The sequence below is a fragment of the Phascolarctos cinereus genome, unplaced genomic scaffold (genome assembly GCF_003287225.1).
Source record: "Phascolarctos cinereus isolate Bilbo 61053 unplaced genomic scaffold, phaCin_HiC Scaffold_726;HRSCAF=1367, whole genome shotgun sequence".
NCBI classification, from domain to species: Eukaryota; Metazoa; Chordata; class Mammalia; order Diprotodontia; family Phascolarctidae; genus Phascolarctos; species Phascolarctos cinereus.
Genome location: NW_027556098.1, coordinates 426,253,808 through 426,390,873, shown reverse-complemented (window position 1 = coordinate 426,390,873; position 137,066 = coordinate 426,253,808). Strand labels below are relative to the sequence as shown.

General features: G+C 42.0%; 4 protein-coding genes across 5 annotated transcripts in view; 2 read left to right on the top strand and 2 right to left on the bottom strand.

The window, feature by feature from the left end:
• Positions 1-16,459: 16,459 nt before the first annotated feature.
• Positions 16,460-120,633, bottom strand: LOC110197830 (uncharacterized). The gene is given in 8 exon segments (XM_078146450.1): positions 16,460-18,140; positions 18,142-19,192; positions 43,747-44,380; positions 110,547-111,803; positions 116,133-116,228; positions 117,439-117,565; positions 119,130-119,287; positions 120,436-120,633. Coding segments are annotated over 7 exon segments (3,291 nt in total). The 5' UTR covers positions 119,163-119,287; positions 120,436-120,633; the 3' UTR covers positions 16,460-18,047.
• On the bottom strand, positions 24,956-30,349 carry LOC110197768 (zinc finger protein 684-like). The gene is made up of 5 exons (XM_078146462.1): positions 30,267-30,349; positions 28,036-28,125; positions 27,247-27,373; positions 26,110-26,208; positions 24,956-25,068 (listed from the first exon to the last, which is right to left on the bottom strand). The coding sequence occupies exons 2-5, from the start codon at positions 28,084-28,086 to the stop codon at positions 25,052-25,054; spliced, it is 294 nt and encodes a 97-aa protein (XP_078002588.1). The 5' UTR covers positions 28,087-28,125; positions 30,267-30,349; the 3' UTR covers positions 24,956-25,051.
• Positions 67,000-90,216, top strand: LOC110197775 (uncharacterized). 2 transcript variants are annotated; one of them, XM_078146457.1, is made up of 5 exons: positions 67,000-67,609; positions 67,900-69,426; positions 80,008-80,134; positions 81,436-81,531; positions 84,611-90,216. In XM_078146457.1, exons 2-5 carry the CDS (start codon positions 69,394-69,396, stop codon positions 85,864-85,866), a joined length of 1,512 nt encoding a protein of 503 aa, XP_078002583.1. In that variant the 5' UTR covers positions 67,000-67,609; positions 67,900-69,393; the 3' UTR covers positions 85,867-90,216. The 2 variants fall into 2 exon arrangements, 1 of the variants encoding a protein (XP_078002583.1); XR_013482821.1 differs by lacking the exons at positions 80,008-80,134; positions 81,436-81,531; positions 84,611-90,216 and adding an exon at positions 72,868-76,978 and having other exon boundaries at positions 67,003-67,609.
• Positions 120,634-131,909: 11,276 nt separating the features above from the next.
• LOC110197767 (uncharacterized) overlaps positions 131,910-137,066 on the top strand; it is a 21,173-nt gene continuing 16,016 nt past the window's right edge. Inside the window, 1 exon segment of the mRNA XM_078146454.1 lies at positions 131,910-133,703. Coding sequence (XP_078002580.1) covers positions 133,671-133,703 — 33 coding nt within the window. The 5' untranslated portion in view covers positions 131,910-133,670.

Genomic DNA, 137,066 nt, shown 5'->3' with positions numbered 1-137,066 from the left:
GAAGTGTCCTTGGGCTGGCCAAGGACAAAACTCCTTGGGCTGGCCAAGGCACCCCTCTCCCTCTGTCTTGATGAGAGAATGCTCTGCAACAAGGGAAAGCTTTCTCACAACACAGGAACTTACTGAGGAATTGGGAGGCTTCCAGACACATGATCTGAGGGCTGGGGCCTGAGCAGCCCAGCTCTGTGTAGCTGTACAAGGGAGAGAGATAAGGGTCATGCTGAGGCCCATGCATGAATAACTGCTTGGCACAGTGTCCTTGGGCTGGGGAGTGGTTGTCAGAGACAGTGTTTGTGAGACTAGGGAGAAATTGGGGCACAAGTACAAGCACGAGCACCCGAGCACCCCATCATTACGCGTCAGGGATCACACAAACCAGACCAGGTGTCCTGGTCTCTGGTATAAACATAATTATCTAAAGCAATTATGTTGCAGGCTTTCTTATCCATTTGCACTGGAGGTATGGGCTGTGCTAAGCTATGCAAGAGTACATTTCACTACTGTTTAGATTTAGGAGGAAAGAGGTCTGGGGCAAGATTAAGCAGTAATTTCTGGTTTTCACAGCTTAAAGGGCCCTACTACCTAAAATGGTAAAATAATACTCTGCATTACAATGGGAGCTTGAGTTAAACCTGTTCTGGGCAAGTGTGACTAGGGTAGTATAGTGATAAAATCAATACTCTATTTGGCTACAGAGCAAAAGAAATGAAGACTTGGGGCATGCCAAACTAGGGGCTTCAAGGAGGTTTCTGTCACTTTCTTTTCCTTTGTGACTTTGAGTGAAGCTGGACTACTTACAGTTGCTTCTCCAAGGGCCTGGTGGTGGAAAGGTGGCTGTCCATCTCCCACCTAGGCTGGGCAGCTGTGAGTACCTGCTACCTACCCCTGGGTTTCTTCTTGTGTTAGTATTCTGGAATGCAAGAATCCTGGCAACCTGGTGAGGTTAAGAGACCTAGCGGTCCCACCGGAAGGCAGAGATGAATAATGAGTGGTGCCCATTCAGGAGAAGTGTCTGCACCCAGGGGAGGCACACAGAAAATAGTCACCCCACAAAAGGAGTTTCAGAAACTGTGATCCCTCCGGTAAGAGAGACCGCAGAAAGGCAGAGCTGACGGGATCCTGGCAGGCATCCAGGGCCACCCATCCAAGAGTCCACTTCCAGGGACCTTGAGGAAGACTCCAGAAGGGAGCCCGGGGCTCCTGGGTGGAGTTGGGAGGTGCTCCTCTGCTCACGCACCAACCCTCTCTCAGGCCCGACTTCTCCTCCAGCACGGTCTAGTTGTATCTGTGGAGCTGTGGACAGGGGAATGTTTTGTGCTGTTAGGTTCAGTCCTTCAGTTGTGTCTGACCCTTCATGACTGCATTGGTGGGGGTTTTCTTGGCAAAGATACTTGGCTTGCCATTTCCTTCTCCAGCTTATTTACAGGTGAGGGAAGTGAGGCAAACAGGGTGAAGTGACTTGCCCAGGGCCACACAGATGGTGTCTGAGGGCACATTTGAACTCAGGACTCTGAGTTCTCCAGGCCCAGCTCTGTCCACTGCACCACCTAGCCGACCTATACCTTCTTATCAAATGAGTTTCAAATAAATAGACAGACAGACAGACAGAGGGATAGATGGATAGATGGATATATAAGGGAACTGTTTACATGGCCGGGGTGGCCCATCTTGGGAGGGGGCTCAGGAGCGACAGAACTAGAACCCCTGCTCCCGTTACACAAACCTCACGTGCAGGTTGGGGAGTGGGTCCTGGGGGAGGGGAAAGCCTCCACGCCCGTCCCCCCTCCACCAGGGGAGGGCTAACCTTGCCCCCAACCTTCCCAAGACCAGAGGCTTCCGAGGGGGAAGGGGAGACCCCGCAGCGGCTCGTCGGCTGGCCGGGTCTGTGGCAGGGTAGGGGGCCCCTGGAACTGTGCTGGTGGTGCCAAGGGGTCCAGCTGTCCCCCGAATGCCAGCCATAGGTGCGCTCCCGGAGGGCGGCACACAGCAAGAGCCTAATTAATGCTTGCAGTTGGCTCACTCTGTTCAGACCCTCCAGGTGAAACGGAACTGACTCAAAGGGAGTCCGTGCCACACCACGAGGAACTGCCCGAAGAAATGGCCTGGGAGGTGTCCCCGGGAACCCTCTGCCCCATTCTTCCCATCTGCACAACGGCTGGACGCCGGACTGGAATCCCTTCTCGGGTCGTTGTGGGTTCAGGAGCTACACGCCCAGGCGAGACCTCCAGCCCCGCCCGTAGAAACTGGGGCCCACTCGCCGACCTTCTACATAGGGGTAGCTCCCTTGTGGACTACAGCTCCCAGAAGGCACCGGGCTGCAGACAATGAGGGCCTGAATGACACCCTCCTCACGGAATGTGCGTCTGCGCGTTCGAGGATACGCCTCGCACTACAGCTCCCAGAAGTCGCTGGGCCATAGCAGCCCGAGGACTACAGGTCCCAGAAGGCGCGGATATGCGGACAGCAATGCGGCCCTAACATCATCTGCGCGTGCGTACTTGGGGCAGCGTCTAGCAGTACATCTCCCACAAGGCGTTGGCCCACAGCAGCCCGAAGACTACAGCTCCCACAAGGCGCCGGTTGCGGACTACAGTATGAGGTCGAAGGCGCCCCCTCCTCGGGGAACTGCACGTATACAAACAAGTCGGGTCTTTCCTACTACAGCTCCCAGAATGCCTCAGGCTCGAGCTGAAAAAACGAGATGGAACGTGCTCCCCCACGCACCTACGCGCGCGCGCACGCACGCGCCTCGGGCCGCGACGTCATTCGCGGGGGCGGACTCCGGGTCTTTGCCCTTGGCCGTGCTTTGTCCGCCCCTTCCGGGGCTTTCCCGCAGGCAGCGGGAGCCGAATTAGGGTCCGGGTCCAGAAGAGCTTCTGGGCGTGGGAGGAGAGTCTGCCCCTTGTGACTTTGGAGCCTCAGTTTCCTCCGCTGTAAAATGAGGGCCCCCCCCACTCAAGATCGAAGAACCTGGGGTCCTGCGAGGGGGGAGCAGGGGTTATGGCCCGCCCTGCCGCAGCTCCAGAACCGGCCCCCCCCACCCAGGCCTGGACCTGGATCCTCCTTAAATGACCCGGCTCCGGTTTCCCCAGTGAGAGGGCACGTGGATTAATCACCCACGTGGTCCGTGAACATTGATTAGTCGACCACGTGGTCCGAGAGCTTTTATTAATCACGTCGTCCATAAGCATTGATTAGTCGCCCATGTGGTCCGTGCTAGTCCTGACCCCGAGGAGAAGAGGAAGCGCCCCCACCTCCTTGTCTTGGTGGGTGGGTGGCCTGGGCGTGTAATGCTCTCTGCGCTGCCTCACGTGGGGTCACTATCGGCTGGTTTAGGAATGGGGCTTTTTTAAGTATTTTATTTTCCCCAAATACATGGAAAAACAATTTTCAACATTCTTTTTTAAAATTGAGTTCCAGATTTTCTCCCTTCCTACCTCCCCTCCCCCTCAGTGAGAGTTGTGACAAGCCGTTGCATGGAGGTGATACATGAAGAACGTTTCCATATTAGTCACGTTATGAAAGAAAACACCAAAATTTAAAAAAAAAAGTCTGCTTCAAACTGCATTCACACTCCTTCAGGTCTTTCTTTCTTTGTTTTTTTGGCTAAGCAATGGAGTTAAGTGACTTGCCCAGGGTCACACAGCTAAGTAACTGTTATGTGTTTGACGTCGAATTTGAACACAGGTCCTGACTCCAGGGCTGCTGCTCTATCCACTGCTCCACCTAGCTGCCCCCCTCCTTCAGTTCTTTCTCCGGGGATGGACAGCCTCTTTCTTTAGGCCTTCAGAGTTGTCTTGGAAGGCTGTATGGCTGAGAAGAGCTAAGTCATTCACAGCTGGTCGTGGTACCTAGTGTTCTTAACTGTGTGTGTACAGCGTTCAGGTTCTGCTCAGTCCAATTTGCAGCACCTCACATGAGTCTCTGTAGGTTTTTCAGAGAACATTTCTTATAGCACAATAGTATTCCATAAGAAGCATACACCACAACTTATTTGGCCATTCCCCAGTTGGTGGGCATCCCTTCAATTTTCCATTATGAATGGCTTTTTAAAAAATTATATAAGGGAAGGCTCCATGGAGGAGGCGGAACAACACAACTTTTGTTGCCATGAGAAAGGAGGAGCTTGCTATAGGGCCAGCGATTAGGAGGTTGTTAAAATGGTTCTGGTGGGATGAATGAGGAGTGTGGCAACCTCAGAGGGTTGAGAAGGGCCAGAATGCCAGAAAATGGCCTGGAGGCCAAATGGATAAGCCTTGGCAGCTTCTATGGAGAGGAGGGAAGGCTTAAGGATGTTGGCCTTGAAGTTGTGAATTGAGGAAAAGGATGGTGGCAGCCCCACCAAAGAGAGAAGTTTGGGGAATCAGAGTGGTTTTCACTGAGGACAAGTTGGGTTTAAGGGGGAGCTTTGCAGCTGACAGGCAGGCAGTGATATGAGGACAACCCCTGGGAACTGAGTGGAGAGAGGAGGAGGGAGGGAGGCACACAGACACAGAGACAGAGAGAGAGATAGGGAAAAAACACAAACCAAGCCCTGGGGGCCAACCATAGGTGTGAGCTTGGGTGTTGGTGCCCTGCTCACTCTCATACTACCTCCACTGCCCAAAACACTGGGCTTCCTAGAGCCCAGGGCACCATGGCCCTAGGCTGGTTCTCACACTCATTGGGTGTATCATTCAATGACCCAGAACTGAGGCTTGTATGGATTCATCTTAGTTCTCCTGTGAGTCTAATCTTACCCAAAGGAGCCCAAGCTTCCCCCCCACATCTCTTGACCAAGCCCAGGAGCTGCTTAGTGGTATCCTTGATGGAGCAGACAGAGTCCCACTCATGCATCAGCTTTCCCCAGAACAGAGTAATGGAGAATGACCCCTTTTTCCTGGTTAGATACTCAGTAAAGACAACAGGACACCTTCCAAACAGGGAGATGATAAAAGAGCAACACTGAAGGAAAAACTTTCAAAGCATAGCCATGTGATGCCAAGATAGGACAAGCCTGAGAATGGGTCAGATTAGAGGGGCAAAGAGCAGCTGGGAAAAACAATCTCATGCCTAGAGTACACTACCTGTCAAGGGCTTGGAACGAATTTTGATTCAATGAACCGTGATAGAATTTCCTTAGAAATGAAGCTGGAATGAGAATTGTACTCAATTGGAATTGTACAGCTCCAGTGTACTCAATTCCCCCCCCAGCTCCATCTTCTCCCCAGCTTCCTCAAATCCTTGACTCCTCACTCATACTCACCTCACATATCCAATCTGTTGCCAAACCTTGTCATTTCTACCTTTAAAATATTTCCTGTATCCACTCACACAACCACTAGCCTGGCATAAGCCTGCATCACTTCTCTCCTTGACTTTTTACAATGGCCTTCTAACTGTACTCCCTGCCTCAAGTCTCTCCCAAATCCCATCTATCCTCAACTCAACTGCCAATGTGATTTTGCTGAAGCATGGGTCTGATCATCTCACCCCCTACTTAATAAATTCAAATGACTCCCTTTTTTACCTCCAGAATCAACTCTAAGATGTTGCTGTCATTAAAGCTCTTCACAGCCTGGCCTCTCTTAACTTTTCCAATCTTCTCCCTCCCTGCACCCTACAGTGCAGGCACACTGGATTACTTGCTTTTCCTCATACATGACTGTCTCCCCACTCTTTGCATTTGTGGAGGCTGGCCCCCAAGTCTTCTGACTTCAAACTCTTTCTAGCTGAAAACAATGAAACTTCTCATCCGCTCTTTGCCAATAAGGGGCTACTAAAGATGATTTTGACTACATAACTACATTAAAAAGTTCTTATATGAATGAAATAATTGAAGAATTTTGAGTGGGAAAATATCTGTATCAAATGGCACAAGAAAAATTTGATATCCAAAATGAAGAAAAAACTGACAGAGATATACAAGCTCGATTCCCAAGGGCTCCCTGGGCAAAAAGAGGAATATAGTTTTTGTGAACCTTCTCGATCCTGGTTTTCCTCCTACTCGTTCCCAGCTGCATCTCCTGTTTCCTTTGCTGTCCCATATCATGCCTCTTAACTGTGGGTATTATGCAAATCCTGGTGCTAGGACCTTCCTCTTCTTTCTGCACGGTTTCATTTTGACACAGAAAGACTAATAGGAAATTGGTGATATGGCACTGAACCTCAGGAGGAGAAACCTATATAATTTTTGGCATAGAGGGGTATATACAGAATCCACTATGTATAGTCCCATTGGCATAGGGATGATAATTCAACTCGTGGAACCTGAGGTAAGTCTCATGCTCAGTGAGTTTATCTCTCAAAACTACCAACATCTTGCTTACTGTGGCATTTGCTGCTATTGCTAGGAGCCTTTCTTTGGCTTGTACATTGAGGGTAGATGAATCATGTCCTTTAAATTTCAAAAATGCAGAGTCATTTTATTCTCTTTTCTTGTATGTAGTCGCTTTTGGTACATTCAGGTCCCTCATAGTCCCTTGTTTCTCAGCACTACTTTCTATCCTTTCTCACACATTCCTTTGCCTATCTGAGCCTTCTCACCTCCTTTACCTTAGTTCCGCTTTCCATCACAGTGGTTTAGAGTGACATATTGAGGGAAAATACTGAACCTGGCATTTCTTATAGGCTCACGTCTGACATACACAGCTGACTATACCTCTGTACCCATAAATAGCTATGTAACTTGGTGCCTTCATGCCTCACCTCTGACCCAGTCATTTTCTCATTGGCCAAATGAGACAGTTAGGCTAGATGTTCTCTGGGTCCTTTCTAGCTATGAAGTCTAAGTGGGTGGGATTATCCATCACCTCCCAAAAATTAGAGCCTCTAGTGATATGTAACAGCATATATTACCTATATGCATATATGATAGATATAATAACCCAAAGACAATAAAACTTTGCAAAATTAAAAAAAAAAATTTCATGAATTCTAGCAGTTTCTTGTCTTCTCCTTCATCATGTCTTGACAACAGTCACATCCATTTCAGATAAGTGTAAAATTGGGGCAGTGTTCTTTAAAAAACAGATTTCAGGCTTAAAAATGCAAGAAATGCAGTTTGATGTCACTGAGCACAAGACTTGCCTCAGTTGAATGAGTTTAATTATCATCTATAGAGATATCAGTGACTCACAGGACTATATATAGAGTCCTGGTCTGTCCCCATAAAGGTCAGTGCCACATCACCAGTTTCCTATTGGTCTTTCCAAAATGAACATCCCAAAGGCATCTCAAATTCAACACAAACAAAACTGAACTCATTATCTTTTCCCCAAACCCAACCTTCTTCCAAACTTTCCTATTTTTGTCAAAGACACCACCATTTGTCCACACTCACAGGTATATAACCTTGGCATTATCCTGGACTCATCATTCTGTCAATAGCCAATCAGGTGCCAAATCATGCCATTTTAACATTTGCAACATTTCTTCCATTGGACCCTTTGTCTTTCCTTATATATCTACCACTTGAGTTCAGGTTACCATTACCTTTTGTCTAGATTATGACAATAAACTCCTGCTTGGCTTCCCTACCTAAAGTCTCTCCATGCTCCATCCAGCTCCACTATGCTGACAAAGGGATTTTAAAAAGTACATTTCGGAGCAGCTAGATGGTGCAGTGGATAGAGCTCCGGCCTTAGAGTCAGGAGAACCTGAGTTCAAATCCAACCTCAGACATATAATACTTACTAGCTGTGTGACCCTGGGCAAGTCACTTAACCCTGATCGCCCATCCAAAAAAAAAGGGCAAAAATAAATAAATAAATAGATAGATAGATAGATGAACAAATAAATAAATAAATAAGTGAGCAAACAAATAGATGAATAAATAAATGAAAGTATATTTCATAGAATTCAAGGGTTGGAACTGGCTTCATTAGCCATCTAGACTAACTCATGCACAAAAGGGATCTCCACTATAATTAACCCGATGCATGGTCATCTAGATACTCTTTGAAGATCTCCACCAAGGGGGAACCTATCCCATCTCTAAACAGCTCCTTCTGCTTCTGGACAGCTCTAATTCTCTGCTCCTAGCCCTAGTCCTGATTTTCTGGACTTCTCTGCCATGTTTCCAGCAGTCTTCTCATTCAGGAAGACTCCTTCACCCAGGGGACTATTACAATTTCATTGTGACCATTTATACCATGGAAATAGTCAAACGCTACAAATTAGGGCTTGATTTGTTATTTTGTTGATTGCCAGACTTAAGTGATGGAGAAAATATTGATAATGCCAATTAAACTTTAAAGTGTATCACGTGTACTCATTTTTTCTTCTGAAGAGCTAGTAAAACATTTGTCAACATATCCTTGGCCCCTCCTCAGCTTGGCAAGTTCCTCCCAGAACCTCCATTTGGGGAACAGCTGGCCCAAGCCAGCCATGATACTCCCCCCTCCTCCCTGGCCCTGGTCCTGACTCTCTGATTTTTCCACCATGGCCCTACCTGGGCAGTTTACTCCCATCCTTATTTTTTAGCTTTTTGTGTGTTGTCTTCCCCATTAGAATGTAAGCTCCTCAAGGACAGACAGCATCTCTTTGCTTATATTTTTATTCCAAGGGCTTCACTCCGAGTGTGGAACACAGTTGGAGTTTAATAAATGCTTGTTCACAAGAACTGAAAAGGGAGAAATGCCCATTAAAGGGGGAATGGCTGAATAAGTTCTGGTAGATGAATGTCATGGTATACTATTGTTCTGGAAGAAATATTGAAGGGGATGGTTTCAGAAAAACCTGGAAAGGCTTGTAAGAGCTGATGCAAAAGTGATATGAGCAGAACCAGGAGAATGGTTTATAACATAACAACAATATTATAAAGATAATCAACTTTGAAAGACTAAATACCTCAGATTAGTGTAATGACTGACTATAACTCAAAGGACTCATGATGAGGCATGTTACCCACTCCCAGACAGAGAGTCATGGATTCAGTGCAGACTGAAACATCTTTTCTTTCTTTTTTTTTTGGGGGGGGGAGGTTGGCCATGATTACTGTGGGAATTTGTTTTCCATGACAATACACAGTCATAATGGGTTTTTTTTCCTTGCCTTCTTAATAGGTGGAGAAAGAGGAGGGAAGAGAAAATTCGGAACTGAAAATCAAGCGCAATTGAATTTTTTTTAAAAAATTGATGCTTGTTGATTTGAGTCCATCCCTAGCCTAATTGCCCCCCTTTGGATGCTTTCTGGTTACCAATATCCATCTTAAACCATGGCACCAAGAACTGAACGTAATATGCAAGCTGAGTTCTAGCCATGATTGAGCAGAGAGAGACTATGATCTCCTTATTCCTAGAAGTTCTGTCCATCTTAATAGACCCAAGGTCCCATTAGCTTTTTTTTTTTTGGCTGGTACATCATGTTGCCCACTCTATGAGCTTGCAATCTACTCAAGCCCTCAGATCTTTTCTCGATAAATTGCTGTCTAACTCTGCCTCCTCTATCTTACAATTTTTGTGTTAAGTGAGGCAACTGGGGCTAAGTGATTTGCCCAGAGTCACACATCTAGGAAGTGTTATGTGTCTGAGGCCGGATTTGAACTCAGGTCCTCCTGACTCCAGGGCCAGTGCTCTATCCACTGTGCCACCTAGCTACCCCAATCTTACAATTTTTAAGTTGACTTTTTAAAATATCCAACTTCTACCCATGCTCAAAATGTAGGTAGGTGGTGTAGTGCATCGAATGCTGGGCCTGGAATCAGGAAGATTCATCTTCATTAGTTCAAATCTTACCTCAGATACTTCCTCGCTGTGTGACTCTGGGCAATCACCTAACCCTGTTTGCCTCAGTGTCCTCATCTGTAAAATGAACTGGAGAAGGAAAGGGCAAACCCCTCCAGTGCCTTTGCCCAGAAAACCCCAAATGGAGTCACAAAGAGTCAGACATGACTGAAACAACTCAGCAAGAACCTGCATTCAATATTTTTCATTTCTTTCTCTATTCAAATCCATCTTATTAGATTCAGCCCAGTGCTTAAGCCTCTTAAGACACTTTTTGGATCCTGACATTGTCATCTAGTGTCTTAGCTACTCTTCCCTAGTTTATGTTATCTGCATATTTGATTAACATACCATTTATAGCATCACTCAAATTACTGGTAAAAATGTTAAATGGCACAGGGTCAAGCACATGTCCCTGGGACCCTCCACCAAGTCCTCCTGCCATGCTGACATTAAGCCACAAATATTTCTCTTTGTGTTTTCTGTCATGTCCTACTCTTTGTGACCCCATTGCACCACCTAGTGCCACACTTTTCTTTGCATTCAGCCACATAATCACTCCTGAATCCATCTGACCATGGTATCATCTAATCCATACCTTTCCATCTTCTTGGCAAGAATAATAGGAAATGTCTCTGATAAAGGCTTCATTTCTCAAATATATAGAAAACTCAGTCAAAGTTATAAGAATACAAATCATTTCACAATTGATAAATGGTCAAAGGAAATGAACAGGCAGTTTTCAGACAAAGTAATCAAAGTTATCTATAGTCATATGAAAAAAATGTTCTAAATCACTGTTAATTAGGGAAATGCTAATTAAAACAACTCTGAGGTACCACTTCACACCTATCAGATTGGCTAATATGACAGAAAAGGAGAATGATAAATGTTGGAGAGGATGTGGGAAAATTGCATTGTTGGTGGAGTTGTGAACTGATCCAACCATTCTGGAGAGCAATTTGGAACTATGCCCAAAGGGCAATCAAACTGTGCATACCCTTTGACCTGGCAATATCACTACTAAGTCAGTATCTCAAAAAGGTCATAAAAAGAGGGGAAAGACATACATATACAAAAATATTTATAGCAGTTCTTTTTGTGGTGGCAAAGAATGGGAAATTGAGGGGATGCCCATCATTTGGGGAATGGCTGAACAAGTTGTGGTACATGAATGTAATGGAATACTATTATGCTATAAGAAATGACAAACAGGTAGATCTCAGAAAAATATGGACTTACATGAACTGATGCAAAGCGAAGTGAGCAGAAACAAGAAACACTGTACACAATATCAGCAACGTTAAGCAATGATCAAGTATGATTGACTTAGCTCTTCTCAGCAGTCCAATGGTCCAAGACAATTTCAAAAGACCCATGATGGAAAATGCTATCCGCATCCAGAGAAAGAACTGACAGCGTCTGAACACAGATTGAAGCATACTATTTTGTTTTTTCATTTTTTTCCTTTTTCAAACTAATTATTTTTTGCAAAAGATTTCTTCTTTAACAACATGACTAATACGGAAACAAGTTTTATGTGATTGTACATATATAACCTATATCAAACTGCTTAATGTCTTAGGGAGGAAATGGAGGGAGGGAGAAAATTTAGAACTCAGAATTTTATTTAAAAAAAAGAATGTTAAAAATTTTATTTGTATATTTAATTGGAAAAAAATAAAATACCACTTTAAAAAAATAATAAGAGATACTTTATGAACAGCCTTGCTAAAAATCTAGGAAAACAATATCTATTAACCTCATCTACTAATTCAGTAATCCTGCTGAAAAGGGAAACAACTTGTTCTTGATGAAGCTAGGCTGGCCTTTTGAATTTCCATTTTTTCTAGGTATTAAACAAGTATCTCTTTAATGATCTAGCTCTTCTAGAAATTTTTCAGGAATCAAAGTCAACCTCACTGGCCTTAGTTTGCAGCCTCCATACTCTTCTTTCTTGAAAAGGAAAACATTTATTCATCTCTAATCTTGTAGCATTCTGTTTCCTTTGTAACCTTGTAAATATTGCTGACAGGGGCTCAGCTATTGATTAAATGAATGAATAAAAAATAGTAATTGCTTACCATGTTCCAGGCACTGGGCTAAGTGCTAGGATACAAAAAAAGCAAGACAGTCCTTGCCCTTACACTTACATTCTAACGGCGGAGGAACACACAAGAGGGAGCTAGAGAGCTAATTGCTAGGAACACAAATAGAAAAAGCAAGATAGCCCCCACCATCACAGAGCTCACATAGTAATCAGGATAGCCAACGCATGTGGGAGGGTTCAGCTAAAGTCAGATGTAAATAAATACCTCCGACCCTTAGAGTGCAGGCACAAACTTAAATGTTATCGCCACTGACAAAACCACATCCATTTCTGACACTGAAACATTTGACAGAGCTAAACATTTTGGTAATGAAAACTTTCTTTTCTGGGTTTTTCTTTAGCAGCTGTGGCTGCAGGAGAAGCAAACGAGGCCGCAGCTCCTCCAGAAGTTAGCTCCCTGGAGAAATCAGTATTGAGGCTGGGACCCAGCCGCTGGGCTGTAAGTAGCACTAGTAACCTGGGATTTGATGCTATTCCTGAGGCTCTTGGGCTCAGCATCTTGGGACATCCCATCTGGGTTTGAAGGGAAATGACTGAGATGGTTTGACTTACATGCCACATATGGCCTCTGTTTTTTCCCTCAGTCAATAAATTATCAGCATTTACTAAGTGCTTAGCATATGCCAAGCACTGTACTAAGGGCTAGGATTACAGAGAGGGCAGAAACATTGTCCCTGCCCTCAAGGAGCTCACATTCTAATTGGGGAACTATGTTCATGCCAAGATCAATTGATCTATCTACCCATCTATCTAGCAGACGTAAGGTCATATCAGAGAGAAGATGGACTGGGAAAGGCCTGCTGCTGAGAGTGGGATTTGAGCTAAGAAGTCCCATTGTTGAAGTTTGGCTGGCTTGGGTACCCTTCAGGTAGGGGGTTGGTGGGAATAAGTGGGTCCTTTCTTCCCAGATTGCCCCTCTGGATGCTGGCTGGAAGGGCCAGGGTGATGATCTAGGCAGCACTTCTATTCCCAAAGTTCTAGGGTTCAGAATCCTGAGTTTTGTCCATCAAGGTTATGAGGGGAGGTGGTGGCAATGGTGTGACTGCATACTTCACATGGACCAAGTGACCTGAATTCATCATAGACAGCCAGATGTCCTCTTACTGTATGTCTCCTTACTTATCTTTGGCATCAACTCCCTGCTGGTCATATTTGTTCCATCTAGTTCCCTAGCCCCAGCAGCCTCCTGGATCTAGACGAGATATCCCATCAGAATCTCAAACCTAATATGTCCAAAGAACTCATTTTACTTCTCTCTAAACTTAACCCTCCTCAACACTTCTCTATGACTTTGAGGACACCAGCATCCCCACCCCCAACCCTTCCAATGAGCCAGCATGGGAAACTTGAAGGCATATCCAATTCCTCTTTCCTTCCCTCTTCTTATCCATCTGCCATCTTAACTCTTATCTCCATGTCTCTTACATCTACCCCTTTGTCTCTACACTGACAGACAACCGTAGGTCAAGCCCTCCTGTCCCCTCACCTGGACTATTGCACAAGTCACCTAACTGCTGTCCCTGCTTCTTCTGTCCTCCCTGTCAGCCTTCTCAATCCAACTGCCACCTAGTCGGTAACTATTCCTAAAACAAAGGACTCACCACTTCCATGCTTAAGCATCTTCACTGACTCTTTACTGAATCTAGGCTCAAATGCAGAGTCCGGCATGCAAAGCCTTCCAATCTGCCTTACCCCCCTCCTCCACTCTTAATATTACTCCTCCTTCATGCACTTGACCAGACAGACAGAATGCCCTACTGCTCGTTCCAAGGCTTGATGCGGCATGGCTCGCAGCTGCTGCGCAGGCTGCCACCTCCCGTCTGGAACGCCTCTACTCAGAATCTTAGCTTCCTTCAAGCTTCAGCTTAGGGGATCATCTTCTGGGAAACCTTTCCCAACTCCCCTTCCCCCAAACGATCATATATGCACTTATCTGAATACAAATCAATCCCTGTGGAAATATGTAAACATATCACCTATATGTACATATGTGTGTATGAATGTACAGGGGGAGAGAGGGAAAGGGAAAATTTTCCCAACATGTAATATTCAGCAAAAATAAAATCCAGAAAAATACACGAAGAAAAAATTCATCATGGTAAACAGCAGCAAACGTGACCTTTTTTTTTTTAATGCTCTGGTTAAACTTAATGTACATGTTTTTTACCGAGCAAAATGTAACTATCAGTTTAAGTTGCAATTAAGCTACTTAAAATTTCTGTCTGGGCAACTGAATTTTTGATTTGATTTTTTTTTTACTAAGTGTAGAATTTTTAAAAGGAAACTACCTAAAGTTACATCAAGTAAATATTTCCAAAATCTTGTAGTTCGGGCACTATTTGAAAACAAGCATTTATTAAGCACCTGCTGTGTGCAAGGCACTGTGCTAAGCACTCTACAAACATCATCTCACGTGACCCTCACAACAAACACGGGAGGCGGGTGCCAACATCATCCCCGTCCTACAGATCAGGAGACTGAAACAGACAGAGGTGAAGTGACTTGCCCAGGGGCACACCGCTGGAGTGCGTCTGAGGCTGGATTTGAGCTCCAGCTTTGCTGGCTTTAGGCTCAGTGGTCACCCACAGCTACCTGAGGTCAGGTATCAGCGCTCTGAGTGCATTGCCTCATGCAGCTCTGCTGACACGTATTGTAGGAACGTTCAAAAAGCGAGACTGAGTCTTTAATGTCTCAAAACATCAAGCAATGAAGCAGCTGGTGACCACGTCCACCTTCCCAGCCCCCTAGTATTTAACAAAAGATAACTTTAAAAAGTTTTCTTTATGGTATTGTACATTGTTTTTATTGCCTCACTGTCCTTTCCTAATGGCTCTTCCCTCCCACCCAAAGAGCCCTCCATTGTAAAGCACATCTAAGCGAAAACAAGCACCCAGATGGTCCGTGTCTGACAAGGTGTGCCTCACTCAAAGCTACATCTCACCACCTCTCCGCCAACAAGGAGACATGCTTCACTGCGAGTCTTCTGAAGTCGCCACCGGCGGCTCCACCGACGACAAGTTCTGATAGCTTTCAGACCGTGGTAGATGCGTGTCTGCTTCCTCTGGTTCTGACTCCCCCTGCATCAGGGCAGACGTTTTGCCATCCTTCTCGGCTGTATTTGTGTTTAGCAATGCTTACGGAATTCCATTCCATTCTGATGTCACCATCAGTGCTCCCAGTGACGGGCACCCACCTGGCTTCCCATTCTTTGTTATGACAAAAAGTGCTGATCTCAATATTTCTGTATTTGAGTTTTTGCTTTGTTTCTTCTCTCTTTGACTTTCTCAGAACATACATCCAGTACTGTTCTCATTGTGTCCAATGGTAGGCACAGAATAGACTTTTCTAGTACAATTCCATTTTGTTCTCTAGAATGGAATGACCAATTTACAGCATGACCCGACCATGAAAGTGGCTCTCTATATTCATGTCTTTATTTCTGTAAAAAACATTTACAGTTGTATCTGTCTAAGACCTGAGTATGTCTTAGTGGGCTGTCTCCCAGAAATTTGTGACATTTTGTACTTATCCTGAATGAAGTTTCTTTTACTATCTCCTCCTGGGATTTGCTAAGAAGATACTGAGTTTTTAAGGTTTATTTTATATACTTCTGACTTACTGAAGTTATTGTTTCAATTAATTTTTCAGTGAGGAGCTGGGATTCTCTTAGGAAAATCATTACAACCTCCATGAATGGAGATAATTTTGCTCACTCTGGTATGCTTATTCTGACGCCACAACTAGCACTTTGAGAATGATATAATAGTGGTGACGATGAATGTCCTCGTCTTGCTCCTGATCTTACTGGAAAGGCTTCTATTATTTTGCCACTATAAATAATGCTAGCTCTTGGTTTTAGATATGCTATTTATCATATTAAGTAAAGGTCTATTTATTCTGATGCTTTTTATTTTAGTGTTTTGTAATACAAATGGGCTGGTTTCCTGTCAAAGGCTTTTTATGTATCTATAGACCTTGTCATTTGATTTTTATTGTTTTTGGTATTAATGGAATATATTACAGTAGCCTCTTTGGTTATACTTTATTTAACATTTCTGTATCATTATTCATGAGAGAAACAAGTCACCTATAAACTGATGAGGGTGGCAAACTTAACAAGAAAGGAAAATCCAAAAAGTTGTTGTTTATGAGAAACACCTAAAATGTAAAGGTTCACATAGAGTTAAAATGAGTGGGCATAAACAACGTCTCAGCAGAATTAAAAAATAAACTAGAAGTAGCAACTGTGATCAAATATAAAAGCAACAATAAAAACAGATACAGTTAAGAGATAACTGGGAAAACATTATGCACAGCGGTACCACGGATCATGATACAATGTCAATATTAACTATATATGTACTTAACAGCATAGCATTTAAAGTCTTAGAGGGAAAAGCTAGCTAAAATACAGAGAGCTAGGCAGAAAAACAGTAATCTTTGAGGACTCAAAGACAGAGGGAAAGCTACAAAACAAAGAAAGTTAAGGATCTGAAGAGAATATTAAAAAATTAGGCATGACAGACCATTGATGACTACTGAATGGGAATCAAAAAGAATACACATTTTTTTTCAGTCTTACAAAACTTCACACACAGTGGCATAAAGAACTCATAAACAAAATTTAAAAGGTGGACTTGTGGACTTAAAAAAAATCTGTTACAGACTACAATTCAATAAAATTGTAATTAATAAGGGAAATCTAAAGAAAGTATTCTGACTTCAATAATATAATGCTAACAAATCAGTGGGTCAAAAACAAATGATATGAAAAGTAATTATACCAAAGAAAATGATGAAAAAACATAATATACTAAACCTTATGGGATGAAGCCAAGATGGTCCTTGGGGGGAACAGCTATAAATATACGTATAGATAAAGAAATACCTACATCAGCAAGCAAGAAAGAAAACGAGATTAAATGAATTGAGCGTGCAATTAAACTAGGAAAACATTTCATCAATCAATAGTCTTTAGAGACTGCCTCCCAAGTGCCGGGCACTATGCTAGCACTGAGAACTCAAAGACAAGAATGAAACCATCCCTGCCCTCAAGGAGCTTACGTTCTATTGGGGGAGACACCAATTATATAAATAAGTGTATACAAAATAAACAGAGTACATGAGAGAGCCAGAGAGCCTCAGGTACTGAGAGGATCAGGAAAGGCTTCAAGTAGAGACATGTCTGGAGCAGTTTTGAAGGAAGTAAAGTCTCCCACAAGGCAGAGGCAAGGGCAAAGTAGAAGCACCTTCTGGGAAGGGGGGAAAGGCACAAAAAAGGGAGGAGAAGAGTGGTGAGCAGGGAACCAAGCTGGCCTGGTCAGCCCAGAAGGGGATGGACACACAGGCTGGGAAGGCAGGCCAGAGGAGCTTAGATCTGATCCCAGAGGCAACAGAAAGCCCCTGGGGCTCACTGATTAGGAAAGTGACTCAGTTAGACCTGTACTTTAAGAAAACTATAAAGTAAAAATCCTTATATGAACACAAAAACAGAAATTCTGAAAACAGAAGAATAAACAAAACTGCAAACAAAAATAACTATTGAGATAATAAATAATACAGCAAATTTTAAAAAAAGATGAGTGAAACAGAAAACCATTAGCTAAACTGATAAGAAAAAGAGAAAAACCACATCACAAAATTTTTTAAATGATCAGGAGGAATTCACAACAAATAAAATGCATTTTCAGAAACTATTACATCCATTTACATGACAAAAACTTGAAAACTTATATGAAATTAATACTTACAAAAATATAAAATACCCAGATTAACAGAACAAGATGTCGAGAGCCTAAAAAAAGATTGATCTAAGACGCAGACTTTGAATAAACCATAAACGAACTCCCAAGGTGGGGGTGAGGAGGAACAGGAACAACACCAGATACACATACAAGTGAATTCTATCAAATATTTAAAGAACAATTAGACTCCATATTACATAAATTATTTACAAAAATGAAAATAGAGGCATCTTACCAAATACCTACTGAGATAAAAATGGTCCCGAGACTGAAATCACAAGAGAGAAAACAGAGAGCAACAGCTCTTTAGGAAGTAGAAGCCACATTATGACGTCCCCACTGCTGCTTCACATTCTGATATCTCTGATGTTTGATGAGGGATAGAGTATCCTCTAGTGTTTCCAAAGATCATTACATTCATAAAGCTGTTTATTCATATGAATTATCTGATGTTTCCTAAGGCTTCAAACGAAGCTTTCTTCCAACTCATTACTTGAATGTTTTCTCCATGACGAATTCTCTGATGTTCATTAACGTGTTCATACATATGAAAGCTTTTCCACATTCACTGCACTCAAAAGAGTTTCTCTCTGGTGTGAATTATCTGGTGTTGGTTACGGCTTCCTCTTTGGCTGAAAGCTTTCCCACATTCATTACATTCGAAGGGCTTTTCTCCAGTATGAATTCTCTGGTGCACATTAAGGTTTCCCCTGTGGTTGAAGGTTTTTCCACAGTCATTACATGCAAAGGGTTTCACTCCAGTATGAATTCTCTGATGTGCATTGAGGTCTCCTCTCTGGCTGAAAGCTTTCCCACATTCATTGCATTCGAAAGTTTTCTCTCCAGTATGAATGCTCTGATGTCTATTAAGGTTTCTCCTATGGTTGAAGGCTTTCCCACATTCATTGCAAGCAAAGGGTTTCTCTCCAGTATGACTTCTGTGATGTTGAGTAAGGCATAAGGCATTTCGGAAGGCTTTCCCACAAAGATTACATTCAAAGGGTTTCTCTCCCGTGTGGATTCTCTTGTGTTCACTAAGATTGCCCCTCTGTCTGAAGGCTTTCCCACATTCATTGCATTTAAATGGTTTCTCTCCAGTATGAATTCTCTTATGATAAATAAGATATCCCCTCTGTCTGAAGGCCTTCCCACATTCACTACATTCAAAGGGTTTCTCTCCTGTGTGGATTCTCTGGTGCTGATTAAGGCTCCCCCGGAGGTTGAAGGCTTTCCCACATTCAGTGCATTCAAAGGGTTTTTCTCCAGTGTGGATTCTTTGATGTGCATTGAGGTCTCTTCTCTGGGTGAAGGCTTTCCCACAGTCATTACATTCAAAGGGCTTCTCTCCAGTATGAATGCTCTGATGTCTATTAAGGTTTCCCTTGTGGTTGAAGGCTTTCCCACATTCACTGCATTTATAGGGTTTCTTTCCATTATGCTTTCTCTGATGTTGAGTAAGATGTGATCTTTGGGTGAAGGCTTTCCCACATTCATTACATTCATGTGGTTTCTCTCCAGTATGAATTCTCTGATGTGCATTCAGGTTTCTCCTCTGGCTAAAGGTATCTCCACATTCAATACACTCAAAAGGTTTCTCTCCAGTATGAACTCTCTGATGTTTGTTAAGGTTTCCCCTGTGGCTGAAGGTTTTCCCACATTCTTTACATACATATGATTGGTCTCCAGGGTGTACTGTATAGAATTCAATAAGATCTGGATGGTAAGTGAAGGGCTTTCTGCATTTATTGTGCTTAGAAAAGTTCTTCCCTAAGGATGTTACATTATGATTCCTCAGGTCTGAAAACTGTGTGAAGAGCTTACCTTGATTCATTTCTGTAGGAAGTACTTCTTGTGGTACAAAGAATGAGCCCAGATTGAAACTTTCCCCAAATATTTTACATTCCTGGGCATTCACCTTAGAAGATTCTCTGTCAGAAGCTGCCACTTGTCTGGATGGTTTCTCCCCCAGGTCCTTCTGTTTCTCTAACCTGACATCAAATTCCCAAGCTTCTTCTATCTTGAAATCCCAAGGACCATCCTTTGTGAATTTCTTCTTAGAGGACACCCCTGTACAATCACCCTGATTTGCTGCTGAGTCCTTGGTTTCACACCTAATCTCCAAACTAAGTGAATCTGAAAGAAACAAACAAGTGTCAATATGCACGGTCCTCTGAACTGGGAAAAAGGATATGGCTTCAAAATAGGCCTTAGGTTTTTGTTTCCTCCATCAAGTACGATGACAAACCTAGAAAACTAGTCAGACAAGCTTATCTCATCTTACTTTAGGAAGAAGGAAGTTGACTAATATAAGCAGAAAATTATTGGCAGAGCACTTGGGAAAAGACTGCTTTTTAAAATTCTAAAACATGAGGTAAATGTGGTAAGTGTATAAATTTGCATGACTATACCATTTGTAATGGGTTTTGTTTTTCTTATCTTCTCAATGACTAGAGGTCAAAAGAAGGGAGGGAGAGTTCAGAACTGAAAATAAAATGTCTGATTTTTAAAAAGATGACTGTATTCAAGGAGAAAGAGATATGATGTATCTGCTAACGGCATTCTGGTAAATTTCCTCTTATGCATGTTAGCTATGCCTAACTTGGGCCTCTGGAAAGAATCTTCTAATTCCTAATCAAGGGCATTTGAACAAGAAAATGAAAGAAATACAGTTTAAAGTCTGAGCAATGTGAGGCATGCCATCTCAGAACAGGGTCACAGTTTGAAAGGCTCTTGGAGATTGTCTTTTCATTTTACGGATGTAAAAGGTGACCTGAGAGCACATAAGTGACTTGCTCAAGGTCACACAGCTGCTCAGGACACACGACACAATTTGGGAAAGCACTGAATCTCTTGGTAATTATTTGTCTTCCTTTAATTCTATTAAAAATGTTGGGTAGCTACACTTGGATCAATTTTTTTTTTCTCATGGTAAGTTAAGTCTTAGAATGGAATTTCTCCAATCTCTTCCACCGGGTTTTCTTAAGTACTCTGTAGAAATGCTGATGGTTTCCCTGGACTTATTTTATATCTCATTACTTTACTGAAGCTATTAATCACCCTAATCCATTTCTCCACAGATTCCCTGGAATTTTCTAGGTATAGCATCATGTTGCCTACCCACAGGGAAACTTGTTCTCCTCTGACGATGATTACGTCTTTAATTAATTCTGCTTTCTCGTCTTAGTGACACAGTTAACATTTATAGAACCACATCAAATAACAGTGGGGAGAGGGGTGGAGGATGACAAGGGAGGAGAGAGGGAGAGGGAGAGAGACACAGACAGAGACAGAGAGACAGAGAGAGAGAGAGAGAGAGAGAGAGAGAGAGAGAGAGAGAGAGGGAGAGAGAGAGAGAGGGAGAGAGAGACAGAGAGAGACAGAGAGAGAGACAGAGACAGAGACAGAGAGACAGACAGAAAGAGACAGAGAGAGACAGAGAGACAGAGAGAGAGAGAAGGAGAGAGAGAGAATTCTTGCTTTACCCTTGCTTGTATGGGGAAAGTCTCCAGGGTTTTTTAATTGCAAGTAATGATGTGCCACAATAGATAGAGTGCTGGGCCCAGAGTCAGGAAGTTACTGAGTCATGTCTGACTCTTCGTGACTTCATCTGGGAGTTTTCTTGACAAAGATATTGAAGCGGTTTGCCGTTTCCTTCTCCAGCTCATTTTACAGATGAAGAACTGAGGCAAACAGGGTTGAGTGATTTACACATCACTGTACAGTTCAAATCTGGCCTCAGATGCTTACTAGCTGTGTGACCCTGGGCAAATCACTGAAACCTGTTTGCCTCAGTTTCCTCATCCGTAAAATGAGCTGGAGAAGAAAATGGCAAACCACTCCAGTATCTTTGCCAAGAAAACCCCCAGATGAGGTCACAGAGATTTGAACATGACCGAAGTGAATGAATGAACAACAAAGACACCTTCAGGTCTTGCTATTCAGAATATTTCATATAAATGAATGTTATATTTTAGCAAAAGTTTCTTTCTGCATCTCCTGATATTATAATGTGATTTTACTGTGTACACATTTAATTAGTTCATGTATGTTCTTAATGTTGAGCCCTCCTGCCATCCTTGCTATAAACCCAACTCAATTAGAGTGAGTTACTACATAAATGAAGTGAGAGATTTGGTGCCCTACAAATAACCATGGGGATACTTTATGGAACTGAACAAAAGAATGACAGAATTCACTTGGCAAAACAAAGATCTAAAATCTCATGAGAAAGAATGAAAAAAGTACAAAAGAAATGGACCTCAAACTTACTCCAGACTTCAAACTATACTACAAAGTGGTAGGCATTCAAACCATGTGGAACTGACTGAAAACCAGAGAAGCAGATCAACAAAACCAGAATGAACCAGAAACAGCAGCCCAGTGAATAATTCTAAGAACAAAATTTCTGACTGGAAGACCCGCTATTTCATAAAGACTGCTAGGAAAACTAGGAAGCAGCTTGGCAGAAAGTATTTTTAGATCACCATCTTATACTAAACACTCAAATAAGATGAAAATGGTGATGGGGAGTCAATCCATGGTTTCGTTCCCCAGCCATTCACGGTTGAACTACTCCTCCCTACGTGGATCAGTACCTTCACAACAGATCTGAGACCTGGACCTCCGCAGCTAGGTGTTCCCACAATCCATTCATCCACCCACCTTTGGAACTCTCCAACCAGGGCCTCCCACAGCTGACTGACTGTGTACAGACTAGCCAAGTTAACCTTCGATACCTACTGGCTGGTCTTGTACATCTGAGCATGTTCCAGCTTCCTACTCCATCCCACTGCCTCCTCAGTCCATCTTAATATCTGCCTGACCGTGTGTTCTTCAGTCTTCCTCAACCCCAACACAAGGCCAAACCTTGTTACACTCCCCCAAAACAAAACTTCCTTTACTGGTCACCATTTCTCTATGTGTACTAACTCTCCCCATTAGAATTTAAGCTCCTTGTGGGCAGGGACTCTCTCTTTTTTTAATATCTGAATACCCATTTTTTAAAACTATCTGAATCCCATAAACCAATGCCTGGCACACAGTAAACTCAAGAAATGTTTTTTCATTCATTCATTCAGTCATAAGAAAAAAGTACAGGATAAAGGAAGGAGGTTCCTTTCATAATATTAGTTTGGTTAAAAAGTCTTGACCAAACAAGGGATAGAGATGAACATAAAAGACAAAGTAGATCAATTCTGATCTACATGCTGACCTGGCTGTCTCTCAGGCACCTCACCTCCAACCCTCCCCTCGCCGCTATCTCCAGGAAGGCGTCTACCATCCTTCCAGTGATCCAGGTTCACAACCCTGACGTCTTCCTCGATGGCTCACTCCCCCTCCTCACATCTGCCCTGGTGCTTCTCTCTCCACATCTCTTGAATGCACCCTTCTCAAGACCCACCCAGACATGCTCTTAGCTCAGGACCCCTAAGAGCTGACCAGGAGGTGAGCCCTGGGCAGGCTACTGTCCTCACCAGGAATGCCCTATAGTGTAGGGCCCACACTAAGGAAATCACCAGTCTGGGGGACCCAGAAATAGCTTTGATGACAGAAGAGTGCGAGAGAAATAAGAAAAATTCCAGTATTTCTAGATCTCAGGCTAACCAAGTCCTAAAGAAATGCTACTCTTGGCTCTTACTGGGAAGTGTGTGACCCTCAAACATTCACCAAGGATTTTTGCAGAACTAAATGAAGAATTAAATAATCAGAAATAACGCCACAAAGGGGAAGAGACATGGAACAGTCGGTAAAGACAGATGGTTCAGTGATGAGAGTCCGAGGATGGGGGAGACATGGATGCGTTTACAGGCAGTAAGGAAGGAGTCGGGAAGACCGAGACTGAAGATGAGTGAGGTGGGGGGACACAGGGGGCCATGCACTAAAGAGAAGAATAAGCTGGAATGGGGCCACTCGTGCTCGGCAGGAAGAAGCCCCGCCTTGTGATGCGAGACAGAGAAGGCTTGGAAGGGCGGCAGGCCTCGTGAGGGTCCCTCTTAACAACTCTCTTCTACTGTCCTTACATCACAAGTCCATAACACCCTTTAGAAGTTCTCATGACAGAAATGACCTTGTTTGCTGGCAGCTCTCATGATTATGGTGAGGGAGTGAATTCTTTTTTTTTTGGCTAGGCAATGGGGTTAAGTGACTTGCCCAGAGTCACACAACTGGTAAGCATCATGTGTCTGAGGACAACTCGAGGGCTGGTCCTGTATCCACTGCACCACCTAGCTGCCCCTAAGGGAGTGAATTCTTTTTTTTTTTTTTAGGCAATTGAGGTTAAGTGACTTGCCCAGGGTCACACAGCTAGTGAGTGTCAAGTGTTTGGTCCGAGGGCAGATTTGAACTCAGGTCTTCCTGACTTCAGGGCTGGTGCTCTATCCACTACACCAACTAGCTGCCCCTGAGGGAGTGAATTCTTAACCAGACAAGAGGGAGAGGTTTTTTTTTCCTCTCTGTCCATTTAAAAGGCTTTGTTTCTTTTACAACTAGATGACAAGTTCCAAAGATCTGTAACAATAACATACACTAGATATTCAAGTGAGTAAGACAACACAGGCAATTTCAATTACGTGAAATTGAAAAGCTTTTGCCAAAATGAAACCAAAGCGGTATGAAACAGCTCTGATAAGGGCCTGATACCTAATTACAGTACACGCTATGTGAACATTAGGTGTTATTACTATCATCACCGATAAGGAAGTACCACAGATACACGAGACCAAGAGCCTTCCTCAATGGATATGAAAGAGGTCAAGGACGTGACCAGACAGATCTCAAAAGAATGCAAACCATTAGAAACCACACAAACAATGGCTCCGATCAAAGATTTTCACAGGAGTGAAAATCCAAAGAGCTCCAGGTCTGGCCCAATGCTGCCCAACGTGGAGATGAGAAGAGAGGGGGCAGTGCGTGACAAGGAAGGAACATGCCCAGCCCTCTTTGTGGACTCCTCCCTCAACAGTCTGGAATTCCACCAGAGCCCAGAGGCTGTTCTGGCCCCATTCTTTTCTGGAGACGCTCCCTCATCAGGGCTCTCATCAGCTCCCATGGGTTCTGTCACCATCGCTATGAAGAATTTCCCCAGATCGATGTGCCCAGCCTAGTCTGCCTCCCCAACTGTCCACTGGACACTGCAAGCTAGCTATACCGTGAGCATCTCTGATCCTAGAATGGCCAAAGCTCAGCTCTCTATCTTCCCCCTACAACCATCTCCTCTTCTGAGCTGTCCAGGTGCTTGTCACGGCACCACCAAGCTCCCAGTCACGGAGACCCCCACCTTGGGGGTCTCCCGCCACCCCTTCTGCTCCCTCCCCTGCCTTAGCCGGGCCAGGGCCAATGCCCACCATTTCTACCTTCATCTTTGTCTCCTCCAGGACCTCTTCTTGCCACTCCTAGAGGCACCATGACCTCAGCCTGGACTCTTGCAATCACCTTTTGGTTGGGGATTCAAGTCTCTCTCTGCACCACTGGGTTGCAGCACAGCAATGACCAGGTCACTCCCCTTTTCTCCCTAGGACACCCCAAACAGAACAGATATCCACAACCTGGCTCCTTCTCCCTTTCCATCCTGCTTATACTTTACTCCCCTCCACATACTCTAGCATCCACTCCCTAGCCTCACACCACACTCCATCTCCCACCTCAGGGCCTTTGGACTGGCTGTCCCTCATGCCTGGAATGTTTCCCTCCTCACCTGCACCACTGGTCAGCCCTGGCCTCCTTCCAGACTCAGATCCCATATCTGGCAGGTACATGGTGATGTCATCTTCCCATCAGAATGGGAGCTCCTGGGGGGTGCCTGGCTATAGGAAGTCCTTAAATGCTCTCTGATTGGGTGAAGAAGTGCCAGGCTAATCTGCTGACCCTGAGGATGCTGCTCAGACACATACCCCACAGAGGTCAAGGACACAATGGCCCGTTCCACAAACACCAAAAATATTCACAGCAGCATTTTTTGGGTGGCAGCAAAGTGGGTGCCCATCAACTGTGGAATGGCTAAAGACATGGTAGTACATGAGATAAATGGAATATTATTGGATGAACATGAGGACTTTTGGGAAGACTTGGGTAACCACCACAAGCTAAAGCCAACAGAATACAACAATGTAAATCAAAGACATCAAACCCATATCCTTGTGATGCCTGGCCCTGGGGTCTGCCAGGGGGATATATGCTTTCAGAAGGGGCTGGCTTTTACTTTTCTGATTTTTCCCCCTTCACATAGGGGTCGCGAGGTGATTATAATCACAAATAACTAACAAGTTTCTATTTAATATTTATAAAATTACTATAGTAATTATATTATTTTAATGTTATTATTCTATAACATGCAGTGTTAATATTATTCTGTTAATACAGCTGTTATGTTGAATAATCTCATTAATAACATTAATGATGTTTTTAAAACTGAAATTTTTTAAATAAATGCCTAAATAAATGGATTTTATTAGAAAGCTCCCAATTTCACCTGCTGGCCTCCAGCCTGCGGTGCCATCTGCCCACTGACCATTTCTGAAGGCTCATTGGCCACCTGACAACCTCCCTCACTCACCTGGGAAGACATCTCCTGGGAAATCTCCCTCCAGCATCCAGGGGGCCACTCCCCTCTCCAAATGACAGAGCACATCCGGTTTGGAAATTGGCAGCCCTGCTGATGGGATGGAAACGGACAGTGCTGGCGACCTTCGAGCCTGGCTGCTCTAAACCTGGGGTTCCGAGCTCAGCTGAACCCTACGCTGACCCAAACCTCTGCCGAGAAGCCCACCAGACAGGGTCCCAGCAGATGTGGAACAGCACCAGGCCAGGAGCAGGCAGGTGTCAGAGGAAGCCTGCCCTCCTCCCATCCCTCTGCCGCTCTCCCAAGCACATCCCAGGTCTTGATCACAGCAGGCCAGGTCCCAGGAGCAACGGCTGCCTTCTCACCCCCCGACAGTCTCTGGACTTTCACTAACTTGTTCTTCTGGACCTGATGCTCCCACACCCCCTGCCCTTGGCAACTCCTCATTCCAGATCTAGACACAGCTGGCCCATCTCGGCGGGCAAGGGTCACGGCACAATCTGGGGGAAGCCCACAACCTCGGCTCTTGGATTTTAAGCGTTTCGTTGATTTTTTAAAATTTCAGTCATTTCCATATCCTCCCCAAGCCCTTTCCCAACACAGCACTCTGAGGGAGGGAAGCTAAGAAAATCAACCAGATGCCACAACAGAGTCCAGTCACACATGCAGTGACCCATCCCTGGAGTGCACTGACTTACTCTGAAAAGGAAAAAGCTTTCATCCCCAGAGTCATACATGGGGGCTCTCTAGGCCCCTGTAAGCTGGGCCTAGGGGACAAGCCCCATGTGGATCTGGGCTCCAAGGAAGAGTCTGTACTAAGAAGATGGGAGCTTTGGGGACCCTAGACGCAAATCTGTGATGTGGGGAGAAAAGTCAGTCACCTCCTCCCAAAAGTGAATAAGGTAAGGCAGATACAGCCCAGGGCCAGAACAATGCAGCCACCTGTTTTCACAGGACAAAATAAAGACTGTCAGAAAGCAGAAACACTGTCTTCTGGCCCTGAAGGGTGGGGGGATACTGCCTCACTCTGTGAATCTGTAAGGATAACCCCTCAGGGAAGCCCTTCAGAGGCCCCAAGAACATAGAGGACAGAGCCTAGGGACTGAGCTGCAAAGCCGGGGCCACCGTTACCGAGGAAGACAAGGTTCTCATAGTTCTCCAGCATGACATCCCAGTAGAGATCCCTCTGAGCAGTGTCCAGCTCCTGCCATTCCTCCTGGGTGAAGTTCACAGCCACGTCCTTGAATGTCACCGACTCCTGAAACTCAGGGAAGAGAGCAAGTGGGTGCGCACCTCAGGGAGAGCTGCGAGGCCTACATCTGGTGGAGACTGGCTGGCTGGCCGCCTAGCAGCCTCCCTTCCTTACTGCATGCAATGTACACTGGAAATCCCACTGAGTCACCAAAGGAGAGCGCACACTCAGATCCGAGATCTCCACACTGGAACTCTCCACATTTCAGACGTAACTTAATATTAAGCACTCATGACCCACAAGCAGGTTAGGTAGTACTGAGTAGCTAGGTGGTGCAGTGAATGGAGCTCCGACCCTGGAGTCAGGAGGACATGAATTCAAATCTGGCCTCTAGCACTTAGTAGCTGTGTGACCCTAGGCAAGTCATTTTACCCTGTTTGCCTCAGTTTCCTCATCTGTAAAATGAACTGGAGAAAGAAATGGCAAACCACTCCAGGATCTCTACCAAAAACCTCAAATGGGGGTCCTGGAGAGTCAGACACAGCTGAACAACTGCATACAGGGAACTGTGTGCTAAGAGTCTCTGGCCAAAAACTAAACTATCTCAGCCCTTCAGGACCAGAGATCATCCTGGTTTATGGGCCACAGATGAGCAGAACACAGTGTGAAGGATGATGGGTGAAAGGAGACTTCAGACCAAACAGACAAGGGGTGGTTGGCCAACTCACCTGGATCCTGGGCGGCAGGTGCCTAGAACATCTTCTCTGCTCCTCCTCCATGCTTGCTCTTGGGGAGGGGGCAGTCTTGAGGAGAAATAGCTGTGGGAAGGAAAAGGGCTGAGGAGCCAGGCCAGGGCTAGAGGCTGGGGCTACCCCGAGCCAGGCCCGGGCTGGAGGCCGGGGCTACCCCAAGCCAGACCAGGGCTACCGCCTAGATCCCCAACTCCCCAGGCAGAAATTCATGCACACAAACACGGTGACAGATTCTGGCCCCCCATCACAGGGAGGCCGGGAGAGTCAGGCCACTCAAGATCAAAGAGTAGGGCCAAAGTCATTGTCTGGAGACCCAAGGACAAAGCTCCAGTCTCAGAAATAGGTAACACTGGGGCAGCTATGTGGCACAGTGGATACAGCACCGGCCCTGAAATCAGGAGGACCAGAGTTCAACTCCAGGTTCAGACCAAACATTTGACACTTACTAGCTGTGTGACCCTGGGCAAGTCACTTAACCCCAATTGCCTAAAAATAAAAAAAATTAAATTAAAAAAACAAGAAATAGGTAATACACAGGTTGGATTCAGGCTCTGTGACATTTAATGGAAAGGTTTTTTCTAATTCTATTTACAGGCTACCAGGTGGAACAAAGGATAGAGCACTGGGCTTGAGGGCCTACTTGTGTGACCCTGAACAAGGCACTTAATCTCTGCCTGCCTTAGTTTCCTCGACTGTAAAATGGAAACAATAATAGTACACATTTCCCAAGGTTGTGTGAGGACCAAATGAGATAATATTTGTAAGGCGCTCAGCACATTTCGGGTGGTGTGACAGTTGTACATCAAGGTCTAACCAGCAGGAGGCAGAAACCACGGACAGGGGGGATGTTCTGGCGGCCTCCACACACATGCTGGGGGAGGGAAGGGAACCCTCTGAGGCTGCTGCAGGCTGGAGCCGGAGACGGGAGGGGCTGCTACACAGTATGGGAGGAAATCACTCGATTATCAGTCAAGGAACATTTATTAAGCACCTACTATGTACTGTGCTAACCAAGCAAGAAGAGCAGCCCTGGTCAGATGACCCAGCAACAAAGACTGAGGGGGCACTGAGGAAGGAAGGGAGGGAGGAGGCACTCCCCAGGGGGAGGGAGGGAGGAGAGAGAGAGATGGATCATGGGATCAAGGGAACCCAGGTCTAGGCCTGCAAGGGCCTCAGAGGCCTTTGAGTCCAACACCTCCTGTTACAGAGCAGGACCCAGAGAAGTTAAATGACTTACACAAGGCCACCAACACAGTTTCCCAAGTGGGACATGAGCCCAGGCTCATCCCTAGAGCTACTCTGATGGTTCTCAGACCAACTTGGGTTTGCTGCTTTTGTTTTGCTTTCGTGTGTGTGTGTGTGTGTGTGTGTGTGTGTGTGTGTGTGTGTGTGTGTGTGTGTGTGTGTGTGTGTGTGTGTGTGTGGAGGGTAAACCAAGTCAAAGCCTCAAAGGCAGAAGCCCAGCTAGGGACCTGTGCTCAGGCTGGGTGGGGCTGGCTCTGGAGAGGGGTCCCTTCTTTCAGACACACGGCACTGGCTGGCGGGGGCAGAGGGACCGCTGGCCCAGTTTCCCTCATTCTTCCCAAGTGCCCTCCTTGCCCAAGGGAATGTGGGCTCGAAGCAGGGTTCCAGCCTTTGCCCTTCCCATTCGTCGGGCCCAGCGAGGGTTCTCGGGGAAGCTATGTCTTCTCCTGGGGTATCCCAGCTCCCAAGCATCCTGTGCCACCCTCAGCCTGGGGGGGCGGGGTGCTCCTGCAGCCGGGGTGGGCACTGTAAGGCTCAGCTCAGGTGACTCAGAGAGCCGGGGGCCAGGGGGGAGAGTTGGAAGCACAGGCTTTGAATGACCTTGGCCTGGCTCCTGGGGGCCCGGCTGCTTGGAGTTACAATGGCCACACAGACTGATACATTGTATCAACCACAGGAACCCAAGCAGAGCTGAGGGCAAAGCCTTGAAGGCCACTCCCGGCTCGCCTCCCCCCAGCCAGTCTGGGCCTCTGGGGGCCGCGCACGGCCCGGCTGGAGGGGGGCCGAGGAGATGCAGGGCTGGGCAGGGAGGATGAGGAGCCAGCAGACTATGATGCAGTGCTCCAGGGGGCCTGGGGGACACCCCCACCCCCAGGCTAGCGCTCTCCCTTTTCCTCCCCCGCCCCCTGAGAGCCCACCTCTGTGCTCTCCGCCTGGCCCTCTCCCAGCCTCAGTGTTCTCACCTGCAAAATGGGTAGCGAAGACCAGACAGGCCCAAAAACAGCTTCCGCCTCCGCCTCCGAGTCTTCGATCCTGACACCCCCGCGCCCCGCCCCCAGAGACTACCCCCCACGGACTGCGCAGCCCCAGGCCCTCCCCCACCCCGCCCCACGCCCCCCACGTGGTCGCGCCCCACCTTGCTCCCCCTCCTCGCTCCCCCCCCCCCGACTACGGCTCCCAGCTTGGCCCTGGCTCCGCCCCGCCCCCCTCTAGACCGCCCTCACTCACCCGACCTCAGCCTCCGGCGAACAAAGGGCCCCAGCCGCGGAGGCCAATCTGAGCACTCCGACATCAACCTGCGAACTACAACTCCCAGAGTCCTTCTGTGGCGCGCGGGTGGGGGAGAGGGGCGCCTCCAAGCGCAGGCAGGGGAAGCGGGAGGGCTCTGGGAAGTGGAGCCTAGGTGAGCGCTGCGCATGCGCGTGCCGTGACAAAGCCCAGCACAAGAAGTTCAGCCTTCCCCCCCCATCCCCATACCAACGATGAACTCCGTTTCCCAGAAGGCTCCGCGGTCTCCTGTGGCCCGACCCCACTAGAGTCCCCCAGTGTAGCCTGTGTAAAGTGGAGGGCAGGGCGGGGCGGGGTCTTTCCCCTTCTCGCTCCCGGCATTCAGGCTTTTTTGTGTATATCAGGGTGCCTAGCATGGGCAGGAAGCCCGTAGTTGTGGCCCAGCTGCGCGTGTCCGGCAGTCTGGCTGCCACGCATAGGTTGAGGGTGTCTGATCTGTACTTCTTATGGTTGGGTAGCTGGGTTTGCTTGAGCGCCCCGATTGTCCAGGTCACCGAGAAGAGCTGTAGGAGAACTAAGAGCTTGACATACCAACAATCCTTTGCAGTGACCCAGAGTGCACCCAGCTGTGCTGCGCACCTTAGCTTGGATCCTGGGGGCATCCTTATCTTCAGACTGCCCCATCAGTGGTTCCTGGGGCTCTGGAGCCGCCCCCTCATCTCGTTTGTGCCCGAGCCTCCCACTGTTGGGACTGCTTGTGTATCAAGAGGCTCTGACCCCTGCAACTCCTCACTGCCCTGCTTCCTGGCTCCCCCCTAGCCATCAGACTAGGCACTCTCTGCCCTGCCCTTCCTTGGGACCAGCCTGATTCCTTATCTTTCTCCTCTCCTGCCTCCTTTGTCTGAAAAGTATGCATGCCCTCCTCATCCTCTGCTTGGCTCTAGCTGCTTCAGCATTAGGCTGTCTGCTCCCAGGCACATATTTCCCTGCCTAATGAAGATCTTTAATTTCACAGGCATCATCTTCCTCTGGTTTTCTTCCCCTTTAGGGAAAAGAGGGATTTGGATCTTGTAGGACTGGCTTCTGATAGCTTCTCCCTTTGGGGGAAAGAGAGTTCGAGATTCCTTAGAGAGCGTGCCTGAGTTTACATAGTATTAAGAAGAAATCTCTTTGTTAGTATTTATCAGAAATAGGTGTACTATTTTGTCAAAAGCTTTTCTGAATCTATTGATATAATCCTATGGCTTTGTTGTTAATTAATATGGTCTGGTATACCTATAATTTTCCTAATATTAAACCAACCCTGAATTCCTGGTGTAAATCCCACCTGGTCATAGTGGATGATCTTTGCGACATGTTGCATAACCTCTTTGCTAATATGTTATTTAAAAATTTTTCATCCTTGCTTATGGATGTTGGTCTGTAGTTTTCTTTTTCTGTTTTGACTCTTCCTGGGTTAGGTAGCAAAACCATATTTGCATCATGAAAGAAATTTGGCAGGATCCTGCCTTAAGAGAAAGAGAGAAGAAATTCCCAAAGAGTTGTCCCAATGAGCTCTGAGTCCACCTGGCCTCCTGGGTGCCCTCCTTCCCTTAGAAGCAACAGAACCTAAAACTTAGCCCAAGTTCACCTCATGCTTTTTAGGTGATGTTTCTGCCACTAAAGCTGGCACCACTAGCTCTCCTTCAAGCCCATGAACCTTACCGACATACCTAGAATTGAGATACTCCCCAGAACCTCATGGGACATCTCACTCAAACCAGACCAGCTGACTCCTTCCACAGGGACCATGAAGTTCCTCCAGAAATCATCCCCCCTTATCCATCTCTTCTGTGCCTACTTGGCAATCTGCTTTTATTTTCACAGCATTCCTCCCTCTTCCCCATGGAGCTGTACTTAAGAAAGAGCAGTAACCACTAAAAGATGAGTGGAATTCAATTTGAAGTTGACCCTCAAGGGACATTACTCACCAATCTACATTAACTGTGAGGATAAGGTCAGTAAGTAAGCAAGAGTCCAGAAATAAAGCAAAAATGTCTTCTGTTCAACAAGCCTGGTAGATATTCGCTTACAGAAGCATCTATCATGAGCGTAAGGGAAAAGCATTCTTTACAACATTTTTAGGTAGCATCCTGCAGCATTAGCAAGAATCCTTTAAACCAGTCACAATAAGGGTCAATTTTAACATCAGCTGGATATCAGGAAGAGTTGGATTTAGTTTATTTCAAAGACATCGAAGAGGTCTAGAGGTTCGGGGTCCTGCTGGGAACCCCCCAGATTGTAACACCAGGCCCTGTCTGAATGAATTCAACTCAAATCTTCCAGCCAGAGAAAAAGTTTATTAGTGATAAATCACATAGGCCAGGTGATGCCCATAAGGACAAGGGGGCATGAGAAAAGCTCAGCCTTTAGGGCATGAGAGATTCTCAGCATATTAGAGATACAGGCCAGACTCTTAAGGAATCTGAACATTAGTAACACCTGTGGGGATGAGCAGCATGAGAAAAGCTCAGCCTCTGAATGGGGGCCAGGGTGGATTTTTTGTACACTGAAGTAACTGTGGGTGGCCAGAGAAGGGGGCTGGGAAAAGAGTCCAAGTGAGAATTCAGATTGGAAGATCTGAGAGATTGAATAGGCAATGGGAATAGATAATAAAGGGAACTGGAAGGCATCTGAATAAGGTCAAAAGGGCTTTCAAAGGGAGATAAGGGGATTCCATAAGGAACCTAAAGGTTTAAGGGTCCCCCCCCCCCCGGCCTGGAGACAAATGGGAGCCAGATTCTTTTTTAGGGCATGGGGCAAAGGTGCCTCTGAATAAGATCAAAAGGTAGGCTAAGACTTTCAAAGGGAAATGAGGAGCTGGGGCCTGTAGATGAATGGGAGTCAGATTCCCTTTGGGTCAAGGGGCTAAGATCTTGGCTTGGGCCCACCCCATCAGACATGTTTCCAGAACAAGTTACCTGATCCCACTGAGGGAATGGGATGGGCTCATTTTTCATTTTATGGAATGTAAAATAACAAGAGGTACTTCCACAACTGCAATCTGTTATCTTGTGTTTTTCCACAAAGAACTGGGCTAATCTGATGCATCTGTAACCTTGGAACAAGACTGAAGTCACAGGTATACGGCTCTTTCACTTGCTTTTTTGGAGATTAGGTTGTTTAAATTATTTATTTCTTAATATGTTAGAGTGTTCTGTCCTGGGTTCTTTTCTGGGTATTTTATATTTTTGTAAATATTCACTCATTTCATTTAAGTTCATGGTTTTATTGGCATATAATTGGGCAAACTAATATCTTTTATTTCTTCTTCATTTGTTGTGAAATTTCCTGTTTGATTTTTCAAACTAGTAGTTTGCTAATCCACTTTCTTTTTTTAAAATCAAATTAGCTAATGATTTATCTATTTTTTTTAAAAAACAGGTTTTCTTTACTATTCAATGGGTTTTTGGTTTTGCTTTGAACTTCATTAATCTCTTATTTGATTTTTGAGCATGTCTATTTTGGTGTTTAATTTGGGTTTTTTAGTTTGTTAGTTTTCTGTTGTTTTTTTTTTCAAATTTTTATGCCCATTTCATTGATTGGTTTTTTCTTTTGTTAATGAAAGTGTTTAGAGAAATACATTTTCCCTCAGGATTCCTTGTCTACATTCCAAAAATTTTTTATGTTGCCCTCATAATCATTATCTTTAAATAAATCATTGCTTCTAGGTTCTGTTCTACTACTCATTCATTCTGTAGGATTTTTATTTAGTCTCAACTTAATTTTGAATTCTTTCTTCCACGACCATTTCTTAAATATAATTATTTTATTGCATTTGGGTTAGTAAAGGATATGTTCAACATAACTGCTTTTCTGCATATTTATTGTGATGCCATGCACACTGAGAACATACGTATATGTATATATATTATATATATATTATATATGTATACATACATACATACATACATACATACATATGTGTGTATCCCTTTCTTTTACCATTCAATAATCACCAAAGACATATCTAACTTTTCTACACTTATTTTCTGGTCCTTAACTTCTTTACTTTTTTTATTAGATTTATCTAGCTTTGAGAGGAATATATTAAAGACTTTCACTATTATAGATTTATTATTGTCAGCCCTGAAAACAAGACCAAAGAGTCAGAGAGGTTTTACAACCACTGTTAACTCCAAAAACACCAAAGAGCTCACACAGGTCATCAGAAATGCAGTGGACTCTGAAACAACAACAACATATAACAGAGGTCCTAAGCAAAAAGCTTTCTTTATTTCACTGGAGGAGGGAAACGAGACATCCGTGCCAAGACCTGCTCTGATGCCAAGGAGATCTGGGTTAGTGAGGCCAAATCTGAATACGTGCAGCCATGGTTGCAGGGTGACCTGTAGCCCTGACGATGAGGGGGAACAGCAGCAACGAGACGAGTTTGATTCCTGGCTGGACTTCGTGACCAGAACACGGGTCCTGCAGGTACGCATCCATACTCAGACACCACCTGGTGCTGGTGTGAAACAATTCTGGGATTTTGCTGTGGCTGAGAGCATCCAGAGAGTGCGCACAAAGGATTTTTGTTATGCCCAGCTCAGGGCACAGCCTGCTCGCTGGGCCGTCGCTCTGGAAGACAGGGTATCTTGTAATAGTGAAAAGAGAGGGTGTCCTTGGCATAGGCATCCTGACATTATCTGTTTCTCCCAATAATTTGGGTAGCTTTTTCTTTAAGAGTTTAAATATTATGTGATTCAATGAACATTGTTGTGGTTCAGGTATTTCAGTCATGTCCAGCTCTTCATGATGCCATTTGGGGTTTTCTTGGCAAAGATACTGGAGCTGTTTGCCATTTGCTTCTCAAGCTCATTTTACAGATGAGGCAAACAGGGCAAGGTGACTTGCCCAGGGTCACACAGCTAGTGTCAGAGGCTGGACTTGACCTCAGGAAGATGAGTCTTCCTGTCTCCAGGTCTGCCATTCTATCCACTCTGCCACCCCGCTGTATGGGGTGTTCAAGGACTAGCACCTCTAGGGTAAAGGCTGATGAGCCCTTTTCAGGGTTGCTCCCCTGCCTTTGGTGTCCACTTTGCACTCAACTCTCACCTGTGGCTCCAGGAAGCTGTAGCAGCAGCCAAGCCCCAGTAAACCCTTTCAGCAGACAGGCAAAACCAGGTTGAGAGAAACCAACAGGCCTCAAATCAGTGAGTGAGTTAGAGGGGTGTCTAGACTTCCCCCAGCAAAATGGGCAGATAAGAACAATTTGTTCCAACGGCCAGGAAGGTGGCTGAAGCAGGCAGGTGGAGTGCTTACAGCTTGGTGAGACACAAAAGATGCCTAGGTCATCTTGCCTGTTGTGGACTGCGATGATGCTGGAAGAGTGAGGCTGATGACAACAAAGTCAAAGCCCCTACATCCAAAGCCTCCAAGAAAAATATGAATTAGTTCCAGGCCATGGAAGAGCTTGATAAGGATTTTGAGAAGCAAGTAAGAGAAGTAGAGGAAAAATTGAGAGTGATACAAGAAAATAGTGAAAAACAAGGCAACAGCCTGCTAAAGGAGACCCAAAAAATACTGAAGAAAATAACACCTTAAAAAAAAAATAGACCAATTCAAATGGCAAAAGAGGTCCAAAAATCCAATGAGGAGAAGAATGCCTTAAAAAGCAGAATTGGGCAAATGGAAAAGGAAGTCCAAAAGATTACTGAAGAAATTACTTCCTTAAAAATTAGATAGAGCAATTGGAAGCCAGTGACTTTATGAGAAATCAAGACACTGTAAAACAAATCCAAAAGAATGAAAAATTAGAAAACAATGTGAAATATCTCATTGGAAAAACAACTGACTTGGAAAATAGATCTGGGAGAGATCATTTAAAAATTATTGGACTATCTGAAAGCCATGATCAAAAGGGGCAGCTAGGTGGCACAGTGGATAGAGCTCTGGACTTGGAGTCAGGACTACCTGAGTTCAAATCCGGCCTCAGACACTTTACACTTATTAGCTATGTAACCCTGAGCAAGTCACTTACCCCGATTGCCTCACCAAAAAGCAAAAAAGAGCCTAGACATCATCTTTCAAGAAATTATCGATGAAAACTACTCTGATATTCCAGAACCAGAGGGTAAAATAGAAATGAAAGAATCCACTGATCACCTCCTGAAAGAGATCTCAAAAGGAAAACTCCTAGGAATATTATAGTCAAATTCCAGAGTTCCCAGGTCAAGGAAAAAAATATTGCAAGCAGCCAGAAAGAAACAATTCCAATATTGTGGAAATACAATCAGGATAACACAAGATTTAGCAGCTTCTACATAAAGGGACCAGAGGGCATGGAGTATGATATTCTGAAGGTCAAAGGAGCTAGGATTACAATCAAGAATCACCTACCCAGCAAAACCGAGTATAATCCTTCAGGGGGAAAAATAGATATTCAATGAAATAGAGGACTTTCAAGCATTCTTGAGGAAACGACCAGATCTGAATAGAAAGTTTTACTTTCAAATACAAGACTCAAGAGAAACATGAAAAGGTAAACAGGAAAGAGAAATTGTAAGGGACCAAAGTTGAACTGTTTACATTTCTACATGGAAAGATGATATTTGTAACTCATGAGACCTTTCTCAGTATTAGGGTAGTTGGAAGGAATATATATGTATGTATGTATGTATGTATGTATATAGAGAGAGAGGGCACAGGGTGAGTTGAATATGAAGGGGTGATATCTAAAAAATAAAATTAAGGGGTGAGAGAAGATTGTGTTGGGAGAAGGAGAAAGGGAGAGGTAGAATGAGGTAAATTATCTCACATAAGAGGCAAGAAAAAGCTTTTACAGTGGAGGGAAAGAGAGGGGAGGTGAGAGGTAATGAATGAACCTTACTCTCATTGGATTTGGCTTAAGGAGGGAATAACATACACATTCAATTGGGTATGGAAATTTATCTTACCCTACAGGAAAATAAGGGGGAAGGGGATAAGAGGGGGGGAATTATAGAAGGGAAGGCAGATTGGGGGAAGGGGTAATCAGAAGCAAACATTTTTTTTAATATAAATTTATTTATTTTTAGTTTTCAATATTTGCTTCCACAAGTTTTTGAGTTCCAAATTTCTCACCCCTACCCCCACCCCAAAATGGCATGCATTCTGATTACCCCTTCCCCTGGTCTGCCTTCTCTTCTATCTCTCCCCTCTCCCTTCTCTTATCCCCTTCCCCTTCTATTTTCCTGTAGAGCAGGATAGACTTCTGTACCCCATTTCCTGTATTTCTTATTTCCCAGTTGCATGTGAAAACATTTTTTTTAAAAACATGTGTTTTTAAAACTTTGAGTTCCAAATTTTCTCCCTTCCTCCCTCCCCACCCACCCTCATTGAAAAGGCAAGCAACTCAATATGGGTTGTACATGTGCAGTTATGCAAAACACTTCCTTAGTAGACATGTTGTGAAAAACTAACTCTATTTCCCTTAATCCTATCCTGCCCTCCCATTTATTCTATTCTTTCTTTTGACCCTGTCCCTCCTCAGAAGTATTTGCTTCTGATTACCCTCTTTCCCAATCTGCCCTCCTCTCTATCACCCCCTGCTCTCTTGTCCCCTTCTCCCCCTATTTTCCTGTAGGGTAAGACAGATTTCCATACCCAATTGAATGTGTATGTTATTCCTCCTTAAGCCAAATCCTATGAGAATGAGATTCGCTCATTCCCTCTCACCTTCCCCTGTTTCCCCTCCACTGTGAGAGACTTTTCTTTTCTGTTTTTTTTGTAAGATAATTTACCCCATTCTACCTCTCCCTTTCTTCTCTCAGTATCATCCTCTCTCATCCCTTAATTTTATTCTCCAGATATGACCCCTTAATCTTCAACTCACCCTGTGCCCTCTATCTATCTATATATACATACATACAATTTTTTTCCTTCAACTACCCTAATACTGACAAAGTTCTCATGAGTTACAAATATCATCTTTCCATGCAGGAATGTAAACAGTTCAATCTTATGATTTCTCTTTCCTGTTTACCTCTTCATGTTCCACTGGAGTCCTGTATTTGAAAGTCAAATTTTCTGTTTAGCTCTGGTCTTTTCATCAAGAATGCTTGAAAGTCCTCTATTTCACTGAATGACCATTTTTTCCCCTGAAGGATTATACTCAGTTTTGCTGGGTAGGTGATTCTTGGTTGTAATCCTATCTCCTTTGCCTCCAGAATATTATATTCCATGCCCTGTGGTCCTTTAATGTAGAAGCTGCTAAATCTTGTGTTATCCTGATTGTGTTTCCACAGTACTTGAATTGTTTCCTTCTGGCAGCTTGTAATATTTTCTCCTTGACCTGGGAACTCTGGAATTTGGCTACAATATTCCTAGGAGTTTTCCTTTGGGGATCTCTTTCAGGAGGAGATCTGTGGATTCTTTCAATTTCTATTTTGCCCTCTGGTTCTACTATATCAGGGCAGTTTTCCTTGATAATTTCTTGAAAGATGATGTCTAGGCTCTTTTTTTGATCATGGCTTTCAGATAGTCCAATAATTTTTAAATTCTCTCTCCTGGATCTATTTTCCAGGTCAGTTGTTTTTCCAATGAGATATTTCACATTGTTTTCTAATTTTTCATTCTTTTGGATTTGTTTTACAGTGTCTTGATTTCTCATAAAGTCACTGTCTTCCAATTGCTCTATTCTAATTTTTAAGGAAGCATTTTCTTCAGTAATCTTTTGGACTTCCTTTTCCATTTGGCCAATTTTTCTTTTTAGGGCATTTTTCTCCTCATTGGCTTTTTGGACCTCTTTTGCCATTTGGGTTAGGCTGTTTTTTAAGGTGTTATTTTCTTCAGTATTTTTTTGGGTCTCCTTTTAGCAAGCTGTTGACTTGTTTTTCATGATTTCTTGCATCACTCTCATTTCTCCCCAGTTTTTCCTCTACTTCCCTTACTTGCTTCTCAAAATCCCTTTTGAGCTCTTCCAAGGCCTGGGACTGATTCATATTTTTCTTGGAGGCTTTGGATGTAGGAGCTTTGATTTTGTTGTCTTCTTCTGGTTGTATATTTTGATCTTCTTTTTCACCAAAGTAAGATAATATAGTCTGACTCTTTTTGCGCTGCTTGCTCATGATCCCAGCCAATTACTTGAGTTTTAAACTCTTTGTTAAGGTAAGAGTCTGCTTCTAATGTGGAGAGTGTACTGTCCCAAGCTTCAGGGGGTTTGTATAGCTGTTTTCAGAGACACTTGTAGGGACCTGTAAATTTTCAGTTCTTCCTAGGTGGTATGATAAGGGGCGAGGTATTTACTCCTTTCCTGGCCTGTATTCCTTTCTGTCCCGTAACTGTGAGGAAGGGTTCCTCTCCACAGCCACTACAAGCTCCACCACGCCAGCGCTCCTCCTCACCCCAGCACTGCCGCCCAGAACTGTGACCCAGATCCACACATGGGCAAAGCAAGAGATTCCTGCCTCAGCACTGGCAAAGAGATCCCTGCAGTCCCTCTCTGATCAGCCACTGGATTCCCCCTCAGTCCGTGGGCAGGAAGCTCGGGAAGCAGCTGCCCCCCCCCCCAGGGCCACGCTCTTGGGGAATGGAGCTGAAACCCCGCCTTCCTCTCTGACCACAGACAGAAACAGACTTTTCCCACTGACCTTCTAAGTTGTCGTTGGTATTCGTGGATTGAGGAGTCTGGAAACCTCCACAGCTGCCCACGATTCAGTCCTCTGAGGCCTGCTCCAGGTTTGCCGTGGCCTATGCGCCCACCCTGTGCTGCGCTGCGCTCCCAGCCCTGTGCGATACACCTTTCTGGTCAGTCATCCAGGTTGTCTTGGGCTGGAAATTTGTTTCACTCTGTCTTTTTGTGGGTTCTGCTGCTTCAGAATTTGTTTAGAGCCATTTTTTATGAGTATTTGGAGGGGTTTGGGGGAGAGCTCAAGCAAGTCACTGCTTTCACTCTGCCATCTTGGCTCCGCCCCCCAGAAGCAAACATTTTTGAAGAGGTTCAGGGTCAAAGGAAAGAATGAAAAAAATGGGGATAGGATGGAGCCAAAGTTAGTCCTTCACAATATGACTTATGAAAGTGTTTTGCATAACTACACATGTATAACCTATATCAAATTGCTTGCCTTCTCAATGAGGGTGGGTGGGGAGGGAGGAAGGGAGAGAATTTGGAACCCAAACTTTTAAAGACTAATGTTAAAAATTGCTTTTATGTGCAACTGGGGAATAAGATCTACAGGCAATGGACTATGGAAATCTTCCTGCCCTACAGGAAATATAAGGGGAAGGGGATAAGAGAACGAACGGGAGGTGATAGAAGGGAAGGCAGATTGGGGGAAGGGGTATTCAGAATGCACACCATCTTAGAATGGGAGGAGGGGAGAAGTGGGGAGAAAATTTGGAACTTAAAATCTTGTGGAAGTGTATGTGGAAAGCTACAAATACATAAATTTTTTTAAAAAAGAGTACAATTGGCTAAGTGGAAAAGAGAGTACAAAAGCTAATTGAGGAAAACAACACCTTAAAAGTTGGAATTGAGCAAGTAGAAGCTAATGACTCCATGACGTGAATCAAACAAATCAAAAGAATGAAAAAAAAATGGAAGAAAATGTAAAATACCTCGTGTGAAAAACAACTGACCTGGAAAATAGATACAGGAGAGACAATATCAGAATCACTGAACTATTTGAAAGCCATAATCAAAAGAGAACCTGGACAGCATCTTTCAAGAAATTATCAAAGAAAACTGCTCCGATATCCTGGAACCAGAGGGCAAAATAGGCATTGAAAGAATCCACCTATCACCTCAGGAAAGAGATTCCAAAATAAAAACCCAAAGTTTCATTATAGCCAAATTTCAGAGTGATTAGGTCAAGGAAAAAAATACTGCAAGTGTCCAGAAAGACACAGTTCAGATACTGGGGAATCACAATCAGGATCACACAGGACTTGGCAGTTGCAACATTAAAAGATCAGAGGTACATGATATTCCAGAGGGCAAAGGAGTTAGGACTACAATCAAGAATCACTTAACCTGGAAAAATTAAGCATAACACATCAAGGGAAAAAATGGTCATTCAACAAAATATGAGTGGATTTGAATAGCTCCTCTGCATCTAACAAGATCAGGAAAGCTGCCTTCCAAGAGACATCACTGTTGGAATGAAGAATTTCCACTCTTCATAAGAGAAGAGCAGAATTAAACCAAAAATTTGACCTCCAATATCAAGACACAAGAGAAGCGTAAATAGGCAAAAAGGGAAAAGAAAACCGAAGGGATTCAATAGAGTGAACTGTTCACATTCTTATATGAGAAAATGATACTTGTAACTCTTAAAAATTGTACCATTAACAGTACAGAAAGAAGAAATAAACATATATGGGGGTATGGGTATAACGTTTATTTGAAGGAATGACATAAAATATAAAGGATGAGAAAGAAGAGTGTAAAAGGTGCAGAAGGAAGGGAGATTAGAATGGGGTAAATTATCTGACACGAAAAAGTGAGAAAGACCTATTATAGTGGAGGGCAAGTTGGAGAGGGGGTTGGCTTATATCAGTGTTGACTTAAAGAGAGAATAATGTACACAATCAGGTGAATATAGAAATCTATCTTACCTGACTGGGAAATAGGAGAGGAGGAGATCAAATAAAAGGGGGAAGTGGGGACTGACAGGAGGGAGGGTAGAAAAGGGGAGGTGGTGGACAGAAGCAAAAATTGGTGATATGGAAAAGGGTAAAAGGAGAGGACAAATAGGAGGAATAGGATGGAGGGAAATACATAGGTAGTAATCATAATGGTGACTGTGAATGGGATGAAGTCTCTCATAAAATGGAGGCAGATAGCAGAGTGGATCAAAAACCAGTATCCTACAGTATGTTGCTTACAAGAAACATGTTTGAAGCAGAGAAACACACAGAGTAAAGGAAAACCTGGAAAGACCTGTATGAGCTGATGCAAAGTGAAGTGAGCAGAACTAGGACAACACTGTACACAGTATCAGCAACATCATGTGATGATTAACTATGAATGACTCTGCTTTTCTCAGCAACACAATGACCCAAGACAAGTACGAAGTACTCAACGAGGGAGAATACTGTCCACATCCAGGTAACTGATGGATTCTGAATGCAGATGGAAGCATTTTTTTTCACTTTATTCTGTCTCATTTTTTTTAAACTTTTGATCTGTTTCTTCTTTCATAATCACGATGAATATGGAAATGTTTTTTGTGATAGCATATGAATAAACTATATCAAACTGCATACTGTTTTCAGAAAAGGGGAGGGAGAAAAATTTGGAACTCAAAATCTTGTGAAAACGAATGCTAAAAATTTTCTTGATTGGTAGTTGTGTGAAAAAATAAAATTGTATTAAAATAAAAAAAGGCTATAAAAATAAAGACTAAAGTAAAAAAAATAGTGATTTAGAGCACTATTTTCATATGACTAGATAGCTTTGATTTCTTCTTCTGAAAACTGCCTGTTCATATCCCTTGACCATTTATCAACTGGGAAATGGCTCTTATTTTTATAAATTTGACTCAATTCTCTACATATTTGAGAAACGAGTAGGAATTCTTATTGTTGAGTTAACATGAAAGGATTTTCCCTTATTCATTAGTTTTCTGTGGATTCTATCCAATATGAATTTTCTGATGTTTGACAAGGATTCAGTGTTATCCAAACATTATATCACCTTCATTACATTTATAAGGCTAGTCTCCAATGGGAATCTTCTGGTGTATATAAAAAGGTCTGAAAAAAAAGTCAGGGGGCAGCTAGGTGGTGCAGTGGATAGAGCACCAGCCCTGAAGTCAGGAAGACCTGAGTTCAAATCCAGCCTCAGACCAAACACTTGACACTTACTAGCTGTGTGACCCTGGCCAAGTCATTTAACCCCAATTACATTAAAAAAAAAGTCAGGAAGCCTTTTCCAACTATATGTATATATGTATTTATGTGTGTGTGTGTGTGTGTGTGTGTATATTTGTATATATGAGTATATATACATACATATATATATGTATGAGTATACATACATATATGCTTTATAATATGAATGTTCTAAAGTGTAATAAGGCTGAAAATCTGAGGTGATTTCTCACATTCTTGACATGTTAAAAGGCTTCTCTCTGGTGTGAATTGTATATCAGTAAATAAGGTTTGAATCTTCACTGAAGAATTTCCCACAATCGCTGTATTTATAAGATTTTTTTCCCATTATGAATCCTCTGATGTTTAATAAAGTTTGACCTGTTAGAGAAGGTTTTCCCACATTTGTTACATTTATAAGGCTTCTCTCCATTGTGAATCCTATGGTGCAGAGTAAGCCTCGATCTTTCAATGAAGGATTTCTCACATTCATTGCACTTAAAAGGCTTCTCTCCAGTGTGAATTCTTTGATGTACAATAAGCTGTGAAGAAATTTGGAAAGCTTTCCCACATTCTTCACATTTATAAGGCTTTTCTTCTGTGTGAATCCTCTGATGGACAGTAAGGTGTGAGTTTTGGTGAAATGTTTTCCCACATTCATTACAGTGGTAAGGCTTCTCCCCAGTGTGAATCCAATGGTGCTGAATAAGTGTGGAGCTTTCTCTGAAAGATTTCCCACACTCGTTACAATGATAAGGCTTCTCTCCAGAATGAATCCTCTTATGAACATTAAGATTTGAACAGGTATTGAAGCCTTTCCCACAGTCCTGACATTCATAAGGCTTTTCTCTGGTATGGATCCTCTGATGTACAGTAAGGTTTGCTATTTGACTGAAGGCTTTTCCACAGTCATTACATTTATGAGGCTTTTCTCCATTGTGAGTCATCTGGTGCTTTGTCAATGTTGAGCGATGACTGAAGCCTTTCCCACATTCATCACATTCATAAGTCTTATCTCTTACATGAGCCTTTTGGTATTTAGCTATTTGTCTCAAATCTCTCTCCTGATCTCCTTGCTGCCTCTTTTCCTGATCTCCACATTCCCCATCAATGGAGTAGCAAAGACTTTTGTCTTCCAAGTCTTTCAACTATCATCCCCTTGGGTGATTTATCTTCTGGAATAATGTCCATTGGTATTACTTCTGTGGTCTCAGTCCTAGCCTCCAAGTCTGAAAGAGATTAAAAATAAAGTATAAATGTCCCCAGTTCCAAGATCTTTTACAATCTAGATCCAAGGCCTCTTTGTCCTTCTCCCCATTCACAGGGCTATCATTAAATTCGAGGCCCTGGTCACCTCTCCCCTGAAGCATTGGCATACCCTCCTAATTGGCCTCCTTCCTCCAGGCTGTCTCCTTTTCCCACCCATCTTGTAGGTAGTTGCCAAAGTCACCTTCCAAAAGCTTAAGTTTCATTGCAACCCTGTGGCCACCATCTCTTCAGTGGCTCCCTATTTCCCCTGAAATGATAAACTCAACAAGGAGGGCATCTAGGTGGCACTATCTATATAGTGGATAGAGGGCTGAGCATGGAGTCAAGAAGATCTGTGTTCAAATGTGGCTTTAGACACTTACTAGCTATGTTATCCTGGGCAAGGCATTTAACTTCTGTCTGCCTCAGTTTCCTCATCTGTAAAATGGGGATTATAGTAGCACCTTCCCAGGGTTGTTGTCAGGATCAAATGAGATAACATTTGTAAATGCTTAGCCCAGTGCCTGGCACAGAGTAGGTACATAAATGCTTGCTCATGTTCTACTGTTCTTCCAAAGCAGGAATGTCCCTAACACCCTCAACTTAGGAATCTCTTTGAAGAGACCTCTGTGCCTGAGATGGAGTCCCAATAACATCAGAGGGGACCAGATCAGCCCCAGGAGGGAGAAGAGGCTGCCATGGAAAAGACCAGCGGTGGATAGAGCCCTTAGCAGATAGAGAGCCAGGTGAAGTCTCAGGCCAGTACCAGGTAAGGACAGACAGAGGTTATGTATCAATGCATGGTGTGGCAATACAGTTTTTGGTAGGAGGTATTGCTTAGAGAGCTTGTTTCCAAATTCTTCAAGTCTGTGTGGAAAACAAGGACTGAGGGCCTATTGTATGAGTCCTCAGAGTGGCAGAGATCAGGTGGGAGACACCCACTCCTTTAGGGAAGCCAATCAATTGATAAATCAGTCAACAATGTATTGAACTTACTAGGTGCTAGGCTCTGATAAACACAAAGGAGAACAAAACTAGTTCAAACTCTTAGTACCTTATTAAATTAGCTAGACTAGTACAATAGCTTTCCAGTTATCTCCCTGCCTCAAATCTCTCCTCATTCCAATCCATCCTCCACACTGATGCCCAAGTAATTTTCTTGAAACATGGTTCTGACCAGTGATCTAGGATAAAATATGATCTCCTTCCTTTACCTTTTAGACCCATTCCTACCTTTCCGCTTCACTGGACATTGCTCCCCTCCTACACTCTTTGATGTAGTCCAACTGGCCTTTTCTCTCTTTCTCACACAAGGTCCATCTCCCATCTCCAGGCCTTTGCACTGGACCTGCACTATGCCTGGAATGCACTCCCTCCTTGGTTCTGCCTCATGGAGTCCCTCTCTTTCTTTGGGAAACAGGTTAAACACTATCTTCTGTATCTTTCCTCATTCCCCCCGTTGCCTGTGCCTTCCCTCCCTAGCGATCCTGTGGTTATTAACTTGATATTGATGCTATGTATATTTTTATGTGCATTCATCTTCCCCAGTTGAAGCCTGTAGGGCTTGTTTCATGCTCTTTACTTGTATCTTCATGACTAGAACACAGTCTGCACTTAATAAAAGGGTGTGGAATGATTAATTAAAACAGTTCCTGCCTTCTGGGAGTTCCCATTCTAAGGAAGAGATCACATTTACATTTAAATAACTTAAGTACAAGGAGAATTAAAACAGTTCCTGCCTTCTGGGAGTTCCCATTCTAAGGAAGAGATCACATTTACATTTAAATAACTTAAGTACAAGGAGGAGAAGAAAAGTTTATCTTAGAAGGAAGAACTCAAGCAACTAGAGCAATCTGGAATAGGTTCAATGCAGGGAAATTCAAAATTAATAAGAAAATCCTCCCTCAAGGAGGGGACTCACCGTCACTGCCTGTGCTGGTGGGGTTCTCCATTAAAATTTTTCTGCCCACTGAACCTCAACTTTTCTGCTGGGCAACTGGGCTGCTGGGCTGAAGCTTGGTTCTCCTCCACTGGGCTACTATCTTCTAGCCTCGGTTGCCTCTGAATTTATACCTCAGCTGTTCACAGTCCAGGCTCCTCCCCCAGGCAGGCAGAATATCACCACAAGGAGGTGTGAACTCCTTGTCTCCACTGTTTCTTAGATGCTCAAGAACAAAGCCCAGGGAGGGAGGATACTTACTCTTAGGGGTTTTCAGTTTCTTTGTCTAATTCTGGGTAGGGTTGGGAAGGGTAAGGAGAGACCTCTCCCCCAGGGAAGGCCTTTATCAGAGATACTTATAGCAAAAATTCTCCCCCCCCTTTTCTATTTTCCTTCTAATTTTCATTGCATTGGTTTCATTTGTGCAGATAGACCTTCAGTTTGGTACCTCTTCTCTCTCACACTTTCCTTTTTTAAATCAAATTAACCAGTGGTTTATCTATTTTATTGTCCCCCCCCCCATAAGCCAGCTTCAAGTTTTGTTAGCTCAATGGTTTTCTTACTTTCAATTTTATTAATCTCTCCTTTGATTTTCAGGACTTCCAATTTGATGTTTAATTGGGAATTATTAATTTGTTCATTTTCTAGTTGTTTTTAGTTGTATGCCCAATGTATTGATCTGCTGTTTCTCTATTTTACCGATATAAGCCATTAAAGATATAAATTTTCCCCAAGTACCACTTTGGCTGCATTCCATAAATTTTTCTATCTTGTCTCATTGTTGTCATTTTCTTTGATGAAATAATCAATTGTTTCCATGATTTGTTCTTTGGCCCATTTATTTTTTAGGATTAGATCATTTAGTTTCCAATTGATTTTTAATCTATCTTTCCATTTTCCATTATTGAATATAATTTTCATTGCATTATGATCTGAAAAGGATGCATTTACTATTTCTGCTTTTTTGCATTTGGTTGTAAGGTTTTTATGCCCTAATACATGGTCTTTGTGTGTGTGTGTGTGTGTAGGTAACATGTACTGCTAAGAAAAAGGTATATTCCTTTCTACTCCTATTCAATTTTTTTCCACAGAGATATCATATCTAACTTTTCCAGAATTCTATTCATCTCCTTAACTTCTTTCTTGTTTATTTTTTGGTTAGGTTTATCTAGTTCTGAGAGGGGAAAGTTGAGGTCCCCCACTAATATAGTTTTCTCTATTTCCTCCTGTAACTCATTCAACTTCCCAAAGATTTAGATGCTATACCATTTGGTACATATATATTTAGTACAGCTGTGGCTTCATTATCTATAGTCCTTTTCAGCAAGATATAGTTTCCTTCCTTATCTCTTCTAATTAGATCAATTTTTGCTTTTGCTTTGTCTGTGATCATGATTGCCACCTCAGCTTTTGTGCTTTAGCTGAAGCATAATAGATTCTGCTCCAGCCCCTTACATTTACTCAGTGTGTATCACTGTGCTTCAGGTGTGTTTCTTGTAAACAATGTATTGTAGAATTCTATTTTTTAATCCATTCTGCCCTCTACTTCTGTATTATGGATGAGTTCATCTCATTCACATTTATGGTTATGATAACTAACTGTGTATTAACCACCATGCTATTTTCCCTTCTCTCTGTCTCTCTATGTCTCTGTCTCTCTCACCTTCACCCCTCCTTGTTCTCCCAGTGCAATCTTCTTTCTCATTTTTTTTTGGGGGGGATGGTATCATCCTGTCAAAGTCTAATAATTCTTAAATTATCTCTCCTGGATCTATTTTCCAGATCAGTTGTTTTTCCAATGAGAAACTCCACATTGTCTTCTGACTTCTTTTATTCTTTTGATTTTGTTTATCATATCTTATTTTATTATTTTTTAAGGCAATTGGGGTTAAGTGACTTGCCCAGGGTCACACAGCTATTAAGTGTCAAGTGTTTGGTCTGAGGCCAGATTTGAACTCAGGTCCTCCTGACGTTTTATCTTATCTTGATGTCTCATAGGATTATTAGCTTCCAGTTGCCCAATTCTAATTTTTAAGAAATTATTTCCTTCAGTGAGCTTTTGTACCTCCTTTTTCATTTAGCCAATTCTATTTTTTAAGGAGATATTTCTTTGGTGAATTTTTGTACCTATTTTTCCATGCTGTTGAGTCTTTTTTTTTTCATGATTCTCTTGCATTACTTTCATTTCTTTTCCCAATTTTTCTTCTACTTCTCTAATTTGCTTTTAAAAATCCTTTTAGATATCTTCCAGGAGTGTTTTTGGGGCCTGAAACCAAATTGCATTTCTTCTCTGAGGCTTCACATGTAGCCATTTTGACACTGTTGTCTTCTTCTAATGGTGCACCTTGATTATCCCTGATTCTCCCTGTCACTACAGTAACTTTCTGTAGTCAAGTTCTTTTTTTTGTTTTGTTTTGTTTTTTGCTCATCTTTTTTGCCTATTTTGTGACTTGGTATTTTTATGTGAGAGTTGGACTCTGGTCCTACGTTGTCCCAAGCTTCTTGTACTGGGGCAGGGTCTTACTGCTGGCTTTCCCTGGGCTTCAGAGCCTAGCTGCTGGCTTGCACCAGAGTGGAGAGGGGTTCCCTGCTGACTTGTACTGGGGTTGAGGGCCTCACTGTTGGCGTCCCCTGTGTGGGAGTATGGGGTTTTGCTGCTAGATTACCCTAAGGGTGGGGCCTTGAGGCTGGGTTACTATGAAATAGGGCCTCTCTGTTGGCTGACCCTGGGGAGAGCTCTTGCTGCTAACCTGCACTACGGGTGGGCCTTCACTATTGGTCAGCAATGGGGACAAGGCCTTGTTGGTGGCCTGTGCTGGGCATGGGGCTATTGGGGTGGAGTTGCTATGCCTGCACAGACCACTGGCTTGCCTGTGGGCCTACTGACTTGTAGGAGGGAGTTCCTTGCTGGTGAATTGCCCTGGGGCTCAGAGCATCTCTGCAGTCCCCTTCTTGTTGCACAGTGGATAGAGTGACCTGGAGTCAGGAAGTCTCCTCTTCCTGAATTCAGATCTGACCTGAGATACTCACTTATCCTGGGCAAGTCACTTAACCTGTTTGCCTCAGTTTCCTCATCTGTAAAATGATTGGGAGAAGGAAATGGCAAAATACTTGGGTATCTTTGACAAGAAAACCCCAAGTGGGTTGGACATGACTGAACAACAACAAATTCTTGATTTAATATTTTATTTCTCCCCCAATTACATGTAAAAATCATTTTAATTTTTTTTAAATTTTGAGCTCCAAATTTTCTCCCTCCCTCCTTCTCCTTCTCCTCTAAATGAGAAGGCAAGCAATTTGATATAACCTATACATGTGCAGTCATGCAAAACATACGTCCATATTAGTCATGTTGTGAAAGAAAACATAGGCCAAAAAAAAAAAGACAAATTTTTTTTTAAAAGTATGTTTCAAAAAAAAAAAGTATGCTTCAATCTGCATTTGGATTTTATCAGTTCTTTCTCTGGAAGTGGAAATCATTTTTCACCTAAGCCCTTTGGAATTGTCTTGGATCATTCATTATGTTGCTGAGAATAGCTAAGTCATTCGCAGTTGAACATCATACAATATTGCTGTTACTGTGTATGGTATTCTCCTAATTCTGCTTGTTTCACTTTGCATCAGTTAATGTAAATTTTTCCAGGTTCTTCTGAAAGCATCCTGCTTGTCATTTTTTTATAGCAAAATAGTATTCCATCACAATTATATACCACAACTTGTTCACCCATTCCCCAATTGATGAGCAGTTTTTCCAGTTGTTTATCACCACTAAAAGAGCTTCTATAAAATTTTTGTACATATAGGCCCTTTAACTTTTTTTTTTAATCTCTTTGGCACACAGACCCAGTAGTGCTATTACTGGGTCAAAAGGGTATGCGTGGTTTTATAGACCTTTGGGCAAAGTTCCAAATTGTTCTACAGAATGGTTGAATCAGTTCCCAACTCTGTTGACAATGCATTAGTGTCTCAGAGTTCCCACATCTTCTCTAACATTTGTCATTTTCCTTTTCTGTCATATCATCCAATCAGCTTGCTCCCATGCTTTTTTGCATGTTGTTTTCAGCAATGTTGTCAGACACCTTCAGCGAGGACAAACCCTGCATCAAGGCCAGCTACTGCACTGATGATAAATGATTTAACTCGAAAAGGATTCAAGCCAAGACCAACACGCAACCTGTGAAGATAAGAATCAACAAAGTATGGACCAGTTCTCTGCTGCTTGTGCTAATTTTGGCCTAACTACACCAAGAAAACAGGTTCTCCAGCACCACACCATCCATCCATGGAACCATCAGTGGCAGCAGATGGTTGTTCTTCTTTGCTCTCAAAGAGGACGAAAATGGCATCACTATGTTAGAGTCAACTTATTGTGAGTCCGACTGTGGCTGATCAGACCGATAGGAGCTCAGACACAAAGAGTCCAGGTGAACATTGGGGGTAGATTCTCTAACTGTTTTAAACCACTGACCATCAATTTATTGACTACTGGCTAGCCTACATAATAAATTGATTATTAATTACCTGGAAACTCTGCCTCTCAAATGTTATTCCTTACAGAAGAAATTATTTTACTTTTTTTGTATCTCCAGAACTTAGTACAGTGCCTGGCACATATACAGTGCTTAATAAAGACTTGTCAAATTAACATGATGGAATCCCCAATTCAAGGTAATTGGAGCTATTTTCATATTTTTTGCATTCCAAGATCTGACAATATGAACTCTACTCAAGGAAGGAGGCCCATTTTTATTATTTATGTATTTATTTTTGCCTTTTGGTGAGGCAATCAGGATTAAGTGACTTGCCCAGGGTCACAAAGCTAGTAAGTGGCATGTGTCTGCGGTTGGATTTGAACAGGAGGCCCATTTTGAATCGAGGGTGGGGTCTGTCGAGACTTCATTGGATCACTGGTATAACTTCAACACACGCTATTCTAGGTAGAACTTCATTCTTTTCATTCTCAATGGTCAAACAATCCTCAGATAAAAATCATTTCTATATTAGAAACAAATTTAGAAGCAGGTACCACCCCATTCTCCCTTGACTGTATTGACTCAATTATTCAGTAAACCACTTCATTATTTCAGAATTGGACAACTTTCTTTCAGAAACTTCTTTCCCTAGGGCGGATGAGATTTTATGACCTTCACCAAAGAGAATATCCCAAGGAACCTGATAAGTCCCTAAAGAACTTCTCAAATAGAGAGAATTTACAAATTATTCTGTACTTTTCCTACATAGTAAGTAATAATTATTATAATTAATTTTAGTGCAAGATATACACAATTAAACACACGTTCTTTAACATTGTTTCTACATTCTCTAAGGGCTTAATTCAAAATTTCATAGTATCCAGATTAAAACAGGGGTTAATTTTCAAAGGATACAATAGTAGCATCCCCTAGGAATTATTTTTAAAAATTAAAAGAATTTCTTATACATTGGTTTCCCAAAAATATCAATTTGAGAAAATTCAGAAGTATAATAACATAAACATTATTACAGATTTAAAATATCAAACAAAATTATTACCAGTCAAATGATACGAATGCAGCTGAATGTATTTTGGAACTATCTTACATAGAAAATCATTTCATCTATCAATTCCTTCAGGGAGTCTTCACCTGTTTAGCAAGCCTGCTGACTGGCAAACTCAATAAACCTGAAGAGAAGTTTGATGCCCTAAGGTCCTGACTTTCCCAGAGCACCTAACATGTGTAAGGCATTATGCTAAGAGCTTGGGATAATAATTTCAAAAAAGATTGATAGTTACTACCCTGAAGGTACTTACCATAAAATAGAGATAATATACAAAAGGAAGCTGGAAAGGGGGTGTAGGAAGAAGGTACAAAATGTAGGAGAATGCTGGAAAAGTGAGTCAAGGAACTGAAGCTATGTGAGGAATGAGATGTGTGAAACGGGCTTTCTCTTTAAAGGGAGGTGTTTTAGTTCATGGCCCCAGCCCATGTGGTTAAGGATGGATGAAGGATAATTGGGAAGGAAAGAGAGCTGGAAGAGCTTCTATTGGCAGTGAGTTAGGCAATCAGAGATAAATTATCCGTCAATTAAAGGACTGTCTTGATATACTGAGAACCCACACCATGAATCAATACTATGCAATGGAGAATTATTACTCAAGAGACCTTAATGAAAAGGAAAGATCCGTAAATTCTTGAGAATCTCAAAAAGTAGAAAAGATCAAGAAATTCCTTAATTGTTCAGAAGTTACAGAATAGAAATAAAAAAGTTAAATGTGAAATATGTATTACAAATAAGTCAAAAATCAGATGTTTTTTTCTTTGTTATATCTAGTTTTTAAATTTTGTTTTATTTTTTCCCAGTTGCCTGTAAAATAATTTTTGGGGGGGGAGTTAGGCAATGGGGTTAAGTGACTTGCCCAGAATCACACAGCTAGTAAGTGTTATGTGTCTGAGGCCGGATTTGAACTCAGGTCCTCCTGAATCCAGAGCCAGTGCTCTATCCACTGCACCACCTAGCTGCCCCCCCCCATAAAATAATTTTTAACATTAATTAAAAATTTTTTGAATTCTAAATTCTCTCTCTTCCCACCCCCTTCATTGAGAAGGCAAGTAATTTTATATAGGTTATACCTATGCAGTCATGCAAAACATATTTCTATATTAGTTGTGCTGTGAAAGAAAACACAGACTGAAAAAAAAAACCAAGAAAAATAAAGTGAAAAAATGTGCTTCAATCTGCATTCATACTCCATAATTTCTTTCTCTGGAGATGGACAACTTTTTGCATCAAAAGTCCTTTGAAATTTTCTTGGATCATTGAATTATTGATAATAGCTAAGTAATTCACAATTGATCATCATACAATATTGCTGTTGCTGTGTACACTCTTCTCCTGGTTCTGCTCATTTCACTCTGCATCAGCTCATGTAAGTCTTTCCAAGTTTTTCCAAGAACATCCTGGTCATCATTTCTTACAGTACAATAGTATTTCATCATAATTTTATACCACAACTTGTTCAGCCATTCCCCAATTGATGGGCATCCCCTCAACTTCCAATTATTTGCCACCACAAAAAGAGCTGCTATAAATATTTTTTTTTGCACAGGTAGTTCCTTTTCCTTTCTTTAAAATCTCTTTGGGATATAGACATAGTAGTGCTATCACTGGGTCTAAGGGTATGCAAAGTTTTATGGTCCTTTGTGCATAGTTCCCAATTTCTCTACAGAATGGTTGAATCTACCAATAGTGTGTTAGTGTCCCAATTTTCCTATATCCATCCAACTTTGTCACTTTCTTTTTCTATAGTATTAGCCAGTCTGATACATGCGTTGTGGTACCTCAGAGGTGTTTTAGTTTGCATTTCTCTAATTAATAGTGATTGAGAGCATTTTCATATCAGTATTAATAGATTTTATTCCCTTGACTGAAAAATGGCCTTTAGCCATTTGTCAATTGGAGAATGGCTTTTATTTTTGTAAATTTGATTCAGCCTCTATATACTTGAGAAATGAGGCCTTTAAAAGAGAAACTCGCTATAAAATTTCTTCAGTTATGGTTACTGTGGATTTTCCTCCATCCTAATTTTCCCATTTATTCTACTCTTTCTTTCTCTCTCCTTTCATCCTGAGTCAGACACTACTGAAATGACTGAACAACAACAAAAGATAAGGAAACTGGGTCTCTGAGGCGGACATGACTTGTCTACACTCAGCTCTCAGCGGGCTGAGATAGGATACGAGCTCAGATCTTCTGACTGGGGAGAAGCATTTAATTATATTATAATGGGGTCTTTGAGTGCACACAGGTTTATGATGGGGTTTCCCTAGGGGGAGAACCTGGAGAGCCCACTTCCAGGAGAGCTGTAATGGTGTGGAACAGAAATGCCATAGAAAGTGGGGAGCTCCCATAAGACTTCTGTAACCACTGACCGCATGGTTACAAGAGGGAACAGTATTTTAATTGCTGTAGAGTTGAAACTGGGTCAGCATTGCCCAAACCCTTTGTGGACATTGTCCCTTTAGCTTCACTCTGTTGGTGGGATTCCTTTATTCATCTCATCTAGTGAAAGACAATGCTACTAAATCACTGAAAAGTGATTTGCTTCTGACTACCACCTCCAATCTCCTTTCCCTTCTACTAATCCCCTGTCCCTTTTATCTCCTTCCTTTCCTACTTTCCTGTAGGGTAAGATAGCTTTCTATCCTGGAGTGTATATTTTATCCCCTCTTTGAGCCATTTCTGACGAAATTAAGGTTCAAGTTTTTTCCCCCCACTTCCCCCATCTTCTGCTCCACTATAGAAGGTCTTTCATACCTCTCCTCTTTTATGTGAGATAATTTACCCCATTCTACATCTCCCTTTCTCCTTCTCCCAGTTCATTCCTCTTTCTCCTTAATTTTATATTTTTAGATATCATGCTATAATATTCAACTTACATGCTTGCCCTCTACGTATTCTCCTTCTAGATGTTCTAATAATGAGAAAGTTCTTAGTATTTACAAGTATCATCTTCCCATGCAGGAATGTCAACAGTTTAACATTATTGAATCCCTCATGATTTCTCTTTCTGTTTACCTTTTTATGCTTCTCCTGAGTCTTGTATTTGAAAGTCAAATTTTCTATTCAACTCTGATGTCTTCATCAAGCATGCTAGAAAGTTCTCTATTTCATTGAATATCAATTTTTCCTCCTGAAGGATTATACTCCATTTTGCTAGGTAGGGGTTTCTTGGTTGTAATCCTAGCTCCTTTGCCCTTCAGAATATCATATTCATGCCCAATGATTTTTTTAATATAGAAGCCGTTAAATCTTGTGTTATTCTGACTGTGCCTTCAAAATATTTGAATTGTTTCTTTCTGCCAGCTTGTACTATTTTCTCCTTGACCTGTGAGCTCTGGAATTTGGCCATAATATTCCTGGGAGTTTTCATTTTTGGTATCTCTTTCAGGAGGTGATGGGTAGATTCTTTCAATTTCTGTTTTACCATCTGACTCTACAAGATCAGGGCGGTTTCCCCTGATAATTTCTTGAAAAATGACATCTAAGCTCTTTTTATTTTTTGATCATAGCTTTCAGGTCATCTAATAATTATTAAATTATCTCTCCTTGATCTATTTTGCAGGTCAATTGTTTTCCAGTGAGATATTTTACACTGTCTTCTATTTTTTCATTTTTTTTTGTTTTGTTTTATTGTTTCTTAATGTTTTTTGGAGTCATCAGTTTCTACTTAGCCAATTCTAATTTTTAAGGAATTATTTTCTTCATTGAGTTTTTGTATCTCCTTTTCTGTTTGACTAATTCTATTTTTTAAGGAGTTCTTTTCTTCAGCGAATTTATGTACATCTTTTTCTATTTGGCCAATTCTGCTTTTAAAGTCATTCTTCTCTTCATTGGATTTTTGCGCCTCTTTTGCTATTTGGTCTATTTTGTTTTTTAAGACATTTTTTCAGTATTTTTTGTGTTTCCTTTATCAAGCTGTTGACTTTTTTTGTGTGATTTCCTTGCATTGCTCTTATTTCTTTTCTCAAAATTTCCTCTCCTCTTATTTGAGTTTTCAAATTCTTTGTGAGCTCTTCCAGGAATTTCTTTTTGGAACCTGAGACCAATTCACATTTTTCTTCGAAGTTTTGCATGCAGCAGTCTTCTTCTGTCTTGCTGTCTTCTTCAGAGTTTGATTTTCCTTGTCATCATAGTAACTTTCTATGGTCAGGATCTTTTTTTTCTTTTGTTATTTGCTCATTTTCTAACCTATTTCTAGACTTTTAATTTTATGTTAGAGTTGGGCTTTGCTCCCACGGTAGAGGGGGCATTGTTCCAAGAGTCAGGTTTTTCATGCATTTGTTTTCAGAGCTAGTTCTGGGGTCTGTAATCTTTAAGTTCTTCCAAGGTGAAATTGTCTAAAGAAAGGTATGATTACCACTCTTCTGCCTTGTACTCTGGTCTTTGAGCAACTACAAGCATTCTTTTCTGCCCTGGGAACTGTGACCAGGGTTCCCATTCTCCTGTAGCCACAAGTTTTCATGTGCTAGTGACCCTCTTCATCCTGGGGTTGTGACCCAACAGTGAGACCTGGATCTGAGTATGGGCAATGCAACAGAGTTCTGCAGCTAGTGCCAGCATAAGGACCCAGCAATCTTTTGACCAGTTGTCCAATCCCCTTGCTATCTGTGGAATGAGAGCTCTAGAAGTCACTGCTGCCACTGCTGGTTTGCTGGGACATAGCTTGCACTGGACCATATTTCACTCTCAACTCTGTGGGACAGACTTTTCCTGCCAATCTTGTAAGTTTTCTTAGGCTGGAAAATTGTTTCACCTCATCCTTTTGTAGGTTCTGCCCCTTTTGAATTCATTTTGAGATGTTATTTAAGTTTTTTTGGAGGGGAATTTGAGAGGGCTCAGATGAGTGCCTGCCTTTTCTCTGCAATCTTGGCTCTGCAAATCAGTGAAATGTTTTAAAGAAGAAATCACAATGATAAAAAAGTTAAAAGACAATTTTATGCATATGGTGGGGAGTTGATTCAAAATAACAGAATCTCTGCTGAAGTGAAACCTATCCTTATGATGTGTAGAGATTGTTTAGACAGGAATAATGCACTATAAAGTTTAAGGGGAAAAAAAAGAATTTGTAAATCTATTAGGTCAAACTTAAGGCTGCTTTTAAAATTGCAGTTTGAATTTTAAAAACTGTTTTAGTAATCATGGAATCTGTTCAGGAGGGATTCAGTGAAATAGAGATTCAGCGAAGTTTAAAGAAATGTTAAGAAGAATTTATGAGAATAGTGTAGAAGTAACTAGAATAAATCTCCTGTGAGTTAAAGTAATTCCATAACTTGAAACTCAAAATAATCTGTTTGCTGTTTTACATTAAAATAATAGTTTGGAGAATTAAGGATTGAGATTAGATCTCTAAATGCTCAAGTAAATCAAGGAATTATTATGCTACAAATCAAAGGAAACATCTAATAAAATTCATTGTTGACCAATTAACAATGAGGCAAATTTTTATTAAAAATCACAAAGGATAATAATCTACTTTATTACCAAAGAATGAGTGAAAGTGATGTAACAGTTAAAAAAAACCCAAAGCATTTCTATAAGCATACTAGTATATGTCAGTCGAAGTACTGTTGTTCAAGTTACATTTAACTGTCTTAATTAGATCCAGTGTGATGTTTACTATCCATTACATCTCAGCACCACTTTTCAGTTTGTGGGGTTGAGAAACTTTATAACACACATTTTAAAAAATTGAATTTTGAAAATTAAAGCATAAGTTAGCTGAAAACAGAGGACACTTGGACAATTGAGATTTAAATATTATTAGGAATTAATTATTCATCTGGATTTGATCTTGTCAAAATTTCACTCTGAAACTACATTATAATTGAGACATATCAGAGAATTTAATCAGTGTTTTAATATGTAAAGAGAATATAAATAATAGTACCCACTTCCCAGGGCTGTTAGAGGAATGAAATGATTTGAAATTGCTTAGCGTAGTGAACAATGTATAAATGTGGACTATTGTTATTGAGTTTTGGATGAAATAACATTTCAAAGATAATAACATGGATGATTTTCTAGGAATGATAAGTTAGGATTTTATCTAACTGAATACATGAAATTTGATGTGAAAACTTGAGAAGTTTGGCATTATGTCTAAAACAACAACAATGAAGAAACAGGATATTTCTTAGACTTGTAGTTTTTTGTATTGTGGAACTTGGAAGAATATTAGACATATGATTAGGAACATGAGTTATCTTTTAATTAGGATAATATACCTTTAAATACAAGCTGTTCTGTGAAACTTTTCTACAATATTGTGAAGTGGGGCAGCTAGGTGGTGCACTGGATAGAGCACTGGCCCTGGAGTCAAGAGGACCTGAGTTCAAATCCGGCCTCAGACACACAACACTTACTAGCTGTGTGATTCTGGGCAAGTCACTTAACCCAGTTGCCTCATGCAAAAAAGAAAAAAAAAAGTAAAATATTGTAAAGTACTGTTAGAGAAGCCACTTCCCTATTGTTATTAAAATGAATGTCATAAATGTTTGAAAAAAAATTGTAATAATGAAGTGCCCTTTGCCTCAAATTCTTATGAATTAGTAAGAGGTTTGAGGACCCTCCCCCCCCAACTAGAGTTGCGATCTGATTTTGTAACTGTGCTTGGGTAAATTTACTTTGAAATGGACCAAACTGATGTCATTTGGCTAAAGTAAGTAAGTATCTTATGAATTGAACTGCTACAAGATAGCAAGCTTGTTCCAAAATGATTAAATGTTCAGTGGATTCTATTTTCCTCTAAACTACCCTCCCAAGAGGAAAGACTTCAGTCACTATTGATGAGTTCCCTGTGGCTTAAGCAATAACTGAGAAATCAAAATCTAAGCATCCTAGAATACTACAGAAAGCTGCCTCTGATCTTCTTTACAGTAACCTTTGAGAAGCAGAAAGAAAGCCTCGCATGCGGTAAACACTATGTAAAGGAACTATTGCTGCCTCCTTAAATGACTGTAGTTACTCTGTACTGGATAACTCTATTCTGAATTTTAGATTTCATTGCATATGATTAGTAAAATACTAAAGGAGATAAGACAGATCATTTTTCTTGTAACATAATTTAAAAATGCATTCCATTGAATTACTATCATCCGGGTAGTGATACATTTCATGCTTTAAATATATAATGTTGGGTATGCCAATTTATTTTCTCTTATATTATAAAATCTTTAAAAAATAGACAGTGAGAAACTTATAAGTGTTGGAAAGTGATAAAAATCTGACAAGGCAGGCCATTTGGCTTGTGGCTAGGCTAGGTACTTCCGAAGCAAGTGGAGTGTACCTTGGGATCATTGTTAACATTAGGAGCATGGGCACGTTGGGGGTGTAATGGGAGAGCTTCTAGGATGTGACAACTATAAATCTGGTATTCTATTGGATTAGGACCTCCATCTATCATCCTGCCTGTCAAAGTGAGATTGCTTAGAATTCTGCAGTCAGACATTTGGGGTTAGGAATGCTGCTGTTATGCTACATGTGGATTTCTGCAGCTGCTAGAAAAAGGAACTTACTTCAGGGGCCTAAAGAAAAGAGGAACTTATCCACTTAACCTGGAAAAATGAACTTAACCTTTAGAAAAAGCATTCTAGTGTTTAGCTTATTGCAGTGACTATTCCTACAAAGATATATGTGTATTTGAAATTATCCACTGATAAGCAATAATTACTCATAAAACCTTCTTAATCTATTAATTTCTTCAGATGGAAATGGAAAATAATGAGACGGAAGACCCTCAAACTCTTACTTAGCAGACTGGGCAAACACATGTTCTTCATGTAGCAGGTTGGAAAAAGGTGACTCCACCCAAATACCAACGTGTTTTCAGATCCGGCCAGCTTCTCCCATCTCATTCATCAGTCAGCCTCTTAACTCATTCTCTTGGCTCTGCTTCTTCCAAGTTTTGAGAGTCCTGGAGGAATGTTTACATAATTTATTTCTCCTAAGGAAATTGGCAATGGCTTTCTCATGAATTAACTCAAACTCCAACCCAAGGTACTAAAATACTACTTTTTTAATCAAAGAAGAAACCCTCCTTTCTCCATCACAGTTACTCTTATTTCTAAGTGATTAAATATTATAATTAAGGAGTATATGTTATTGACAAATGAAAGCAATCATAAAGCAAAGGCATAAGACGTTTTGGCTATGAGACATCCTACCCAGAGCCACCTCAAGCCCTCAGTATAACAGGCATCGCCTTCACTCAGCTGGAAACAGTCTCATACCACTCAGTTCAGTCCAGATTGTGGTCCATAGCTCTTCTGGATCCTCTTCATGTTTTATTTAGATAAGACTTTATTTCCACCTCTCAGGAAACAGATTAAATATTATCTTTCTCTTTGCTCTCTTTTCAGTGATCACAGATAACTTTCCCCTCAGAATACACTTTACTTACTAGCTACTACATGTTCATCACTCCATTTTGTAGACCCATACAGTTCTGCGACCTGCCATTAATGCTTGCAAAGCAAGTAACCCTAAAATAGGACATGTCATATCATAGCCCAGACACCTCCCTATCCTGTTATGGAGAGCCCCTAACCCTAAAACTGTAGAAAAGTGTTATTGTATCAGATCAGCCACGATCCCCAGCAATTGACCAATCAACTTTGACTCCATCTTGAATCCTCTCTGGCCCAAGAGAGGACTGCTCCTTCCCTCAACAGTGTGATTCTGCATGAGGGGGAGAGCCTCCCCCACTGGAGAACTCAACCATCCTCACTTTGGTTTATAAATTTCTGGTCCAGCTGATGGGGTGCTTGGGTGCTTGTGTTTGGGTGCTTGTGCTTGGACCCCAATTTCTCCCTAGCCTCAGAAACACTGTCTCTGGCAGTTTCACCCCAGTCCTAGCAATTACTGATAAGTGGTCCCCAGAAAGACCCTTATCTGTCTTCTTGGTGCAGTAACAAGCAGCACCTAAAGGAACTATGAGTTTGAACTGGCTTTGCAATGGGTCATAAAGACATTCTTACCCACTAGACTACCTATACTACCGCCCTACCTCCTTATTTACATCCTGGGCTCCTCATTAACTGTATTCTAGACTTAAGACATATGTATACTCCCTACATCTATCTTGTCAAACAAGACATTGATTGGTGGCAGACTGGACAACTCTCAGTTGTCCCTGACCACTAGTTAACTTAGTGATGTAGCAGGCCTAAAACCACACCTCCATGTGACCCCCCTTGTGGGCTTTTCCCACTGAACTCTGGGTAAAACGCCTGCGCAGTAGGTGCAAGAAGTGCATGTTCTTTTAAGAACTGACCACTCCTTAACCGCTCCTTAATCCCACTCTGAATTCCCCTAGTTAGCATATTTGGCACATGTTTTATTGTATTTTATCCTATATAAACTTTAACTGTACCTCTTTAAGATCACAGGATCCTTAAGAATCCTTACCCGCTGAAAAGTGTAACAATAAACTTTTTGCCACCTTGACTTAAAGAATGCTTGAGTCTGTAAATTCATTCCAGACAACCCATCGTGTACTTCAGTCTTTGAGGGGTCACAACCTCTCAAACCACAACACAGTTACCTGGTTATTGCTGTCATCTCCCTACACTTCTCACAAACTCTTCATAGAATTTCCTTTATAACACATAACTTTGACCTTTATGATCATTAGGGTAGTCGGGAAACAAGTTAAAGAACACAGGTGTGAGTCTATTCTGTTAGTTTGATTCCCAAAGAAGAGTGAAAGGGTGAGAAAGACCCTGGGAGAAAAGGGAAGGGAGACAATGAGGAAGGGCAAAAATTATCTCATAGAAAAGAGGTGTGCAAGGAAGAGTTTTTATAATGGAGGGGGAAATGAACTGGTTAAAGGTAGGGAGGACACACATATAAACTATTCAAATATATATATATATATATATATATATATATATACACATTATATATATATTACACATGTATATATATATACATATATTACACATATATATATTACACATGTGTGTATATATATATATATATGCACACATACACAATACAAATAGCTATACACACATATGCACATGTCTATGAATCTGTGTGTGTATACACACAGTTGAATATAGAAATTCGTATTACCTAACAGAGAAATAAGAGAGGAAAGGACCAAAGAAGGGGTGGGGTAAGAGAAAGGTTAGATTCAGGGGTTTAGCAAAACAGACTTTTCAGGAGGGTACAGGGAGAAAAACAGAAGGATAAATAGAAGAGAATAAGATGGAGGGAAATACACAGGTAAAGTTATAATTGTGAATGTGAATGGGATGAACACAGCCATAAAATGGATGAGGATGGCAGAATGGATTAGAAACTGGAATCTAACAATATCTTGTCTATAAGAGACATACTTCAAACAGAAAGAAACTCAGAGTTAAAATAGGAGGTTGGAGTAAAATCTATTGTGTTTCAGCTGAAATAAAAAACAAACAAACAAACAAGCAGGGGTATCATTATGATCTCAGACAAAGCAAAAATAGCCCTAATTAAATGAGATGATCAGGGAAACCACATTTTGCTAAAATGTACCATGGACAATGAATTAATATCAAAATTAAACATACATACATTTGATATCAGAGCATCTAGAATCATGAGGCAAATGATAAATGAGTTACAGGAAGAAATGTATTATAACGACACTAGTGTTTTTACTAAGTTGTTTTTAGCAAATTTAAAAATCTTCAATTTACACCTCTCAGGCCTGGATAAATTTAACCATAAATTAAAATAAAGAAATAAGGAAAATTGGAGAGGTGCTGAGAAGCAATGGCCCTTTTGCTGACATAGGCTTATCCAAATTGTCTTTTGTCTCAGTAAAAAAAATTATCAATAAAAGCTGGTTCCATCTTGAATCCCTTGCTGATCTGCAATCATAAGAGCCTCAGTGTGTTGCTACCATGACATATTATAATAAACCTCTTTTAATTCTCTGAGTACTGAGTTTTTCCCACTTAACCCTAAAGAATTGTCCTTTTAACAATAAGGAGAATTTACAGGGTCATTTGGACTTTCCTCAAAGAGTAAGTTGTTGTTATTTATTTTTAAATAATTTAAATTTTAATTTATGGAATAAACTAAGCATTCCCATAGCATAGTACAGCAAAAAACAAGAGATAATTGTACATGAAACTGCAAAGCTACTGCAAATACCTGCAAATAATACAACTTGCTATTCCTTTCAAATATACAACAAAATTATCATGAACACTTTTTTTCTTCCCTCAGTACCCAGCCCTGGAGATGGCTACTACTAGATAGACAGACAGACATACACACACACACACACACACACACACACACACACACACGTATATATAGTATATGTACACACACACACACACACACACACACATATAGAGTACATAAACTTGCAGCTTCTCAACAAGCCAAGTTCATTGTCTAGGAACTGCATAATCCTAACAAGTTCTTTTCTCAGGGCAGATGACCTTGCCCACAGAGATGATTTCCAGGGACCTTGGCAAGTTTACAAAATAAGGAGAATTGGCAGGGACCTCAGAGAGGGCTGATACTGGTGTCCTTGAATGGACAGAACCAGCCCGATAAGGCTTTACACAATCCCTTTCTTTTCCACATACAGTAATTAATTAACCCTTTTAGGTTTTAGCATGAAAACAGTAACCCCAAATAACTTAGTTAATAATCTCACAAATTTCATAAATGACAACAAAACAATTTGAACTGAAAATTCCCTTTAAATGAAGACAAAATTTGGCTTAAACTATAATACTTAAAAGGAAATGTTACAGAACAGGATCATATAGAATGCCCCAACAGCCAGATTCATTCCTTTTTCTCTTTTCTCTGAAGGCATAATTAATTTAACATTCCAGATTATAAAAGAAATTGCCCTTCCAGCAACATAACTAATACAATTGCTTACTAGATTACCTCACAAAAGAAAATTCAGAAATATGTAAGCAGTATATTAAAAACTTAAAACAGATCCAATAAAAAAAATCTGTCTTTCTAGACCCCTTCATCAGGTCCAACAGTCTCCTGGGGCCACTCCCACACCTATAGACTGGCTTCTTTTTTATTTATGCTAGCCCATCATTGTCTTTTACTGGTCTGACAGCCCCAGGCTACATCCAGATTCTACCATAGAAACAGAAAAATAAAGAAACAATATACATATCTATATTTAGCCCCTTAGTTTGCTGAAGTAATACCAAAGAAGCAATTAAAAATGTGCAGTCAACCTAGACTCTGTGCTGTTGTGGCAAGGTTACCACCATGACCTGAATATAGTAACAGCTGTAACAACAAAATACAGGGGGTTTTCAAGGGTTTCAGGCTTGGCAAACTTTAACTGCTGAGATAACAATGGCATAGAAGTGGGGGGTACTTGGGGGCTGGATTCCTGTAAATCAAGTGATTTCTAGTAAATCAAAACTTAGGCCTGTCTGGCTGCTACGCCTGCCTTGAGTCTCCATACAATTTCTATTTATTCTTCTAAGAAGTCTTCACAGGACCCCTCATCCCACTCAACAAGAACCATCGACCCCCCTGAGGAGGCTTCACTTTTAAGAGTTCATGTCCCACAGGCATGACTCATATTCTCATAGATTTGACAAAGCTCTTTTCATATTTTATATACGAGACCTTTATCTCATAAACCGTCTATAAAATTTTCCCAAAATTTTCTGTTTTCTTCTGATCCTGGATATGTTTGTTTTATTTGCACAAACCCCTTCTACTTTAATGTAATTGAAATTATCCATTTTACACCTAATTTTCCTTTATATCTCTTGTTTATTCATAAATTGTTCACCTGTTTATAAGTCTGCTAAGTAATGTGTTCCATGTTCTATTTTTTTTTGTTTTGTAAAATGTCTCTTTATATCTAGGTTATATATCCATTTTGACTTGTCTTGGTAAATGGTGTGAGATATCAAATACACGTAACAATCTTATATTTGATAAGTGTAAAGACAAGATTTTGGGATAAGAATCCATTATTTGGCAAAAAATTATTATTACTTTTAAACCAAAATATGCCCAACTAAATATGTCACAGTTTTAAAATTTTGTAATTAGATTTTTACAGCTTAATTCATAATTACACCACCCAGATCAAAAGACGAGTTTATTTTCTAAGGATACAATTACATAACCCTCTAGAATTCATTTTTTTCAAATAGACAGTGCTTCTTATAACGTGTTTTTCCCCAAATCCCCAAAAGAGAATTAGAAGCATAATAATAGTATAAATAATGACCCAATTTTAAAACATGAAGACTTGCCAATAGACATCAATTTGGTTGATTATCTTAGAAAAATCTCTTCATCATTTTATCCATGTGACTCTCTAGGTTGACTCCATTCAGACAGTAGAATGGGGCACTTCTGCAAGAAACAATATGACGCTTTACGTTTCCACAAGAATGACACCTTTGCTAAATACTAAGGGGCCCGTAAGAAAATAGCTTAGGCCAAAAGGACGAGCTTGTGAAACCAGGATGTTGGTCATTACCTGGGAACAAGAATTATCATGAACACGGAATGAGCCCCTCAAACCAGAACTGTGGTCATGACGGGGTACTTGGGTGCTTTGCTTGGACCCCAATTTCTCCCTAGCCTTAGAAACACTATCCCTGACAGTTTCTCCCCAGCCCGAGGACCCTGTGCCTAGCAATTACTCGTGAGTGGGCCCCTGCAAGACCCTTATCTCTCTCCCTGGTGCAGTTCCAAACAGCACCTGACGGATTTATTAGTTTAAACTGGCTTTGCACTGGGTCATACAGACATTCTTACCCACCACTATACTATCCCACTGCCCTACCTTATTATGTACATCCTGGGCTCCTCATTAACTGTATTCTAGACTTGACATATGTATACTCCCTACATCTATCTTGTCTAATAGGACACTGATTGGTGGCAGACTGGACAACTCTCAGTTACCCTGAACTCTGGTTGACTTAGTGACGAAGCAGGCCTAAAACCACACTTCCATGTGGCCCCCCTTGTGGGCTTTTCCTAGTGAACTCTGGGTAAAACGCCTGCACAGTAGGTGCAAGAAGTGTATGTTCTTTTAAGAACTGACCACTCCTTAACCGGTCCTTAATCCCACCCTGAATCCCCTAGTTAGCATATTTGACACATGTTTTATTGTATTTTATCCTATATAAACTTTAACTGTACCTCTCTAAGGTTGCAGGATCCTTTAAGAATCCTTGCCCGCTGAAAAGCGTAACAATAAACTTTTTGCCACCTTGGCTTAAAGAATGCTTGAGTCTGTGAATTCATTTCAGATGACCCATGTACTTCAGTCTTTGAGGGGTCAGAACCTCTCAACCTCTCAGCCCCCAACAGTCAGACTGTAAGATTATATGGAAATAGGGGAGAGAGCAATCCCAAAACAGCTACTTGGGCCTGGGAAATGAAAAACAGAGCAGTGGGAGATGTAATTAGGGGGAGACTCTCCTGGGGAAATCAGGAGCTTGGGATAGGCTATAATCTCTATAGCAGCCAGCCAATGGGGAAACAGGGGAGGGAAATTCTAATGGGGAACAGGGAATAAAAAGGTGTGCGTCTGTCTGACACCTGTGCCTATTCCTAGGCCACCCTCCCTTGTAAGATCACTAATAAAGCTTTCCTGGCTTCAACATCCAGTGGTTTCATTTCTTGGTGAGCAGGGTTCTCACAGTACTGATCCAGTTACATTGAATTCTTACTCCCACACCTCCTAGACACCTCACCTTAAATGCCTAATTTTGAATTATTTTACATTGAGTGTGGATCTGCCCTTAGGGTCAGACATCCCAATTATCCTGCTGGATCTGACTTAAAATGAGCCCCATTCTAATTTGCGTCAGGAGAAACGTGCTAACCCAGCTGACTGCCTTTTGCGACAGCCTCCGTCCTGAAACTAAGCTTGTTTGGCTGTGAATCACTTGCTTGCCTGGAAATCTCCAGATTGCCTCTTCCTTGCTCTCCCCTCGCTATCCAGAAAGTCTCTCATCTTTCCTCCAATAAGAAAGCGGGTGGCAGAGTGATGGGGGGAAGGGGGAGAGGAGCTCTCAGAGACGACCAACCTGGTGGGAGGTGGCCCAGGTGGAATAAGAGCCCTGGGGTGGAGTTTGGAGGCCTGGGAGGGGTCTAGGGCAGGAAGAGGGCTCATCCCAGGGGCCAAGGCATTCCAGGTGGCGGAGGGCAGTGCTTGGGGAGGAGAGGCAGGCAGGGGCTGGAGCTACTGGCCCTGAGTGTGATTGGAGGAAAGGGCCCTTCCTGGGAGCCTCAGAGGCGGGGCAGAGGCTGGGAGGACCCTCCCAGAGTGGGCTGGCTGAAAACAGGAACTTGTGCTCAGAGGGCTCTGCCTTCTCTTACAGCTGTACTATTTCTTCCTTCCCCAGGAGCTGAGACCTGTCTTCTTTCCGAGGAGCTGAGATCTCTCTGCCTTCTTTCCCATGTGCTGAGATCTCTCTGCCTTCTTCGCCGGGAGCTGAGATCTCTCTGCCTTCCTCCCCGGGAGCTAAGATCTCTCCGCCTTCCGGAAGCCAGGTAGGTCTGAGCCAGCTCCCTCATATTCTGCTCCCCACCTCGTGGCTTCTGCTGGCTGATCTCTCTATGGGTCTTATCATCCTCATCTGATCACATGGTGAGCGTCCTCAGGGTCTCCTTAGAGTAAACCTTCCCTGGCTACCAGACAAGCTTCCTGCCCCTAACTCTTTCCAGACCCCCAATCACTTCCCAAATGCCCAGGATCACCCTCCCCAGATTTACCATTGCTTCCAAAATTCAGACTTTACGCCGTAGAGACCAAGCAATTCTGGTTTTCATCTTCCCATTAGGACCCAGGACCCAGGTTTCCTGTCTCTCCGCCCCCAGCCTTTGGTTAGAGATTGCGATGTTCTGCCTTCAGGCCAAGCTCCCTGTAAGGGCCAGGTCTCCCATGAGGGATTCCAAGCCTAAGCTCTACCGGAGGGTCCCAGGAATCCCCCCCAGCTCCTAGTTAGACCTCAGCACACAGCCATTCCGCTTTCCCAGGCTCAGTGTCCACCTGGAGCCCTTCCTCAGTGTTCCTGATCTCCCTGCCATGAGCTGGCTTAGGATATCTCCTTTCCAGACCCTACCTGTGCTCCCCTTTCCCAGGTCTCCTGCTTTCCCTGCCCCCTCTTCTTTCAGAGCCCTCAGGGCCCTGCGGGGAGGGGGGGGGGTGTTGAATCCCAGACTGGATTTCTCTCTGTGCCTTAGGCTTTCCCGGGTCATCCCTGCTGGCTCCATCCCAGAGCTGTCCCCCATCCCCAACCTTCCCTCCCTTCTAGGTCAAGCAGTTAGTCTGTTTTCTAGATAATGTGTGGGTGTTAGCTGGGGAAAGGGGGTACAGGGAGGGCAGAGCACTAGTTGTAGGGAGAGCTGTGATTGAGGAGCCATTGAGGCTCTGCCTGGTCTCATCCCATCTGGGATCCCAAGCCCTAAGTGGGACAAGGGCCACAGTAGAATTAAAAGTTCGGAGGCTGAGTCAGAGATCAGAAAAGGTTTTATTCTTTCTGATGAGAAAGGGCACAGCCCTCCTCGTTAAAGCAGCAGCCAGGGAGCGCAAAGTCTGTTACTGGAGACCAAAGTTTTATGATCCTAACACGGTACCCCCTCCCCATTCCTGAACCCTTCTTCCCATTGGCTGGGTTTCAGGGTACACAATCTAAACGCAGCTTTCTAAGACCCTTAGTACAATAATATCCTTATTTGGAAATATTTACCTAGAGACAAAGGCTTGGGAAGACTTTTGATAACCATTTAGAAGTTCTGTCTAGAGGTGGATAAGCAGGCAGGCCCTGGCTGTTAAGCTGGCAGTCTTTGCAATGTTTGTCTTGCTAGAGGAATTGGAGCACAGGTCAGCTCTTGCTTAATGCACAGCAAATGTCTGCAAATTCATCAAGTTTTACTGCTTTGGGAGTACAAAGAGTTTTAGTACTGAGGAAACTTCATCGATCTCACTCAGCCCCTTCTGTGTTTTTGGTTTTCTGAAGGAGGATGGGGGAGAGGAAGGGGGCAGAAAGAAGGAGTAGGAGAGGGAAGTAGCCTTCCTGTTTAGACCATCTTCATTTCCAAACCAGACCCTACCTGGTTTCTCCCTCCCTGTGTAGGTTGGGGTCTCTGCCCTGAGGGCAGGGCAGGGTCTTTGTAACACCTGTAGGACTTCACCCTCTGTAAATCCCAGTAGACCAGCCTGCTGCCCAGGAAGATAAGGGAAGGACTCTGCCCCTCTGGGATCCTTCCACCTCCCCAGCTCAGTCTGCAGAGGACCAAGGCCTGACCCAGCAGGGAGCCTGGAGCCAGAGGGAATGGTCCCTGGGAGCCACAGACCCCCAGCCCAGGTGAGTGCACTCCAACTGGAGAAAGAGGCATGCAGAAGGAGACATTCAGTTCCTGTCAAAAAGGCATCAGACTCAAAGGCAAAGAATTATGACAGACACAATGAGTGACTTACTTTCTCCTCAAAATCCACTTTTGACCATCTATTCACAACAACCCTATATGGTTGGTGTCCTTTTTATCTTTTTTTCACACTTCAGGAAGCTGAGGCAAAGAGAGGTTCAGTGACTTACCAACAAGGGTCACATAGCTTGTTAGTGTGTGGGACAAGTGAAAGTTTCTCATATGAAATGGAAGCTATGCCCCAAAATTTAGTTAAGGCTTTAGCATTAGCTGGGCCTAAGTTTCATTTTCCTATAAATCATGTGATCGGGTCATACATCTGTTGCCCCAACCCCCTCCCTTGTTTTGTAACCACCACCCCAGCCTTATCTTTGCCAAATAAGGCAATCTTCTAGCTCCCAAATTGTTTTGGGGTAAAATGTATCTCTTAGTTTCTGGGTAGAATGTAAGGTCTCTTATCTCAACCAATGAGAATAAAGAGATTGAGGTAAACAAGTGGGGGCCGGGTTTCTTAGAGTTGTTTGTGTAAGGGTATATAACTGCTTGCTTGCTACTTGTATCTTGCCTCCCTACTCCAGTCCCACCTGGGTAGGTGATGCCCAATTCTTACGTGAGACTTGCTAGAATAAAACTTCTGTTTCTACTGAGAGAAACCTCTGAATTTTTATTTGGGTAGGTGGTGTCAGTCCCACTCATTAGTGTCTGAGGCTGGATCTGACCTCAGATCTTCATGATCTTCTACCATTTCCTAGCTCCATCAGCATGGTATTAGTGTGCCCATCTTCCCACAACCCCTCCAACATTGACTGATGCCATTTTTTGGTCATTTTTGTCAATTTTGCCGAGTATGACATAAAGCCTCAGTGTTTTGGTTTACGTTTCTCTTATTAGTGGTTTGCAGCATTTTCTCATGTGGTTGGGAATGCTTGGCAGTTCTTTTGAGAATTCTTTGTTCCTATCCTTTGACCATTTATCTGTTGGGGAATGGCTGTTAGTCTTCTGTTTATTAATTGTTTATAAATCTTGGATACCAAATGCTTATCACAGAAATTTCATACCAAGGTTTTTGTTTTTGGTTTTGTTTCCCATTCAAACACTTTCTTATCCTGGCTGCATAATGTTGTCTGTGCCAAAGAAGCTTTTCAGTTCAAATAATCAAATTTTGTATTTTATTTTTGTAATTCCTTCTATCTCTTGTTGGGTGAAGTATACATGTCTTACCTGTACCCGTGAAAGTTACATGATCTATTTCTCTTCTAATTTTTTAGAGTATAATCTTTAATATTAAGTTCATATATGCATATAGAAGGAGCAGCTATGTGGCACAGGGCGTAGAGGCTCAGGCCTGGAGGCAGGAGGACCTAAGTTCAAATCGGGCCTCAGACATTTACTAGCTGCATGACCCTGGGCAAGTCACTTAACCCTGTTTGCCTCAGTTCCTCCTCTGTAAAATGAGCTGGAGAAGGAAACTGCAGAGTACTCCAGTGTGTTTGTCAGGAAAACCCCAAATGGGATTCCAGAAACCAGGACGTGACTGAAACAACTGAAGAAGCACAGTGACATCCCTTTGGATGCATCCTAGAGTATGGCGGAAGGTGTTGATCTGAGCTGCATTTCCTCCCTGACTTCTTTCTAGTTTCTCAGCAGTTTTGTTTTTCTAATCAAATGGCTCATTTTCCCCAAGGTAGCTCATTGTCCACTTTATCCACGAGTGGATGACTGAGGTCTATTGTCTCTGCACCTCCCGGGTTTAATCTCTTCCACTGATTTCTCTCTTTGTTGTTTTACCAAAGTCAGATGGTTTTGACGACTGCTGCTTTATAAAATAATTTGAGTTCTGGAAGTGTTGGTCCATGTTTGTCCTCCTGTTCTTTTCATCATTTCCCTTCATCTTGTAGATCTTTTCCAAGTGAATGTTGTTATGATTTTATTTAATCTTGTAAAATATCCACTTCCTAATTTTATTGTCGTTGTTCAATCATGTCCAATTCATTGTGACCCCATTAGGTGTTTTCTTGGCAGAGATATTGGAATGGTTTGCCATTTCCCTCTCCACCTCATCTTACAGATGAAGAAACTGAGGCAAACAGGATGAAGTGACTTGTCCAGAATCACACAGCAAGTAAGGGTTTGAGGCCAAACTTGAGCTCCAGTTTTCTGACTCCAGCCCCCGCACTCTGTCCCCTGTGCCACCTAGCCGCCCTCATAAGTTTATTAGAATAGCATTAAAAGTGTAAATTGTTTTGGCTGGTACTGCCATTTGCATTATATTTTATCATATTATATATTTTCTTTTATTATATAACCTTAACTAAGCCAGGAACAGTATTTAGGTTGTCCTTCATGTCTTCAAATATTGCTTTGTGCTTGGATCTGTACAACTCTGCTGTGCTTTGGGAGGTGGAGCCCCATAAATTCTCTGGGTATTTTCCTAATTTGGAACGGAATTTCTCTTTCTGTTATTCCTTCTTGTATTTTACTGTTATCATACAGAAATGCTGTTGACTTTTGAGGACTTATTTTGTAACTGCAGCTTTGCTTAAGCTGTCATTTATCTCAGTGTCTTTGCTGATTCCCTGGGATTTTCCACGTAAACAGGGATCATTAGATCTCTTCTTTATCTACCTGTATTCCCCTTCATTCCTTTCTCTTGTCTTACTGCTATTGCTGGCATTTCCAGAATTACATCCAATAATTGTGGAGAGGGGAGGCATGCTTGCTTCACCTCCAGCCTTGTGGAAAAAAGGGTTCTCATGGATCCCCATTTCGTGTGTACTTGCTTTTGGTTTTAGGTAAATGTCTTAGGAGATATTGAAGAAGGTCCCAGTAGGCTGATACTTTCTGTGGAGTTTTTAGCATAAATGAGTGTTGTACTTTGTCAAGAGGCTTTTTTGGCATCTATTCAGATGACCATTTGGTTTTGAATGTTTTGGTTTTGAATCTGATTAATAACATTTTCCTAATGTCCAAGTATCCTTGCATCCCTTGTGTAAATTCCATTTGATGATAATGAATGATTTCTCGAATAAGTCACTGTAGGTATTTTTAAATAATATTTTATTTTTCCTCAATTATATTTAAAACAATTTTAAATATTCATTGCTTTGAGGCCTAAATTCTATCCTTCACTCCCTGCCTAACCCCTGCCTGAGATGGTAAGCAATCTGATGTAGGTTATACATGTGTAATCATGTAAAACATTTTCATATTGGTCATTTTGTGGCATTTTTCATCTTGATTGTTTAGGGATTTTTTGGACCATTGTATTGCCAAGAATAGCTTGGTCACTCACAGATGTTCATTATCTAGTATCACTGTTGCTATATAGGATATGCTGCTCACTTCAATCTGCATCAGTTCACATAAGTGTTTTGTTGCAGCTCTGCTGACGAGCAGCGAAGTCCGCGAAATGGTTCTTGACCGAAGACTGGGAGGCAAAACAAAGAGACCGGACTCCAAGCGTGATGGAAAACGGAGTCAACTTTATTAGAGCACAGCAGGCAGTTTTATATCTTTGACTCATGGGAATATAACCCAGTGTAACAGCGGACAAAGCAACAAAGTTTACACATCTTTACCAACAGGCAACAACCTAGAACATTTCTCATGCGAATGCCAGTCAAAGTAACAACAAGCACATTGTCCTGGCTGTGTCCTTATCTCCTGGGAACATTAATCAGGGAGTCATCCTGTCCCATTTCCTTGTCATCTCCAAGGGCATCCTGTCCTGCAGGAGACAGAACAGGGGGTTTCCTCCCCTCCCAGCAATCTCCAAGGGTTGAGCTTGCATAACCGTACTTCTTCCTGGGGAGTGGAGAACTGATCCAGGCCAAGGAGCAGGCTCCTCACCTGAGAGGGTTTATTCAGCTATGAGGGTCAGAGTCCTACTCACCTGTGGTCCTCTACAGTATTTCAAGTTGTTCTGAAATTCTCCAGCTGGTCTGCTCTAGTTGTATTGATAGTTTCCTGTTTAAAATTTTTGAGTCCCTTTTCATCAGTGATACTGGCTTGTAGGTTACTTGCTATGTTTTGTCTTTCCCTGGGTTAAATATTAGGTCTATCTTTGTTTCATAAAAAGATTCCAGTAGGATACTTTCTTATTTGGGGGAATTATTTATGAAATCTATGTAATAACGCTTTACAAATTGTGGAATTCTCCTGGGAATTTGTGAAAACTTTGGTAGCTCCTTTACATTGAAATCTATTTTCAATTCTGGTTTTCTCAATGTGGTCTTCTGATTCTGAGAAATTCATATTTTTGGAGATGTTCCTCTATTTCTTTTGGGTTCTCAGTTTCATTAGCATAACATTGTGCATCATATGTTCTGATTGTCCATTTTCTTTCTTCTAATTTTGCAGTCATTTCGCCTTGCTTATTGGTTATGTTATGAATTTAATTTTCTACTCTTTTTAATAAGATTGGCTAAGGAATTATCAGTTTTATTAATGTTTCCAAAAAACCAGCTTTAGTTTTATTTTTCATTTCTCTGATTTTCTTTTTTTTTTCTTTCCAAGGTATCAATTCCCTTTTTAAATATTCTCTCTTTTGGATTATTCTAGGTTTATTTGTTTGATTTTCTATTTTGTTAAAGTGCATATTCATTTGATTAATCTATTTTCCTTATTTCTTTCTATTTTCTTGATATATGTCAGAATATGTTTTCCCCTTGGGAACTACTTTACTGAGTCCTCCAAATTTTGGCATATTGCTTCATCACAATAATTTTCTTTTTACAAATAATCATTTCTGCGATTTTGTTATTGAACTTGGTTATTTTTTATTTAATAATATTTTACTTTTTACAATTACATGTAAAGATAGTTTTCAATATTCATTTCTTGAAACATTTTGAGTTCCAAATTTTTCTCCCTCCATCCCTTCACTCTCCTCTCCCCAAAACATCAAGCAATTTAATACAGGTTATACATGTGCAGTCACGTAAAACATTTCCACATTACTCATATTGTGAGAGAAGAAATGGAACAAAAGGAAAAAAAACCCGCACAACCCCTCCAAAAGTGACAGTAGTATGCTTTGATCTGCATTCAGCCTCTATCAGTTCTTTCTGTGACTCAGTGATTATGAAAGATATCAATATTAAGTCTCCATGTAGGGTTATATATTTTGTTTCTAATCCCTAAATCAATTTCCATTCTTATTTCATTATGGAATGAAAGGGTATGTTGATAATGTCTGCTTTTTTACATTAGTTTGTAGTATCTGTCTGCCCTAGTCCCTGGTTTTGGTCCAAAGAAGTATGCATGTTCCTTTGCTGTCCCATTCAGAAGCTGCCCTAAGCCTTTTAGCTTTAGCTTCTCCAGAAATTTACTCATCCCTCCTGCTTTTATCTCATACTATATTTCTTCCTCTCAGTCATGTAGATTCCACTTCTTCTCTCTGTTAGTCCTGTTCATGAGTTTTTGAATTTCATCTATTTTTGTGCCCTTTTCCAACAAGGATTTTTCTCCCTGTCTTTATTATCCATCTTTCTGTTGCACTGGTGAGAAACCTGCTGCCTCCTGGGTACATGTGAGCCTCTAGGTCCTCAAGTGTGGTCCTTTTGACTGAACCCAAACTTCACAGAACAAATCCTCTTCATAAAAGGATTTGTTCTGCAAAACTTGGACTCATTCCAAAGGCCACACTACATGAGGCCCCAAGGCCACAGGTTTCTCCACCCCTGAGACTCTCATTCTCTCATTCATGACCCGTAAAATCATCTGAATGCTTTCTTTTCTCTGTTTTCTTCATACATTCCGATCCTCCAAGGTATCCATTCTAAGCTGTGCCCTCCGGTGCTTTCTGGCCCTGCCTTGTAGGGCTTACCCCATGGGTTTTAGCTTTTCCCGTTGTGTGCCTTGCTTTCAGAATATTAGATGTCCCTCCATGATAGGGAACAACTCATCCTACTCACTTATACCCTCTCGTATTGACCCTTTTTTCCTTCTGCACTTGCCTGGAAATCTCATGCAGATATCCATGCCCTCCTAGTCCTCCAAGTGCCAGTTGCCCCTGGGGTCCAAACCCCCTCCTCTTCTGTACAAGTAGACTTTTCAGGCCTAAATCCCTCAGGCTTCAGTGTGAGATCCTTATTTCTCTTCACCCATCAATACATTCCTCAGGGGGAACCCCCTGCCCCCTCCAAAGTCAGGTCTCCTTCTTATCTCTACCTTTTCAATCTTTCCCCCTCCTCACCTACTCCCCTCCTTGCTCTTCTCTTCCTGAGACCATAGAGGTCACCTTCTCCATCCTCATTCTCCCTGATTTTTCTGCAGCTTTGACACTTTTGATCCCTCTCTCCTCCTGGATGCTTTCCTCTCTCTGGGTATTTTGGACACCCAGCTCTCTCTTGGTTTTCTTCCCACTTCTCTGACCTCTTCTTTGGAATGATCCTCCTCCTGAGTATGCTCTTTAAACATGCATAGGTGTCCCTCAGGCGTCTGTCCTGGGTCCTCCTGTCTTCTTCCTCTATACCACTTTACTTGGTGATCTCATCATCTCCCATGGACTGAATTACCATCTCTATGTGGATGATTCTCCCATGTACCTCTCCTGCCCCTATCTCTATGCTCATCTCCAGTCTTGTATCTGATTCCTCAGAGATATCTCAAATTGGGTGACCAGTCGATATCTTAAACTGTCCAAAATGGAATTTGTTACCTCTCCCCAAATCACTACTTCCCATTGTATTGTAGAGGGTTACACTATTCTTCCTCAGGGTCACCACATAGGGTCATCCTGGACTCCCCATTATCTCTTACTCCACATATCCAAGATGGTGCCGAGGTCTGTCCATTTCACCTTCTCCACATCTCTACAACATACCAGTCCTCTCCTCTGACACTGCCACCAGCCTGGTGCAGACCCACCTCGCCTCACAGCTGGCCTGTTAAGATAGCCTGCTTCCCTCAGGGCTCTGCCCATCCAGGCCATTCTCCATTCAGCCACTACAGTGATTTTCCTATGATGCACTTCTGACCTTGTCACTCTTCTACTGAAGAAACTCCAGTGGTTCCTGCTTGTCTACAGGATCAAATACAAAGTTTTCCGTTTCTCATTTAAAGCCGATCATAATCTAGCCCCTTCTATCTTTCCAGTCTTCTTACACCTTACTCCCCAGCATGTATTATCTGATCCAGTGATGCTGGCCTCATGGCCTCTCTCACCTCCAGGCATTTTCCATGGCTCTCTCCCATGCCTGGAATACTCTCCTTCCCCAGTTCAGACTCCTGGTGTTCCTGGCTTCCCTCAGGTCCACCTTCTGCAGGAAGCCTTCCCTAACCCCTCCTAATTATCTTGTCTTTCCTCTTTTAATTATTTCCTATTCTGCTGGTAAGTTGCTTTGTTTTCATTCCTTTACATATTGACTTCTCCAATAGAGTGTAAACTCCTTGAGGGCAAGGACTATCTTTTGCCTCTTTATGTATCCCAGGTGTTTAGTATAGTGCCTGGCACTTAGTGGGTGCTTAATAAATATATGTGGAATAGAATTGTCTTAGTCTTTCTGTATGTAAGATCCATTCTCGCCGCCCAAGACTTCCTCATGCCTGCTCATCCTTACGACTGTCCCAAAAGGTCTGATTCCTTAAGAGTCTTGCCTGTGTGGCTCATCTTTAATAAACCTTGTGTTTGGCTGAAACACAAGGTGGGACCCGAGTGTGGTGATTTTATGATCCCAGCACCCATAGCATCTTCACCTCAACATAACTATAAATTGTTTCTCTTCATCAAAGACTGCCTGTTCCTATCCATTGATGATCTACTGGGGAATGACTTATATTCTTAAAGATTTGACAAAGTTCTTTATATATTTGAGATGTGAGACCTTTATATGAGAAACTCTTTATATTCCCCCGTTAATTTTCTGCTTTCCTTCTGATCTTGCCCACATTTTTAAATTTAATGCAATCAAAATTGTCCATTTTACACCTCATGCTGATCTCTCTCTCTTGTTTATTCACAAATTGTTCACCTAGCTGTAAATTTGATGAGTACTATATTCCATATTCTTCACATTTTCTTTTAATATCACTATGTCTGGTTATGTACACATTTTGACATTACCTTGGTAAATGGTGTAAGATATGGGTCTATGCCCAATTTCTGTCACACAGCTTTCTAGTTTTCCCAACAGTTTTTACCAAGTAATGAATTCTTATCCCCAAAACTTCAGTCTTTATACTTGCCAAATACAAGGTTAGTATATTTATTTCCTCCTGTCATTGTATGCCTACTCCATTCCACTGATCTACCTTTCCATTGCTTTTTACCAGATAGTCTCAATAATTACAGGCTTATAATATAGTTTAGGATCTTGTATTGCCAAACCTCTTTCCACTTTTTGTTCTTCCAAATGAATTTTGTTAGTTTTTTTCTAATTCAGTAAAATAATTTTTTGATACTTTAATTTGGTTAGCATTGAATATATAAATTAGGTAAAATTGGCATTTTTATTATATTGGTACTTCCTACACATCAATATTTAATATTTCTCCAATTATTTAAATCTGATTTTATTTGCATAAATTTTTAAAAGTCATTTTGTTCATATATTGTCTAGAGTTATTTTTAAGTGGGGTATGATCTGATTTTCTTTATAAAAATATTTCAGTCCCTTCTTTATTATTGAACAGCTGCTTTTGGTCCTCTATTGCTAAGGTTGCATTTGCAGGATAGTTCACTCTGGGCTGCAACCTCAGCTCTACTGCTCTCTGGAACACATTCTTCCATTGCCTCCTCACACCCAGTGGTTTTGGAATAGTCTTGCATATTCCAGTGTCCTTTCCATTGCATTTGAAAGCCTTTCTACTGATGGCTTTTAGAACTCGTTTAGCAGACACTACACAAAAGAATGTTAAAGAGGGGTCCAGGAGAGGAGAAGGTATCTGATTCAGGAGCATTGTGGAGAAGTCAGTCAGAGAAGGCTCAAAGTAGTTGAGTCAGGTGAGAAATGAGATGTCTCAGATAATCTTTCTCCTTAAATGGTGGTTTGGAATTCATGACTTCATACCACTGTGATGCAGGAAGGATGTGAGAGGCTTGAAAAGGAAACAGGTTTTGAATAGCTTCTCTTGAGTGTAAGTTAGGGAATAAATTAGAGATCAGTTATAGATCAATAAAAGAATTGCCTTCCTATAGTGAGAGCCCACACAATGAATACTGGTGTGGTGAAGAGGGTCAAGAGACCCTAGTGAAAAAGAAAGATTTCTGCATTTTGGGGAGTCACAGAAAGTGTCAAAGTTCAGTAGATACCTCAAATTGTTCCAAGGCAAAATAATAGGACAATGGCAGTAAAGGCTAAAATATTGATTAAAAGTAGATGATGAGTCAAGTGTTTGAAGAAGAAATCACAATAGTGAAAAAAGTGAAAAGACAATTTTGTGTATATGATAGAGAATTATTCCCAAATATTAGAATCTCTGATAAAGTGAGTCATATGCTTCTGATGAAAATGGAAGACCATCAGATTCCAAGTCCATTGGCCAAACGTGCATTGTGCATGTAGCACGCTTGAAATATAGCTGACTGCTCCCAAGTATCAGGATGTTTTCAGAACTGGCCAACCTCTCCAGTATATGCTCCGTCAGCAGGCCTCTTAACTCATTCTCCTGATTTCTGTTCTCCCAAGTTCCCTGAATTCTAGGGGTGTCCTTAGATCTTTCATTTCTATTGGGGAACCTGACAATGTCTTTCTCATGACTTAGCTCAAATACAACCCACATTTGCTTTTTTTTTTTTAATTGAATTGAGGAACAGTCCTTTCTCCATGACAGTTACTGTTATTTCTATGTAACAAAATATTATAGTTGAGGAATATATGCTATTGTGAAACAAAAACAATCATAAAGGAAAGGCATAAGATGCTTTCACCCAGACACGTCAAACGCAAAGTAGCTTCAAGCCCTCTATATAGCCAGTGATAACTCACCTTCACTTGTCTGGAAAGGCTCATAGCCCGCAGTTCAACCCAAATTATAATTAATATCTCTTTAGAATCCTTTTCATGTTTTGTCTAGATAAGATTTTGTTTAAACCTCTCAAGAAATTGACTAGATCTTTTCTTTTTTTTCCTCTCTTGATCACACAGAAATTCCCCCAACCCTCAAAATACACTGTACTTCCCAGCTTCTCACAAACTCCCCATAGAATTTTCATTATATCACTTCTGTCAGTTCTGAGAAGGCAAGAATTCCACATATCTTCTTTTTTTTTCCTCTACAGATTCTCCTACCTCACAGATAAAACACACACTTTTTCCCAGATTCCATAGGGAGACCATTCCATAGTAAGACCTTTCTCAACTTTATTCCAACTGACCATATCAAAGGCTTTTCTCAATGTTCCATTGAGCTCTTAGTGACGATAGTTTCAAGTATTTACTCTGACATTCATCAGGATTACAACTTTGGGCAAATCCCCTTTCTGAGCTTCAGTTTCCTCCTCTCATTTGATGAGGGTTAGACTACAGGAATTCTGGAGTCTCTTTCAGCTCTAAATCTTGTGACTTTTGATGGTTTAGGAGGTGGTGACATTCCAGGATGTGGCTGTGGACTTCACCCAGGAGGAGTGGGGTTTCTTGGACCATCCCCAGAAGGAGTTGTACAAGGAGGTCATGCTGGAGAATGCCCAGAACCTGCTCTTCCTGGGTAAGGACACTTCCCCTAGACACTCTGAGTCTGCAATGCAAGGGAATGTCTTCATTCCTGAGTGTGCAAGATGGAAGCATTTATCAATTCCTGGAAGAGAAAAGTGCTGGTCTCCTGTGTCCAAGAGACAGGGTCTCCTGCTGCCTGGTTTTCCTAGAAAAGGTCAGTACACTGTGTGAAGAGAACCGGGAGGTTTCCTGGTTGCTCCTGAAGCTGTGTCTTGCCAATTCTAGGTAGCTTGAGGTCAAAGATCAGATCCCTGTTGAAGCCTCTCAGATGTGAAAGTAATCCCACATTATGTAGTCCAGCCTCTCCCTGGACATAAATTTGGTATGCCAGTTCTCTAGAAACTGCTCCCACAGGTTTTCCTTGTGACCCCTTCCTCTTTGGGATGGCGCTACTGTATGGAACATTCTTCTTAAGAAGCCTCAATTTATAGCTCACAGCTCCTACATGTGCCTGGTATAGCATGTTTGTCCTGAATCTTCCGTTACAGTGCCCCCATTCCAACAGAGATGGTGGGAAAGACAGGAAGGGAATAAGCCTTTCTATTCACCTGCTGTTCACCAGATTTCTTTACAGTATTATGTCATTAGGTGGTATTGTTATCTACATTTCACATTTGAGTAAACTGAAGCAAACAGGTTAAGTGACTTTTCCAGAGGCACATAGGTAGTAACTGCCTTAGGCTGGATTTAAACCCTGGCATCCCTGACTCCAGGCCCAGGGCTCTCTCCACTGCACTACCAGCTGCCTCTACTTTCTAGATAATTATAACTATGCAGTGAGTCCATCCTTCCATGAAGAAGGTGCACCAGGACCAAATTTTCTGATTCCTAATTGGCTCCATGACTGTCACCTTCGCATCTCCCCAAAGCTCTTCAGAATAAATGCTGTGGAAACCTTGCTCAAGGAGTCCTGGGAACCATCCTGTGCTTCTTTTTTGTAAGCCCCTCTCAATGGCACGAATAACAGACTGGCCAAGACTTAGAATTTGGATTAACTAAGGTTCATTGAGTTCCCCAGCAGGAGAATCTCACCAGAAAAGGCAAAGACTCCCTGAATGAACAGTAACAAGGTGTTTATAGGTTTCAGGGGAGTGAGGAGCAGGGTAGGGGGACAGGGCCAAAGCTGATTCTCCAAGGCTGATCAGGCACATCCTATTTTGGGTTACTTGCATTACAAGCATTGATGGGAGAATGAGCCAGATATGTGTGAACATGATGGAGTGATTCTCAAAATACAGTAGCTTTGTATGCACACTGTTTTCTCCACCCTCATCCCTGATTCCCCATGCCCAGGGCTGCCAGTTCCCAGAGAAGATTTGATCTCCTATTTTGAGGAAAGGGAAGCACCATGGCTCCTGGAGCAAGAAGGCCTGAGGGGCTGCTGTCCAGGTGAGTGAGGTGAAAGCAGGTGGATGAGAGCTGTGATCACAAGAGGCTTCTAGGTGTGGAGGTGAAGCAAGTGCTAGATTTAGAGACAGGAAGCCCTGACTTGGAATTCTTTTTTAGACACCTTTTATCAGTGGGATCCTGTACAAGTCACTGCACCACAGAGCCTCAGTCTACCCATCTGTAAAATGAGGGCATTGGACTCCATGGCCTTTTTGCTCCCTTCCAATGATAAATTTTATCTATGATTTTGTGAAAAGGAATTGTTTGGAATTTGAGGGCATAGAACTCCCCTGAAAATGCAAAAAGGGGTTAGGCTTTCCCATATGAGCTCTTTTTTAGACCTTCTTCAAGTCAATGAACATTTAATAATAAGTGTCTGCAACGTGCCAGATTCCCTGATAAGCACCAAGGATCATGTTGACTGTTGTAAATATACAAATTAACTACAGAGGACCTATGAAGAAAGGCATTATCTGCATCCAAGAAAGAACCGATAAATAGAAGTATGTAGAGAATGGTTTTACATCTTTCTTTATCTAAATGTGTGTGAATGTATGTGTACATCTCTCTCTATATATCCATCTATCTATCTTTATGTATATATGTATGCATTTGTGTCTAATGGTAGCTATCTCTAGGGTGAAGTGAGGGGAGGGAAGAAAAAAAGGAAAAAGTAAGGAATGTATGAGATGAATTTATCATATTTGAAAGGAATAGCAAGTTGTACATGATTGATTTAGCTTCATGTATAATCACCTTTTTATTATAACATGGTATGGAAATGCTTGTTTTATTCCATAAATTAAAAATAAACTAAAAAATTTATTTAAAAATTGGGACACTCAAAAAGGAAAAAAGACTTAGAAAGAAAATGAGATAGATTAGGGTGATTTACACATGGAAAGAGTACTTTTAGCTAGCATCTTTCATTTCACAAACATCTTTTCACTGCAAGCAAGTTTTATGTGAGACCCATGTCAAAAAGGAAAGAATACATCTGGTTTATGTGAGATGAGGGAGATCAAATAGCTCTTAATAAAGGTCTGACTCTTTTGGTGAAATATAAGGCAAGTCCTCTGCTGAGGAGGTGAGTGGGGGATGGAGAGTGGGAGCAAGCCATAAGGGAGGGATTTGGAAAAGCCGCTGTGGTGAATGAGATAGGGAATCATTGCATTATCTTCTAGTCATTGCAGTAGTGTCTGACTCCTTGTGACCCCATTTCGTTTTTCTTGGCAAAGATACTGGAGTGGTTTGCCATTTCATTTTTCAACTCATTTTATAGGTAAGGAAACTGAGGACAAGAGGGTGAAATGTCTTTCTCAGGTCTGGATTTCAATTCATGTCTTCCTGATCCTAGGCCCAGTACCATATCCACTGCACCACCTAGCTGCCCCTAGGGAGATGTCAAAGTACAGCCTTGCCTCAGTGAGGATGACACTGAGATTATGTAGGCTGAATGTGTAGTGAACCCAGGCAGTCTGGATTTATGATTTTATCTCTCTATTCAGCAGCATGTAAGGCTGTTGCCTTACTTAGAATTAATCCAAAGCTGCACTTTACATAAATCATCAACCTGTGTCCCTCCCCTGATCTCTGAGGCTCAGCCTTTGGTCCCTTCTTGGATAATGCCAGATTCATTGAGTTGACAGCCACTCTCAGGGGAAAAAGGAGGCAGAAACTCCCAGGGGTCCCATAGTATGAGATGCTTCAGGATCCTACAAAGAACTGTTCGTGGTCTTCATTGTAGATCTGGTCAGGTTCCATGGTTAGAACTAGACAACGGCCACTCAATAGAGGAGATAACGGGGCTGAGGCCAGAACCTGCATTGACCAACTAAGACAGAGAGACCGGAATACAGGGAGTGAGGTAGAGCCTGGGGCCTGGTGTCAGCCCTGGGCCCAGAAGCACCTCCAGTTTTCTACGCACCTCGCTAAGCTTTAGGAAGGGAAAAGCCAGTCTCTGCTGTCAAGGAACTGCCAACATGGCCTACAGACATGGAGATGCTTGAGAAAAAGCAACAGATCAGGGCTTCACTCTTAGCTGATCCAGGGGAAAAAAGAGAGTGTTTTGGAACAGAGAATGCAAGGAGTGAGGCTAATAATGGTTGAAGAAGGAGAGCAGAATTAGGGAGGGAAGTGTCAAAATCAAAATAAGAATGACAAAATTAGAGACAGACCTGAGAGATATTGTGGGTTCAGTTCCAGATTAGCACAGTAAAGCAAATGTCACCATAAAGCAAGTCATATGAATTTTTTGGTCTCCCAGTGCATATAAAAGTCATGTTTACACTGTACTGTAGTCCATTACATGAGCAATAGCGTTATGTCTAAAAAATGTATACTCGTGAATTAAAAAATACTTCGTTGCTACAGAAAGCTAGCCCTCATCTGAGCCTTCAGGGAGCTGTGATCTTTTCACTGGTGGAAGCTCTTGCCTGATACTGATGGCTCTTGAGTAATCAGGGTGGTGCTTGCTAAAACTTGGGGTGGCTGTAGCAACTTCTTAAAGTGACTTTGAAGTTTGCTATATTAATTGGCTTTTCTTTTCACTTGAACACTTAGAGCCCATTGTAGGGTTATTAATTAGCCTAATTTCAATAATGTTGGGTCTCAGGGAATAAGAAGGCTCAAGGAGAGGGAGAAAACAAGTACACATCTAATAATTAAGTAATTTTTCTTTAAACCAGAAGAAAATGCAGGGGAGAAAGTCTGTCTAGTGCTGTGGACAGAGCATGCCCAGTTATAGAGTTGGAGTTCTAGTCTCAGGTGTAAGGATGTGGGTCAGGTCTCTCAGTCATTCTGAGCTCATGGCCTGACTTGTGAATGTAATGAGAATTCTGGGCCTGCCTGGGTCACAGGTGTATTGTGAGGATCCAATGGGATTTTGCGGGAAGTTCTTTGTAAGTCAAGTCGTTCTACTGATGTGAGCTAATGGCATTTTCAAATAATTGATTCTGACCATTTAACTTTGAAAACTTTTCTCTTAGCCTGGAGAAATAGGATGTAGATCAGTTAACTTTATGCCAGGGGATATAATTATACATGCATACATACATGTTGTTGGTTTTTTTTCTTGCAGAAGGACAGATTGGACCAGCAGTGAAAGAGGCTACTGTAACACTAAGCATTTCTGTGGAAGAAACTCGCAAGGAAAACTTCATGAGTGATGGTTCCTGTGACTTCACTGGGCAAGAAATGTGTTTTGTACTTCATAGAATCCAGACAGGAAAGAAACTTTATGAATGTGATCAATGTGGAAAGTTGTTCATAGAGCGCTCCAATCTTGTTGAACATAAGAGAATCCATACTGGAAAGAAACCTTATGAATGTCATCAATGTGGAAAAACTTTCTTACAGAGTTCCAGTCATGCTTTACATGAAAGAATCCACACTGGGGAGAAACCTTATAAATGTGATCAATGTGGAAAGTCTTTCAGACATGAATGCCATCTTGCTCTACATCAGAGAATCCACACTGGGGAGAAACCTTATAAATGTGATCAATGTGGAAAGTCTTTCAGACAGGAATGCCATCTTGCTACACATCAGAGAATCCACACTGGAGAGAAGCCTTATAAATGTGATCAATGTGGAAAGTCTTGCAGACAGGAATGCCATCTTGCTCTACATCAAAGAATCCACATTGCAGAAAACCCTTGTGAATGTAATGAATGTGGAAGGACTTTCAGATGTAAATCCCAACTTGCTCTACATCAGAGAGTCCACACTGGAGAGAAACATTATGAGTGCAATCAGTGTGGAAAGAGTTACAAAAGCAGTACAGGTTTAACCACACATCAGAGAATTCACACTGGAGAGAAGCCTTATGAATGTAATGAGTGTGGAAAGACTTTCAGGTGCAGCTTCAGTCTTGCTTGTCATCAGAGAATTCACACTGGAGAGAAACCATATGAATGTGGTCAATGTGGAAAGAATTTCCGACAGCACAACAAGCTTGCTGAACATTTGAGAATCCACACTGGAGAGAAACCTTATCAGTGTCATCAATGTGGGAAGGCTTTTAGAAGACACGCTGGTGTTGCTAAACATCAGAGAACCCACACTGGAGAGAAACCTTATGAATGTCATCAATGTGGAAAGTCTTTCAGGCAGGAATGCCATCTTGCTCTACATCAGAGAATCCACACTGGAGAGAAACCTTATGAATGCAGTCAATGTGGCAAGGCTTTTACACGGAAGAGTAGTCTTAGTAATCATCAGAAAATCCACACTGGAGAGAAACCTTACAAATGTGATAAATGTGAAAAGGGTTTCATGTGTCCCTTTCATCTCACTGTCCATCAGAAGATGGAGAGAGACCTTTTGAGTGCCTAGAACATGGTAAAGCTTTTTATATATGCTCTACCCTTACTAAACATCAGAGAATCCATACTAGATGACAAACCTCCTTAATATAGTCAATATGGAAAATCATTCAGGCTAGTCATCCCTTGTTTCCTGTCGGAGAATTCAGAGGTGGTAGAAATCGTGTCCTTGTGATGAATGTGGAAAGTCATACAAATGGTGTACAGCACTTGTTAGACATCAGAAAATTCATTTTGGGAACAAGCCATAGAAGGACTCAATGTAGGAAGGTCTTCAGCCCGAGATCATTTCTTCCTTTACTGTGCAGAGAAGACCTACGAATGTGCTCAATGAAGTCCTGCCTTTCCCTGGAAGATGGAGGTCACTAGACACCACAGTATTTTGCACTGAAAAGAAGCTTTCAGAAAGCAAAAATTGTGGGAAAGCCATCACCTGGAACTAATACTTGTGTTTACATTGGAAAAATCTTGCTGGACATAAAATTTTGTATCCAATTATTGAAGGAAGGCCTCTTCCTACAGCACAGACTTCATTAGACATCACAAATTTCATACTGTGCACAAAACCTCTGAAATCCTAAGGTTTCTCATTATTCCTCTTTAATATGCCATGGCATTCTTTTGCCATAACTTCTTCAGCCATTCCCCAGTTAATTGGTACTCACTTTGTCCCATGATGTTAGCTGGCACAAAAATTCTTGCCATAAATATATAGGTATTGGTTTGACGTTTATTTTGTAATGATTTTTTTAGGCTGCTCTGTGGCACAGTGAATAGAGAGCTGTCCCTGAATACACAAGACCTGAGTTTAAATTTGGTCTCTGATACTTTCTAGTTGTGTGGTCCTAGATGAATCACTTAATCTATTTCTGCCTGAGCTTCCCCATCTGTAGAATGGGGATGGTAATAATAGCACCTACTTCCCAGGGTTAATGAAGGGATCCAGTGAGACAATATTTATCAAATGTTTTGCAAGCATTAAATCAGTATGTCAATATAAGCTACTATCATTATTATTCTGTCCCCTTGGATCATAAATCTCATAGCAATATCAGCAGATTAAAAGGTGCAGAGAGTTTACTCATTTCTCTTTTTATTGAGATTGATATTCAGAAGAGTGTAGATGAAAGCAGTATGTTGTAAGGAACAGGGAATAGGCTTTAGAGTTGGGAAGACCTGGGTTGAAATCCTGCCTCAGAAGCTTTACCTGTGTAACTCTGGGTGAGGAACAGTGTCTTTGTGCCTCCGTTTACTCATCTCTAAGAAGAGGAGGTTGGAATTAGTGGCTTCTATGGGCTCTCTCAACTTTAAATCTGTTTTCTGATTGAAATTACGTTTATGTGTCTCCTTCCAAAGCCTCTTACGATATTCCACGCAGGAGGCCTAGCAGGACCAAATCTGAGACTGTGACTGAAAGTGGTAGTCACTGAAACTTGCTTGTGCTAAAGTTGAGAGCTTGTACGTGTTGTGTTTTTAATATACAAAAGAAAGTGATTATAGCAATCCTGTGTTCAACAGTCACCAAAGTGTGTCACCAAACAAGGGATAAAGAAAGTCATACAAGCAATCATACAAAATGAAATGGTGAATTTTTTTCCCATGAAGAAACAAATGTATCTAAAATATGAATGTAAAAGGGATGCAATTAGCTATAGAAATTATTTGCACCAACTTTCTCTGATAAAAGTCTCATCCAAAGTGTTCAAAGAATGGATGTTATATACATATATATATTGATATGTGTGTGGATATGTATATATACACATATTCATACACTCACACAAATATCTCTGTGTGAACACACACAGACACACACACACGAGCCATTCCTCAATAAACTTATGGTCAAAAGCTATGAATAGACAGTTTTCAACAGAAGAAATCCAAGTTATCAACAATCATGTAATAAAATGGTCTATATCTGAAACCAAATCACTAATAATTAGAAAGCTTTTAAAGACTGGTAAAGGTAAGGAGAAAATGATGATAAAAAATAGTGGAGGGATTTCACAAGCCTTTATATTGAGGGATGATCTTACTTCATTGTCTGTGTCAAAGAAAACATTATATTTTATTCTGCATTGAAGCCTTCATCTCTATCAGGGCATGCATAGCATATTCCATCTTTTGTCATCTGGACGTCATTTTGAGATTGTCCAATGATTTCTTAAATTCTCTCTCCTTAATCTGATTTCCAGTCTGTATTTTTTTCTATGAGAAACTTTACATTTTCTTCTCTTTTGATTTCATTTTAGTATTGTTCATTGTCTCATGGAGATAGAGCTTTGCTTTGCCAATTATATTCATCTGTATATTTGTTGATTGGGCAAGTTCTATAGCTCTTGGGCCAACCCCATAATTCCTTTTTTGATTCTGTTTTCTACATTTCTCATTTCTTTTCCAATTTCTTCCTCTAGTCTTCTGACATCATTTCTTTTTCCCCTTAAATTTAATTTTATTTTAAACTTAAATACAAAATGAGAAAAGGAAAAAGTGCCATGTACAGAGTAGAACAAAAGGATTCAATATAAAGCAATAAAGTTCCATTTCAAGAAAACCTATACAATAAATACTATACATTATTTTCAAAGCTGTCTATCTTTGCCTCTTTGTATGTTTTCTTTTGTCCTCTGCCATGCATTTTTTACTTTATTTTTCCCCATTACTCCCCCACAGGCTACAATTAAGAACATACACGTATGCATGTATACACACATGTATGTGTAAATATAATATGTGGAAGACCATGTTATGCTTCTATCCACTTATCTGTTTCTCTGTGTAGGTGGATAGCATCTTCCTTTATATGCCCAAGTTTTTTCCATATTTTTCTAAACCCACTAGCTCATCATTTCCTACATCATATCAATTTTCTGACCCAATCACATTCTACCTGGGAGATTGCTTTTGATAATTTTTCATTTCCTCTTTCTATAGGTTTTAGGTATAGGGGAAAATAATCAAAATTATCCATTTCACACTTCAACTCTGTTCTCACCTTATAATATGATTCAGGGTCTGATAGTGTTGGATCTAGTTCATTCACATCTTTTCCCCTGGTTTCCTTGAAATTCCTGAAGCTCTGCTCTTCCAAATGAACTCTTATTTTTTTCTGACTCAGTAAGATAATTTTTTAGTAATTCAGTTGGGATGGTATTGCATAAATAGATTGGTTAGATAAAATTGTCATGTAAAAAATTATATTATTTTACCTACCCATGCACAATAAATATTACTTCCACTATTTATATCTAACTTTCTATAAAAAAGAGGTTTTTTTGTTTTCATATTAATAATGTAGTTCCTGTGTCTATTTTGACAGGTATACTCTCTTTTTTTATACCATTTAGTTACTTTCTATGGTCTAAAAGTATTGATTAATATGAATAACACATAGTGTAGTTTCCCTATTTCTTGATTAAATCTGATTTAACTTTAACTTTGAGATCATGATTACTATCCCAGCTTTTTAACAAAATGAATTCTACTCCTGACCTTTATTTTATCGTTGTGTCTCTGTCCTTTTTAATCTGCTATCATTTTCCATTTTATGGATAAATCCATCCTATTCACATTCTAAACTATAATGCCTTGTGTGTTTTTTTCCTTTATATATTCCTGACTGTCCTTCTCACCCTATACCTATCTCTCCTTTCTCCTCTATTATACTTCTACCTGGTACCTTTCCTTCCTATTCCTTAACCTACTCCCTTCAAGAATCCCTACTTTATCCTCTCCCTCTACCTTGTCCCTTTACCTTCTTATTTCTTTCTGAATTTAGAAGATTTTTATACCTTTCTAAATATATGTGTGTGTGTGTGTGTTGTTCCCTCTTTATCCCATTCCCATTAAACTACACTCCCTTCTATAACCAGCCCTTATCCTGTTCCATATCCCTCCCTTATTCTCCTCTCCCTCCCTATCCCCTTGCCCTTATTTCTTCCTGATATTAAATGACTTTTATGCCCTTCTAGATATATGTGTGTGTGTGTGTGTGTGTGTGTATTGTTCACTCTTTAACCCATTCCTGATGAAAATAGGGTTCCAGAACTACCCACCCTCCTACCCCATCTAATTCCTCTGTATCAGTTCTTCCTCTTACACCTCATTTCTATGAAATTACAAATTTTTGCTTTTTAGAATCACGTCATACTCAGCTCTACCCCATTCTCTTTCAAACTACCCAATTATTGACAGCCTTAGACATTCAGTTTACATTTCCACATATAAAAAGTAAACAATTTGTCCTTATTAAGCCCCTTGTAATTAACCTTATATTTCTCTTGGATCTTGTATCTCAAATTTTCTACTTTGTTCTGGTCCTTTTGCAATAAAATCCTGAAAGTGTCAATTCATTAAATTTCCATTTTCCTTCATTGGGGAATATAACTTTGCTGGGTATGATATTTTTGGCCATAACCTCAGTTCTTTTGCTCTTCAATATATAGTGTTCCAAGACCTGTGGTCTTTTGGTGTAGCTGCTTACTAGGTCTTCTGTAATTCTGATTGTGCCTCTGCAATATTTTAAGTTTTTTTTCTTGTTGGGCATACTTTTTCCTTAACTTGGGGTTTTAAGAATTTGGCTATGATATTGCTGTAGGTTTTCCTCCTAGGCTCTCTTTAAGATGGTGATGAGTGAATTTTTTCTATTTCTACTTTCCTCTCGTTCTAATGCATCAGGACAATTTTCTTTAATTTCTTCTCTTATTGAATCACAATTTTTTTTTTATTGTAGCTTTTAGGTAGTCTGATTATTTTCTTGATCTGTTCTTCAGATCCGTTGTTTTTCTTCTAAGATGTTTTGCATTCTCTTCTATTTTTTCATTCTTTATATTTTATCTTGTTCTTTTATAACTTTACTGGATTTTCCTTGCCCAATTCTTATTTTAATGGAATCATTTTCTTCCTTAAGATTCTGGATCTCCTTTGCCAGTTGGTTGACTTTCTTTTCATAATCTTCTTTTTCTTGGATTGTTCTTACTTTAAACTTTTTTTTCCCTCAATCTCTCTTATTTAATTTTTGAAGTCTTTTTTGAGTATTTCTGTGAATTCTTTTGGAACAGGTGACCATTTAATGTTAGTCTTTGGGGTAGGAGAGGCTCTTTTTGCTTCAGTTTCTTCCTCTGAAGATGAACTCTGGTCTTCTGTATTCCCATAGTAACTGTCTATGGTAGGGTTCTTTCTACTTTTCCTACTCATTTTTTTAAAGCAGCTTATTATTACAATCACTTCCAATCCTGTGGTGTGGGATATGGTGCCTCTGTCCTCAGGTCCTTCTTACTTTTATTTTTTGATCTTTGGCCTGGGCTGAACATCTACACTCCTTTTCCGTTCCAAGCCACAGCTAGGGCCCCAGGCACACTATGCTGGAAATACTCTGGCTCCCTGAGAACCCTCCAGTGGGTGTGACCTTCAGGTCTCCCCTGTGGCCTGAAGCCAAGACCAAGAACTCAACTCTCCTGTAAGTGTCCACAGCCAGAAGCATTTCTACCCGACTGTTTCTGCAGTCAAAGGTTATGCTGGTTCCTTCTCGCCCTGGACCAAGTCTCAACAGCACAACTGGGCTTGGTGGCTCTTTTCAGCAGAGGTTTCGCCAATCTTCCCCTGCTCAGATGCTGGACTCCCCACACCGTCTGGGAGTTGAAAATTCTTGTGAATGAGGTGGAGGCTACATCCCAACCCAACTGCCTCCAGGGATCACTGCTTCCTTTTTCAGCAGAGCTAGCCTGGAGGTATTTACTATTCACTCCAGCCAGACCTCGGTCCTGGGATCTTTCTTCAGATCTTCCTCAGTTGTCCCAGGTGGACCAATGTTCTGCCCCAACTCTTGTTTATTTTTGCCACTCTTTGTTGATCGTGAGGCAATATTTCATCTTGTTTGTGGAGGAAATCTGGAGAGCCTGGAATTTTCTGACCTATACTACCATCTTTCCAAAATCCTGCCTGGCCATTCTTCATGTCATTTCTAAAAACATTTTTAACGTCCTTCATCTGGATTGGTCTTTTCTATGATTTCTGGTTGAATTTATACCCATATTGTGCTTTTCTTTGAGAATTTGCTTGAAATTGGAACTATGTTCAAAGGGCTATAAAACTGTGCATACCTTTTGATCCAGCAATACCACTACCAGCTCTGTATTCCAAAGAGACCATAAAAAAGGGAAAAGGACCTACATGTACAAAAATGTTTGTAGCAGTTCTCTTTGTGGTGGCAAAGAATTGGAAATTGAGGGGGTTCTTATGATTTAGGGAGTAGCTGAAGAAGTTGTGGTATATGAATGTAATGGAATACTATTATGCTATAAGAAATGGTGAGATATCAGAAAAACCTGGAAAGACTACATGAACTGATGCTGAGTGAAGTGAGCAGAACCAGGAGAACATTGTACACAATAACAGCAACATTATGCAATAACCAACTTTGATAGACTTAGCTCTTCTCAGCAATACAGTGACAGAAGACAATTCCAAAAGACACCTCATGGAAAATGCCATCTCCATCCAGAAAAAGAACTATGGAGTCTGAGTGCAGATTGAAGCATACTGTTGTCTTTCTCATCATTTTTCCCCTTTTGTTCTGGTTCTTCTTTCACAACATGACTAATGTGGAAACTAGCCTATACCAGATTGCATGCTGTCTTGAGGAGTGGGAGATGGAGGGAGAAAAAAATTGGAATTCAATCTTGTAAAAGTGATTTTGAGAACTAAAAACTAAATAAAAATAACACATTTGAACAAAGAAAAAAAGAATTTGCTTGGTGATGTTTTGAAGTCATTGTCTTCTGGCTTTGTGCCTGGAGCCACTCTGTGAACACAGGAGCTTTAGAGATGGGATCCTTTATTGTTTTCTCATCCTTCCAGCCTCCTTCCTGACTATGGAGTGGTCAGGGCCAGGATCTCTACACTTCTGGATGGAATATCTGGCTGCTTTCTTGAGGTATTGAGTGTTATATTATTCCAGGATCTCAGGGACAGCTTAGGCTGGGGAGGTGCATGCTTTCAGTGCTCCCTATCCATCTCCCTGTCTGATCTCTGCAAATCCCTTACTTGTAATTGGGTCTGGGCAATATGTCTGTGGCCTTGCCCCCTGTGGAGTTTCATCAGATTACTGTTGGACTCAGTCACTGTTAGTCAGCTAGACAAATATGCTGGTTGAAAGTGACAGAACATCAGGGTCCCACCACTGTCATCTGACTTACTGACAACCTAAAGATGCCTTCCTGGGCCATGTCATCTGCCCTTCTGGGGCATGCATATGACTTTTAGGGCTAAGGTCTTGTAAGTCTTTTCATTTGTTCAGTCTTCCCCCCATGTGTGAACTTGACCATGCACACTCTTTCTGTAGTTGTTATTCCCAGTGCTGAGCATGGCACCCATCACCTAGCAACAATAGGATTTCAACAAGTGCTTTTTCATTAATTCATAATGTCTACTTTATAGCTGCCCTGACCCTTTCCATAAGTGCCATCTTTACTTTAAGAAAAAAAATACCTCTTTTCCAGTTAAGAAAAACCTTAAGGATTTGGTCAAGGTAGAAGAAAAACACCAAAAAAGAGGGACTTTGGGAAGAGGCCCCAATTCTGATCAATGATTTTGTTGAATGTTTCACATTTAAAATTTGTTCTTCCCTTCATGTAAAATGTGCTTTACTTTACTGAAACCACTGACCATTTACTTCCAACTGAAGTCAATCCCTCCCTGGCTGAAGTTCCAACTGAAGAACAGGTTTTGAATGACATTAGGCACCTTTTGTGTGGCAAAACACCTGGTGCTGATTCTATTCCAGCTGAGATGTACAAGGTAGGGATCCATTGCTCATACAAAAGCTGACTGAAATTTTCCAGGTTAAATGGCAAGAGGAGGTTATCCCCCAGGAGTTCAAGGATGCCTCCATTGTCCCTCCTTATAAAGGTAAAGGAAATAGATTATCCTGTGACAATCATGGCGGATGGGGGTAGTTGGGGGGGGGTCTCTCTTCATCATTGCAGGTAAGAGTCTTTCCTGAATCCTCATTAATAGGCTGATCATTCACCTGGAAGATACTCATCTATCTGAGGGCCAGTGTGGCTTTAGAAAGGACTGAGGAATGGTCAATATGGTGTTTGCTGCCTGACGACCCCAGGAGAAAGAACTCTCCAGGAGCAGAACAGAGGTCTGTACACAGCTTTGATAGATCTGACCAAGGCCTCTGATACTGTCAGTCATGAGGGCTTATGGAAAATGATGTCAAAATTTGGTTGCCCAGAGCAGTTCATCAGCATTGTACATCAATTTCATGATGGCAGCTTGCCCCGGTTCTGGATAATGGATGATGCTCTCAAGCTTTCCCAGTCACCAATGGAGTGAAACAAGGCCATGTGCTTGCTCCCATGCTTTTTCGCATGATGCTTTCAGTCATGTTGTCAAATGATTTCAATGAGCATGAACACGGCATCAAGGTCAGCTGATGGCAAATTCTTCAACTTGAAAAGACTACAAGTCAGAACTAAAGAGGAAAGAGTGCTGGTGCATGATTTTCTGTTTGCAGATGATTGTGCACTCAATGCAGCCTCAGAAGCTAAGATGCAACAGAGTATGGATCTACTCTCTGCCACTTGTGCTAATTTTGGCCTAACAATTAACACCAAGAAAACACAGGTGCTCCATCAGCCCCCAACCACACCATGCATACATGGAGCCATCAGTTACAGCAAATGGAGAAGTTCTGAATGCTGTGGATAAGTTCACTAACCTTGGTATTGTACTTTCCAGGGCTATACACATTGATAAGACGTTGATGCATGCATTGCCAGAGCTAGCTCAGTGTTTTGGGAGGCTCCAAAGGAAAGTGTGGGAGAGAAGAGGTATCAGACTGCTTATTAAACTGAACGTCTGCAGAGCTGTTGTGCTGACTTCATTGTTGTATGCCTGTGAAACCTAGACAGTATACGAGTGCCATGCCAGGAAACTGAATTGCTTTTTTGATTTGAATGATCTTGGGAAGATTCTGAAGATCGCCTGGCAGGACAAGATACCAGACACTGAGGTCCTTTCTCAAACTAAACTGCCAAGCATTCAAACTCTGTTTGAGAGAGTGCAACTCTGATGGGCTGGCCATGTTGTTTGAATGCCAAATGTGAGCTTGCCAAAAAGACTATTTTACAGGGAACTCACACAGGGCAAGCACTCACATGGTGGTCAGAAGAAGCAATACAAAGACACTCTTAAGGTCTCTCTTAAGAACTTTGGAATGGATTGTGTGACATGGGAGATACTGGCACAGGACTGCTCAGCATGGCATGCCCACATCAGAAAAGGTGCTGCGCTCTAGAGCAAAGCAGAATTGAAGTAGCTCAAGAGAAACACAAGATGAGCAAACTCAGAGAATCCACCCCAGAGGTTCCCATGGACTATTGGTGCCCGACCTGTGGTAGAACATCCCGAGCTCCTGTTAGTCTGATCAGCCACAGTCAGACACACTGTAACTTGACTGTAGCATAGTGATGTCATTTTGGTACTCTTTGAAAAAACAAAAGGACAACAACAACAACAATGCTTAATAGCTGGCCTAGGGCCTTAGTAGGGAGTGGTAGGGTTCTTGAACTCTCTGGAAGTTGAAGCCACTTTACACTGGATCTGGGACTCCTTCTCGCCTGATGAAGAGCCTCCCTTTGAGCTGGAATGCTCAGCAATGCCCATTCTGACTCACTACCTCCTCAGTGTCCACAGACCTCTTTCTCCCTCTTTCTTTCCCTACACTGACCCGGTCTGGAACAATGCCTCACTGTGGCTTCTGGGATTTCCCACTCAGGATTCAGGCTAGGCCAGGTTCTCCATCTGTTTGCAGGAGTTGTGAGACTCTGACCACATCTCCTTCATCTTCTTTCCTATGGGTTTTAATTGTTGACTTTTATAGTTAAGTCCAGGATCCATTCTGAGTTCAATGTAGCAGGAAGCAGATTTTGTCTGATTTTTGCTCAACTTTTCATTTTTCTCCCCAGTTCTTTTCAAAATTGAGAATTCTTCCTATTTATGTTCTTGAATTTATCAAATACTGGGCAACTGTATTCAATTTCTTCTAGTTTTTTTTTCTTCTTCTCTATTTTATACCTATTCTTCTTGTATGAACTGATGCAGAGAGAAATGACTAGAACTAAGAACCATGTACAGTATAAGTTATACATAGTCAATGAGTACAATGATGTTATTGGAAAGAACTGTGTTCTGAGGATAGAAAGACAAAAGGTGGTCACTCTTGTCAAGGATCTTATGATCTACTATAAAATCAGTGAGACAAAATCTTGCAAGAAAAGATTGTAAATGATGCCCCACTAAAATAACTCTAGACAGTATAAAATACTGGGAGTACACTTGCCAAAATAAACCCAAGAATTATATGAACAGCATTATAAAAAAACTTTCTACACAAATAAAATCATATTTAAATAATTGGAGATATATTAAATGTTCGTGAGGAGGCAGGGCCAATATAATAAAAATGACAATTTTACTTAAACTAATTTATATATCCAATGCCTTTCCAATTAAATTACCAAAAACATTTTTACTGAATTAGAAAAAAAAATTTTAATTTCATTAAGAAGAACAAAAAGTCAAGAATTTCCAAGGAACTAATGAAATGTAAAAGAGGTTTAGCAGTACCAGATCTTAAACTATATTATAAGCTATAATTATCAAAGCTATCTGATATTAAGAAATAGCAAGGTAGATCAGTGGAATAGAGTAGACATACAATTCACAGCAGCAAATAAATATAATAACCTTGTATTTGAGAAGTATAAAGACTTAAGTTTTGGGGATAAGAATTCGTTATTTGGTAAAAATTGTTGGGAAAACTGGAAAGCAGTATGGCAGAAATTGGACATGAACTAATACTTTACACCATTTACCAAGATGAGATCAAAATGGAGACATTACCTAGATATAGAGAGGTATTACAACAAAATTTGAAGAACATGGAATATATTATTTATCATACTTATTGATAGGTGAAGAATTTGGGAATGAATAAGATAGGGAGCAGTGTGGGGTGTAAAATAGACCATTTTGATTACATAAAATTAGAAAGATTTTGCACAAATAAAACAAATATAGCCAAGATCAGAAGGACAGCATGAAATTGGGGGGGGGAAAGACAGATTTTCAGATGAAGGTGTCATGTCTCAAATCTATAAAGAACTTTGTCAAATTTATAATATGAGTCATTCCCCAACTGATAAATGGTCAAAGGGCATGAACAGGTTATTTTCTGATGAACAAACAAAAACAATTTATACTCATATAAAAATGCTCTAAATCATTGATTAGAAAATGTGTATTAAAACAATCTTGAGATATCATTTTAGATCTATCAGATTGGCTAAAATGATTCAAAAGGAAAGCAACAAATGTTGGAAGGGATGTGGAGAAATTGGCATACTAATTCATCCACTCATTCACAATGGAACTGTGAACTGATCCAGCTATTTTGGAGACTAATCTAGAATTATGCCCAAAGAGTAATTAAATAGCATACACCCTTTGTCCCAGCAATACCACTATTCAGTCTGTTTCCCAAGATGATTAGCAAAAAATAGAGGGCAGCTAGGTAGTGCAGTGGATAGAGCTCTGGCCTTGGAGTTAGGAAGACCTGAGTACAAGTCTGATCTCAGACACTTGATACTTACTAGCTGTGTGACCCTGGGTAAGTCACTTAACCCCAATTGTCTCACAAAAAAAAAAGAAAAAAAGAAAAGAAAAATGCAAAGGACGTATATCTTCTAAAATTTTTGTATCAGCTCTCTTTGTAATGGCAAAGAACTGGAAATTGTGAGAATGCCCATCATTTGGGTAATGGCTGAATGAGCTGTGGTTTAAGATTGTGATGAAATACTATTGTGCTGTAAGAAATGATGAACTCAGTGATCTTAGAAAGCCAGGGGGAAAAAAAACAAGAAAAAAAAAAAAGAAAACCGTGGAAAGACTTGCACAATACAATGAAGAATAAAATGAGTAGAACCAAGAGAAATTTGTATACAATAATAGCAATATATTTTATAAGACATATATGAGTGACTAAGTTATTTTCACTAGTATAAATGCCCAAATTAACTATGAAGTTCATGTGAAACAAAATACTATCTGCGTCCAGAGAAAGAACTGATAAATAGAAGTATGTATAGAATGGTTTTACATATATACATACATAATACAAACAAATGTGTGTATGTGTATCTATATATATATGTGTGTGTGTATGTATATATGTGTATGCATCTCTACATATATATCTGTATATACACATACATATACCTATTTGTGTCTAATAGTAGCCATCTCTATGGCAGGGAGGAGGGAAAAAAAAAGGTTAAAAAAAAGAGTTACATGTTAACTTACCAAGTCATACATATTTGCAGTTTCATGTACAATCATCTTTCTTTTTCTCTATTCTACCATTTTGTGGGAATGCTTGTTTTGTTTCTTAAGTTCAGAATAAAATAGATAAAATTTTAAAAAGCAGGGAGATGGTTTGAGGAAAACAAAAGATCATGCTCCTCAGTCTGAGCTGATCCAGGAAAAAAGAGAGTATTTTGGTATGGAAATACATTAAGTTCATCAGGGAGATTAGCAGATACAAGGAGAGAGGCAAATGGAAGTTCAAGAAGGGGAGTAAAGTTGAGGAGGAAGTAGTCAAAATAAGAATAACAATAAAAGTAATAGCTCTGTTGCCCATGACCTAGTTCCCAAATTATCAAAATTATCTTTTGTGTCATTACAAAACTTATCAATGAAAGCTGGTTCCAATGTGCATCCCTTGCTGTTCTGCAGTGATCAGCCTCAATGTGTTGCTACTTTGACAGAGTATAACAAACACCTTTTAATTCTCTGTCCTAAATTTTGCCTACTTAATCCTGGTGAAAGCCTGAATAAAGAATTGTCCTTTTAACAATCAGAATGTAGAAGATCCTTTGTACTTACCTCAAAGAATAAGCTATTATTATTGTTAATTTTAAAGCAAAATATACCCAATTAAATATGTAACAATTTTTAAACATTCTAACTACATTCTTACAGCTTAATAATTTCACAGTATCCAGATGGAAAGAACACTTCATTTTCTAAGGGTACAATTGTATAACACTCTAGAAATCAATTTTCAAATTAACATAATTTCTTATAAAATGTTTTCCCAAAAATCCAAATATGAAAAAATTAGAATCATAATAATAACATAAATATGAAATAATGACATCAATTCGATTAATTCTCTTAGAATTATCTTAAGTAAAAAAATCACTTTATCCATCTATCCATTGGATATTATAGAGTGATTTCATTCAGAGAGTAGAATGGGGCAATTAGGATCCAATTACATTTAATTCTTATTCTTCCAGCTCCTAAATATATCACCTTAATGCCAAATTTTAAGTGTATTTTGCGTTAAGGGCTGATCTACTCATAGAAGGTCAGACAACCCAATTATCCTCCTGGGAGAACACATCTGACTTTAAATGAGCCCACATTCTAATTCAGATTAAGAGAAATGTGATAACCAAACTGACTGCATTTTGTAAACAATCTCCATTTTGAAAGGAAGTTCTATTTTGCTATAAATCACTTGCTTTCCTGGAAACCTCAAAGTTGTCTCTTCTTTGCACTCCCCCAGCCAACTCTTAAATTCCCCAATATTTCCTCCAGTAAAAATTTGGTGATAGAAGGATGGGAGAGGAGGAACTTGGCCCAGAGATGACCAGCATGGTAGGTGTGGCCCAGGTGGAATAAGAACCTTGGGGTAGAGTTTGGAGGTCTGAGAGGAGTCTAGGGCAGAATAGGGTAATTCCAGGGGTCAAGGGATTTCTTATGATTGAGGGCAGGGCTTGAGTAGAAGAGGCAGACAGGGTCCTGAGGTCCTGGCCCTGAGTGTGATGGGAGGAAAGGACCCATCCTGGGGCTTTGGGACTAGGAGGATCCTCTGAGAGTAAGCTGGCTTGAAAATAGGGACTTGATACTGAGATTTCTCTACCTTCTTCTCTTGCAGCTAAACTATCTCTGGAGATGAGACTTGTCTTCCTTCACTGGTGCTAAGACCTCTCTGCCTTCCCTGGAGCAGAGAACCCTCTGCCTTGCAGCTGGGATCTTTTTACCTTCTGGAAACCATCTCTGTGGGTCTAGGTCCCCGGTAGTTCTGAGCCAGCCCTCCCCACCCCCCTTCTGCTGGCTGCTCTTGCCATTACTTCTCATCTTCCTCTTCCAACCATGTGGTGAGTGTCCTCCAGGTCCACCAGGAGCAGGCCACCCTTCCAGGGATGAGCTCCCTACTCCTAAATCTTTTCCAGTCTCTTAATCACTAACCAAATGTCTGAGGTCACCCTCCCTAGATTTACCATTGAGTCACCCTTTCCCAAAATCCAGACCTTGCTCATAGAGACCCAGGAATCCTGCTTTCTGTCCTCCCACCAGGACCCAGATCGCCTGTCTTCCTGCCTCCAGCTTTTAGTTAGAGATTTGGTTCTTCTGACTTCAGACTTGACCCCCTGGAAGGATCCATAAGTTTTTCCTTAGCATTCCACTTTGGATGCAAGAACCAAAGGTCCTGCTTGCCCCCCACCCCTTATCTTGACTTCCAGCTCCTGGGGTGCTTCCCTATCAGATCCCAGGCACTGACTTCCTGTGTCAGCTCTCCCCTGGGGGATTCCAAGGCTAAGCTCTACCAGACGGTCCCAGGAGTCCTCCCCAGCTCCCAGTTAGACATCAGCACACAGCCATCCTGTTTTCCCAGGCTCAGTGTCCACTGGAGCCCTTCTGTCACTCCAGTGTCTCTGACCTCTCTGCCATGAGCTGGCTTAGAATGTCTTCCTTCCAGACCCTACCTGTGCTCACATTCCCCAGGCCTCCTACTTTCCCTGCCCCCTCTTCTTTCAGAGCCCTCAGGGCCCCTGCCAGGGGGCTGAATCTCAGACTGTATTTTGTCTCCCAGCCTCAGGCTTTCCCTGGTCATTCCTGGTGGCTCCATCCCAGAGCCCTCCCCATCCCCAACCTTCCCTCCCACCTAGATCAAGCAGTAAGTCTGTTGTCTATGTCAGTGCTACTTAAACTGTGGGATTCAACCCAATATAGGGTCATGTAACTGAATGTGGAGGTTGCTAAAAATTTCGCAATATTATAATGTTTCTTAACAGACAATAACGAAAAATTAATTCAAAATCAAATGCTCTATGAATCTGAGGTGTTTTTGGTAGTGCTTGCCCATGTTCTATTATGCAACTTCACTGCAGCCTTGGTTCTGAACACACAACATAGGCACTTTGCACTGCGCATGCCATCACACCACACAACAACAATGAACATTGCCAGAAATACCTTGGCTCAGATTTGAGACTATTGTATGTTACAAATTGCAGTGCTTTGTTACTGTACGTACAAAATGGTTAAATGAATCTTGGCTTGAGATTAGGACAGAATTTCCAACAATTTCTGAAATGGTCCTAAACATATTTCTGCCATTTTGTACTACATATTTATGCAAAGCTACAATTCAGCATTGATGATTATAAAATCAAAATACTTATCCACTCTGAAAAATGTTGAAGATGCTCTACATCCAGCAGTATCAAATATTCTACCAAGATTTAATTCTTTATGTAAAAATAAATAAGCACATTCATCTCACTGGTATGCAAATTTGCTTTCATCTTTAATAAATAATGAAATTGTGTGTGTACCAAAGAATTGTTTTAAAATAAATTTCATTATGATTTATTATCAGTGAATGTTGGATTTGTATACCTATTTTGTATAACTATAGATCCGGGGTCACGTAAAAATTTCTTGGGTGAAACGAGATCACAAGTAGAAAAAGATTAAGAAGCCCTGATATGGACAGCCAATTTTATTGAGCTAGGCTTAAAATATTTTCATTCCAGAGGCAATGTTATGCTGGGGAAATTGAGCCAGGATAATACTATCTCAGCCCATGCTGAGTCATTTTCCCAGTTTTCCCCAGGAGAATTCCACCTGTAATTCATGGATGTCAACCCCTTTCGGGACCTGGCATCATGAATCATTGGCCTAATATGGTTTCTTTCAGGATCATATCTGGAATCAGATGCACAATATCAATTACAGTCCTGTGAGGTTTAACAGCAAGTTCCAATAATCATAGCTTCATAGCTTTAGATAGATTCAGTTGTTAAGGATCACATATCCTTGATGTAGATGAAAAAAGTTCCAGGTCTATAATTTTATATTTCTAAAACAAATCATGTTCTTAGGTCAGCTCTGAGGAGTCTTTTTTCTTTCTAGATCTGCTTTCTAGTTTCCAAGAGCATGTAGGAAGACAATACAAACTAGTTTAAAATACATCTACAAGAAGAATTTTACATTAAGAATATACAATTCATCTGAAACTTCAGAGAATTTCAGTTGTTGCATCATAAGAACCTGAACTGGAAAGAGAGTCTTTGTCTCTCTTAATATTATTAGATGAATGTTTTAAACAGATTTCACATATAAAATGAGCTCTTCTGCCTTTTAAAATTATCAGATACTTTAAAAATGGGAAAATCCAAATTTGAACACTCATTACCAAAACATGCTTACAGTTTGAATTTCCATGAGAAATTTTGGAAGCCAATAGTATGTATCCACAAAATTCTTAGAGGAATCCACCTAATTCTGTTGCTTTTCTCAAAATCTGCTATCCTATTTCATTGGACATCTGTCACATTGCACCTTTGTCTTCTTACTTGGTCTAATCATTTCCTCCTTAGGAGGATGTTATCCCTGCGTTATTATTATTTGGCCATGAATATAGTTTAAAATTGTAAGCTGTTTCTTCTTGGATCCTACTATAGTGACTCAGAGATGTTCCAGAGTCCATCTATTATTTAATAGATTTAGTACTGTCCTTACATTAATTCTTGATCATAGAAACTTGCTATAAAAAGAAGAAGAGGGAAATAGTTGTAACAATGTCATATATCATAACAGAAGGGAAAGACTTCCTTAGCTCTGTTAGATTCCAGGCATGAGTCATATCTGATAGCCAGTCATGTAGTCACCAGATGTTAAAAGCAGGGCTTAGGATTAATCAGGTAGGGAATTTTACTTTTCAGAAAGGAAATAGCGAAATGGCAAACAGAGTCAGGAAGATGTGTGCGAAAGCTACTATTTTAAGTGACACTTTCCAAAAAGTCATGTTTTGTTAAGTATATTAGTGCAAATGTAACACAGCATTGTCAGTTTTTGTAATATGCTCAAGTTGAACCATAAGGTATTCAGTGTGCTTTTGCCCTATTGTGGCCATCCCAGGGACAGGTGTTAGCCAAAATGTTATCTCTGGGACAAAAGATAGTTAAATTTTATGAAGAATTTAATCAGCAATATGAATCATTGAAAGATTTCTTTAGGAATGCTGCATTTCTCTGTGAAATCATGTCAAATCAAAATGACTTGAGTATTTCTTTGCAAGGTAAACTAAGTTTTTACATATGTAGCCAAAAATAAAAAGCCAAGCATTTTGAAAAAGACTATTTTCCCCCAAAATACTTATTCTGCAAAAGGAAATTTTGCATGAACATTTTTTCCACTTAGCCAAAGTCATTGATGAGCTAGATGACATATGGGAATCATTTGAAGAATACACAGCTGTTACAGATCTATTGATTGGAGAATACAATGAAAGGTTCACTGACTTTGAGAATCATGACATCACACTCAAATCAGCCTTTCAGCCTCACCTAGTTGACATCATCCAGGCACCTTAAAAACTACAGATGGAATTAATTGAACTGTCAGTAGATGTCATTTTAAAGTCTTTGTTTGATACTAAGAAGGATCCAACTGAACTATGGAAAAATGTAGTAGCATACCCACGCCTTCAGCAACATGCCCAAAAATGCTTTCTCATATTTCAACCATTTATTGCTGTGAAGCTACAATCTCCCACCTAACCCAAATCAAGAAGCCCTTAAGGTCACAAATGACTGATACCCATCTAGAGGACCAACTGAAACTGTGACCTCCATGCTGCAACCAAATATTCAAATGTTTTTCCACAAAAAGCAGACACAACAAAGTCGTCAAAACATTAGTTCACTTTAAAATTAACAAGTAGTTTTCATTTTTTGAAATTACCAAGTATACAGTAGTTTGATTTGACAAAATAATATATATTTTTAAGTATATCTAATGGAAGTTTCTTGAATGTGGCCTTAATTGACCAGAGCTAAATAATAATGCAGCCTTTGATCATGAAAAGTTTCCCCATCCCTGCCAAAGGCGGTGCACTAGATAGAGCGTCAGGTCAGGAGTCTCAGTTTGACCTCAGTTCAAATTTGGCCTCAGACACTTGGTAGCTGTGTGACCCTGGGCCAATCTTTTCACCTCTGAATGCCTCAGTTTCTTCATCTGTAAAATGAGGATAATAACAGTGTTTATCCCCCTGCATTGTTATGAGCAGCAAGTGACCATACCTACAAACTTCTTAACAGTGTCTGGCACAGTTAGCTGTCTTTTGTGCTTAAAAAGGACAAAAATGGCATTGCTATGTTGAGGTCAAGGTACAGAGTGTCTGACTGTGGCTGGTCAGACCAATGTGAGTTGGAAGGTTCTACTGAGACTGAGCACAAATGGTCCACATGGACATTTGGAGTGGAGATGTCTCTAAATTTGTGCACGTCACATTGATCCTGAGCTACTACAATTCAGCATGGATCATAGAGCATAGCATCTTTTTTGATGAGGTCTCACAATGCTGGGTGGTCCTGTGCCAATGTCTCCCATGTTTCACAATTGATTCCAATTGACCAGAATAAGAGTCTAGACATACTAGATCAAGAATTTTTTTTTTTGGAAAGCTGTCCGTATCTCTTTAGAATGCAAGGTCAAAGTAGAAATAGAAAAAAATCCACAGATCACCTGCAGAAATAGACCCCAAAATGAAAACTCAGAGGACCATCCTATCCAAATACTGCAAGAATCCAGAAATGTTTCAGACACTGAGGAACCACAGTCAGGATCAAACATGATTGAGCAGCCATCAGTACAAAGGACCAGAAAACTTGCAACATTCCAGAAGACAAAGGATGTTGGCTTACAACTAAGAGGAACCTACTCACCAAAAATATGTATAATCCTATAAAGGGGAAAAGTGCCTCATTAATGGTGTAGAGAGTTTCCAACCATTGCTAATGGAAAGACCAGCACAGCAGAGAAACTGTGAAGCTCAAAGATAGGAGTCAAGAGAAAGAAGAAAAGAGAAATACAAATACAAAATCATTAAGGACTAAACAAGGATAAACCACTTACATTCTAATGTGGGGAACTAATACTTGTGTTCCCTTTGAAACCTGTCGTCATCAGGGGTGATAAGATTAATTAGAAGATCTGGGAGTGCCTCCTTTATGTCTTAAAAAAATTTTTTTTAAAAAAATTTTTCATTTCCTCTTTTATGTCTTGATAATCTGAAAAGAATAGAAAAGGAAGGATACAATGTTCAGGGGAGGGAAAAGGGAAGGTTAGGGAAAGTTAAGTCACATAATCAAGATGTGTAGGTAGACAGACATCTATACAACAAGAGAGCACCAAGTGGGGGCAGTAGTTGACATTTGAAACTCACTCTCATCTAGGGAATCAAAAGAGGAAAAGAGGACACAGAGATAAATTTGCATATAAATACATCTGACTAAGCAGAGAAACAGGAGGGAGAAGATAGAGGGAAAGGTAAGAGGGAGGGTAGATTAAGGGACAATTTAATTCAACAATCTACAAGAACATTTCTATCTTTTTCACAGTGGGAGGAATTAGACCTTGAGGACATGCCCATCAATGGGGAAATGGCCCAAGTGAGGGAACCTGAATGTGATGGCACATAAGTGTTTTAACAAAATATTTAGAGAATGGTTTCAGGGAAAACTGGGAAGACTTGTGTAAACTGATACAATGCATAATGAGCAGACCAGTTTATACAGTAATTAAAATATGGTTTAAAAAAGAAACAAAAAAAATCTCTGACTTAAGGATTCCAATGAACACAATAAAAAACCACAACTCCAGAGAATAAATGATGGAATATGATATCGACTCCTGAGAAAAGATGAAGAACTCAGAGTGCAGAGTGGGGGGAGATATGGACAATGCAGGAATGTTGTTCTTGATTATACATGTTTGTAATGCAGGCTTTATTTTCCTTTCTCAATTTGAGATGGCTGGAGGGTAGAGAATGTTTGCTTATTTTTTAAAAATTTTAAGAAAAAACAAAAGGAAACATGTGCAGTACTTTTCACAACCGTGATCATAAGAATTCTTAATCTCATTGGCCAGCATGACAAAATAGGAAAATGATCCATGTTGGAGAACATGTGGGAAAATTGGAACACTAAGGCATTGTTGGTGGAGTTGTGAAATGATTCAACCATTTTGGAGAACAATTTGGAACTATGCCCAAAGGGCCATAAAACTGTGCATACCCTTTGACCCGGCAAAAGCACTTCTAGGGCTATGTCCCAAAGAGATCATACAAATGGGAAAAGGACCCACATGTACAAAAATATTCATAGCAGCTCTTTTTGTGGTGGCAAAGAATTGGAAATTGAGAAGATGCACATCAATTTGGGAATGGCTGAGCAAGTTGTGGTACATGAATGTAGTGGAATACTATTGTGCTATAAGAAATGATGAACAAGCTGACTTGAGAAAAACCTGGAAAGACTTATATGGTCTGATGCTGAGTGAAGTGAGCAGAACCAAGACAACAGTGTACACAATAACAGCACATTGTGCGATGACTAATATTGATAAACTTAACCCTTCCCAGCAATACAAGGATCTAAGACATCTCCAGAGGCCTCGTGATGGAAAATGCTATCCACATCCAAAGAAAGAACTATGAAAGTTGAATTGCTGTTTTTTTTTCTTCTGTCGAGTTTTGTTTCCTCTTTCTGATGGTTCCTCTTACTGGTTTTAATTTTTACTTACAACACCAGTAATGTGAAAATATTAAATAGGAATGTAAATGGATAACCTATGTCAGATTGTGCGCCATCTTGGGGAGGGTGGTGGGGAGGAAGGGGGAGAAAAATTTTAAACTCAAAAGCATATGGATGGCGCATCTAGGTGGCACAGTGGATGGAGCACTGGCCCTGAAGCCAGGAGGACCTGAGTTCAAATTCGGCCTCAGGCCAAACACTAGACACTTACTAGCTGTGTGACCCTGGCAAGTCACTTAACCCCAATTGCCTTAAAAAACAAAAAAAGAAAAGAAAAAGAAAGAAAAAAAGTTTGAAAAAAAAAAGAGAGAAATGCTATCTACCTCCAGAGATAGGGGCACCTAGGTGGCACAGTAGATAGAGCTCTGGCCTTGGAGTCAGAAGGACCTGAGTTCAAATCCAGCCTCAGAAAATTGATGCTTCCTAGCTGTATGATCCTGGGCAAGTCACTTAATCCCAAATGCCTCACCAAAAAAGCAAAAAAAAAAAAAGCCAAACATGTGGAAGTGATTATTGATAAATCAAAATAAATAAAATTTTAAAAAAGCAATTCTTAATCTGAATTAGAATGATGTATTTTTTTAAAAAAACTTGCTATGTAAAATTTAAATGTTTGAATAAAATGAAGGAAAGTCTAACTAGAAATTGTACATTGCAGAATATACCAAATATTACAAGAAAAATGACCAGAGAAAGCAATTTATATCCAAGATATGGAGAGAAATGACACCCAAGTGTACTAGGAGCCATTGCCAATAGATGACTGTTGAAGGAATAGGAAAGTTTGCCTGTGGTTTCACTCCAGGGTCTTCATTTCGCTCAGTTCTTTTATGGCTCTTTGGAAGCTCATTGGGTATGGTCGTGTGCTGTGTCCACCTCAAGGAAGGGGCTCTGGGAAATTCCATGAAGCTATGGGAGTGCAGATAGGGACAGTATTATCAGGGAAATGTCCAATGATAAATTTCCCCTAACCCTGCCTGGGCAATTCCCCTTTGCCTGAGAGTTTAAAGACACAAAGTCTCAGCTTGAGCAACAAGATATTACCAAGAATCTATTAAAAGCTCTGATGTAATGAGAATTCAGAAAGGACTAAAAGGGGATTTATGTTGGGAATTGTGAGCTGCCTTTAGCACTAGTTCCAAGAGCTGTATGGAAAGCCACAAATATAGGTTTCCTGTCCATCACAAACCACCACTGGGCTTTGCTATTCTATTGATAGCTGTTATAAACTCTCTCCATTATCCCCCTATGCAGTCTCTCTTCTCCATCCTTTCCCCACAGAGAGGGTGGGGATGTGAGGAGTTATGCTACAATGTTGTAAATATTCCCATTATTTCATCATCTATTAAATCATTAAGCACAGTAATTTCCCTGGAGAACTCTTTTGACCTTATTTTTTTTTCTGTTGCCATGTCTGAGACTACAACATGACTATCAAACATTTTTTCCTGTTACCCTGAGGTATAATAGGTACTATTTTGGCCCATCACTTCTTTAGGACAGCCATTACCCATTTATTTTTAAAAACTTATCTTCACTGATTCCAAAGAGTCCTTATCAGGCATAGAGTGATTTTAGTTTTCATGCAGCGCTCACACGAAACTCTGACCACTCCTAAGTGCAACAAATTCTGTGGTTTCTCAACCTGAGGTCAAATTGTTTCCAAACTGCCAGAAAGGTTTGACATGCAAATGCAAACATTCCCCATGGATGGATCCAGGTATGCACATATCCCCATTTACTTTCTATGCACTCCACCAAAGTAATGGCCTCATTCCAAGGTTACCTTGTAATCTCATATCATCAGCACTGTAATCAATAAATCAAGATTTTAAAAATATTTGCATTCTTCTAGCACAGGTGGCAGGCTTTTTGAAAAATATGGTCATGAGGCATACACATTATAAACCACCTTAAAATGATTGTGGACCACCAAAAACATTCTATAACAACAGACCTTTCATGGTCACTCATTGCAGCTACTTTCTGATTTGAACTTATCTTCTGTTTATGTTACCCTTCCTCTATCTAGTGGATTTGCAAGGGAACTGGATGGAAACACAGGTCACTCATTCCACACTTTCTGTAAGAGAGTCATCAGTGTGGTAGAAAGAAAGGGAGGTAAGTAGAGGTCTTTCCTTACAAATGTTGTTTTATCTACTTAATACACGATTTGTTATTTGTCAAAAGAAAAACACGTCTTTTATGTATCAACCAGGCATCCATTTTGTTGCCTGGTTTGGGGGCTAAAAAGAAAAAATGAACAGATTCTATAAATCTTCCTATCACCTTCAGGTAGGAGGGAGCATTTTCACTCTATACTGGTTACAAATCAAAATACGGCTGGTAATGCACTGCACAGATATAGTTGGACTTACCAGTCAGCAAGATCTAAGTTCAAATTCCTCTTCAGACACTTACCAACACTCTGGAAGTCACCACCTCTCTACCTCACTCTGTTTCCTTTGTTGTAAAATGGAGATGACAGTACCTACCTTTAAGCACTGTTGTGAAGATGAAATGAGTTAATGTGTATAAATCACTTAGCCCAGTAACTAGCAAATAACAGGCACTATATGTTAATTATTACTGTTTGGCTGTTAGTATCATTCTTATTGAATCGACTTGATGCAGAACAAAATCAAAGATGGCATTTCTCAAGTGTTGAACCAAATACTGCAAACCTTTCTTCAGAGAAAAAAGTCCAATTTTGAATTAATTTCATATATGGCATTATGGTCAACACCTCCTAAGTTATAACTTATTTATTAAAATATTATTTTTATTCAACAAAAACTGTAACAAGAATAAATTTACATTGAAGTTTTGCAGGAAATAGTAAATATGAAGTTCAATTCAATTAAAAAACTCTTCCAGAAAGTCTGATATTAAATTTTTATTAGTTTATATTTTACAATTTTACAATGGATTGAAATTATGATTTTGGAGCTTTGGGGACAAAAGTTATCTTGGTCATTCTCATTAGTATTTACCACAAAATTTAAAAGAGTATTGTGAGTAGTAGATTAAATGAGTATGGGGCTTCATGAACACTTTATTTTTGTTCTTGAAAGGAGTTCTAAGAACAGGACATTTGGGGAATGCCTGCTCTGGAGTCATGGTTGTTCATGGTATGAATCAGTGTTGCTATACTATAATCTCTTCTGGTTCTGCTCACTTCTCTCTGCATCAGTTCAGACAACTCCCTCCCGCTTCTCTGATGCAGTGCCTTTCATCATTTCTTATGGCTCCATAATCTTCCGTTATATTCTTAGACATCATTATTTCAGTCATTTCCCAATGTACAGGCACCACCTTTGTTTCTAGAGCTTTGCAGCAACAACAACCTCCACTGTAATTTCATGTTGTGTATATTAGTCATTTAACTGTTTAGTTCATAAATCTAGTGCATATCATGGGGTGAAAGGCCATCCAGTGGAATGAGTTTAGGGGCCAAGTTCCAAAGGTATTACAGAATGTGATCCTTCCATTTGAAGGCTGTGTGAATCTTTGTGTCAAGTGTGTTTCTTTTACATAACACGGTGAATTCTGTTTTCTAATGCTTCCAGCTATCCTCCTGTTTTTACAAGTGATTTCATCCCATGCAGATGTTATTGTGAGAATTAATTATATTTTCTCCATGATATCCTCTGATATTTTCTTCTCCTTCTCTGATATTGAGCAAAATTTAAGTTCTGTGGGAAATCCTTTTCACATTAATTACATTTATAAGGTTTCTCTCTAGTATGGATTCTCTGATGTGAAGAAAGACTGTAGCTGCATCTGAAATTCTTTCCACATTGATTACATCCATAAGGCTTCTCTCCAGTATGGATTCTCTGATGTGTAGCAAGACTGGAGCTGAAACTGAAAGACTTTTCACATTGATCACATTTATAAGGTTTCTCTCCAGTGTGGATTCTCTGATGTGATGAAAGATGCGAGCTGCAACTGAAAGCCTTTCCACATTGATTACATCCATAAGGCTTCTCTCCAGTGTGGATTCTCTGATGTTGAATAAGTTTGTAGTTCAGTCTGAAAGCCCTTCCACATTGATCACATTCATAACGCTTTTCTCCAGTGTGGTTTCTCTTATGTATAAGAAGACTATATCTGCAACTAAAAGCCTTTCCACATTGATCACATTTATGAGGCTTCTCTCCAGTATGGATTCTCTGATGTGTAGCAAGACTGGAGCTGAAACTGAAAGACTTTTCACATTGATCACATCTATAAGGCTTCTCTCCAGTGTGGACTCTCTGATGTACAACAAGATCACAGTTTCTTCTAAAAGCCTTTCCACATTGATCACATTCATAACGCTTTTCTCCAGTGTGGTTTCTCTTATGTATAAGAAGACTATATCTGCAACTAAAAGCCTTTCCACATTGATCACATTTATGAGGCTTCTCTCCAGTGTGGATTCTCTGATGTTGAATAAGTTTGTAGTTCAGTCTGAAAGCCCTTCCACATTGATCACATTCATAACGCTTCTCTCCAGTGTGGTTTCTCTCATGTACAAGAAGACTATATCTGCAACTAAAAGTCTTTCTACATTGATTACATTCATAAAGTTTTTCTCCAGTGTGGCTTCTATGATGGTCAGCAAGAATGGAGCTGCATCTGAAAGCCTTTCCACATTGATCACATTCATAAGGTTTCCGGTCACTATGAATTCTCTGACATATAATGGAGGAGGAGCGTTCACTAAAAGCTTTACCACATTCATGACACTCATGTGGTTTCTCCCCAGTATTAATTTTTTGATGGTAAATAAGGGATGACTGTTGACTCAAGTCTATCTCACAATGATCACAATCATAAGGTTTTTCTCCTCTGTGGATTCTATGAAAGGCAGCACAGATTTGTGTCCCAGTGAAGTACCGGGGCCCATTCCTCATGACACTTTCCTTGTGAGTTTCTTTCACAGAAATGCTTAGCTTTGCAGTAGTCTCTTTAATTTCAGGTCTAATCTCTCCTTCTGCAAGAAATAAACAATAAAACATGTATAGAGAGACACACGTACACACATATATAATTATAATCCCTTCCCTCCATTGCCAGAAAGTAAACTAATGCATCTACATCCTACTTCTCCAGGCTAAGAGAAAACTCTTCAAAGTTCAATGGACAGAACCAATCATTTGAAAATGCCATTATCTCAGAGCAGCTAGGTGGCACAGTACATAGAGCACTGGCCCTGAAGTCAGGAGGAGTGAGTTCAAATCCGGCTCTGACCAAACACTTGACACTTACTAGCTGTGTGACCCTAGGCAAGTCACTTAGCCTCAATTTCCTAAAAAAAAGAAAATGCCATTATCTTCTTGTGTTTCGTTTCCTCTTTCTGGTGGTTCCTCCTAGTGGTTCTAATTCTTACCTACAACATAACTAATGTGAAAATATGTTTAATAGGAATGTAAACGTAGAGCCTATGTCAGATTGTGCACCGTCATGGGAAGGGAGGTGGGGAAGACAGGGGAGAAAAATTTAAAACTCAAAAGCTTATGGAAGCGATTGTTGATAATTCAAAATAAATTAATTAAAAAAAAATTTTAATGCCATTATCTTACATCTTACAAAGAGCTTCACACACAATCACATGTGATCCTCACAAACCCCTGTGACACCAGCAGAACAAGCATTCTTATTTCATTCTCAACTCAGGCCATGAGCTCAGAATGGCTGAGTGACCTGCCCCACATCCCTGCAGCTGAGACTAGAACTCCAGTCCTCCCAGTCGGTATGTGAGCTCTCCCTCAACTAGACGACCCTTCTCCATTGCACTTACTTTTGTTTTGTCTCTTTTTATGAAAAAATATTTTGTTTTTGCAAATTGACTGGTTCTATCCCTCTCTTTGGATCTTCCTATTCCCTGAGACACAACAGTATTCAAATTAGGCCAATTAACAATCCTGCAAGGGGGCTTTAAATGTTCAAGTCAAGAGCAGAGTCAATCAACGTGGCAAACTTCACCATCGCCTTATCGTAAGAAACTGCCACAGCCACTGCCAGCCTTGAGCAACCAGCCCCTTGATCAGTCAGCAGCCACCACAGTGGGCCGCCAGCAGCAAGAGGAAGAATCACCGAAGGCTCAGATGACAGAGAAGATTAAAATATGTACATTTTTACACAAATAACATTGTACTGGACAGGTAACAGACAACAGCATATTATAAACATGACTTTCATATACACTGAGAAACCAACAATTCAGGTGACTCACTTGACTGGAATGTTCACTTTACTGTGGTGCTCTGGAACAGAACCCACACTGTCTCTGAGGTGTGCCTGACATTCTTCTCATTCTTGTTTTGACTTTGAATCTTTCCTCTCCAATTCCACTCTCCTCCTTAAACCATTATTAGCCTCACTCTTTGAGTTCCTTCTTATCCCATTGAACTACATGTCTCTCCATTCCCAAACAACTCTCTTTTCCCTGGATCAGCTAAGAGTGAAGTCCCTGATCTGTTGCTTCTTCTCAAACACCTCCATGTTTGTAGGCCATGTTGGCAGCTCCTCGGCAGGAGAGACTGGCTTTTCCCCTTCCTAAGGTTTAGTGTGGTGTGTAGAAAACTGGAGGTGCTTCATCCATGCTTACTGACAGATGACTGGGCCCAGGGCTGACACCAGGCCCCAGGCTGTACCTCACTCCCTGTATTCTGGTCTCTGTCTTAGTTGGCCAGTGCAGGTTCTGGCCTCAGCCCTGTTATCTCCACTGTTGAGTGGCCTTTGTCTAGTTCTAACCATGGAACCTGACCAGATCCACAGTGAAGACCACAAACAGTTCTTTCTAGGCTCCTGAAGCATGTCACACTATGGAACACCTGGGAGTTTCTACCTAACTTTTCCCCAGACTGAGAGTGGCTGTCAACTCAATGAATCTGACCAACGATTATCCAAGAATGGGCCAAAGGCTGAGCCTCAGAAATCAGGGGAGGGACACAGGTTGCTGGTTTATGTAAAGCATAGCCTTGGAGTAATTCTAAGGCCACAGCCTTTGCCACTACTTAGATGCTGCTGAATGGAGAGGGAGAAAATCATAAACCCAGGCTGCCTCAGTCCGCTAGACATTTAGCATACACAATCTCAGTATGGCCCTCACTGTAGTAAGGCTGTCCTTTGACGTCTCCCTAAATGACTCGCTTGGGGCAGCTAGGTGGTACAGTTGATAGAGAACTGGTCAGGAAGACTAGAGTTCAAATCCAGCCTCAGACACTTACTAGCTGTGTGGCCCTAGGCATGTCACTTGGGCCTGTTGGCCTTGATTTCGTCATCTGTAAAATGAGACTGAAAAGCAAATGGCAAACCAGTCTAGTCTTTGCCAAAAAAAAAAACCTAAGTGGGGTCATGAAGAGTCAGAAGCTGCTGAAATGACTGAACAACAACATAATTGACTCCTCATTTCATTCACCACAGCAGATTTTCCAATTCTTTTCATCCTTTGTCAACTGTCCCTTATTGCTTGCTCCCACTGTCCTCCCCCACTCAACTTCGCAGAAATTTTTCACCTAAAAATTGTATAGTTATCAAGAGCTATCTTATCAGGCTCATCTCCCATAAATCTGGTGCCTTTGTTTTCCTTTTTGACCTCAGTATCAGATTGAATGGTCCTCCTTTGCTAGGTAAAGCAAACTCTTTTCCAAGTGTAAATCATTCCATTCCAGCAGGTCATCTTCCTCAATATTCTGCCTCTTTCACTACTTTTCAGTGTCTCCTGCACTAATGACTCCTTCCCAACGGCCACAAATAAAGCAGTTTCTTTCTAATCCTCAAAAACGGTCACTGGATCCATTCAACCCAAGAGATATTTTCCAATACTCTTCCATTTCTTAGATAAGCAACTGGAGACACCCAATTGGAACTGGTGTCTCCAACTCCTTAACTCTGCTTTCTCTGAAATTCTCTGCAGTCTAGCTCCCAATGTCATTGTTCAATGGAAACTCCTTTCTCCAAAATGACCAAAAATCTCAAAGAGGCTTAATCTCCTGGACATTTCTTCATCCTCATCCTTCTTGACTTCTCTGGGGCCTTCCACAGTCAATCACCCCACTCCCTGCCTCTGGGTTTTAGTGACACTCCTCTCCTGGTTCTCCTACTCTATCCAAACCAAACTCATTCTTTTTCCCACAGCCCTCTCTTCTTCCTACTTCCCTAAGGTTCTCCAAAGCATCCTTCCAATAGTGCAGGCAGATAAGTCAAGTGTCATGCACCCCTCACTGACTCTTACTCAGTCACACTCCTGACCCCCATATTCAATCTGCTGCAAAGTCCTGTGATTCCACCGAGGTAACATCTCTCCCATTCACCCCCATCTCTCCCAGCACTGCCACTGTCTTGGTTGAGGCTCCAATCACCTCACACCTGAGGTATTGCCAGAACCTGCTGCTTGGCCCAGCTCCCTCAAGTCTCTCCCCACTCCAGTCATTCCTCCACCCACTTGTCAAAATTCATCTTCCTAAAGTTTTGACTGACCATGTCACCATGTTCTCAACACCCTGCTATGGCTCCCTAAGAAAAGGATCAAATGTAAAATCCCCTCTAGGGCTCTTAATCACCTGATACTTCTTTATCTACCCTTCTCCTACTCTTCTAGTTTTCATTCACCTTATATCCCCACCAAGCATGCTATAATGCAATGCTATTAGCCTCCCTTCTCCATCACCTGACTCCACAGGCTTTCCTCACCATTCCTGTGCCTAGAATGTTCACCCTGGCTTCCCTGAAGCCCCAGCTGGAGCCCCCCTTCCACAATAAGCCTTTCCAGTCCTCCTTCACTGTAGGGACTTCCCTCTCAATGAGCTCCAATTTGTCCTGTCCATAACAGGGTTCTCCATTGTGGTCAGCATGTTGTCGGCCCCCCAAGTCTGTGAGTTGCAGGAGAGCAGGGGATGTTCCTTGTATCTCTTTAGGTCCCTGATAGTTACCAGAGGGTCTGGCACATAGCAGACACTTAATAATTGTTCATTGACTTGAAGAAAGTCTAAGAAAGAACCCATATTGGAAAAATCTGACCTCTTTTTGCACTCAGGGGAGTTCCTGCCTCCAAATTCCAAATAATGACTTTTTATAGAATCACAGATTTATCACTGGAAGAGAACTTAAGGGCAGTGGCGTCCAAGTCCCTCATTATACAGATGGGGAAAATGAGGTTCAGTGGTTCAGTAACTTGTCCAGGATCCCACTGCTAAAAAGTGTCTAAAAAAGAATTCCAAGTCAGTCTTCTTGCCCCTAAACCTAGCACTTGCTTCACCACCACACCTAGAAGCCTCTTGGAATCACAACTCTCATCTACCTGCTTCACCTCACTCACCTGGACAGCAGCTCCTCAGGTCTTCTTGCTCCAGCAGCCATGGTGCTTCCCTTTCCTCCAAATAAGAGATCAAATCTTCTCTGGGAACTGGCAGCCCTGGGCATGGGAATGAACTTGTAATTTATTTTTCTTTAGGGAAAACAGTGTACATATAAAGCTACTGAATTCTGAGAATCGCTCCATCATGTTCACACATATCTGAATTATTCTCTCAGTAATGCTTGCAATGCCAGTAACCCAGAATAGGATGTGCCAGATCAGCCTTGAGCTCCCGCAAAAGGGACTTTGATGAACCAGCTTTGGCCCTGTCCCCTACCCTGCTCCTCACTCCCTGAAACCTATAAATACCTTATTACTGTTCATTCAGGGAATTTTTGCCTCTTCTGTTGAGATTCTCCTTCTGGGGAGCTCAATGAACCTTACTTAGTCCAAATTCTGATTCTTGGCCAGTCTGTTATTCCCGGCATTGATAGGGGCTTGCAAACAAGAACCACAGAATGGTTCCCAGGACTCCTTGAGCAAGGATACCACAGCACTTATTTTTGGGAGCTTTGGGGAGAGGTAGAGGAAAAGATCATGGAGCCAATTAGGAATCAGAAAATTGGGTCCTGGTGTACCTTCTTCATAGAAGGATGGACTCAGTGCATAGTTATGATTATCTGGAAAGTAGAGGCAGCTGGCAGCAGTGGAGAGAGCCCTGGGCCTGGAGTCAGGGATGCCAGGGTTTAAATCCAGCCTCAGGCAGTTGCTAGCTATGTGTCTCTGGAAAAGTCACTTAACCTCTGTTTGTTTCAGTTTACTCAAATATCAAAGGGGGATAATAACATCACCTAATAACATACTATTGTAAAGAAAGCACTTAGCACCACAGCTGGTGAACACCAGGTGAATAGAAAGGGTTATTCCCACCATCTCTGCTGGAATGGGGGCACTTCAGTGGAAGATTCAGGACAAACCTGCCATACCAAGCACATGCAGGAGCTGTGAGCTATAAATTGAGGCATCTCAAACAGAAGAATATCCTAAAAACTTGGCCATCCCAAAGAGAAAGGGGTCACAAGGAAAAGTCACCGGACCAGTTTCCATAGACAGCTTCAGGAGCAACCAGGAAACCTGCAGGTTCTTTTCACACAGTGTACTGACCTTTTATAAGAAAACCAGGCAACAGGGGACCCTGTCTCTTGGACACAGGAGACCAGCATTTTTCTCTTCCAGTAACTGATAAATGTTGCAAACCCAGCCCACTCAGGAATGAAGATATTCTCTTGTATTGCAGACTCAGAGTGGCCAGGGGAAGTGTCCTTACCTAGGGAGAGCAGGTTCTGGGCATTCTCCAGCATGACGTTCTTGTACAACTCCTTCTGAGGATGGTCCAAGAAGCCCCACTCCTCTGGGGTGAAGTCCACAGCCACATCCCGGAATGTCACCAGCTCCTAAACCATCAAAAGTCACAAGATTTAGAGCTGAAAGAGACTCTGGGATTCCTGTAGTCTAACCCTCATCAAGTGAGAGAAGGAAACTGAAGCATATGAAGAGGGTTTACCCAAAGGTGGTACCCTAGAGGAATGTCAGAGTCAACACTTCAAACCATCACCACAAAGAGCCCAAGGGAATATTGAGAAAAGCATTTGATAACGGCGAGTTGGAATAAAGTTGACACTATGGAATGTGCCTCTACAGAACCTAGGACAAAGTGCATGTTTTACCTATGAGGTGGAAGGATGTCTGCAGGAGAAAGAGAGAAGATGGTGTGAAATTCTGTCAGTATGAGAATGAGTTATGTGATTAAAAAAAACAAAACTGCCGAGAAACTAGAAAGACGTCAGGGAGGAGATGAGGCTCAGACCAACACCTTCCGCCATGCTCTGCAATGCATCCATAGGGATGTCACTGTGCTTCTTCAGTTGTTTCAGTCACGTCCTGGTTTCTGGAATCCCATTTGGGGTTTTCCTGACAAACACACTGGAGTACTCTGCAGTTTCCTTCTCCAGCTCATTTTACAGAGGAGGAACTGAGGCAAACAGGGTTAAGTGACTTGCCCAGGGTCATACAGCTAGTAAATGTCTGAGGCCCAATTTGAACTTAGGTCCTCCTGCCTCCAGGCCTGGGCCTCTATGCCCTGTGCCACATAGCTGCTCCTTCTATATGCATGTATGACCTTAATATTAAAGATTATACTCTAAAATATCAGGAGAGAAATAGATCATGTAACTTTCACAGGTACAGGTGAGACATGTATACTTCGCCCAACAAGAGACAGAAGGAATTACAAAAATAAAATACAAAATTTGATTATATGAAACTGAAAAGCTTCTTTGGCACAGACAACATTATGCAGCCAGGATAAGAAAGTGTTTGAATAGAAAACATAAACAAAAACCTTGGTATGAAATTTCTGTGATAAGCATTTGGTGTCTAAGATCTATAAACAGTTAATAAACAGAAGACTAACAGCCATTCCCCAACAGATAAATGGTCAAAGGATAGGAACAAAGAATTCTCAAAAGAACTGCCAAGCATTCCCAACCACATGAGAAAATGCTGCAAACCATTAATAAGAGAAACGTAAACCAAAACACTGAGGCTTCATGTCATACTCAGCAAAATTGACAAAAATGACCAAAAAATGGCACCAGTCAATGTTGGAGGGGTTGTGGGAAGATGGGCACACTAATACCATGCTGATGGAGCTAGGAAATGGTAGAAGATCATGAAGATCTGAGGTCAGATCCAGCCTCAGACACTAACAAGATGTATGACCCTGGTTGGTAAGTCACTGAACCTCTGTTTGCCTCAGTTTCCTGAACTGCGAAATAAAGATAACAAGGACACCAACCACATAGGGTTGTTGTGGAAATGGTCAAAAGTGGATTTTGAGGAGAAAGTAAGTCACTCATTGTGTCTGTCATAATTCTTTGCCTTTGATTCTGATGCCTCTTTGACAAGAACCGAGTGTTTCCTTCTTTATGCCTCTTTCTTCAGTTGGAGTGCACTCACCTGGGCTGGGGGTCTGTGGCTCCCAGGGACCATTCCCTCTGGCTCCAGGCTCCCTGCTGGGTCAGGCCTTGGTCCTCTGCAGACTGAGCTGGGGAGGTGGAAGGATCCCAGAGGGGCAGAGGTCCTTCCCTTATCTTCCTGGGCAGCAGGCTGGTCTACTGGGATTTACAGAGGGTGAAGTCCTACAGGTGTTACAAAGACCCTGCCCTGCCCTCAGGACAGAAACCCCAACCTACACAGGGAGGGAGAAAGCAGGCAGGGTCAGGCCTGGAAATGAAGATGGTTTAAACAGGAAGGCTACTTCCCTCTCCTACTCCTTCTTTCTGCCCCCATTCTCTCCCCTATCCCCCTTCAGAAAACCAAAAAGGCAGAAGGGGCTTGAGGTTCCTGATGGGATGAGACCAGGCAGAACCTCAATGACTCCTGAATCAGAGCTCTCTCTACAACTGGTCCTCTGCCCTCCCTGCCTCCCCCTCTCCCCAACTAACACACACACACACACACACACACACACACACACATTATCTACACAACAGACTGACAGCTTGACCTAGGAGGGAGGGAAGGTTGGGGATGGGAGGGCTCTGGGAAGGAGCCAGCAGGGATAACCAGGTAACCTAAGGCTCAGAGAAAAATCCGGTCTGGGATTCAGCCCCCTGGCAGGGGCCTGAGGACTCTGAAAGAAGAGGGGGCAGGAAAGCAGGAGGCCTGGGGAAGGGAAGCACAGGTAGGGGCTGGAAGGGAGACATTCTAACCCAGCTCATGGCAGGGAGGTCAGGGACACTGGAGAGACAGAAGGGCTCCAGGTGGACACTGAGCCTGGGAAAGCAGGATGGCTGTGTGCTGAGGTCTAACTAGGAGCTGAGGAGGACTCCTGGGACCCTCTGGTAGAGCTTAGGCTTGGAATCCCTCATGGGAGACCTGGCCCTTACAGGGAGCTTGGCCTGAAGGCAGAATATCTCAATATCTAACCAAAGGCTGGGGGCATGGAGATAGGAAATTTGGGTCCTGATGGGAAGATGAAAAGCAGAATTCCTTGGTCTCTATGGAGTAAAGTCTGAATTTTGGGAAAAGGTGACCCAATGGTAAATCTGGGTAGGGTGACCCTGGGCATTTGGGAAGTGATTGGGAGTCTGGAAAGAGTCAGGCACAGGAAGCTTGTCCTGTAGCCAGGGAAGATTGCTCTAGGTAGACCTTGAAGACACTCACCACATGGTCAGATGAGGATGATAAGACCTAATGGGGAAAGCAGCCAGCAGAAGCCGGGAGGTGGGGATTAGGATGTGAGGGGCTGGCTCAGACCTACCTGAGACCTGCACGTGTAGAGCTGGCTTCCAGAAGGCAGAGAGATCTCAGCTCCTGGGGAAGAAGGCAGAGAGATCTCAGCTCCCAGAAAGAAGGCAGAGAGATCTCAGCACATGGGAAAGAAGACAGGTCTCAGCTTCTGGGGAAGCAAGAAATAGTAGAGCTGTAAGGGAAGAAGGCAGAGCCCTCTGAGCACAAGTTCCTGTCTTCAGCCAGCCCACTCTGGGAGGGTCCGCCCAAGCCTCTGAGGCCTCCAGGAAGGGCCCTTTCCTCCAATCACACTCAGGGCCAGCAGCTTCAGGCTGGTTATCTGTGACAGCTCCCCCCCCCCCCCCCCCCCCCCCCCCCCCCCGTCACTCAGCCACCTACTTTCTTATTGGAGGAAAGATGGGAGACTTTCTGGGTAGAGAGGGGGGAGCAAGGAAGAGGCAGCCTGGAGATTTCTAGCAAGCGATTCACAGCTGAGTGGGATAGATACCACTTACCCAAAATAAAATTCAGAGGCTTCTCTAGGTAGTGTGTGGGATGGCGAAGACCCCTACCCAAATTGACTACTCAGGAGTAGCTCCAAGTAGGGTGCAGAAAATTTATTAGAATCTCATGAGAAGCGGGCAGTCCCACTGCGAGCCGAAAGGACAACAGAAATGCTCATAGCAGGAGGGCTGCTCCCCTGAGCGCGTGTGCAGTTTTTATACATTTTAGACAAAGAACCCTGAAAATTCCACCTTCTATACATTGTGATTGGCTAAATAAACTTTTCTTTCCTTATTTCAGACAATGGAATGGGGTGACTGAGGTAATGGTATAGTTCCTCCATTTTTTAGGACAATGGTGTGCAGCCCAGTCCTTATCTAACATCACATGACTGAGGCCTCCAGGCTTCAGCTAACCTAGCTAACAGTTACCTATTAGTACATACCCAGACTGTGAGTTCTTCACCTATCTCATACAGTAGGAACAGAAGTTTTATTCTAGCAAGTCTCCCTCGAGAATAGGGCGTCACCTGCCCAGGGAGGACTGGATTAGGGAGGCTGGATACAAGCAGCAAGCAAGAAGTTATATACCCTTAGACAAAACAACTCTAAGAACCACCCCCCCTCTTGTTTGCCTCAATCTCTCTATCCTCATTGGTTGAGGTAAGAGACCTTACATTCTACCCAGAAACTAAGAGATACATTTTACCCAAACCAAGCTTGGGAGCTAGAAGAGTGCCTCATTTGGCAAAGATAAGGCTGGGGTGGTGGTTACAAAACAAGGGAGGGGGTGGGCAACAGGTATACGACCTGATCACATGATTTATAGGAAAACGAAACTTAGGCCCAGCTAACGGTAAAGCCTTAACTAAATTTTGGGGCATAGCTTCCATTTCACATGAGAAACTTTCAGTTGTCCCACACAGGGTCAGACATCCCAATTATCCTCCTGGATCTGACTTTCAGTGGGCCCCATTCTAATTGAAGGCAGGAGAAATGGGCTAACAACCCAGCTCACTGCATTTTGTGGCAGCCTCCATCCTGAAACTAAGCCTGGTTGGCTGTGTGTGGGACAAGTTTTCCTGTAAATCATGTGATCAGGTCGTACACCTGTTGCCCCCACCCCCTCCCTTGTTTTGTAACCACCACCCCAGCCTTATCTTTGCCAAATGAGGCACTCTTCTAGCTCCCAAGCTTGGTTTGGGTAAAATGTATCTCTTAGTTTCTGGGTAGAATGTAAGGTCTCTTACCTCCACCAATGGGGATAAAGAGATTCAGGTTAAAAGGTGGGAGGGTGGGGTTTTCTTGGAATTTGTTTGCCTAGGAGTATATAACTGCTTGCTTGCTGCTTGTATCCTGCCTCCCTACTCCAGTCCTCCCTGGGTAGATGATGCCCAATTGTCGAGGGAGACATGCTGGAATCAAACTTCTGTTTCTACCGGGAGAAACCTCTGAATTTTATTTTGGGTAGGTGGTCTCTATCCCACTCACAGTCTTGTTCCACAAACTTCTTTATCCTTCTCTAATTATACTTGTAAATTAGGTTATGAGATGACTACAAATTCAGATCGAAACAGCAAGATCTCACATACTGAACATTGTGCTCATGTCTTTTACTGACCACTTGCTCTGACCAGAGAAATCTACGATAAAAGAAAAAGGCAGGGACATCTGACATGCCAAATATGACAAGATAGAACATCCTTAGCTCTGTTTGAATTCAGATAAGAGTCACAGTTCTCCAATCATGCAGTATCGATTCCATATCATAGCCAGACTCAGGAATACTCAGGTGGGAAACAATCCTCAAAGGAACACTATGGGGAAACTGAGCTAGGAGGATCCCAGCCTAGATTGAGGCTAAAGTTGTCCTCACAGCTTTTTCGCAGATGCAGACCTCCACCTGTTAACAGTACAGGATCACATTCTCTCTGAGTGGCTTGTAGCATTTCTCTCAGATACTGACTTACTACAACTATACCCAAACTGAAACTCAAAACAAAATTAGTTATAGTCTCAATGATAGGGTGGGCCCAAGCCAAGATCGTAGCCCCTGGACCCAAAGGGAATCTGACTCCCATTTGTCTACAGGCCCCAGCCCCTCGTTCCCCCTTTGAAAGCCTTAGACCTTTTGATCTTATTCTGATGAGCCTTCGCCCCTTACACTTAAAAGATTCTGGCTCCCTTTTGTCCACAGGCCCCAGAAAGCCCTTACTCTGGTCTCAAAGGGTTCCTTATGGGCTCCTCTTATCTCCCTTTGAAAGCCCTAGCCCCGCCTTTTGATCTTGTGCAGATGCCTTTCAAACTTCTGCCTTCCAGTTACCTTCATTATCTATTCCCATTGTCTATTCAATCTCTCAGACCTTCCAATCTCAGGAATTCTCACCTGGACTCTTTTCCCAGCCCCCTCCTCTGGCCACTCAAAGTTACTTTAACATATAAAAATCCACTCTGGCCCCCATTCAGACACTGAGAATCTCAGGCCCAAAAGGCTGAGACTTTCTCATGCCCGCTCCTCCCCACGGGCCTTACTAATGTTCAGATTCCTTAAGAGTCTGGCCTGTATCTCTAATATGCTGAGAATCTCTCATGCCCCAAAGGCTGAGCTTTTCTCATGCCCCCTCATCCTTATGGGCATCACCTAGCCTATGTGTTTTATCACTAATAAACTTTTTCTCTGGCTGGAAGAAGATTTGAGTTGAATTCATTCAGACAGGGCCCAGCGTTGCAATCTCAGGGGTTCCCAGGAGCTCCCCACAGACCTCTAGACCTCTTCATATGGTTCCCTGCACTGGGAAATAGCTGCCAAATCTCAAACTCTTCTTCAGCCATGACTGGTAAGCCTCCTCCTCCCCAATTCCTTTGTTGTCTTGTGGCTGGGAGGGGTATTTCCAAGCAGCTAGCTAGGCTTGGCTTGGAAGTGTTTTTGGGCCTGACCTCTCAGGTCCTGCTAGGGCAGACAGCTACAAGGCCTGACGCTCTCCGGCTCTCAGTCCAATTGCCCCTGTTTGAGCGCTTGGACCTGGGTATACCTTCCTTAGCATAGAGGATGGACTCCCGGTCAGGAAGCAGGTCCAAACCTCTCAGTTCTCTGGGCTCTAGGCAATTGGGAAACTGTTGGGTATTTTTTTTCTTTTTTTCCTTCCCCTAAGCCCACAGTGGGTCAGTCCTCTTCAATTCCCGAGAATTCGCCTTTAGGCTTTCTTTTACCAAATTGGAAAAATTTTAGCTTCTGTAAAGGACTTTTTTTTTTTTGCAACACCGTTTGGCCTCAGTATCACCTGGAAAATTATGAGCCACGGCCCCTTTTTGGGACATTATGGGTAAAGACCCTCTCAGAGTTAGAAAAATATTATCGCAGAGAAAGAAAATGGGTGGAGATTTCTTACTGGCTTTTGCTGAGCTTTCTAGAGACGCCATTCTCAGAAAGGATTGTAAGATGCTTGTAGCCAGGGCAATCCCACTAATGGGGAATGGGGATCAAATGGACTTTTTGGATGATCCTCATCTCATGGGTCCTAGGGTTATGGCATCCCCCTCTTCCCAACCTCCCCAAGCACCTATCTCCACCCCATTCTCCTCTGGCCTCTCCGGCTGTTCCCCATTCTCCCCAGACCCCTCCTTCTGCTCCCCATTCTCCCTTGACCCCTCCTGCATTTCCCTATTCTCCCCTCCCCGCCCCTGTTTCCTGTGCCCCCACCTCCTTGCCCATTCTCTCTTTCCCTTGGTTTTCCTTCCCTTTTCCTCTGGCTCCTCCATTTCCTTCCCAGACCCCTGCTCTAGAGGCTGCTCCTACTGAGGTCCTGAGCAAGGGCCTCGCCCCAGCCTCGACTTCCAGAGAGACCCCAGCTCAAGCTCTGGAGGAGGTTCTCAACTCAGTGCCTCCTCCCCAGACATCTACTTCCCACAGGAACCCTCCTCAGGCTCCAGACAAGGGTCTCGCCTTGGCGTCTTCTCCCCTGATCTCTCCCCCTCCTCCAGTGTCAGGTAATCTTCCCCCTTGCCAACTGGATTCCTCGGCCTTGCCAGTTCAGCCGGCGCTTTCCAGTCCCTCACTCAGGAGAAGTGGGACTTCCTACCTCCCTCCCCTGCAAGCCCCTGCCCCCACAGGGCCTTCAGGGCTTCTTCCTTTAAGGGAAATACCTGCCTCTCCTAATGGGACACTTAGGGTGCATGTTCCATTCTTCATTTCAGACCTCACCCAGGTTAAGGAAAGGCTGGGTCGATACTCTGAAGATCCCAATAAATTTACTGAGGGCTTCAGAGATGTGTCCCTACAATTCGAACTTTCTTGGGGTGATTTTCATGTCCTTTTCTCCACCTGTTGTACCCCTGAGGAGAGGAAGAGAATCTGGGAACAAGCGCAAAATTTGGGGGACCATTTGGCTAGCAATCATGCCACAAAATACCCCCCCCAGGAACAGCTGCTCTTCCTGCTAGTGATCCGGGGTGGGGTTATCAGAAGAGGGAGGATAGGGGAAAGAGGGACTACATGATAACTTACCTGTTAGAAGGCCTGAAAACAGCATTTCAAAAGCAAGTAAACTTTCAAAAAGTTTAAGGGAATTACTCAGGAAGAAAAGGAAAACCCTGTCCTTTTCCAAGATAGGCTAGTAGAAGGCATTAAAAAGTATACAAATTTAGATCCTGACTCTACAGAAGGGGCAGCAATCCTTAGCATGTATTTCATTAACCAATCTGCCCCAGATATTAGGACAAAATTACAGAAATTGGCAGTAGGACGCCAAACACCTCAGGCCCAGTTAGTGGAGATTGCCTTTGGAGTCTTTAACAACAGGGACCTAGTTGCAGCAGAGGAGAAAGAACGCAGGCAGAGGGCTAGAGACAAAGAACATGCTCGATTCCTGGCTGCTGCCATGGTCAGGAAAAGACCCAAGGGTGTTCCTGGCAACTTGGGCAGTGGGAAAACCTGCTTTCAATGCCACAGGGAGGCTCACTGGTCCGAGGAGTGCCCCTCCAAGGCTCCCCCTTGGAGGAAGCCCCCAAGACACACACCTCCAGGACCTTGCCCGAGACGTGACCAGGAGGGACATTGGAGGAAGAATTGTCCCCAAGGTAGGAGAAGTGGTAGAGCAGCCGCCCAGTACCCTGCCCTCCAGTCTTCTCAAGACCAGGGAGGACAAGGGAGCCTGGGTGTGGGCAACACTCCCACTTTCTCCATCTCTCTCGCCAATCCCTGGGCAGAAATCGAGGCTGAAGGTAAGGTTACCCACTTTATCCTGGCTAAGTTCTTTGCTTTAACCAATTACTCTGGCCCTGTTCACCCCTTGACCCATCCAGTCATGGGCATTCAAGGGATGACTGAGGGATGTCTCCAGACATACCCCCCTTCCCCTGCGTATTTGAGAATCTGTTGTTTAAACACTCCTTCCTTATGTTCTCCTCTTGACATGCCCCCTCCTTGGGAAGGACTGATGGTGAAGTAGGGGAGCCAATTTTCTCTAGTTAAGCCTCCCATCTCCCTTTTTCCTCTGAGTGCCAGACTTCCCCATTGTGTGGGACAGCAATCTTTATTTCCCAAATTAAACTCACAGGCTTCTCAGGGTCGAAAACAGAAAGGAGATTTGTTACGATCATCCCTTTAAGTAAATACAGGAAGGATTGATCTACTCATTGACAAATCAAAGGGCAGTCCCTTTATGAATGCGGATACAGAGACCCAAAAGAAAACAATAATGCAATTGTCCCTTTAAGATTCAAAAAGTCTTTTCCTATACAGCTGTCTGGCATCGTCAATGAAGTCCTCGGTTCCTTGGTATTTGTTCCAGCCATCTCCAGCATAGCATCTCATCTTCTTGTCTCGTTGTAGGAACCAGCTTTCTGTCCCTTCTCCTACAGAAGTCACCTTAGCACGATTTTAAATTACCATTTCTAATCCTTATTACTCCAATCATTTTTACAAACTCAAAATTGGAACCATGGCCATTGTCATGTTTAAGAAATTCACATCAGAACCCAGTGTCTTATACTTTACATTAATCGGTTATTAATTTCCTCACGAGGAGGATGAGATTTCACTAAGGGCTTAAAAACAGGCTCCAGTACATACATAAATATATTACATAATCAATTTTAACACAGTACATATGAGATCTTAAACTTTTAGTCATGTCATGTTTCTTTGATGGCATTTACAAAATAAACCACAAACCATTCTTCTTTTCACATTATTAATTGGAACAAAACTTTAGACAAGTATGATATTAACCAAGTAACAAAATAGCATTCTCACAAGCCCCTGACCTAATTGTCTCCATACCATTATCAAGAATTAAAGGACCCTAATTCATACGGGAACACACACAGGAACACTAGTCCCAGTTCTATAGCAACCTAAGATGTTAGGAATAGTCGTTAACATTTTTAGTGTCTGCCCTCTACTAGGCATTGTGTTAGGCACCTTCCAATCATCCAATAGCAAATTTCAGATCCATACGTTTTCCCAATTTACCTTAGGGCCAAACAGTATAATAAATTCTGAAATTAAGAACATCGCATTTCATTCAATATATTTACCAATTTGAATGAGTTGGGGCTTGTTGGGAAACATCATGGCCTCGGCAGCTGCCGGGCCCAGCCACCGCCAACAAGCTGCCCACCCTCGGCGCAGTCCCCAGCTGCCCGTCAAATACCTTTTGCTTGTGTTCTGGTACACAACACTTTTCCCTTTTATGTGAGGCAGGAAAGACTAGGTGCTACTCAGTCTGCCTTTCTTTTTCATCTGAGGGGAAAAGGTTCCCCTTTTCTTTCTTGTCTTTCCTTCCATATTCAAAACTTAGCCAGAGTTAGAATGGAGAGAGAGAGAGAGAATTAAAAAAAAATTTTTTTCCCCAAAGTTTCCAAACCTTTTACTCCCAAACCCTCTATTCACGCTGTTCTTTCTGCCCATAAACTTTCTTACCTTCCTCCTACCTACTTATCCCTCTGATGGACTTTGATTAAAGTCCCTTTAACACTGCACGTGTCCTTACACAGGAACACTCATTCACACCACACAGACACAAACACAAAACAGACATAGAACAAATTGCAAATCCTCATTTTCTTTTTATCTTTCCCTTTATATTTTGGTAGTTCACCCCAATTACTAAGTCTAGATCCCAGGGGATTGTCAACCACAGAGAACAAAAACAGTTTCACAAACTTGCCTGGAGACAAGGAAAGGTGAGAAGTTTTGCAAGAGCAAGCAGTTCAGGTTGGGGTAGGGCAATTATTTTTGCTTGCTTAAAAAAAAAACAGGGTCTGAGTGGGGGAGGGTTTTGAAAACAATACAAGGAGTATTAACAAGAACTATTTCCCCTTTGAGGAGGCTTCACTTCTGAGAGATCACCTCTCACAGCTGGGTTAGCATGTTTCTCCTGACTTAAATTAGAATGGGGCCCATTTAAAGTCAGATCCAGGAGGACAATTGGGATGTTTGACCCTAAGGGCAGATCTACCCTTACTGTAAAATACACTTAAAATTTGGCATTTAAGGTGAGGTGTCTAGGAGGTTTGTGAATAAGAATTCAATGTAACTGGCTCAGTACTGGGACTGGAAGACTATCTTGTTAATTTCTCTGAGGTCCTGAACTAGTGGGTAGGACCCATCCCCTTTCCAGACTGGCATTCCAGACTTTTCACCGTTTCATGCATGTCTTTCCATGTTTTTTTCTAAGATGATTGAGCTCATCATTTCTCTTGGCACAGTTAGTATTCCATCACAATCCATGCCACAACTTGTTCAGCCATTCCCTAATTGACAGACATCCCTGCAGTTTCCAGTTCTTTGTCACCATAGAGCTGCTATGAACATTTTACAATGTATTGGTTCTTTTCCTTTTTTGCTAATCATCTCTGGAAATGGACCAAATAGGGTATTGCTGGATGAAAGGGTGTAGGTGTTTAATAACTCCTTGAACATACTTCCAGACTGGTCTCCAAAATGTTGGATCATTTCACAATTCCACCAACAATGAATTAGTGTCCCAGTTTTTCCACATCCTCCACAACATTTGTCACTTTCCTCTTCTACCAGTTTAGCCAATAATTTTAATCTGCCTTTCTCTAATCAATAATGATTTAGAGCATTTTCTGTCTGGCTATAAATTGTTTTGATTTCTTCATTGGAAAACTGTTCCTATCCTTTGACTGTTTATCAGTTGGGGCATGACTCGTTCTCATAGATTTGACAAAGCTCTTTATATATTTTATATACAAGATTTTTCTGTTTTCCTTCTGATCCTGGCTATGTTTGTTTTATTTGCACTAACCCCTTTTACGTTAATGTAATTGAAATCATCCATTTTACACTTAGTTTTCCTCTATATCTCTTGTTCATTCATAAATTGTTCACCTATCCATAAGTCTGATAAGTAATGTGTTCCATGTTCTATTTCTTTTTTGTAAAATGTCTCTTTATATCTAGGTTATGTATCCATTTTGACCTTATCTTGGTAAATGGTGTGAGATATCAAATAAGCATAATAATCTTATATTTGGTAAGTGCAAAGACTTAAGATTTTGGGATAAGAATCCATTATTTAGAACAAAAAATTATTATTGATTTTAAATCAAAACATACCCAACTAAATATGTAACAGTTTTAAAACATTGTAACTAGATTTTTACAACTTAATTCATAATTACACTGCCCAGATCAAAAGACGAGTTCATTTTCTAAGGATACAATTACATAACCCTCTAGAATTCATTTTTTTCAAATACACAGCGCTTCTTATAACGTGTTTTTTCCCCAAATGCCCAAAAGAGAATTAGAAGCATAATAATAGCATAAATAATGACCCAATTTTAAAACATGAAGACTTGCCAATAGACATCAATTTGGTTGATTATCTTAGAAAAATCACTTCATCATTTTATCCATGTGACTCTCCAGGTTGACTCCATTCAGACAGTAGAATGGGGCAGTTCTGTAAGAAACAATAGGACGGGGCAGCTAGGTGGTGCAGGGCATGGAGCACCTGCCCTGGATTCAGGAGGACCTGAGTTCAAATCTGGCCTCAGACACATAACACTTACTAGATGAGTGTCCCTGGGCAAGTCACTTAACCCCACTGCCTAGCCAAAAAACAAAAACAACAACAAAGAAACAATAGGACTAGTTATGTTTCCACAGGAAGGACACCTTTACAAAATACCAAGGAGCCCTTAAGAAAATAGCTCGGGCCAAAAGGACCAGCTTGTGAAACCAGGAGGTTGATCATTAGCTGTGTGTGGGACAGAGACCACCCCCTCAAAATAAAAATAAAGACTAGATACCTTGCAAGCAGAAAGGAGTTTATCGCTTTCTCCGGAGAAAGGGTACTGGTCACCATTGCCAGCCAGGAAAGTAGGAGTTGGGAGCTGCACCCTTGGCCTTTTATCCCCTAACTCGATGCCCCCTCCCACTCTCTTGCCCCTTTCTCCTTTGACTGGGTACTCAGGGCGAACATTCTAAACGCGGCAGCTGATACCCCAAAGAAGCAAACGTGCCTATGTTTGGGCTAGATGCATATGTATACTAGGAAGTGAGAGGGACCAGGCACTGAGCTCCCCTACCCATGCTGACATGGTGCTGAGAAATCAAGCTTATTGGGGAAAATGGAAACTTAACTCAAGGCTTTCTGGAGGAATGAAACTTAGGCCTGTGGGAACTGCCCTGCAGGCCCTCTCTCACACTCAGGCAGAGTGCAGGAGAGAGATAGGAGCCTAGCAGGGAGGTACTAATGAGGGAACTCCACTGTGAGCCATCCCTCACCGCTGGAAGAGAAATTCGCATGAACACCGATGAGCCCCTCGAACCAGAACTGTGGCCAGACTGCAAGGTTATATGGAAATAAGGGAGAGAGCAATCCCAAAACAGCTACTAGGGCCGGGGAAATGGAAAACAGAGCAGTGGGAGATGTAATTAGGGGGAGACTCTCCTGGGGAAATCAGGAGCTTGGGATAGGCTATAATCTCTATAGTAGCCAGCCACTGGGGAAACAGGGGAGGGAAATTCTAATGGGGAACAGGGAATAAAAAGGTGTGCGTCTGTCTGACACCTGTGCCTATTCCTAGGCCACCCTCCCTTGTAAGATCACTAATAAAGCTTTCCTGGCTTCAACATCCAGTGGTTTCATTTCTTGGTGAGCAGGGTTCTCACAGTACTGATCCAGTTACATTGAATTCTTACTCCCACACCTCCTAGACACCTCACCTTAAATGCCTAATTTTGAATTATTTTACATTGAGTGTGGATCTGCCCTTAGGGTCAGACATCCCAATTATCCTGCTGGATCTGACTTAAAATGAGCCCCATTCTAATTTGCGTCAGGAGAAACGTGCTAACCCAGCTGACTGCCTTTTGCGACAGCCTCCGTCCTGAAACTAAGCTTGTTTGGCTGTGAATCACTTGCTTGCCTGGAAATCTCCAGATTGCCTCTTCCTTGCTCTCCCCTGGCTATCCAGAAAGTCTCTCATCTTTCCTCCAATAAGAAAGCGGGTGGCAGAGTGATGGGGGGAAGGGGGAGAGGAGCTCTCAGAGACGACCAACCTGGTGGGAGGTGGCCCAGGTGGAATAAGAGCCCTGGGGTGGAGTTTGGAGGCCTGGGAGGGGTCTAGGGCAGGAAGAGGGCTCATCCCAGGGGCCAAGGCATTCCAGGTGGCGGAGGGCAGTGCTTGGGGAGGAGAGGCAGGCAGGGGCTGGAGCTACTGGCCCTGAGTGTGATTGGAGGAAAGGGCCCTTCCTGGGAGCCTCAGAGGCGGGGCAGAGGCTGGGAGGACCCTCCCAGAGTGGGCTGGCTGAAAACAGGAACTTGTGCTCAGAGGGCTCTGCCTTCTTCCCTTACAGCCTTCTTCCTTCCCCAGGAGCTGAGACCTGTCTTCTTTTCCATGTGCTGAGATCTCTCTGCCTTCTTTCCCATGTGCTGAGATCTCTCTGCCTTCTTCGCCGGGAGCTGAGATCTCTCCGCCTTCCGGAAGCCAGCTCTGCGCTTCCAGGTCTCAGGTAGGTCTGAGGCAGCCCCCTCATATTCTGCTCCCCACTTCCTGGCTTCTGCTGGCTGCTCTCTCCATTGGGTCTTATCATCCTCATCTGATCACATGGTGAGTGTCCTCAAGGTCTCCTTAGAGCCACCTTCCCTGGCTACCAGACAAGCTTCCTGCCCCTAACTCTTTCCAGACCCCCAATCACTTCCCAAATGCCCAGGTCACCCTCCCCAGATTTACCATTGCTTCCAAAATTCAGACTTTACGCTGTAGAGACCAAGCAATTCTGCTTTTCATCTTCCCATCAGGACCCAGGTTTCCTGTCTCCCTGCCCCCAGCCTTTGGTTAGAGATTGCGATGTTCTGCCTTCAGGCCAAGCTCCCTGTAAGGGCCAGGTCTCCCATGAGGGATTCCAAGCCTAAGCTCTACCGGAGGGTCCCAGGAATCCTCCCCAGCTCCTAGTTAGACCTCAGCACACAGCCATCCCGCTTTCCCAGGCTCAGTGTCCACCTGGAGCCCTTCTGTCTCTCCAGTGTTGCTGACCTCTCTGCCAGGAACGGGCATAGAATGTCTCCTTCCCAGCCCCTATCTGTGCTCCCCTTCCCCAGGCCTCCTGCTTTCCTGCCCCATCTTCTTTCAGAGCCCTCAGGCCCCTGCCAGGGGGCTGAATCCCAGACTGGATTTCTCTCCCAGCCTCAAGTTTCCCCTAGTCATTCCTGGTGGCTTCCTCCCAGAGCCCTCCCATCCCCAACCTTCCCTCCCTCCTGGGTCAAGCAGTTAGTCTGTTTTCTAGATAATGTGTGGGTGTTAGCTGGGGAAAGGGGGTACAGGGAGGGCAGAGCACTAGTTGTAGGGAGAGCTCTGATTGGGGAGCCATTGAGGCTCTGCCTGGTCTCATCCCATCTGGGATCCCAAGCCCTAAGTGGGACAACGGCCACAGTAGAATTAAAAGTTTGGAGGCTGAGTCGGAGATCAGAAAAGGTTTTATTCTTTCTCATGAGAAAGGGCACAACCCTCATCTGCTCAAGCAGGTGCAACCGGGGAATGCAAAGTCTGTTACTGGAGACCAAAGTTTTACAATCCTAACGACATGCCCTCTCCCCATTCCTGAACCCTTCTTCCCATTGGCTGGGTTTCAGGGTGCACAATCTAAACGCAGCTTTCGAAGTCCCTTAGTACATTAATCTCGTTATTTGGAAATATTTGCCTAGAGACAAAGGCTTGGAAAGACTTTTGATAGCCATTTAGAAGTTCTGCCTAGAGGTGGATAAACAGGCAGGCCCTGGCTGTTAAGCTGTCAGTCTTTGCAATGTTTGTCTTGCTAGAGGAATTGGAGCACAGGTCAGCTCTTGCTTAATGCACAGCAAATGTCTGCAAATTCATCAAGTTTTACTGCTTTGGGAGTACAAGGAGTTTTAGTACTGAGGAAACTTCATCGATCTCACGCAGCCCCTTCTGTGTTTTTGGTTTTCTGAAGGAGGATGGGGGAGAGGAAGGGGGCAGAAAGAAGGAGTAGGAGAGGGAAGTAGCCTTCCTGTTTAGACCATCTTCATTTCCAAACCAGACCCTACCTGGTTTCTCCCTCCCTGTGTAGGTTGGGGTCTCTACCCTGAGGGCAGGGCAGGGTCTTTGTAACACCTGTAGGACCTCACCCTCTGTAAATCCCAGTAGACCAGCCTGCTGCCCAGGAAGATAAGGGAAGGACCTCTGCCCTCTGGGATCCTTCTACCTCCCCAGCTCAGTCTGCAGAGGACCAAGGCCTGACCCAGCAGGGAGCCTGGAGCCAGAGGGAATGGCCCCGGGGAGCCACAGACCCCCAGCCCAGGTGAGTGCACTCTGTCCTCAGACTTGACCCACATCAGCCAAAGAGGCCATTTCCAGAAACACAGGAATGTCTTTGAGGCTGGCCATCCCCTACCTATGGATCATTCCTTTATAAAAATAGGCAGGAGATTGAAAACAGTAGTAACAACACTGCCCTGCTGTCTCTCCTATTGTGTTTTAAAGTGATTCATCACAATTTTGGCATCTGGTTTAGCAACTGCTCCCCGCCCCCCTCCCGTGGTTATTTTTGAAGTTTTCACTCTGGATCCCCGAGTCACAGGGATGACCACATCACTCAGTGCTCTTTGTTCTGCGGGGGTCATTTCTCTGCTCTCTTTCTGCATGCCTCGCACCCTTCCCCCACCCATCCACGGCACTTCTTTGTAGCAGCTGAGGGTCCAGGATGCCTTCTCCCTGAGTCCTGTCTGCACAGGCCTGGAGCAGAGCCCTGAAGGCTCCCCCCAGGGTATCATCAGAGCAGAAATCATCCTGTGGTGCTGCTGACATCTTTGTGCCTCTGCTCACACACGTCTTCTCGGATCCCTCTGCATCCCCTCTGCATCGCTCTCCTTTACCAGCTCTTAGCTTCAGTCCACAAGCGTTTAGAAAGCACCTCCTCTGGGCCGGGCGCTGTTCAGAACTTCGATGGGTACAGAGGAGGGAAAAACCAGGCCCTGCCCTCAGGGAGCCCCCAGTCTGATGGGGAAGACAACAGGTGGGCGGCTGTTGTCCACACAAGCTCCCTACAGCACAGGTGGGCGGCACCCTGACAGGGAAGGCCCTGCCAGTGTCAGGGACCAGGAAAAGCTTGTTTTTAGGTGAGATTTTAGCTGAGAAGGAAGCCAGGAGGCCCAGGTGAGGGGAGGGCATTCCAAGCATGAGAGACAGCCATGAGAATGCACAGGGTCCCAGGGATGGAGTCTGGTCGAGGATCAGCCAGGAGGCCAGTGTCCTAGATGAGAGAGCAGGTGATGGTGAGGGAGGCGTAAGGAGGGCTTTGGGGCTGGTTCCATGGTGTCTGCTATGTGCCACAAGCCTGTCAAATTTAATCTGTTTTCATCTTGTTGCAAGGATTGTCAGGGCCCTTGCTAGTGACAGCTTGAATAAGGCAGCACAGGCTGCAGCCAGACTGGGACACTGTGATTTTTGATCCACTTGCATGTGACCCACCCCATCAGGAGGGCTTCTCTCTCTCTCTCTCTCTCTCTCTCTCTCTCTCTCTCTCTCACACACACACACACACACCCCTGCACGTGAGTGCATGCACACATGTACCTGAGACTTGAAGTACACATTCCTCTGTGTGTGTGTGTGTGGTGTGTGTGTGTGTGTGTGTGTGTACCAAACCCAGAGAGAGTCAAAATAGTTTTCAATGAGACCAGAGAGAGACATTAAGTAGAAAAAGGTACAGAAATGGTGCTTTCCCCCCAAAAGCCTAGCTTCAAGGGTGCACAGGCCCTTGGCAGAGCTGTTTAGCCCAGGCCAAAGAAAGAGTATCTTCTCTAGCTGTTAGTTAATTAGCATTTGTGAAGGGCCTAGGACTTCTCTGATTAGAGAGGACTTAGGAAAAGGGCTGAGTCTGGGGAACTGTTCAAAGTCCTGGGAGTTTTCTCTTCCAACTGGAGAAAGAGGCATACTGAAGGAGACACTCAGTTCTTGTCAAAGAGGCATCAGAATCAAAGGCAAAGAATGATGACAGACACAATGAGTGACTTACTTTTTCCCCAAACTCCACTTTTGACCATTTCCACAACAACCCTATGTGGTTGGTGTCCTTGTTATCTTCATTTCGCAGTTCAGGAAACTGAGGCAAACAGGTTCAGTGACTTACCAACTAGGGTCACATAGCTTGTTAGTGTCTGAGGCTGGATCTGAACTCAGATCTTCATGATCTTCTACCATTTCCTAGCTCCATCAGCATGGTATTAGTGTGCCCATCTTCCCACAACCCCTCCAACATTGACTGGTGCCATTTTTTGGTCATTTTTGTCAATTTTGCTGAGTATGACATAAAGCCTCAGTGTTTTGGTTTACGTTTCTCTTATTAATGGTTTGCAGCATTTTCTCATGTGGTTGGGAATGCTTGGCAGTTCTTTTGAGAATTCTTTGTTCCTATCCTTTGACCATTTATCTGTTGGGGAATGGCTGTTAGTCTTCTGCTTATTAATTGTTTATAGATCTTAGACACCAAACGCTTATCACAGAAATTTCTTACCAAGGTTTTTGTTTTTGTTTCCTATTCAAACACTTTCTTATCCTGGCTGCATAATGTTGTCTGTGCCAAAGAAGCTTTTCAGTTTCATATAATCAAATTTTGTATTTTATTTTTGTAATTCCTTCTATCTCTTGTTGGGTGAAGTATACATGTCTCACCTGTACCTGTGAAAGTTACATGATCTATTTCTCTCCTGATTTTTTAGAGTATAATCTTTAATATTAAGTTCATATATGCATATAGAAGGAGCAGCTATGTGGCACAGGGCATAGAGGCCCAGGCCTGGAGGCAGGAGGACCTAAGTTCAAATTGGGCCTCAGACATTTACTAGCTGTATGACCCTGGGCAAGTCACTTAACCCTGTTTGCCTCAGTTCCTCTTCTGTAAAATGAGCTGGAGAAGAAAACTGCAGAGTACTCCAGTGTGTTTGTCAGGAAAACCCCAAATGGGATGGGACACCAGAAACCAGGACGTGACTGAAACAACTGAAGAAGCACAGTGACATCCCTATGGATGCATTGCAGAGCATGGCGGAAGGTGTTGGTCTGAGCCTCATCTCCTCCCTGACGTCTTTCTAGTTTCTCGGCAGTTTTTTTGTTTTAATCAAATGGCTCGTTTTCCCCAAGGTAGCTCATTGTCCACTTTGTCCACCACTGGGTGACTGAGTTCTATTGTCTCTGCACTAGCCTGGTTTAATCTCTTCCAGTGATTTCTCTCTTTATTGTTCTGTGAGAAATTCATATTTTTGGAGATGTTCCTCTATTCTTTTGGGTTCTCAGTTTCGTTAGCATAACATTGTGCATCATGTGTTCTGATTGTACTTTTTCTTTCTTCTGATTTTGCAGTCATTTTGCCTTGCTCATTTGTTATTTTGTAAATTTAATTTTCTACTCTCTTCTTTTTAATAAGATTGACTAAGAAATTAGCAGTTTTATTAGTGTTTTCAAAAAACCAGCTTTAGTTTTATTTATCATTTCTCTAATTTTCTTTTTTTTCTTTCCAAGGTATCAGTTCCCTTTTAAAATATTCTCTCTTTTGGATTATTGTAGGTTTATTTGTTTGATTTTCTGTTTTGTTAAAGTGCATATTCATTTGATTAATCTATTTTCTTTATTTCTTTCTATTTTCTCGATAGATGTCAGAATATGT

Excerpts from the sequence above, each read along its gene's own strand:
- LOC110197768 (XM_078146462.1), bottom strand. The coding sequence starts at position 28,086 with ATGGAGGAGGAGCAGAGAAGATGTTCTAGGCACCTGCCGCCCAGGATC. Across the intron at positions 27,374-28,035 it reads ACCTGCCGCCCAGGATCCAG|GAGTCGGTGACATTCAAGGA; the intron begins GTGAGTTGGCCA and ends CCTGAGTTTCAG. Across the intron at positions 26,209-27,246 it reads TGAGAACCTTGTCTTCCTCG|CAGGGCTGCCAATTTCCAAA; the intron begins GTAACGGTGGCC and ends CCATCCCATCAG.
- LOC110197775 (XM_078146457.1), top strand. The coding sequence starts at position 69,394 with ATGGTCCCTGGGAGCCACAGACCCCCAGCCCAG. Across the intron at positions 69,427-80,007 it reads GCCACAGACCCCCAGCCCAG|GAGGTGGTGACATTCCAGGA; the intron begins GTGAGTGCACTC and ends TTGATGGTTTAG. Across the intron at positions 81,532-84,610 it reads CCTGAGGGGCTGCTGTCCAG|AAGGACAGATTGGACCAGCA; the intron begins GTGAGTGAGGTG and ends TTTTTCTTGCAG.